At 40.6% G+C, this 144,179-nt stretch overlaps 6 protein-coding genes across 6 annotated transcripts in view; 3 read left to right on the top strand and 3 right to left on the bottom strand.

Annotated features, from left to right (window-relative positions):
• Nucleotides 1–16,583, bottom strand: part of LOC310943602 (myosin-10-like) — a 52,182-nt gene extending 35,599 nt beyond the window's left edge. The window contains exons 1-3 of the mRNA XM_083909223.1: nt 16,519–16,583; nt 12,889–13,274; nt 7,908–8,064 (exon numbers count right to left, since the gene is read on the bottom strand). Coding sequence (XP_083765349.1) covers nt 7,908–8,064; nt 12,889–13,233 — 502 coding nt within the window. The 5' untranslated portion in view covers nt 13,234–13,274; nt 16,519–16,583. The remainder of the gene's footprint in view (nt 1–7,907; nt 8,065–12,888; nt 13,275–16,518) is intronic.
• Nucleotides 16,584–23,186: 6,603 nt separating this feature from the next.
• Nucleotides 23,187–36,348, top strand: cygb2 (cytoglobin 2; the record flags this gene model as incomplete). Its single annotated transcript, XM_083909073.1, has 3 exons — nt 23,187–23,398; nt 34,728–34,959; nt 36,184–36,348. 3 exons carry the CDS (start codon nt 23,187–23,189, stop codon nt 36,346–36,348), a joined length of 609 nt encoding a protein of 202 aa, XP_083765199.1.
• Nucleotides 36,349–71,736: 35,388 nt separating this feature from the next.
• Nucleotides 71,737–94,199, top strand: LOC310943907 (sphingosine kinase 1-like; the record flags this gene model as incomplete). Its single annotated transcript, XM_083909591.1, has 6 exons — nt 71,737–72,166; nt 84,929–85,078; nt 88,749–88,843; nt 88,967–89,082; nt 92,699–93,008; nt 93,657–94,199. 6 exons carry the CDS (start codon nt 71,737–71,739, stop codon nt 94,197–94,199), a joined length of 1,644 nt encoding a protein of 547 aa, XP_083765717.1.
• A 7,252-nt stretch (nt 94,200–101,451) lies between these two features.
• ube2o (ubiquitin-conjugating enzyme E2O) lies at nt 101,452–127,712 on the bottom strand (the record flags this gene model as incomplete). Its single annotated transcript, XM_083909751.1, has 21 exons — nt 127,250–127,712; nt 113,085–113,144; nt 112,792–112,902; nt 112,269–112,366; nt 112,108–112,171; nt 111,301–111,444; nt 111,082–111,191; nt 110,819–110,969; nt 110,561–110,618; nt 110,122–110,287; nt 109,812–109,967; nt 108,772–108,926; nt 108,565–108,677; nt 108,351–108,479; nt 107,436–107,525; nt 107,027–107,348; nt 105,617–106,192; nt 104,193–104,329; nt 103,708–103,911; nt 103,537–103,594; nt 101,452–102,311 (listed from the first exon to the last, which is right to left on the bottom strand). Exons 1-21 carry the CDS (start codon nt 127,682–127,684, stop codon nt 101,452–101,454), a joined length of 4,197 nt encoding a protein of 1,398 aa, XP_083765877.1. The 5' UTR covers nt 127,685–127,712.
• Nucleotides 127,713–129,912: 2,200 nt separating this feature from the next.
• aanat1 (arylalkylamine N-acetyltransferase 1) lies at nt 129,913–132,904 on the top strand (the record flags this gene model as incomplete). The annotated part of the gene is made up of 3 exons (XM_083909439.1): nt 129,913–130,060; nt 131,162–131,316; nt 132,599–132,904. The coding sequence occupies 3 exons, from the start codon at nt 129,913–129,915 to the stop codon at nt 132,902–132,904; spliced, it is 609 nt and encodes a 202-aa protein (XP_083765565.1).
• Nucleotides 132,905–135,888: 2,984 nt separating this feature from the next.
• LOC310943915 (inactive rhomboid protein 2-like) overlaps nt 135,889–144,179 on the bottom strand; it is a 17,506-nt gene continuing 9,215 nt past the window's right edge. Inside the window, exons 10-17 of the mRNA XM_083909599.1 lie at nt 143,419–143,580; nt 143,189–143,280; nt 143,025–143,088; nt 142,840–142,934; nt 142,670–142,745; nt 141,828–141,928; nt 140,830–140,983; nt 135,889–136,544 (exon numbers count right to left, since the gene is read on the bottom strand). Coding sequence (XP_083765725.1) covers nt 136,113–136,544; nt 140,830–140,983; nt 141,828–141,928; nt 142,670–142,745; nt 142,840–142,934; nt 143,025–143,088; nt 143,189–143,280; nt 143,419–143,580 — 1,176 coding nt within the window. The 3' untranslated portion in view covers nt 135,889–136,112. The remainder of the gene's footprint in view (nt 136,545–140,829; nt 140,984–141,827; nt 141,929–142,669; nt 142,746–142,839; nt 142,935–143,024; nt 143,089–143,188; nt 143,281–143,418; nt 143,581–144,179) is intronic.

The following is a 144,179-nucleotide window of genomic DNA, read 5'->3' as shown; positions in this document are numbered from 1 at the left end:
GACTCGGATGAAGACGTTTTGTGGCTCTGGCGCGATTCGTCATGCTCTTTCCAGCTCAGGATATACCGTATAAGTTATTGAGAAGCTCTTCTGAAGAGTAAAAAAGCTCAGATCATGAAAAAAAGCAAAGAGTTTCAGATCTTAAAGGTTGAAAAAAACATTATGGAATGGCTGTGGTTGAGGAGATTGGAAAAGAGAAAAAAAAAAACTGAGGATGTCTTTTTGCAGCTTTGACATAAACACAGCAGCTCTGCATGTGGTGGAGAGGGAGAGAGGGAACTGATCCCAGGACAGTGGATTCATTGTGAAGCTGTGGCACACAGACCAGTTTCTGCTCACTGATGCCACTAATGCATGTGTTTATTTATGTAAGAATTAGCCCTTATGAAGCTGTTACTCACGTAGGACAGTGGTGAGGAAAGCCATCACAAAACCACTGTGATTCATACAGAAACACACATGTGCCAAATAATAAATAAGCATTATGTTGCCGTCTTATTAACAGAAGCAAACAGATCTTCTAGTGCATTGGTTCTCAAAGTGCGGCCCGGGGGCCAATGGCGGCCCGCAGAAACATTTCTGGCGGCCCTGCAATGAATTACAGTTGATAGTTTTAATCCAGGAGCGACTAAGCTTGTTAAATGTTTATTGGACATTACTGGATACAGACCAATAAGTGTAAACAAAAATACTGGGTATTTACCTGGTTTCTATATGGTGAATTTTAGTGTATTATTGGGTTATAAACTGGTAATAAGCAGGTAGCTACAGCCCCCAATTACTAGCTATTTACCCAGTAAATATATGGTAACAGAAATGTGTTACTTGGTATTAACCTGTAATTAGAAGGTAAGAACAATGGCCAAAATACTGGGTAATTACCCAGTAAATTATAAAGCGTTATTATATTAACGCTTATATTAGTTAACGCTAAACTGTAGAACTGCAATCTTGTCATTAAAATGATTACAAATGGGATTTCTTTCTGTTTTATTTCCTTTGGCGGCCCTCAGTCCAATGTTGGGTTCCTAAATTGGCCCTCAGGTATCAGAACTTTGAGAACCCCTGTTCTAGTGTATACAAGTTCTATAAATGCATTAATATTTCTTCAGTGCATGAGAAGAACATACTTGACTAAAACACACAGTACAATTCTGAAAATCTAGCCATATATCGTGCAAGCATCTAAGTCTGGGCCCCTGAAAAATGGGAGTAGCAGTTGTCCCATGTGTCAGAAATGCTTATAGAGAAGTCAAACTAGTCTGATGATTTAAAAACCATTAGTTCAACGGTTAAAACGGCAACGTAATCTGGTTTAAACTGAACCGGAGCTGACTCTTGAGCCAAAGGCACGGTGGAAACAAACGGAGAGCCAGAGAGTTGTGTTTCTTATGTGGAGCATTTTTTTTGGGAAAGTCATAAAAATCTGTGACCGAGTAGAACTGACAACAGGAGTTTGATAGTGACAGAAAATCACTTCATATCTACATCAGGTGCAAAATAAATCCACATGTATAAGCCAAAGAAAGACGTCCGATGTCTGAAAAAGACAATAAATCACTGAGCGGGAAAGGATAAATGTACAGAGGGATAAAACGCGTACGTCAGAGTTCATTAAATCATTGGAGTGAAACACAAAGTTTTCCTCTCCTTCTGGGAGATGATGTAAAATATAGACACTGATCTATACATTAGACAGGAGTGTCAAACTCATTTATCACTGAGGGCCACATCAGCATAACGGTTACCCTCAAAGGGCCAGATGTAACTGTCATACACAATAAATGGAACCAAATATAATGTAAAATAACAACGTAACATATTGCTCAATAACTTTCTGTATTTTTTACTTATTCAAGTTACAAATATGATGCATTATAGATGTAACCCGGTCCACGATTGGTGTTTCTTGACAAACTAACAGTTTTAAAAGTCTGTATCTGGTTAACACAGATTAACACAAATTTTAAGACCAATTAATCACTCGCGGGCCACATAAAATGACATGGCGGGCCACATCTGGCCCCCGGGCCTTGAGTTTGACACATGTGCATTAGACAGAATAACTGTAGGTCTGCGTTAGAAGGTTCCGTCAGGATTCCTTTGAGACTTTTAATCACAACGAGGTTTAAATGCTAAGCTGTCAACTTTAGATAAAACCCAACACTACAGCTAATCCTTAATCACTGCTCAGATGTTTGTACCAACATGTTTGATCAAAGTGACATGAGTGAAACTTCCTCTGGTCATTTTAGTCACTTATAAAATTAAATTCTGTTCAGTTTTACTGGAATTTCATGCAAGAAAACGAGAACGATCCTCCACTGATCGACTGATTGTTTTGAAGAAAAGGTCAAATATCGTCCACAGCTTCTTGTGATTATTGTTTTTCTAATGTGATATTGAACTGCAGAATACGTACAGTATACGTGCTTCCCATGCACTGGTGAGGTCAACGGGAGGTCGAGCCTGGAATTGAACCTCCGTTTAAAAAAAATGCCCATTAAAGACCTGATGAATCCCAGGTGCCGTTGGGCCGGCGTCTGCTCCGAGCGGAGCCTGTGCCACTGCAAACATTCCCCAGATTATGCTCCTGACGGTATAGGTTACACTGTACAGTTTCACTGGCGGAACATACTTTACATTCCTCAAACAATTAATTTCAGGATGACTTCAACGGGATTTTGATGCAAGACGTTAGACAGAGCAGGGCGGGCGACGGTCACAATATCGATGTCCTTACTCGTGCAAAATAAGTTACCTGGAAGAAGAGGGAGTTTACAGTGGGATAATGATCGGAGAAAGCTACGTTAAAAGATGCTCCGTAGATATTCAACACATTTTGTTCTCTATGTTGTGAATAAACAGAGAAATCCTGCACTTTTGACTTCGCGGATGGATTTGGATGAAATTTCCGAATTTTCCAAACACACAATGAAACTCTTATAACTTTTTTGTGATGGAAAGTCAAATCGGAACCAAACTTGTGATGATTGATGATGGGCCATTGCTGAAGACGCCTATGCGTCAACTTTAAAAGCATCGCCTCCTGGTGGTGACAGAAAATATACAAAAAAATTTGTCCGGAAAATGTCCGCAATGGGACCAGGAACAAGTGATTAAATTTGAGCCGTGATCCGTAGACGCTATCACTATATTTATCGCTATTTTGTGGGGTTGGCTGAGCTGCCCTGGCGGACGTTTGCGCTCTCCGAGTGCTTCCAGTTTCTCTCTGTGTTATAAGTTACTATATTGGTGTTGAGATATTTAATTATAGATATTAATAATAACAACCCAACTACTGGCCATGGTGCTCTGCTCAGGCTTGACAATTCCCACCCTAGTAAATAACCAAAAAAGCTGGTACACCAGACAACAATAAGTCCACCAGTGCATTTTTGGTCTTGAGAGGAAACCAAATAACATGTTCTTCTGACAGCTCAAAGAATTAAATATTGTGAAATTAAGGGGGGGAAAAAGGCACAGAATGGCACTTGATCTGGTACCAATTAGAGTACGAGTAGAATAGAATGGGTCAACTGGAAAACGGCTCATTTTAACAAGCATAATTATGGTCACCTAGCATAGCGGTGGTGGACACACTTAATTCGATAAAGCCATTCCCAGCAAGTGCTTGTATACAAGGACAAGGACAGAAAACTGATTGGAAACATTATTCTTCACGCTCTCTCTCGCCCAATCCCCACCCCAAATGTTTTAAAAATAAATATATACGTACACTACCATTCAAAAGTTTGGGCTCACTTAGAAATGTCCTTATTTTTGAAGGAAAAGCTCTTTTTTTCCAGTGAATGTAACATTAAATGAATCATAAATACACTCTATACATTGTTAATGTGGTACACGACTATTCTAGCTGCAAGCGTCTGGTTTTTAATGGTTTAATATGTACATAGGTGTATAGAGGCCCATTTCCAGTGTTCTAATGGTACATTGTGTTTGCTAATCGTGTTAGAAGACTATTGGATGGTTAGAAAACCCTTGTGCGATGATGTTGGCACAGCTGAAAACAGTTTTTTCTGGTTCTTTGACATTAGCATAGTTATTATTCTGATTAAAAATCATTATTTCTACTCTTGTCAATGTCTTGACTATATTTTCTATTCATTTTGCAACTCTTTTGATGAATAAAAGTGTGACTTTTAATGGAAAAGACAACAAAAATGGTACAGGTGAGCCCAAACATTTGAACGGTAGTGTATAAATCAGTATTAGTTATGATAAACAACATAAGGAGCATGGTTCATTGCTATGGGAAAACTTGATGAAGTCAAGATGCGTCTACACGGACTTCACCTAACGACCGATTAAACACCAAACAGAGACTCTTTCTCCATCTCCGCTGTAACAAAGACCCCCTGTTTCATCATAACCACACCTAGGGACACTTTATGTGGAGCTGTTTATGCTCCTCCTCCTCTTGGAATCCATCACATCTGCTGACACGAGCATCCTCCTTTCATTTAAGATCAGCATGTTCTCACTACACGTTTCCAGATATGACAAAAACTGAATATATGTGTATATGTCAGTGAGTTCAAGTCAGCGAGGACATTCATGTAAAGTATCTTAACTTCTAATCAATGACACATGTGCGAGTTATATAGAGGTCTGCTGCCTGCACGCCCACGTCTTTGTGAAGCAACACACACATCGTCTAACCTCCCAACTGAGAGAACTGACTGGCTTCACAGCAAGGCTGCAGTAATTAACAGAGCCCTGCAACATTCAGACATCCTTCAGCCGTAACACATGATTCGCCTATCTGTGCACGTCCAAATGTCATAAATTCGATCCAACTATTTTATTTGTCCCAAATGTTCCGCCTCGTTCAATTGGCAACTGACGTCGAAGTCTAAACGTGAGGTGTGAGACGACAGTGCAAGTAAATCAGTGACATTTAAAAAGTCCTGAGTGTGTAAACTTTAGCTGACACAGAAATATAATGATTATCAATTTTATTTCCGTTTTTATTTATATCAGGAGCTGTGTCAGCTCTCATTTTGGACCACCATGTTGTTATAATAGCCTACAATGTACAAACTGTCGATGCTAACTGAAGGCTACGTAGGTTCATTTGGACAGGAAATGTGAGGTAAGGGGTATTTAGCTGCAACATGCAACCAATAAATGCTACTAAATATTATGCATTGTACTTTTAATGAATCATAACTACAGTTAAAGTTAGTTATCCATTTAATCTTGTTGTTTTTATATTAAATCAATGAACTTTTAAGCATGTGAGACATGTGTGTACATGTGTGTTTAAGATGGCCATTACTATTTCAAGAGTATTACTGTAGTAGTACTGCAATTAGATTAATAGATAGTAGATAATAGTAGAGCTGAAACGATTAATCGATTATTAATCGATTACTAAATTAATCGCCAACTATTTTGATAATCCATAATCGGTTTGAAGCTTTTTTCATGAGTAAAACAAGATTTCTGATTGTTTTAGCTTCTTAAATGTGCATATTTTCTTGGTTTCTTTGCTCCACATAAACAAAGAAATCATTAAAACTGAATCATTTTGATTTGTGGACAAAAACAAGACATTGGAGAACATCATAATTTCCAGCTTTGACAAACACCGATCAATGTTTTTTAACATTTTATGAACCAAACGATTCATCGATTAATCGAGAGAAAATAATCGACAGATTATTAATATTCGTCAGTTGCAGCTCTAGATAATAGTGATTTATATTAAAAGTCTCGTTCGTTCTGAATCAAAGCTATGAAGTGTGTCAATTTGCCAGGTTTTTACTTTACGTGAGGAAGAAATATTCCTTTATTTTTTTTATCCATAAATTATTACAGTATACAGTCAATATATACTCTGTAAACCACATAATTACACAGAGTATAACCGTGGCAGAGAAAGTTATCCGTTATGCCAACAGGGACGTCAAGGAAATCTGCCAAGTTAGTTTTTCCTTGGACTATACTGTAAGAAAACCACCAGCTCTAATCTATACAGCAGGATATTTAATAAGCAGCAGCAGCAGCAGCAGCAGCAGCAGCAGCAGCAGCAGCAGCAGCAGCAGCAGCAGCAGCAGCAGCAGCAGCAGCAGCAGCTGTTGCCAACACCGCTAATCTGCAACCTACAAACCTCCTTTTCCACCACATCTATGTTAATTCTTACAGCACCACAAATGGACTGGAGCAGCAGTGCATTAATTATAATAAAGATAATAATAATAATAATAATAATTTCCTAATCCCAATCAGGTTCTATTACAGGTTTTTCTACAGATTTTTTTGTGCAGATGCATATAAGGTAGTGTGCATGTATGTTTATAGTTTTGTTGACAGTTCAGCCTGAGGCCAGAGGTCATTGCTTCGTTAATATCAGAGAAAAAAAGAAATACATATATCTAGAAAGAATAATGTGACGTAAAAAACTGTGTGTGGTGAAACTTTAGCTACTCAAACAAAAACATATCTCGCAATTATCAATAACTGACGACTCGTAACTTCCTCCTGTTCACCAACATAGGAAAAGCGAGGCCTGTAAGGAGTGACGGGACAGTCCACTTTGTCACCACCCCCCACTGGACGGCCCTCACGCTCACACAAAGGCAGCTATTGTGGAGCGCAATGGGGTCACCCTCTCTGTTCTTGCTGCTCTGATCCCAGTCAGAGCGTGGAAGTCTGCCAGCCTACAAGTCAAGGGTCCTCTGAAGGCGTCGTCTTGTGTGGTCGCCCCCCTTTACTTTACAATATTTAGCATGCATTCGTAAAATAATGATATTATATATGTATATTTGAATACATGTGTAAAGAGTAATAACTTGGCAGACGTATATTTGTATGTGTTTGTGTGCTACAATGGCGCAAGAAAGACAGCAGCCACTGTAGCACAGATAATCCAAGATTAAAATAATCCCATTTTAAAAGGTCAAGTGTGTGTAAGATTTGGCTGAAATTGTATTTGAAATTATTTCCATTTGGCAGAAAGGGAATATACAATAATCATACTGATGTTTTTGAGCGTACAACTTGTTTTCAATGTCACAAAATGTGCAAATTATATTTACATCGAGAGCGGCTCCACCACCATGTTGTCAGCCATGTTTTTAAAGCGGACCTAGACCAGAAGTTCAAATTAACGCTGTTTTGTTAGTGTGTATCTGCGTCATTACCTTGTTTACGAAGCCCTGAAGGTTCTAAACAAACAGTTCAGCCACTGCTGAGAACGCTGTGTTTTATTGTAATCTCGGGCTCAGCGAGATCTCTGAAAAAACCCGGTCCGGTTACGTAAACAGCGGAACAGCAGATCCTCCTGCTCCGGGCACTAGTCCGTGCACGTCCGGTTGCGTACATTGAACCGCAGAAGAAGAATAACGTCCGTTGTGGAGGTGTTTCACGAGCGACAGTGTCTTCTGACTCTGGGTCAAAGGTCGTCAAAGGGACTGCGGCGGGGAGTCGTGAAGAAGCTATTTTTAAACACTGTTAAAACAATGTTTTGATAATGAGTTGCAGTGCATCCACCGTTCCAGAGGGGGGAGCTGCGCTGCTGGTGTGCTGATATGTCACTTCTGGGTATTGGCCAATCACAAGACAGTTGGGAAGGCTCTACGCTGGCTGGCCAATCACAACACAATCTGTCTTCTGGGTGTGAGATTTATGTCTGAAATATGGCGGCTCAGGACATCGTCAAAAAAGACAATTTTCTATGGGCTGGTTTACAGCAACTTTTTGACCATAAAAACAAGTTAATGTATGTAAGTAGACCTCCATAACTAACATATATGTGCAACAGGACCACTCTATGTGAGCTTTAACACTGCCACCCACGTGAAAAACACGTTAAAGTCAATAGTGATGGTCACAATCGCACCAAATGTGAACACACAGACTTGTCAAAAGTCTGCCGTTACCTTGCAGCATGCACCTGTACGCAGACTCTGAGATGGCGTAGATGTGCGGGGGCATCTCGTGCCTCTTTTTGCCGCGGTACATCTCGATGATGTTGTCCGAGTAGATGGGCAGGTTTTTGTAGGGGTTGATGACCACGCAGAAGAGGCCGGAGTACGTCTGCAGACAAAGGGGAAAAAAAAAAAGTGACCGGTACGAAACGGTTAATATTTTACGGCGCTTTATTATTTATAGACATCGATTGTTTTAAATGGACAGTGAATAAGCACAAAAGGAATGCAATATCACCGTCGCAGGAACAGAATGAGAAAGAAAAAGTGCCGCATGTGGATTTTACTGCATGTTCATACACTCTTAGAAATAAGGGTTCTTCTCCAAGGGCTGAGGTTCTACCTGGAACCATTTGCTTCTGAAAAACTCTTTCCAGAAGAAAGGGTTTTTCAAGGGTTCTTGGTAACACTAATGGTTCCAGTAAGAACCATTTTGATCCAGAGAACCCTTTAAAACCCCCCTTCCTTAAATAAAGGGAAAAATAAAGACGCCCAAATTAATTCTGCATCATATTTCAGCCCTCGCTTGCCATTAGTTCTAAAGACTATAGACTACCATACAAAACCTTCATAGTTTGAAATACAATTGTCCTTTTACCAGCACAGAAAACATCACATGACCTGCAAGCTGCTGGCTTGTAGGTCATATTTTAGACTGCATTCACATATCCTTCAAAAAACAGTATGTAGGTCGCAATTCCTCATCAAATTGGGGTATTACATTACATTATATTACATTACATGTCATTTAGCAGACGCTTTTATCACAAGTAAGTTGAACTTGTGACCATGTCACCATGTCTTTTGCACACGGGGTACCGGTCTTAACTTAAAAATGAGCCACCCCACCCCAGCACCCCAGAAAAGCAGAGGACGAGGTTAATCTCCGACGTGCTCCATAAACTGAGGGGGCAACAGATGCTGCCAGATTAAGGCTCTTTGAGTCACATATTGATGACCAAAATAAAAAATCTAGATTGATCTTCCAATAATAAAAATTAATTAAATTAAAATTTTAGTTTTCTCTTCTGTCCTATATCCTCATCTCACATTATGCTGTTGTTATTGCACCCTGGACAGGTCATCAGTCCATCCACCATCTGAACGGCACTGATATTATACGACCAATACTCAATATATCCAACTGTGGTGGGCACAGTGCCAGGCAGACAGATCAGTGACCCAGCATGGACCTGGGGCAGCAGCAGCAGCAGCAGGGGGAGAGGGGATGACTCGTCAGTAAATCCTTTTTTAATGTGAGCAAAGATCCAGGTTTTAAGTATTGAACCTATCATGTAGGTAGGGAAAAAAAAAAGTCTGTGTTTATATAAGCTGCTCGTCATCCTCCTCAGCATGTACACACTAAACCACTAATGCAGCAAAGTGCGACTATAGAGGCCGACCATTCAATAATACATCACCGTGACATCACTACTGTATTCTCCTCGATCACTGGGCTGAACAAAACCCCATCGACTACACTATTTAGAAAAGACTTCGGCGTAATAAAGGGTGAAATAACCATTAAAATAATATTTGAATGGTTATTTCACCCTTTATTATTATTATCTGAACGATAACTGTTTCTCAACTCTTCAGACCATTAAAGGCGCCATATGTAAGAATGTGGCCAAAAGCGGTTACTACACTCAAATTCAAAACACAGAGGTCTTTTAGGTTTCGTTTTCTGACGTAACTGGCAACCCGTGGTTGCTCGGCAGCCGAGACTCTACTGACTGCAATGATTGGTAGACGGCGGTAGGTGGCGCCACATGACGCCAAAACATGATTTCAAAACATAAACATGATTTGCAGTCTGCAAAATATTTTCTTTGAATGCAAATATTTTGTCTGTACTGTTGTTGTTGGTGAGTTCAGTTTGTTATATGAACATTATTCCTGAGTCTCTGTGACATATTAGGAGGATTTTATGGCTTTAATTGCTTTAGATTTATTACATAATGCACCTTTAACTGTTTTTATTACACTTATGCTCAGAAAATTACGTTTTGAAGTTTGAGCAAATCTCCATTCACGGCCGTATGGGAGTCATAAAGCAGATTATGTCAGAGCAGGAGTCAGGGATTAAAACACATAAAAACATTAGCTTCACACTCGGGGAATTCAGCTTTTTAGATAAACAAAAAAAATCATGTTAATTTAGTAACAACAATAGTTTTGCAAACTGAATGCGATTAAAAACACCTGTGTGACCCCGCAGGATAAGAAGTGAACACTCTCTGGCTGTTAATCAAACATTAAAACATTTCAGTTACATGTGAGCAGACAGCTGTTGCTCATCGTCACAACACAAAGAACTCTTTTCATGGAGTTTTGGTTACAATGTGACTCAGCACATACGCCTGAGCTCAGAGATGGAGATGGGATGATCTCAGTCTCCATTATAGGCCGAGAATATAGTATAGAGAGTTATACTTTGACTCATATTTTTAACTGAATAATTCACTACAACTAAACTAAACAAGTTCATAAGACAGCCATTTTTCTTCTAAATAACCACGTACAAGCAGACCTACGGGGAGTCGTCGTTATAGCTAGACATCGACCACATGTCAGAGCTTATCGTGAATCACCTCGTCTGATCCTGATGAAACCCTTCCCCCCCCCACCACCAAGCTGATGTCAACAAAACAACAACTTCTGATGATGTCATTGACACTTAAACAAAAGCTCGAGGCCAACACTTTCAGGTTTTACGATGCAGACTGACATCATGTTGACGTGTTCCCTCTGAGCTACGCGGCGAATCATTAAAACAGGTGTAATTATTCATCAGTATTATATTATTGATGCCGTATTATGAGAAAATATTCACATTTAAGAAGCTGTGTTTGGTTTGTGTAGCGGAAAAGGTCTATAACACACACCTGAGCATCACATATAGATATTATACGTGTTGTAAGACTTTAAAGGTGCATTATGTAATAAATCTGAAGCAACTGGCCATAAAATCCTCCTAATATGTCACAGAGACTCAGGAATAATGTTCATATAACAAACTGAACTCACCAACAACAACAGTACAGTCAAAATAGTTGCATTAAACATTTTTTTTTTGCAGACTGCAAATCAAGTTTTACGTTTTGAAATCATGTTTTGGCGCCATAGCGCCACCTACCGCCGTCTACCAATCATTGCAGTCAGTGGAGTCTCAGCTGCCGAGCAACCACGGGTTGCCAGTTACGTCAAAAAACAAATATGGCACCTTTAATACTAATAAAGAGCTTAGAGACAGAGACCGAAAAGCAGTCCTTCAGAATGAATTTAAATCAGATTTTGGAGTTAATAAGATCAGTTTTCTGTCACATCATTCCAATCAAAATTCCAATGATGACAGAATATGACACAGTACTGCACATAATGCTGATAAAGTAAGAAAATATAAGCCAGAAACACGTTACAAAGGAGCTCTTGCAACAGAGTGGGTTATTTCTTTGAATAACTGTGTGTGAAACATAACATAACGCCATAAAACCCTCCATTGATTGATGACACTGATGAAATCATGACTCATCACGTTGCCTTCATTAACATTTTAAATGTCATGACTTCATCCGTAATGTCTCCAGGTGTGTGTGTGTGTGTGTGTGAGAAAACCAGTCAAATACTTCCAACTACAGCTCATATCCCAGGAAACCTAATATAACAGCAGCTGATGGGCACTGACTTCAAAGAAATATAATTATTATAACATTATTCGGATAATGATTTCAGTCACATTATTATTTAATGCCCAAAGCTTACGTTCTTATAATTTACCGAGTACATAATCCAGTAAAATAAGCCGACATCCATCACCGTCACAGCCAGTCTAGTTTCACCACCTTTCTCTTTATGACTCAGGGTCTCGATGTGTGAACCCTTCTGCCTCTGCCTCCTCCTCCGGTCTCAAGTGTCACATAAGCTCTGAGTGTCTGGGCTATTCCAGGAATGCATGTCAGTAAGTGAGGCGTGATCACAGGGGAAAGAGTCGGCCTATGTCGCACACGGCGACTTGTTCGCGAAAGGAAATTTGTCTCTATGGGTGAATTCCAATTCCTTGCTTGCTTAACCCTCAATCTTAACCCTCAATCTCAAAAATCTCTAGTCCAAGTGCTGTCCCGATTCTCAGAAAAATTAAGTTGAGGGTCAAGTTTAAGGGCTGTATCGCCCTCAATGTCTGGAAATTTCCCCACTGCGGGACGAATAAAGGACTTCTTATCAATATTGAGATTTTCCGAGACCACCCTTGGGAGCAGGGGCTACCCAGAATGCATTGCGTGTTTTGCCATAACAAAGATGGCGCCGAAAGCAGCGAAACGAGTACGCTACAAATTAAGTATTTTCTTTGTTAATAGAGATATAAAAATGATGAAAACCATTGTATTATCTTAGTTTAGGCCCATATTATGGATTACTGACGTCATTGTTGCGTAACATTTATTTTTATTTTACGATCTTTTGTCAATAAGCCGTGGTGTGTGGTAACTGTCAGCTGAATATTTGTACGAGTATCATCTTATAACCAGCTGACAACCTAATAACTTGACTGACAAACAGATCGTAATAAATAATCCTGACGTAAATGTGTTCTTCTTCTTTTTCGTCTTTTTTGGAGTTGACAGACTGGACGCAGCTTTCGCGTTATTCTGCCCCCTACAGTCTGAAGACGTATCTGCATTTAAGGGGTGTCCCATTTCTAAGTGACAAAATAACCCTCAACACTTGGTTTTGAGGGCCAGTAAAGATTAAGGGTTGAGATTGAGGGTTAAGATAGGAATTGGAATTGGCCCTAAGACTCTCCAGAGACTTACGTGCAAAATTATGCGAGATGGACACATAAAATAGATTTTTTGGGGGTAGTAAGTTGTTATAAATATGACTAGAACAGCATTACTAATTGTAAAAGTGCATTCTCGTGTGTAATACTCACATAAATGAGGCCAGAATAGTATCTGTCTTTGAGGTTGTGCAGCACAGACGCCTCGTTCAGACAGGTGAGCTCGGCCATGTCCTCCACTTTGCTGAACTTCGGCGGGTTCATCTTCTGGATGTCGTCCTTGTTGACCACGGCCTTCTTCCCGTTCTCGGCCAGCTCCACCACCGCCTCGTCGCCGCGCTCCTCGCGAACGCTGGCCGCCTCGAAGCCATGGCGCTCCGACGGGATCCACACCAGCCTCTTGGCGGTCCAGTCGGCCTGGGCGGCCGGGTTGTAAACCACGGCGCGGTCCACGAAGAGGTACCGCTCCGGGTCTTCCTGCCCGCTCCTCTGTGACATCGCTACTGGGGGATCCAGGAGCAGATCAAGACTCGGGCCACCTGTGGTGAGCAGACAAATAAGAGTCAACCATGTGTATAAATAAAAGGATTTCTTTAAATGTATGCAGCTGATTTAAAGGCTGCAGGGATGAGATGGTTAGTCTGTTATTGATCACATTAATGATGCATCAGCTGGGTTTAACTGATCAAGACAATAGTAACCACATGTGCATTTCCTCATAAATTGCATTTGGGAATGCCAAATAGTCTCACCGCATGCGTGTGTGTGTTATTTCTCTCTTTGTCTTTTCCTGTTTGTCTGTCTTTCACACACATATTAACAGGTTACACCAGTGTTTCCCAACCCTGATCCTCAGGGAACTCTGCCCTGCCATGTTTTAGATGTTGCCCTGCTCCAAAAACACCTGATTCAGATGAAACGTTACATTTTTGAAAAAAGGAAATTCACAAAAGTTGAAACATGACTTTTTTTTTTTAACAAAAGTTGACACATTAAATTTTTTTAATGACAAAAGTCTAAATATTAGATTATTGAAAAAAATGACAAAAGTTGAAACATTAAATTTTTGAAAAAAAAAAATAAAAAATATTTTTTTCAACTATTCAAGTCTATTTTTTTTCTCAAAAATTTAATATTTCAATTTTTGTTACTTTAAACTTTTTTTTTTTCAAATCTTATATTTCGACTTTTGTCATTTAAAAAAAAAAATGTAATGTTCCAACTTTTGTTAAAAGAAAAGATTTAAAAAAAAAAATCTGGTTTCAACTTTTGTGATTTTTTTTTTTTTCAAAAATTTTACATTTCATCTGAATCAGGTGTTTTTGGAGCAGGGCAACATCTAAAACATGGCAGGGCAGTGTTCCCCGAGGATCAGGGTTGGGAAACACTGGGTTACACATGTTATTTTTTAAACAGAAAAAATTCAATCAAATTCTGCCATTTAATATCGTCTTCTGTCCTTTTGTTATGTAAAAAACGGGTATGAAATGAACACTTATTTGTTGTATTGTTTTTAAAGCGGGGTTAATCTGCAGTCTTCCTTTGTTTCAGGGCTTTGTTTGGCCCCAAAAATCCAGTCTGATTTTCCAGATTAAGTCCATGGGTCCAAGCATGTCATTGGGTGTTTATTCCAGACAAAGTTCTCCTTCCATTCCACCCCCCACCAGCCTCGTACAGTTTTCAAAAGTAACTTTGTTATGAGAAACGAGAGCAACCGGAGAGTTTTTTAACAAAGATTTAGATTGTGAAGGAGTCAAAGAGTTGGCATACGTCTACATCTTAAGTATTGAGAACATTTTCTCTGTGGGGAAGTGAGCCACATGCAAATGTTAAACCAAAACAGGTTTTTTCTTCTTTTACTTCTTCTTCATGGGCTTATTTTGCACAAGATGACCATGACTGGCTAATGAAATACAAGCAAGCTGAAGCGTTTCTCCTTATGCAAGACCTGGCCTACACAGTGTGTGTGTAAAGCTTTTACATCTCCATCCCTCTGCATAACCCTCCCACATACAGCATACAGTCACCGAGTTGTGTAATAAAAATATGGCCTCATTTCTTTAAAATAATAATAATAAAACAATGTTATAAAGCAAGGTGAGGTTTATTTTAATACATAATTTTTACCTTAGTTACATTAAAGGTGCCATATGTAAGAATGTGGCCAAAAACAGTTACTGCACTAAAATTCAAAATACAGAGTATCTTTTAGGTTTTGTTTTCTGACGTAACTGGCAACCTGTGGTTGCTCGGCAGGTGAGACTCTACTGACTGCAATGATTGGTAGACGGCGGTAGGTGGCGCCACATGCCAAAACATGATTTCAAAACATAAACATGATTTGCAGTCTGCAAAATATTTTTTTGAATGCAAATATTCTGGCTGTACTGTTGTTGTTGGTGAGTTCAGTTTGTTATATGAACATTATTCCTGAGTCTCTGTGACATATTAGGAGGATTTTATGGCTTTAGATATATTACATAATGCACCTTTAACATTACATGCAATTATATTGCAGTATAGTTTTATTGCATCCCTAGTAAAATTTGCTGTTGCATAGTTAGGTTTGCAAACATTCTATTATTCCAAAAGGTCGATAAAGTCTATGCTGGGTCCCACAGATCGGTCACAAGATATTTTTTTGAGTTCTGCAGGATTTCCAGCAAATTTGAAATATATTCAATAACATTATGCATAAATGTGAGACTCGTGTTATCAAATTTACACTCGCATCTCCCTTGAAATGGGCTGCTTTACCCAAGAAATAGTCCGATTATGAACTGGGTCGCAATAGTTTGCCGTCTTTAAAACGACTTGAGAAACACAGTAGTAAAGGACATATTAACTCCATGAATGACAACAATAATAACAATAATAAAGTGATAGCAGACACAGCAGGGGAACTTTGTTAAACGTATGGCACTTGATGCACAAACAAGACTAAAGATAAGGCTCAGCTGATTGATGCTCAGATATGTTTAATCTGCAGTCAAGTCCCTGATACAGTCTCATGGTTAGCCGTGAAACTGGGTCAGGTCATGGGATGGATGAGGGGGAGACAGTGTGGCTGCAGTATCACTGCGTCCCCTCCCTCTCATCCTCCACTCAGTCAAAGACCACCGTGTTTTGTGCACCACACCACAACCTACACTTATTAGGATATTTGCACCATAAGCTGTAAAAAAAAAAAAATGCTATTACTGTGCCGATGATGGAGCCCGGCCGGGGCCAAAATAGCTGCATCGGCTACTTTAGCTTGCTAACGTTAGCTCAAAGTTGGCGTGCCATTCCTACAGATGCGTTCAGGGACCCAGCACCGAGCAACTCAATCAACACAAATTCGCGTGTATACAGCGGTTATTATTGAGTATTATAACACATTTAAAAGCAAAAGTAGGGACAACTTATTATTCAGGAGATGGTAGTTTCAGAGATGCAGCAGCCTCCCCATCATGGGTGTGGGCGGCTCATAGACGTCTGCGTGCGGGATAAAAGCAACGCGGACAATGGCTTCACAGCAGCTTCTTTTATAGTATAAAACTTCTAAAAAACCTAATCACTGAAACCCGTATTATACTTTAAAGACTGTGACTATCGCCCTGACGGGGACAGTGTGGTGGCTCCGGCTAACGTTAGCTAAGCTTCACGGTCCTCCATCATTGAAAAGTCACGGGCACAATAATCCGCTGTAGCTAGCGTTAACGGTTCCGCTGCCGATGCTACGCCGACAACACGGAGACACAACACCGGCCCGCGTCTGTGACTCTGTCCGCTCACACTCACCGAAGAAACTCACTGTTTTAACTGCAGTCCAGCAGATGAATGTAGTCGTGCCGTGTAAAGTCCCTTCTTCGGTCCGCGCTCTCTCGCTCTCTCATCAGTGGTACTCCGTCTCCTACCACCATCCAACAGCACACACACTCTCAACCGAACTCCAGCCACTGAGTCGGCCACAGAAGACCCGCACCGCCGCCGCCGCCGCACTCTGGTGTGTCTGCATGGGTGGGTACGGATGACACGCCCACAAGCCCGAATCTGAAATACTATTGGCTGACGAGAGTGATGCTTCATCGTGATTGGTTCCATAGTAATTCCATCCTAAAACTTGACTGGAAAGAGGACCGGCACTGCTGCTGGATGCTACCACCTGGTCAGGAGTGGGCGAAAAAAGTTATTGTTATTATTAATAATAATTAAAGATAAATACAATTATAATTAAATAAATATAATATAAATAAATATAATAAAATGATGATAATAATAATAATAATTATTATTAATTATTATTGTTATTAATAATAATAATAATAATAATAATAATAATAATAATAATACTACTACTACTACTAATAATAATAATAATAATAATGGTAAAAATAGCTATAATAGTGATTAGAAATAAAAATGATACCTGCTTGTGAAGAATGATGGGGTACCTGTGTGTATGTACGTTTGTATGTGTATATGTATGTATATGTACGTACATATATACATATATTTGTGTGTATGTGTGCGTATATTTATGTATGTGTGTGTATCAGAGGTGGAAAAAGTACTTTTACTTGAGTATTGTACTCAAGTAAAAGTACCAATACTTTGATGAAGTATACTCAAGTAGAAGTAAAAGTAGTCATCTGAAAATGTACTCAAGTAGAAGTAAAAAGTAGTTCATTTGAAATGTACTTTAAGTAAAAGTTACTTTGCGTGGGGTGTGAGGGTAGTAAAAATATGACAAGGCGTCTGGTGTATATTTTCCCCCCTGTAGGTCTTCATTGTGCTGAATTTTTATTTTTACTCAGTAACGGATAGGATTTATAAAGTAACTAAGTACAACACTTGAGTCAATACGTACTCAATTAAAATACAAGATCCTGATTTTAAATTGTACTTAAAAAAATACAAAATACACAAAAAAAGTATTCAATACAGTAACTTGAGTAAATGTATTTCGTTACTTTCTACCTGTGGTGTGTATATACTCCATGCATATTTTATATTTTACCTTAAATTATAATTTATTTTTATCTTATGGTGTCAGGTAACTGGGGTGTTTTTCTTTCCTGTCTCCTGTAAATAATTTTAATTTAACAGTGCTGTGTATCTTAATAATCCATCACCATATTGCACATTTTTTACCATTTCACAGTAAAAGTGCTTGTTTTGATGTATAGTTCACACACAAACAGACATGAAATAAAATACAACAGAATAAAGAAACGCTTTGAAGAGCTGCATCATAGACGCATTCAACATGTCATCACTTCAGCAAAACACCTGCAGTCCACTCTAAGTAAATGCTTGCTTCTGCTGCCACCTTGTGGTCATGTGGTGATGCAACACAAATTAGAGATTCATTAAAAAAAAGAAAATTTGCTTTAATAAATGCATTAAAACTACTTTCAGGTTTGTATCTTTTTAATGTAATTATGAACAGTCACATTAACTAATCCACTTTTTAAAAATAAATGATTCAAATATTGTTTCCAAGCTTTTGAAAAATTATTCTTGTTTGTTTGATTACAATTGGCATAATCTAATATTTTATAGTCAGAGGTTATTCTTTGCTTGGAATTATTTGTACAATAACTCGTTAGATTTGCCGGTTTACTTTAGGTTTCAGTGTCAAATTATTACTTTCCCAGTATAATTTAAGGTTGTTTGCATTATGGTGTTAATGGTGCGCTGTCCATGGTACTGAAACAAGGAGGCAGACAGGCGACAACAAATCGCCTTATTTAACCTATGGGCTTTACTTTGTTGTGAATAATAACACATACACACTCACATATGCTCATCAGAAAACCAAGGTCATTATCATATAACTTTAATTTAATATCCACAATTAAGAAGTGAAGCTCACAGCAGCAGCGGTGGTTGTCATGGTGAAAAGCCTCATCACATCACCTCAAGCCACATTTAGATTAAAAAAGTTGTCCCCAAGGACTTTGATTTCCAAAGAGGGTTTGTGAGTTAGCTGTCACTTTAATCAACGTCAAAACCGTGGCTGTGTTAATTGAGAGTAAGATAAGGAACTTTTTCCACAGATCATCATTAACAATGACCAAGTTTTAGCTAGCTAACTTCATCAGTGTTTAAAAATGCATATACATTGTTATCATAAGTGAATAAAAAATGCAAATAAATGATTTTTCCTTTACATTTTGCTTGGTGCGTACCTTCAAGGGTTAAATCACATAAGTCTTAAAGGCGCCATATGTAAGAATGTGGCCAAAAACGGTTACTACATTCAAATTCAAAACACTGAGGTCTTTTAGGTTTCGTTTTCTGATGTAACAGGCAACCCGTGGTTGCTCGGCAGCTGAGACTCTACTGACTGCAATGATTGGTAGACGGCGGTAGGTGGCGACACATGATTTCAAAACATAAACATGATTTGCAGTCTGCAAAAAAATTTTTTGTCTGTACTGTTGTTGTTGGTGAGTTCAGTTTGTTATATGAACATTATTCCTGAGTCTCTGTGACATATTAGGAGGTTTTTATGGCTTTAGATTTATTACATAATGCACCTTTAACTGTTGAAAGGGCCCAGAATTCATCATTCATTCACTCATCTTCCAGCGCTTTATCCTCCACATTACAGACAGTAGAGGGCAGCAGCAGGAAGACTTTGCAGAGACTCAGCTCTGTTCACAGACAGCTGTGTTATATATATATATATATATATATATATATAATATAATATATATACTGTGTGATGATACACTGTGTGGGCAGACAGATTTACGTCAAGTGTCCTTTACTGCTCTACGTTTACATCCAGGAAGACTTCAGTCGTGCCACACAGATTTACCAGTTAAGAGTTAAGACTGTACATTTCTATCTAAATTCCATGCTTGAATGCTGGCGGAGCCTGAGTGACAGATGCACTGTGTCTGAGTGACTTATTTCATCGGGTCTCCATGAGTGACAGAGTGACACCCGGAATGCCCCGCCCGCCCCCATCTCTCACTTGTTAGGGTTTCTCCAGTTGCCTCGGCGGCATAATAGACCTGTCATCAGCATTGTCCTCCACGATCCATCTCCTGCTTTTGTCTAGACAGCAGTTTATAGAGAGAGATGAAATGTTTGACCTCCTCGGGTCTCTGTCTTTTCCCCACAAATTGAGACTGATGATGTTCTCTTTCCCTCTCGCTGTGCACTTTGCTCAGAAGTAACGTAGCGTCTATTCTGGTGTTTAAAAACACAGGCAATTTTCTCGTTTGCAGTCATCGCATTTACCTGAAATAGGTTTAATCTTTAGTCTCACGGTATATATACATAATGTGGTCAATTTCTTAAGGTAATTGGGTCTGGACTCAACTTAGAACGTGTGATATTATGATTGCGCTGAAATAGAGCAATTTTAGGATTAAAAAAACAAACATATTGTGTCTACGAAGCAGCCACTGACTTTAATAACATTCTTATCTATTTCCTTTCCTGCGCTCAGGTCATCCTGAGCATCCCTCTTACCTGGAAGTCTGTCCTGCTGACCACGGTTATTATAGTTAATGAAAACTATAACGAAAATAACTGAAACACTCACTGTTCTTGTTCGTTTGTCCTAATAAAGTTTTTAAAAATGGCATCTTTTCCTGGGTTTTTATCACACAATACTTATTATGACCATATTGAATCTTGTACCTGGCAAATACTCAAAAAAACAACCTCAAACTAACACTAAAACTAATAAAAACTAAACTAAAACTAAGCATTAAAATTAAAAAAACTCATTTAAAAATAAATAAATGAAATCTAAAACTAATGAAAAATCTAAAACTATTATACAATGACGCATTCATTTGGACGGCTCAAACAAACCATTATCCTGAACCTTAACTTAACATAAACCTAACCATAACCCCTTAATGCCACATGCAACTTAGTCCTAAACTTCAGCTCCTGGGCTGGACCAGGTTTTGGTCTCCATGAGGACTATACTGGTCCTGACACGGTCAGTGTTTATGCCAGAAAATATAATATAATATAAGTACAGTGAGGACACATCATTGACATAATGTGTTCTCTAGTCCCTTACCCTAACATTAACCATCACATCTAAGAGCCTAACCCTAAAACTGGGTCTTAACCCTGAAAACACCCTTTAAAGTTCTGGATCCCAGACAAAATTATGTCCACACACAAAACATAGCTTTGTATGTTTTTTGGACCTCAATCAATAGAGTTTCAATACATAAATAAAAACCAGTCCTTCAGGCAGAGATCCAGCATATACTCAAAGTTCCAGTTCCAAGTTCCAGAGAAGTATGAATTTCTTATTTTTTAGGTCACACGGGTTTGTTATTCTGTGCTGCACGAGCGGCAAAGGCAGTCTTGCGTGGATCGGTTCTGGCTGAGGGAACTCCTGGAGCATCAAACCAGCCTCTGCTGCAGGTTACACACACACACACACACACGGGCCACAGAAGATGAGATTTAAGGCGGCAATTCTCCAACATATTGCATCAGTCCCAACGGTTATTACATCTCCCCGTCAGTCAGTCAGTCAGTGAGTCGACCAGGCCCAGCTTTCAGGAGGCAGTGTGGCGGCGGCGAGCGCTGTAATTATCAGCAGTGATTAGCTGCAGGGCAGAGGGCTGAATTAAATCCAGAGTTCCTCAGCGTGAACACTAACATGTGGATATTTGAAATCCCCACAGTTTACAAGAGAGAAAAGGGGAAACTGATCTGATTTTATCCACCGGAAAAGGTTTCTAAGCTGTCACTTTACCAAAGAAAAAACTAATTAATTTATTGGCTACGGGAAAGCACAGCACAGCGCACAAGACAAGAGTGACATCTTGTTGATAAAAGTGCGACTCGGCTCGAGCTTAAATGATTTCTCAGCTCACCGTCTTCATTTTCTGGTCTGTAGTTTCCATTAAATCCACTTTATCTGCAAAATAGTGACACGACTGATGAAGACTTGCATTTAAAATCACGATCGTTTCCACTACAGGGCTTATCTAACGATTATTCGATATTACTTTAAAAAGGTACTTTTGCTCTCCTTTAAAGCACATGTTGCCAAATTGGCAACTAGCTCAGGGTAAAGCACGGGTTTCTATGACAGAAATAAATCAAAGCGAGATAACGTTTAGTATCTGCTAAGCGGTCTGCCCTTACTAGACGAGACTAGACTATTACGAACGTTTACAGCAGGGGTCTCGAACTAAAATGACCTGGGGGCCAATGCACATCTATTGTGGTCAAGAGGGGGCCGTCATATTGCATCAGGATATCACGCGTATACTTCATAAAACTATTTATGATGCAAAATAAAAGGTGCATTATGTAATAAATCTAAAGCAACTGGCCATAAAATCCTCCTAATATGTCACAGAGGCTTAGGAATAATGTTCATATAACAAACTGAACTCACCAACAACAACAGTACAGACAAAATATTTGCATTAAAAAATATATATTTCGCAGACTGCAAATCATGTTTGTAGTCCGTCTCCTAAATCTCTGAAATTAAGTTTTAACCCTAGAACACTAGAATCGCTCAAATTCAAAACACCATCACTAACGCCGGGTTGATTTTTACCCGAGATAATAAATACACCCAATAAAAAGTACTTGTAGTTCCTCATAGGAGAACCCTTTTTGGCTGCGGTTGGAACCTTTATAAAATGGTTCAACCCTTTTGGAGCATTCCACCAGCAACCCTTTTTAAACCCTTTATTCAGGAAAGGGGTTTTAAAGGGGTTTTTCAGAAGCAAATGGTTCCAGGTAGAACCTCAGCCCTTGTTGAAGAACCCTTTTGGAACCCTTATTTCTAAGAGTGTACAAGTCGTCCTCATGAAGACCAGAACCTGGTTGGTCTTCATGAGGCACAACCTCCGAATGAAGGGAAATCAGTGCAGGGTCCTCAGAAGAATAGCTGCACAAACCCATGTGTGTGTGTGTGTGTGTCAGAGACCCTTATCTTTTCCTCCAGATCCCCCCCGCCTCCCTCTCTCTCTCTCTCTCTCTCTCCTCCCCTCTCTCACTTCATCAGGTCTTCACACACACACACACACACACACACACACACACACACACACTCAGCTGAGCGACAGGATCAGAGGGAGGCAGCAGAGGAGTGACACTGAGAGAGAGAGAGGGAGGAGGTGAAAGAGTGAGAGAAGTAAGTTTGTAGGTGGAGGGAGGACAAGTGAGGGAGAGCTCTGTGGGTGGCAGTTTGGGGGGGAAATTCTCCATTTTCCCTTTTCTCTCTCTTTTTTTTCTTGTTGTCACTGCCTGCCTCCACTCTTGTCTTTGTCCTCTCCTCCTCCACCTCCTCCTCCTCCTCTTCCTCCTCTTCCGTCCTCCTCCTCTTTCTGCTCCTCACCCCATCACCAGCTCCCGCCGTGGGGTCTCAGCTCTCCGTCTCCCTCCCCCCTTCCCTCACTCCCTACCTCCCGCGAGCCCTGCTGGGAGCCTCCGGGCTGCTGCGCCGCAGGAGGATGTCTCGCCGGGAGTCTCCGCCGCCGCCGCCGCCGCCGCCGGCCTCTCCACCTCCACCTGCGCCTCCTCGGCTGCAGAGAGGACAGGTGGTCGGCGAGGAGCGTCCGGAGAGAGCCGAGCCGCTGTCCGACACGGAGAGGGAGATCATCCAGGACACGTGGGGACAGGTCTACAAGAGCTGTGACGACGTGGGGGTGTCCGTGCTCATAAGGTGAGTTTTGTTTTTTTTATTATTATTATCTGTGGAAAAACAAAGAAAAACATGTCTCAGCATGAGAAAACTTCGCAATAAACTAAAGTTTTGAATCTTCTGGGAACCAAAAACTAACGTTAAAGGTGCATTATGTAATAAATCCAAAGCAACTGGACATAAAATCCTCCTAATATGTCACAGAGACTGAGGAATAATGTTCATATAACAAACTGAACTCACCAACAACAACAGTACAGACAAAAATTTGCATTAAAATATTTTTTTGCAGACTGAAAATCATGTTTTGGCGTCATGTGGCGCCACCTACCGCCGTCTACCAATCATTGCAGTCAGTAGAGTCTCAGCTGCCGAGCAACCACGGGTTGAACCAGTTACGTCAGAAAAACTAAACCTAAAAAGACCTCTGTATTTTGAATTTGAACGTAGTAACCGTTTTTGGCCACATTCTCACATATGGCGCCTTTAAGGGAAGGTTAGGACAACAACACAACACAGGAGAACCTTCAGGGAACGTTTAAATGCTTTATTCTCACAGGGAGAACTGATATTTTCGATGAAATCCCAGCCAGTTACCGTTCCGTGCGCAGCAAATTACGATGAAGTGAAGTGGTGCGAGTCTCATCGTTCTCCTCCACTTTAACAAATCCCCTAAATATAAATGGTTTTCCTGAAAATATACAAAGACACGGAGACATGAATCATCTCATTACATGTTCCAAATCCCAAGTGTTTGAATTTGAGCGGTTGATGTGAAAGTGGAATATTCTTTGTTTGGGAGTAAAAAATACGGTGATGTGTGTAATGTCAAGCTAAATATGGACACAACAATGATGTTTTATTGTATTATTGTCAGATTAAAGTCGAGAAACTTGTGAAATAGCATTAGACAAACTGGCATTTTGTAAGTAGCTTGAATTATACAGTATATGTTGAATTTGTTTATTATAAAGTCTCTACTACTAAAGACAGAGAAGTTCACGGGGTGTGTGTGTGTGTGTTCATCCTCTGGAGTGTAATTCATGCGCCATGGCTCAACACACACGCACACACATTTTTGTACTCACTGCAAACTGAGGACCGGGTTTCTGACAAAGTGAGGACCAGCATTTCCACTTTATAAATCAACACAATTACAAATACCTACTCCATGAATGACATCTAAAAATAACTACTGGGTGCAGTACCATAAAATGTCTGCAGGTGGAGCCCTAGAGCAAAACATGTGTGGAAAAACCTGGGCTGGAAAACGGGTTTTTTGTAGCAAATTGAGGTCCTCTGTTAAAAACAGAGTATAGCATGTAACAAACAAAATATCCTCACTTTGTAAAAATGACCTCACTTTGTTGGTTAAAAACCCTCACTGGTCCTCAGTATGCCGCAAGTACAAGAACACACACACATGCACATATATTTAAGCAGCATTCCCTATAGTCTCTAACCTTAACCATCACAACTAAACTATATATATATATACTACTATAAAATACCCTAAAACCAGGTATTAGCCCTCAAAATATACAATTCTTGGTACACACATTCTTGTACTCGCTGCATACTGAGGACTGGGCTGCTGACAAAGTGAGGACCAGCATTTCCACTTTATAAATCAACACAATTACAAATATCTACTCCATTAATGACATCATCTGGGTGCAGTACCATAAAATGTTTGCAGGTGGAGCCCTAGAGCAAAACATGTGTGGAAAAAAACTGGGTTTTTGTACCAAATTGAGGAGCTCTGTTAAAAACAGAGTATAGCATGTTTACAACCTCAGGAAGTGATTGGAATGAAAACAAAGTGAGGACCTGGCAAAATGTCCTCACTTCTTAAAAATGACCTCACTTTGTTGGTTAAAAACCCCTCACTGGTCCTCAGTATGCCGCAAGTACAAGAACACACACACACATATTTAAGCAGCATTCCCTATAGCCTTCTAAACCTTAACCATCACAACTAAACTATATATATACACGACTATAAAATACCCAGGTATTAGCCCTCAAAATATACAATCTTTGGTCCTGACAAAGCTAGAACATAGCAGAACACACACACACACACACACACACATCCATTCCCTCACCCTCTCACCACCAGTAACTGAGCTGTGACAAATGAAGGGAAGGCGGGAACATCACATTAGGATGCTGAAGAGAGGCCCTCAGAGATGGTTCATACGGTGAAATGTTGACTTGAAAGACACTTAAGGATTCTCATACATTTGTATATTAATATACAAATGCTGTATTCAAATGACCAGCAGCTTCTTCTGAAGGAGTTCAAACCGCACGTTGTAAACACAAAGGTCAACAGGCAGCGCTGTAACGCGGCTCGACTTTAATAAAGCTTAATAGATCCTGAATAAATCCTTTAAGGCCTTGTTAAAAATGGACAGCGAGAGAGAACGATGATGTGAGCGAGACAAAATGATTTTTTCAGTTTGGAGTGGGTGAGTCTCTGAGGGAAGAGAGCTTAACATCCTTAAGTGTGTGTGTGTGTGTGTGTGTGTGTCATTTTCTTATCTGTGGATGACAGCTTTGGCACTTGAATATGTCCCAGCATGCCTCACTATCCATGTTTTCCTCTGTTGCTCTTTTTTAGTTCCCGATATATAATATTATCCCAATTTTCCCACCCCTAAAATTTGAATGTGAAAGAAATCGTTCCATAAACCATGTTATTTTTTTCAAAATATCACAATATTTTTAAATAGCCGTTGCACAGAGTCCAAGGTCAGATTATTATTGTGTAATCTGTACAGTAGTTAAAGCTCTAAAACACTCTGGATGTTTGGCATTTCCTCTCCGGAAAAAGTAACTCCCAAGTGCTAAATCATTAATTGTCATTTCCTGTGGATGCGCTAATTGATTTGACAGATTATTTCAGGCCTTTACGTGACATTTTTAATCAGCGTGCGTAATCATCCACAGTCGGTGAGCAGTGCACTTCCTCGTTGGAGGCCGACGCCGGGTCAGCGCCGAGATCTTACATTTGCGCGCGTTTAATCGTCTCGATCCATCTGCTTTTTTTTTCTTTTTGGGAGACGCGGAGAGCGAACAGACAGCGACATTAGCTTCACTCCATCTCACCAATGAGTGCAAATGCAATTGCACCAAAGAGTGAATACTGTGACTGTATGTGTGTGCACCCCAGGGCGTGAGCAGAGCGCTGCATATGGCAGCTCCGTGAATGCAATCAAACCCTCGTGTGCACGCGTGGCTCTTATAGAAAAGTGCTAATGGGGGGAAATCGAGCGCATTTTCATAAAGCAGTGTCACGATGAATCTCATCCCTTTTTTTCCGCTGCTGTATCTTCAAAGATGTGTCTCTCACAAGAAGCAAATTCACCGTTTAGTGAAGTTAGTGACTTAATGAGTATTATTATTATTGATATAAAACCACCAGTGTTTCTGAGATGTTCTCTTAAGGTTATTTCTTGCTGTAAAAGTCTTATTTATATGTTTATTTATTCAACCCTTTGAACACAGAGCATTTAAGGCTGCTTTTTCCTGCATTAAAAACATACATACAGAGGCTATAAGATAAGATTTATAAGATTTCTTTGCATTTTCACCAACTATACAAACACACACCTGAGGAAATAGTACAAAAACATCGTTGAAATCGGATTTGAGAAATTTGGAAATACGTCACAGTTCAAAGTTCACTTAAGTAAAAGTGACTTCTGCACAATTCTCCTGTTTAAAACAAAATATTATACTACTATAAAATACCCTAAAACCAGGTATTAGCCCTCAAAATATACAATTCTTGGTCCTCACAAAGCTAGAAAATAGAAGAACACACACACACAAACACACACACTTTTGTACTTGCTGCACACTGAGGACCGGGTTGCTGACAAAGTGAGGACCAGCATTTCCACTCTATAAAACAAAACAATTACAAATATCTACTCCATGAATGACATCTATAAAGAACTACTGGGTGCAGTTACCATAAAATGTCTGCAGGTGGAGCCACAGAGCAAAACATGTGTAAAACACCAGGGCTATAAATAATGGGTTTTTGTACCAAATTGAGGAACCCTCACTGGTCCTCAGTATGCTGTTTTTTAAAAAACTTCTTAAATGTTGTGGGCCGACGAGACGAGGCAGGAAGTAACAGTTTACTCCAGTAGCCACCAGGGGGCAATACTGCTGGTTGCAAAAAGAGCTCCGTTTGAATGGAAGTCTATGGTTAAACACCCCGAAAGGGTTCCTGAAGCCAAAAAGGGTTCTCCTATGAGGACAAGCCGAAGAACCTTATATGGTTCTACTTAGCATTTTTATTTCTAAGAGTGTTTGAAGACGATGCTGCCCGAAGCCACTCTCGCTCTCTCTCGTGTCTCGTCCTGTTTATTATCTTATTAATTTCATGTGCAGTTTAAGCGAACCCCGAACACTCCCTTACACTCGCTTCAGGTGTTTTTTTTCCCTCAGCAGCACATGATTATAGCACAGTTTTGTTGCCATTTAGAGGAAAATAAACAATAAAACACGGCACATGTGAGTAGTCAATACTACTACTACTACTAATAATAATAATAATATGGCACCTTTCAAAGAACCCACTGTAAACCCATGTACAATGCAAAATAAAAAGTAGATCGTACCACAAAAGAGTGGCTGTAACCTGCATGTGACCTCTGTGTGTGTGTGTGTGTGTGTGTGTTCCACACTGGTGCATAATAATAAGGATGGAGGTTAATCATAGAGGTCAAATTCACTATCACTAATTGGTGTGCGTGCATAAAATTAATTATTCTAAACTTCCTGTTTTCAAAAACTGGAACTTACAACCAGAACACTGTCTACTCTATCTATCTATCTATCTATCTATCTATCTATCTATCTATCTATCTATCTATCTATCTATCTATCTATCTATCTATCTATCTATCAACAGTGATATATTCCTTGAGCACATCTCAGAAAAACATTGCAAAGTCCAGTCCGTTTTTTCCATGCTAACAACACAGGTGAAATTATTATTCTAAGAATAATAAATTCTGACCAATTTTTTGCTTCCACATTCATCCGATTGCCTTTGTCTTTTATAGTTTTGCCTTCTTTGAAGTCGCAGCAGCGAGGTTCCAGGTTGTAAAAAAGAGAAGAAGAAAGAACCTCCACACTCTCATCAAAGTGTGATTAAGAAGCTCCACTAATGACTTCATTTAAATGCAGAGACAGGTGCGAGGATGTGCTGCGAGCTCTACAAATTACCCGACACTGGGACGACACGCGCTACATGTTTGCCACTGTGCTTCATTATTCATGAAGCATTACAGTAAAACTGGAGCGTCAAAGTTCACGTTTAAGTCCAGAGGATATTGCTTCTGTCACCGCGAGCAGGTGACAAACGACTTTTAAAGCTCACATAGAGTGGTCCTGTTGCACGTATATGTTAGTTATGGAGGTCTACTTACATACATTAACTTGTTTTTATGGTCAAAAACCTCCTAGTTGCTGTAAACGAGCCGATAGAAATCTCTCCTTACTGACGCTCTCCTCAGCCGCGGTGTTTCAGACTGAAATCTCACCCCCCAGAAGACAGAGTGCGTTGTGATTGGCTAGCCAGCGTAGGGGATTCCCAACCGTCTTGTGATTGGCCAACACCCGGAAGTGACATATTCAGCACACCAGCTCTCAGAAGCGCAGCAGCTCCCCCCTCTGGAACGGTGGATGCACTGCTCCTCATTATCAAAACATTGTTTTAACAGTGTTTAAAAATAGCTTCTTCACGACTCCCCGCCGCAGTCCCTTTGACGACCTTTGACCCAGAGTCAGAAGACGCCGTCGCTCGTGAAACACCTCCACAACGGACGTTATTCTTCTTCTGCGGTTCAATGTACGGAACCGGATGTGCCCGGACTAGTGCCCGGAGCAGGAGGATCTGCTGTTCAGGAGAACCGGTGTTTACGTAACCGGACGGGGTTTTTTCAGAGATTACAATAAAACACAGCGTTCTCAGCGGTGGCTGAACTGTTTGTTTTGAACCTTCAGGGCTTCGTAAACAAGGTAATGACGTAGATACACACTAAAAAAAACAGCGTTAATTAGAACTTCCTGTCTAGGTTCGCTTTAATGCTCCTCTTACTTGACCTGCGACGCCACCGTGAGGTTGCCGTTTGTGGGTTAAAACTAAGGATGACCCGAATACCACTTCCTGGTTTCCGATATCAAAAACTCATCCGATTGTTGTCATTTTAGATCATTTATGAGCTTATGAACGAAGCTGTGACCGACACATTTGTGCCGAGTCATTTCTAAGACGCGATTCTCCAACTGTGTATAAAAGAAAAAATAAAGAGCCCAAACATGACTCAGCTAAAATGCTTTTACTGAGTGATTTTGACCAGTATTGGACCGATACCGATTCCCATCCCTAGTTAAAACTACAGACTTATTACCTGAATAAATGCAGTTAATCTGCGTTCAAAGTATTCTTTGTTCAAAGGTGATAAAAAAAACAACGCCTAACATATTCTTAAACCAGTCAAATATTTGATTCCAAGACTCAAACCTACAAAGGAACAATAGATTATCACACCACCAGACGAATAAAGAATTAAGGTTTCCTGTTCTCTGGTGCATTTACTGTCTTTGTAAAATCCAGGCCTTGCCCAGCAGGGGATTAAACATCATTCCAAAGTAGAGAGCGACTGGCACACAAAGCAGAAGAAGATGTAGAAGAAGAAGAAGAACTGTGTGTTTTTCTTCAAAGAAAGCATCAGAGCGGTTTCCTTAAAGCACTGCAGTGAACTTTCATGTTTGAGGTCTAGCAAGTAACAGACAGTATTATCCTGTCACCGAGTGTGTACATGTGACAGCTGCTACAGAGCCCAGCTAGAAGTGCCGCGGGCGACTTTGAGCCTTTGTAGGATCTCGGCGGATCTGCGGTGTAGCGATGCTGCCGAGGGTGAAGAACTCCAACCGGGAGATGACTGCACGAGCGGTTCTTCTTCGTCTTTAAGTGGGTCACACAACAACAACAACAACAGAACTCTCTCTCTCGTGTAAATACCATCAGTTATCTCTGAACCGCGCTCTGTGCATTGTTGTCATTGTGCTTAATCTGTCAGATTCCTCACAAGCCCCCTTTAGCTCCGCTTCTGGGGAATGTTCTTATTTGTCGAGCATTACAGCGACTCTCTGCTGCTGCTGCTGCTCTCGCTTCAGAGTCGACCGTGACAGAAAACTGTCAAACCTCGTGAATCAAAGGCGAGGAAAAGACAATTTACCTTTTCTTTGTTTACATCCCTGTAAACATCTATCAGGGTGGTTGAAGAAAGGAATTTACTACTACTATCACAACACTAAAGCACTCTTAAAACACAAGGTGAATGTCATTTTCTTTCCACATCAGTGCTTATATTTATATATTGTTTTTTTTTGTTGTTGAACGGTGACGTTATCTTGTCACATACTGAGTTTTGTGAGCGCGCGTCAGGACTGGCGAGCTGCTCCAGGAGAGCGATTTGTTTCAGACGGTCACGGCTCCCAGAGGTTAATCGGTAATTAATAGATTTATAAATCTGGTGACACATCAAAGAGCATTTAATCCTAATTTAGGCACACGGTGCATTCATACCTAAAGCCAAGGCCGTTTCAGGAGGCAGATCTGGATGAGGAGGCAGATCCAGGACTTGGATGTAGACCTGATAATTCATATAAACAATAAAGTTATTATTGTTAGACGAACATATTTTATCATCTCTTACGTCAACAAACATAAAATAACGTTATGCATCTGTTTTTTACATTGTCAAAGATAGGGGGCGCCATTACTGATGACGAAAGACCAACAACTTAAGAGCTAAATGCTAAAATTAGACAGAAAAAACACAACATTAGCATTTCCGTGGCAAATAACAGCAGATTTTCATCGCCGAGTAAGCTAGCAGACACAAAAGTTCACATAGCTAGCATAAATAAAAAACACAAAACAATATTTACCTTGTTGCCACTCTTGACTGATACTAATATAATTTTCACTGTTATCTATTAAATGTGTTATCGCTTAATCTTGCAATGTTTATCCTCCTCTGAACTTTGTCGCCCCGTTTTTTGCTGTAGTTTTGTTCGTCACTTTTAAGTTGCGTCAAAAACCACAGGTACGGACTTTCAAAATAAACTTCCTGTTAAGCCGGAAATAGCGAACGGTCACGTCGACGATAGCTAAACACAGTTGCTAACTTGACATATTGACATGCTACGTGTACTATCGTTGTTTTCATGTGTAAAAAGAACAAAAAAAAACAATTTGGTCCAAAATTTGACAAAAACTTCATACTGTACTATGTTGTTCAAAATTTGACCAAAAAAATATACTATTTCGTCGAAAATTTGAAAACAAAATTTGAAAAAAAATAAAATTTGGTCCAAAATTTGACAAAAACATCATACTATACTATGTTGTCTGAAATTTGACAATTTTTTTTTTTTTTTTTACGATTTTGGTCCAAAATTTGACAAAATCGTCATACTATACTGTTGTCTAACATTTGAAAAACATTTTGAATAATTTTTTTGTCCAGTTGTTAACTTGACATATAGACATGCTATGTGTACTTACACTGAATGTGTTTTGTAAATGAATTATAATACATTTTTTATTATTTTTTAAGTTTAAAGTAATATTTTATCTATTATGTGACTCCTTGGCTTAGAAAAACCAAAGATCCTCTGGAGTAAAGGAGTTATACTGTGTGAGTCTGTTGCTTTCAACCGCTGTGAGTCAAAGAAAATGTTATTTGATTACATTCATAATGTCGTGGAAGCTTTTTAAATCTTTGCCTTTCAGTGAGGGCTCTTTTTCTCTAGGCTGATCCACTCACATAAGATGCTCCACACATGCAGGAGAATTAAACACCTTTCTTCAGCGCACCTGCATCTAATTATACTTAAAGAGTCAATAAAAAACAACTTCACCACCATGGACACACTGATGATGTGTGAAAGCCTCTGCAGGCAGCACCTGTCATCTCCAGGGTGCAGAGGTGGACAGCATCACAAACTACTCTCTAAGTTAATATGACAAGACACTAATCAGAATTAAAGAGTATGTAACATTTTGTGTTAGCTACACAGGCCAAAACATTTCCAGCACACTTTAACCCCTAGAACACCATTGACGGGTGGTTTTCACCTGAGCAAATAAATGTATGTGTGTATTTGAGCGATAGTGTTCTAGGGTTAAATGGATAGAATTCCGAATTCCATTTGTCCTACTATACTGTCGTCTAAAATTTGACAATTAAAAAAAAAAGAAAAAGAGAGATTTTGGTCCATAATTTGACAAAAAAACGTCATACTATACTATGTCGTCAAAAATTTTTAAATTTGAAAAAAAATTAAAACATTTGAATTTTTTTTTTAAACATTTGATTTTTTTTTTAAACATTTGAAAAAAAAATTGAAACATTTGAAAAAAAACTTTGGTCCAAAATTGGACAAAACGTCAAACTTTACTGTCGCCTAAAATGTTAAAACATTTTTGAAAAATTTAACAAAAACGTCATACTATACTATGTGTCTAAAATTTGAAAAAAAAATGAAAAAAATGTTTTGGTCCAAAATTTGACAAAAACGTCATACTGAAATATGTTGTCTAAAATTTGAAAAAAAAAATTGAAAAAAAAAATTGGGTCCAAAATTTGACAAAAACTTCATACTTAAATATGTCATCTAAAATATGAAAAAAAAATTGAAAAACATTTTTTGGTCCAAAATTCAACAAAAACGTCATACTATAATTTGTCATGTATTGTCATGTATTGTCATGTTTTGCTATATGTTGATGACAAATACTTTTTATTGGGTGTATTTATTACCTGGGGTAAAAATCACCCGGCGTTAGCGATCTAGGGTTAAATGCATAGAATTCTGAATTCCAGGTCACTTTTAATGACATAATTGCATGTACTGTCTCTGCAATAACAAACATCAGAGTAAAGGAGGAAGATACTCAGTAAACCAGCGTGTCGTCTTATGGTTTTTTTTAGTCATTTTATTGTGTGTATTTATCACTAATGACTCATGAATACTCATTGCCACCGCCGCTCTCTCCACGTGAAGCGCAAACGACACAACAAAACAACGATTGCCTGGAGGCCACGCTGCGTCCTGATGACATCAAACTAGGTCTTTAATTATTTTTTTGACTTAGAAGAAGGAAATTGCATATGCTGCGTTTAAAGGATAACGTTGAATCGTTGTTGTTTTTTGTCGTTCATCTATCGTCTTAGTTTGGTCAAACGTTGTTGTTGTGACACATGCGCGGTTACCATTACAACACGTTTGTGCACGTATAATGGGACTCTAAGGGGATTTGTCTCAGTTAATCTAATAGATGTCAGAGCTGTCATCTTTTATTTCCAACCAGAATAAATAGCAAGAGCGACGTTAGGAGGCGGCGTCGTCTTTCTTGTCCATGTAATGTGCTTGTGCTGTTAATGCGCTCTGGTGTTTCTTTATTGAAGTGTGAGAAAAAACAGTAGAACAGGCTTTCTCTGTTTAAAAAGTAAGCGGGGATTACACACGGGGTTTACCAGATTAACGCCAGAAAAATCATGACATGCTTTAAATGAAAGTGCAGAATGAAAGAATAATTTTAAACATGTCTTTCTTGGGTTGGTGGATTTTGCAAGTCCTTTCTGTGCAGTTTTTCTTCTGCCCATAGTGTTACAGACACGGGTAAAAACAACACAGTTGCCCAAAATGAATTAATAATGAATAAAACACAACATCTCACATTCACAAGGCTATAAAAACCACAAAAAACAACTCATTCCAGAGTTCAGGAGTCAAGGCTGCGTGAAAGACCGGTTTCCCCTCTGAGCTGCAGCCTGGTGTTTGGGTACAGTCAGACAGAAGCAGTCGATCGGCAGATCTGAGAGACCACGATGGAGCGTAGCACTCTGGACGTCGTACATCCTACCGTTCAAAAGTTTGGGCTCACTTAGAAATGTCCTTATTTTTGAAGGAAAGGCACTTTTTTTTCATGCATATAACATCAAACGAATCGTTAACAGGGTATCTGCGGGGTCTTTAAAAGTCTTAAATCCAATCATTTTAATTTAAGGCCTTAAAATGTCCAAAATGTCATTTTTTTGAAAATGTTTTTTTTTTTTTAAATATGTTTTTTTCATAATTTTTTGGGAAACTCGAGATCTCGAAAAACATTTTTTTTCCTGAAACTGGAAATCGCGAGTTTCAAAGTTGAGATTTAAAAAAAAAAAAAATTTAGTCTTTTTTTTTTTTTTTCTCATGTGTAGAAAACAGATGGATGGATGTAATGCAATTTTTTTGCCCCCCCCTGTAGGTTCTTTGTGAATTTCCCATCAGCCAAACAGTACTTCAGCCAGTTCCAGGAAATGGAGGATCCGGATGAGATGGAGCGAAGCGCTCAGCTTCGGCTCCACGCCCGCCGGGTCATGAACGCCATCAACACCGTGGTGGAGAATCTCCACGACCCTGAGAAAGTGTCATCGGTGCTGGCTCTGGTGGGGAAGGCCCACGCCATCAAACACAAGGTGGAGCCCATGTATTTCAAGGTAATTTGAGCGACTACTTTTTTTCAGAATTGTTGTTGCCAACCTTTTTTTTTTTTTTTTAAATCACTGAGCTCTTGTAAAGAAAGTAAATTATTCTGCTTTTCCTGTTAAAGTTGGATTATCTTGCTGCTTCACCAGCTCTTTGAAGGTGCACTATTTGTACTTGAAAGACTTTTTTTCCCCTCATATTTTCTCATTAGCAGAAAGGTATTCAAGCAGGTATTTAAATCAAGTTTTAGTCCAAAAAACTTTTGTTTTACTCTGCCGTGACTATCTCTACTATTATTGTGTTCCCTTGAGTGACACTCCATACAAAGAGTATATAGAATAGAAGTTATTCATGTTAATACATGTTAAAATCCAGAGTTAGCAGTAACTTTCAAGCCTTTCAAGCACTGCCGACTTCCAAATCACTGCCTTTAAGACATATTTTTACAGATTTAAAAGATCAGTTTGTCGCACTGTGTTTTGACGGTTTCCCCTCATTAATTAAAGGTGCATTATGTAATAAATCTAAAGCCATAAAATCCTCCTAATATGTCACAGAGACTCAGGAATAACAAATAACAAACTGAACTCACCAACAACAACAGTACAGACAAAATATTTGCATTAAAAAAAATCTTTTGCAGACTGCAAATCATGTTTTGGCGTCACGTGGCGCCACCTACCGCCGTCTACCAATCGTTGCAGTCAGTAGAGTCTCAGCTGCCGAGCAACCACGGGTTGCCAGTTACAGTACGTCTAAGCTACAATGGCGGAAACCTAAAAGGCCTCAGTGTTTTGAATTTGAGTGTAGTAACCGTGTTTGGCCACATTCTTACATATGGCTGTACTGTTGTTGTTGGTGAGTTCAGTTTGTTATATGAACATTATTCCTGAGTCTCTGAGGATTTTATGGTTTTAGATTTATTAAATAATGCACCTTTAAGCGTCTCCATGTATCAGAGAGTGTTGTCGCCTCCTTCTCCGCGTCCTCTCCACCTGTTTTACTCTTCTCATTTTCAATTTTCACCTGTCTCCTCCACTTTTCCACTACAGTGAATTGGATTATTTCCGCCCGCTCACTCCCTCTGTATCAACACTGACATTATTTTCTCTTCATTACCGTCTACCGCCGTTATCTTCACGGCCACGTTTTCGGGTTCCCCCACCATTTCAAGCCGCTCTAGAACCATTTCAGTCCATTTTCAAGTTAATCAATGTGTTGTTTTTCTTCTTCAGATCCTGAGCGGCGTGATGCTGGAGGTGTTTTCTGAAGACTTCCCAGAGTCCTTCCCTGCAGAGGTGCAGATGGTGTGGGCCAAACTGATGGGCGCGGTGTACTGGCACGTGACAGGGGCGTACACGGAGGTGGGATGGCTCCAGGTCTCCAGCTCCGCCGTGTGAAGGGGACGAGCGCGAGGGTTAAACGGGAGTTTCCAGTGGACAGTGGAAAAAAAACGGCGTGTTTGTAATAATGTAAATGCAGACGTAGAAAAGGGCGTTTCCCCCCGGCGAGGACGGGCGAGACGAACATGGACCGGACCGATGTCGCTAATCCGTGCAACTCTGTACTTTCTTTTGGAGATATTTTTGGTGCTAATCCTTTGTTGTTGTCGTTGTCGTCGTTTTCTTTTCTGCGTTTGCGCTTTCTCCCCAGACATCACTTCGGATACCGAACAATGTAGCCACGCGCCATTGATGACGTGTTAGCTTAAATGTCAGTGGTGCTTTGATGTGTGTGTATATATAGCCAGGTGTTTTACTTGCAACCAAAAACACACACGACACACACCACTTCCTGTGTGGCAAACGATCTTCTCCATTAAAGAACCAAAAGGTTAACATGCGTTAACGCGTGACGCGTTTCCGCGACGACTGACCGGAAATAGACGCGCGCGACGTCACGTTTACGCGCCGCGACACCGGAGTCCATGCACCGTTTACCAGTTAGCTCCGTTAGCTGCATTAGCTCCTTTTAGCGCCGTTAGCTTGGAACTGGAGCGGTCTGTTTTATCAAAGGAAAAGAGCAGCGCTACAAACAACGTTAGCGTACCCGTGTACTGCGTATGTGTGCCTCTGTTTTTAAAGTTTAGCGTTACTTTAGAGACTCATTTTAACAACCGGGAGTCATGCAAACATGACGTCACGCGCGTCTTTTCCCGGTCAGTCGTCATGGAAGCGCGTTTGAAGTTTACAGTGATAACACCGACTTTGCATTTGTGACACAATTGCGATAAACAGACTCCACTAGCCTTTAGTAGCAAACTAATGCTAGCATGTTAGCGAGCATACAACCAGCTCAGAGTGGCTTATCAAAGAGGATTTTCAAATCTGACCACAGACTCAACAAACTCGGCACAATTGTCAAACGTTTTAATCCTGAGAAAGCACAGACTGGACGATCCAGTGCTCCTTAGCATTAATGCTAGGTCGCTAATGTAGCAGAAATGCTAATATTCGCAGATAAACACACATACTACGCATCATCTCTTGAAATTCTTTGGTTTCGTGGCAGTAAACGGTCACTAAAGTCCGTACGTATGCCGATGACACGCTGATACACATTTTCAACGTTTTAATCCTGATAAAGCACAGACTGGACGATCCAGTGCTCCTTAGCATTAATGCTAGGTCGCTAATGTAGCAGAAATGCTAATATTCGCAGATAAACACACATACTACGCATCATCTCTTGAAATTCTTTGGTTTCGTGACAGTTCTCTAAAGTCTGTACGTATGCTGATGACACACTGATACACACACACAAAGCTTCCAATGGCTAATTCCATTTATTCCATTTATGTGAGCAAATTATAACTTTACAGAGTTTATTTCATCGTAAACATGCACATGATTACACTTCGACAGAGACTGAGAAACGTTGAGACGAAGGGATGATTTTTACGCTGTAGGAGGGGACGCTAAGTCGTTTGTTAGCCTTTGCTAAAGGACCATGGAGCTGCTGACTGTTAATAGATCCTCGTCGTGTCCCTCTACAATATATCCTCCAAATACGTCCTCTCTGTTAATGCTCTCAATATCTTACCGAGGTGTCGTTTGTATAAGTGTACGGTGGACAAAGTGTGCGTTTTTTTTCTCTCTTTGCTCAGTGTTTTTGACAAAATAGCAAAGGCCTTCACAAAAAGAACATAGAAGCAGGTGGACACACTCCAACAACCATCCCATGCACACACACACACACAGGCATGCTTACAGACCACCTCTGTGGTTATATTTACCAAACTGTCAGTTGGTTTACCTCTGAAGAAGCCCATCAGAGAGACGCGCCGCATTACAGCCTCCATTAAAGGGTTTTAGAAGCTCGCTCGGGAGGTCTGAGACGTACCATCGGTCTGGGCTTTTATCGCTCCGGCTCGAGAAACGATGGTCAAAGACACAACTGTACCGCTCAGAAATGAAGGTGACAAGGGAACACTTAAATCACATCAAATATCTATATCTATATATATATATATATAGGCTGAAGTTCAAATGTTTGGGCTCACCTGTACAATTTTTGTTGTGTTTTCCATTAAAAGTCACATTTTTATTCATCAAAAGAGTTGCAAAATGAATAGAAAATATAGTCAAGACATTGACAAGATTAGAAATAATGATTTTTAGCTGTGCTAACATCATTGCACAAGGGTTTTCCAATCATCCAATAGCCTTTAGCAAACACAATGTACCATTAGAACACTGGAAATGGGCCTCTATACACCCATGTACATATTCCATTAAAAACCAGACGTTTGCAGCTAGAATAGTCGTTTACCACATTAACAATGTATAGAGTGTATTTATGATTCATTTAATGTTAGATTCATTGACGAAAAAGTGCTTTTCCTTCAAAAATAAGGACATTTCTAAGTGAGCCCAAACTTTTGAACGGTAGTGTAGATAATTATAAATAGACTGTGATTATTAAGTGTTCCCTTGAACAGTATATATGATGGAATGGCACGGACTGCATAGAAAGATGATCTTATAACGCAGTGTTTCCCCAACCCTGATCCTCAGGGAACTCTGCCCTGCCATGTTTTAGATGTTGCCCTGCTCCAAAAACACCTGATTCAGATGAAAAATTAAATTAAAAAAAAAAAAAAAATTGGACAAAAGTTGAAATATAACATTTTTTGGGAAAAAAAAACAATTTTTTTTTTTCAAAATGTTATGTTTCAACTTTTGTCCATTTTAAAAATAATCTTATATTTCGACTTTTGTGAATTTTCTTTTTTCAAAAATGTAATGTTTCATCTGAATCAGGTGTTTTTGAAGCAGGGCAACATCTAAAACATGGCAGGGCAGAGTTCCCTGAGGATCAGGATTGGGAAACACTGGTCTAACGAACCAAAATCAAACGAAATTAGAAAAATAAGCCACCTACAAATGTCAGAAACCACCTATTTAGATTTCCGTAAATTGGCCTTGTCCCATCTGTTGACATTTGACATCAGTGGTTGAGTCTTTATGCAGAAAAGTCGAGAGTATGACGACAGGATACGCTATAGTCTACGTGCTAATGTATCCCTGTACGTTAGACCAGGGTTTCTCAATCCTGGTCCTGCATGTTTACGATGTTTTCCTGCTACAACACACCTGATTCAAATCAATATGTCGTCACCAGAGCTCGACGACGAGCAGAATCAGATCTTATGGAGGTCAAGGAAGCGTTGAAAACATGCTGTGGAAGTTTATTTGTCGTCTGCCAGCATCGTTCATATCCCCTCCCCCCCGCCCCCGCTCCCTAAAACAAGCTGCATCCTGTCAAACTAACTTCCCCGTCACCTTATTTCACCTCACCTTGTAACCAGCGTTGCTTCAGAGCATGAAGTCCACTCTTTTTGGAGCTGCATGCTCTGCTGTTTCCGGTCCTCATCCTCATCCTCATCTGTGGGGTTTCTGTCCAGTCTCTGGCCAATTTCCAAACACGCACACACACACACACACACACTCACACACACGGCAAATCTGTTTAGGACGGACGTTTGATCCAATCTGGGCTCTGCATCTGTTGTGGTGACGTCCTGCGTCTCCCGTCTTAACCCCCTTGGCATCGGCATCTGGCTTTAATGAGGAGGTAATGAGTCGCCTCTCCTCCTCCTCCTCCTCCTCGTCTGCTCGTTTCGTTTTCTCCGGACTTTCCACTACGTCCGTTTGGGCCACGTCGCCGGGAACAATTAGGAACCGGACAGATGGCGTTAAAGCCGCCACGCTACCATCGTGGCAGCCGCTCACAAGCAATCATTTATACCAGGGGTTCTCAAAGTTCTGATACCTGAGGGCCAATTTAGGAACCCAACATTGGACTGAGGGTCACCAAAGGAAAAAAAAACTGAAAGAAATCCCATTTGTAATAATTTTAATGACCAGATTGCAGTTCTACAGTTTAGCGTTTACTAATATAAGCGTTAATATAATGTAATTTTAGCGTTAATATAATAACGCCATTGTTCTTACCTTCTAATTACAGGTTAATACCAAGTAACACATTTCTGTTACCATATATTTACTGGGTAAATAGCTAGTAATTGGGGGCTGTAGCTTCCTGCTTATTACCAGCTTATAACACAATAATACACTAAAATTCACCATATAGAAACCAGGTAAATACCCAGTATTTTTGTTTACACTTATTGGTCTGTATCCAGTAATGTCCAATAAACATTTAACAAGCTTAGTCGCTCCTGGAATTAAACTATCAACTGTAATTCATTGCGGGGCCGACAGAAATGTTTCTGCGGGCCGCCATTTGCCCCCGGGCCGCACTTTGAGAACCAATGATTTTTACAATCCTCGGCACCGTGCAGCATAAATTGAAAATATTCTGATTATAGTTGAACGTGCGTTGCGTTTTTATAAATCCCATCTCAACACGGGTCTTAGGTTCTCTTGGGATTTAAAGGATAATAACCTGGAATCCGTCTGGAAATGATGGGATTATGCTTTCTAACCTGCAAAAAAAAAAAAAAAACATTTATTTTCCCTGTTATTCTTCAAATAGATAATGTAAAGTGTCACAACAGGATTAACTGCGTTAATGACGACCGCAGCCACTTTTAGCTTCAGCATTTTAAAAAAAGTGGCCACTTAAACTCTTGCAAAGGTTTATGAAAAAACCATTAAACAAGTTCCTTTCAAGGCGCGCAAACAAAACCTCTGTGACCGCTGTCACTTAAACAGATCTGGAGACAGTAAAAAAAACGGTCGTATTCTACGCTCCCCGTCGTTTCTGCAGAGCCGAGTTTTCCTCCGACATCGTGTTTATTAAACACGGCGTGGCGCGAAAGCCGTAAACTCCTTCTCTGGCTAAGTACGAACGCCGCGAACGCTGGAAACGAAGCCACAGAGTGAGGACGACAGGCCGACGTGTCCCGGAAATGTCGTCTCAAGGTTGTTTGGTTAAAACTGGTTCTCACTCAGAGAGGAGAACACACACACACACACACACACACACACACACACACACACACACACACACACACACACACACACACACACACACCATCGCACCTCCACGTCGTACATTTATGTGCAGACACACTCGGTCTTGCATATACCGAGCGTGTCGCCGCATAACAAGTGAACGACCGCCGCTCTTAACTCGATATATACGACTCTAAAAACCTTCATTCGTTCATTCTATTCCAGTGTTACATACAACATAGTCACGATGGAATTAGACACTTTTTCACGAAGCAAGCAACACAAAAATGAACCGCAAAATACGCAAATAATGCAAATAAACTATCGATTAAATCGTACAAAATATTGTATTTTATTCGTTTGAAAATTCACTTTTTGTTCGCAGTGATCAGAGCTTTGTTCGCTCCCTCACTCATTCGTTGCGCCTTGGTTTTTGGTACTCAATTCTGACCGTGGGCGGGGCTTATAGGAAGCTGCCTGCTGATTGGCTACGGAGTTTTGGAGTTGTCCGTCTGGAACTTGTTACCAAAGATCGGAAAATGTATTTGCGCCGACTCGCTTGCATTTGCGCTCCCTCACTCGTTCTTTGCAGCATGTTTTTTGTTTTGCAATTCTGACCGTGGGCGGGGCTTATAGGAAGCTGTCTGCTGATTGGCTACGGAGTTTTGGAGCTGTCCGTCTGGAACTCGTTCCCCAAATTTTCCACGTCCGTCGACATCCGACAAAAAAATTGCTAAAAAGGATCACAAAGTGAAATGTGAGGGAGAGTTAGGAGCAAACAAAAAGTGTTTTTTCAAAATTCACTTTGTGTGCAAAGATCGGAATTTTGTTAGCGCTGCGACTCTTTTGCGTTTTGCGCTCCCTCACTCGTTCTTTGCGCCGTGGTTTTTTGTTTGCCATTCTGACCGTGGGCGGGGCTAATAGGAAGCTGCCTGCTGATTGGCTACTGAGTTTTGTAGCTGTCCGTCTGTAACTCGTTCCCCAAGTTTTCCACGTCCTTCAACATCTGACAAAAAAATTGCTAATAAGGATCGCAAAGTGAAAAGTGAGGGAGAGTTAGGAGCAAACAAAAAGTGTATTTTCAAAATTCACTTTGTTTGCAAAGATCGGAAGTTTGTTAGCGCTCCGACTCTTTTGCGATTTGCGATCCCTCACTCGTTCTTTGCGCCGTGGTTTTTTGTTTGCCATTCTGACCGTGGGCGGGGCTAATAGGAAGCTGCCTGCTGATTGGCTACTGAGTTTTGTAGCTGTCCGTCTGGAAATTGATCCCCAAGTTTTCCACGTCCATTGTCATCCGACAAAAAAATAGCGAAAAAGGATCGCAAAGTGAAAAGTGAGGGAGAGTCGGAGCAAACAAAAAGTGTATTTTCAAAATTCACTTTTTGTTTGCAAAGATCGGAAGTTTGTTAGCACTCCGACTCTTTTGCGATTTGCGCTCCCTCACTCGTTCTTTACGCTGTAATTTTTTGTTTTGCGATTCTGACTGTGGGCGGGGCTTATAAGAAGCCGTCTGCTGATTGGCTACTGAGTTTTGGAGCTGTCCGTCAACATCCGATAAAATAATTGTTAAAAAGGAATCGCAAAGTCGGAGCAAACAAAAAGTGTTTTTTCAAACAAATAAAAGACAATATTTAGGAATAATTACGTCGATATTTAATTTGAAATTTGTGTATTTTGATTTTTCTGCTTCATTTTTGTTCAATTCCATTCAAGTGTTGTTTGAAAGTCCAGTTCCATACACGTCACGACATAATGGGGAACGCTGCGTTTTTAGTCGTGAAATGTTTCCGTCTCTGTTTAAAAGTTAGGACTTTATATTTTTCTAAAGTATACATATATATATATATGAATATATCTATAAGAGGGAACTCCTGTATTTGAATACTGTGTATGAATTATGTCATTGTATACCATGTTGTTGGTGGGAGGGAGTGCAGTGGCTTTGTAGTGTTTAGAGCATGTTTGCACAGACTTCCACAAACTTGTATCTTTACAAACCTGGTTTAAAAAAATAATAATAATAATAATAATAATAATGAATCAAGACCCCGTCAATAAAATAAACTTGTACATTTGTCTGTGTCCAGTCCTGACTTATGTGTTTAACTTTTGTGGGGATACCAGACAACGTTCACTTTATTAGGTACACTTCGTTTACAGTGATTAAGGAATCATTTTAATGAATTTTTGAAAATCAGGAAATGATCCATTTGCCCTGATGCACTTTGACAGTGAGCTGACTTTCTTCTAAAAAAAAAAAAAGTATCTCTGAATGACTTGAAATTCACCATCATAATAGTCGGCATCACCCTGAACAAGGATCCATTGAAAATATTTGCAAACCTCTTAAGGAATAATTTTAATGAATTTTTGAAATTCAGGAAATTATCGATTTATCCTGATGCACTTTGACACTGAGCTGAGTTTCTTCTCGGAAAAAAAAAGTATCACAGAATTACTTGAAATTCACCATCATAATAGTCAGCATCGCCCTGAACAAGGATCCGTTGAAAATATTTGCATATCTCTTAAGGAATAGTTTGAATTAATTTTTGAAAATCAGGAAATGATCCGTTTGCCCTGATACACTTTGACAGTGAGCTGACTTTCTTCAAAAAAACAAAAAGTATCTCGGAATGACTTGAAATTTACCATCACAATAGTCGGCATCGCCCTGAACAAGGATCTGTTGGAAATATTTGCAAACCTTTTAAGGAATAATTTTAATGAATTTTTAAAATTCATTAAGTGATCCATTTGCCCTGATGCACTTTGACAGTGAGCTGCCTTTCTTCAAAAAAACAAAAAGTATCACAGAATGACTTGAAATTCACCATCATAATAGTCGGCATCGCCCTGAACAAGGATCCGTTGAAAATATTTGAAAACATCTTAAGGAGTAATTTTAATGAATTTTTGAAAATCAGGAAATGATCCATTTGCCCTGATGCACTTTGACAGTGAACTGACTTTCTTCTCAAAAACAAAAAGTATCTCGGAAAGACTTGAAATTCACCATCATAATAGTCGGCATCGCCCTGAACAAGGATCTGTTGAAAATATTTGCAAACCTCATAAGGAATAATTTTAATGAATTTTTGAAATTCAGGAAATTATCCGTTTGCCCTGATACACTTTGACAGTGAGCTGACTTTGTAATGATTAGTGGCGTGGACCCGAAAGCAGACGGAGACGGAGGTGACTATTTCAAAACAATATAAATTTATTTACAAAAGTGTATAACAAAAAGCGACTTCCCAAACGTGGGAAGCGATAGGGGATAGATGGAGGAATAGGAGGAAAATTGTCCTTGCAGCTACTGCGGGGGTGACTCGGCAGGTCGACGTAAATCCAGAGTGGAAACAACTCACGAACGTGGCACAGGAGATCCCAGGAGAATAGGGAGACCGGAACAGCCAAGGAATTGAAGACCAGCAAGAGACGTGACGACCTGGAGCGGAGACGAACGGGTAAGTAACTTTGTGAGGTAAGTACAGCGAGAGAGCTAGCAGCATGTCTTTACCCATGTAAGTTCGAAAACGATCTGACACCGGTGAGGAGAAATGGCTCCGCCTTTAAGCCCCGCTGATTACACATCTGGTGCAGGTGAGGAGGAGCCGCGCAGGTGCAAATGATCACCGGTGTCTGGGAACTGGGTCAGCCACGCCCCCTGCAGAGTCAGAGGAGAGGGAAAAAGCAGCAGCCACAAAAACAACACTAATAATAAAATTGAGGAGAAGGTGCAGGTGGAATCGTAACAGTACCTCCCCCTCAAAGAGCGCCTCCTGGCGCTAGGCCAGGCTTATCCGGATGGGACCGATGGAAGTCCCTCAGCAAATCTTTGTCCAGGATGAAATGGCGTGGTACCCAAGATCTCTCCTCCGGGCCGTACCCCTTCCAGTCGACGAGGTACTGGTGACCCCGGCCCCTGCGTCGGCTGTCCAGGATACGCCTGGCTGTGTAGGCCTCCCCCCCGTCGATAAACCTGGGTGGAGGAGGAGGGTTGGAGGGTGGGACCAGGTTCGACTCCTCCACTGGTTTAAGGAGTGAGACGTGGAAGGTCGGGTGGACTCGTAGAGCTCTAGGAAGCTTCAGGCGGGCGGCGGACTTGTTGACCATCCGCTCGATGACGAACGGCCCAATGAACCGAGGCGCCAACTTCCGGGACTCGACCTGTAGGGGAAGGTCTTTAGAGGACAGCCATACCTTTTGTCCCGGGCGATAGTCTGGAGCCGGGATGCGGTGGCGATTGGCCTGCCTCTGGCTCTGGATGGAAGATCGTTGAAGGGATGACCGGACCTGTCTCCACACCGCGTGGCACCGGCGAAGGTAGGTCTGGACAGAAGGAACGGCGACCTCCTCCTCCTGGAAGTCGAAGAGGGGTGGTTGGTAGCCCAGGGTCGCCATGAATGGAGAGATGCCGGTAGATGCGGAGACCAGGGAATTGTGCGCGTATTCCACCCATGGAAGCATGGAACTCCAGGAGGCGGGGTGGCGGGCGGCGACACAACGAAGGGCACTCTCCATGCTCTGGTTGGCCCGTTCTGTTTGGCCGTTAGACTGGGGGTGATAGCCCGACGTGAGGCTGGTGGACGCCCCCAGCGCCGAGCAGAACGCCTTCCAGACCTGGGAGGTGAACTGAGGCCCTCTGTCCGAGACGATGTCCTGCGGAAACCCGTGGAGTCTGAAGACGTGTTCGACTAGTAGGTCCCCCGTCTCGATGGCAGTTGGGAGCTTGGTGAGCGGTATATAGTGGACGGACTTCGAAAACCGGTCCACCACCGTCAGGACCGTGGTGTTTAGGCGAGACGGTGGTAGACCGGTAACGAAGTCCACCGCAATGTGGGACCAGGGACGACGTGGGATGGAGAGTGGCTGCAGGAGACCAGCTGGAGGGCGGTTCGAGGTCTTCCCTCGGGCACAGACGGGACAGGCTCGGACGAACTCGGCAGTGTCCTGAGGCATGGAGGACCACCAAAATCGCTGGCGGAGGAACCGGAGAGTGCGATTGAGGCCGGGATGACATGTGAGCTTAGAGCCATGTGCCCACTGTAACACCTCCGATCGTGCCGCGCCCGGGACGAAGAGCCGATTGGGAGGACTGTCCCCTGGGTCTGGTTCCTCTCTTTGGGCCAGACGAACCCTCTCCTCCACCGGCCAGGAAGCGGCTCCCACGATGCAAGCTGGGGGAATGATCGGCTCGGGAGACAGAGAAGGTGGATCAGGTGAGAATAGTCGTGATAGTGCGTCCGGTTTAACGTTCCTTGACCCAGGTCGGAAGGTAAGGGTAAAAACAAATCTCCCCAGGAACAGGGCCCAACGTGCCTGCCTGGAGTTGAGACGTTTAGCGTCTCGTAAATAAGATAAGTTTTTATGGTCTGTCCAAACGATAAAAGGAAAAGACGCACCTTCCAACCAGTGCCGCCACTCTTGGAGTGCCAGCACGACCGCCAACAGCTCCCTGTTCCCCACGTCATAGTTCGCCTCGGCCGGAGAAAGGCGTCGGCTGAAGAAAGCGCATGGGTGCAGCTTTTGGTCGGCAGGCGAGCGTTGTGAGAGAACGGCTCCCACTCCAGTGTCGGAGGCGTCGACCTCGACAACAAACTGTAGGGAAGAGTCAGGGTGGGAGAGGATAGGTGCAGATGTGAACAGTACCTTGAGTCTCTGGAAGGAGTTCTCGGCGTCATCGGACCAGCAGAATGGTTGCAGCGGAGAGGTGAGTCGAGTGAGGGGTCCAGCCACCTTGCTGTAGTCCCGGATGAATCGCCGGTAGAAGTTCGCGAAACCCAGGAATCGCTGCAGCTGCTTCCGGTTGGAGGGGGTCGGCCAGTCCCTCACCGCACTGATCTTGGCCGGATCTGGAGACAGCTTACCCTGGTCGATAATGAAGCCTAGGAAAGGAACTGATGAAGCGTGGAAGACGCACTTCTCTGCCTTGGCATACAGTTTGTTCTCCAGCAGTCTTTGCAGCACCATGCGGACATGCTGGACGTGTTCCTGCTCGGACTCCGAGAAGATGAGGATGTCATCCAAATACACGAACAGGAATTTGTCCAGCATGTCACGCAGAATGTCGTTGACTAGGTGCTGAAAGACTGCTGGAGCGTTCGTTAATCCAAAAGGCATGACAAGGTATTCAAAATGTCCCATTGGCGTGTTGAAGGCGGTCTTCCATTCATCGCCCTCTCTGATGCGAACCAGATGGTACGCGTTGCGAAGGTCGAGTTTGGAAAATATTTTAGCCTTGCACAGAGGGCTGAAGGCAGCGTCCATAAGCGGCAGCGCGTATTTGTTGTGGACCGTGATCTCATTGAGACCACGATAGTCGATACACGGGCGCAGGGTACCATCTTTCTTCTGAACAAAGAAGAACCCGGCTCCGACAGGGGATGAAGAGGGACGAATGAGACCAGCGGCCAGAGACTGGTTGACGTATTCCTCCATGCATGAGCGTTCGGTCTGGGAGAGGTTATACAGCCGTCGGGAAGGTAATGTGGACCCCGGAAGCAGGTCAATGCCGCAGTCGTATGGTCGATGGGGAGGAAGTGAGAGAGCCAAGTCCTTGGAGAACACCTCCCCGAGGTCGTGGTACGCCGCCGGAATCGTGGAAAGGTCTGGTGGCTTGGGAACCGGAACCGGAGAGGTAGAAGGAGCGGGCAGTGCTGAGCGGAGGCAGCGGGAGTGACATGGAACGCTCCAGCTGGAGAGTTGCCCAGACGACCAGTCGAACCGGGGATTGTGGAGCGCCAACCAGGGCAGGCCCAGCACGATCGGGGAGGAAGACGACGGAATCAGGAACAATTGAAGCAGCTCGTGGTGGTTGCCGGACAGGACCAGGGCGATGGGTCTGGTGCGATGAGTGACTGTGGCCAGGATCTTGCCGTCGAGGTCGTGGATCTCCTTCGGAGTCTCGAGCGGGATCGTGGGGATCCCGGCCTGGAGGGCAGTGTCTAAGTCCAGGAAACAGTCGTCCGCGCCTGAATCGATCAGACAGGGAAGCGTGACCGACTTCTGGTCCCACCGGAGTTGACCAGGGAGGATCACGCGCTTCTTTGCGGGACAGGAAACGGCACCGCCCGCCAACACTCCTGCGTGTGTTGGCGGACTTAGTCTTTTGGCCGTACTGGACAGTTTGCCCGTTGATGGCCCAGTTCGCCGCAGTAGAGGCAGGCCCCGCTTCTCACCCTCACCGTCCGCTCCGCGGAGGTGAGTCGAGTACGCCCCAGCTGCATCGGTTCAGGTGAACCAGGAAAGGTAGCAAAAGGGGGCAGAGGAATGGGAACCGGATTGTGGGGACGTGAGTGGCTAGTGACGCGCCGGCTACTCGCCGTTCTCTCTCGATCCCTCTCCTGGATGCGATTATCGAGCATGATACACAAGGCAATGAGTGAATCTAAATCGTGGGCGTCGTTCCGTGTTGCTAGTTCATCGCGTATTTCTCTATTCAGATTTCTAACGAACATAGCGCGCAGCGCCGCGTCGTTCCACGAACTCTCCGCAGCGTGAATGCGGAACTGAATAGAAAAATCGGCCACCGACGAATTGCCCTGTTCAGTGTTGATTAATTTGGTGGAGATGTCGGACTCCCGAGGAGAGTGATCGAAAACCTTGCACAACTGGGTGGTGAACGATGAGTAGCTAACGGAAGCGGGAGCTGCGTGCGATAGCGTGGCCGTTGCCCACTGAGCGGCTCGCCCCGACAACAAATTTACCACGAAGGCTATCTTGGCGTTGTCATCGGGGTAGGTGCGTGGTTGAAGGCTAAAGACTAGCGAGCATTGAAAAAGGAAGCTTGTGCATTTACCAATCTCCCCGGAGAATCGTTCGGGGATGGGGACAAAAGGTTCCCGCGGCGAACTAGCTGAAGTGGCTAAGTCAGCGCTACTAGCCGCAACTACCCGCTCCGCGCTAGCGGAAACGGACGTGGCGGAGGCTACGGGAGGGTTAGCCGACCTAGCAGCATTAGCCGAAAGTTCGCGGAGTGAAAGGGAGATTTCGGCAAGCATCTGACTATGGCGCCCGATGAGTGCGCCCTGGGCGGAAATAGCCTGTTTTAATGCGTCAAAGTCCGCCGGGTCCATGTTGGTCAGATCGTTATGTAATGATTAGTGGCGTGGACCCGAAAGCAGACGGAGACGGAGGTGACTATTTCAAAACAATATAAATTTATTTACAAAAGTGTATAACAAAAAGCGACTTCCCAAACGTGGGAAGCGATAGGGGATAGATGGAGGAATAGGAGGAAAATTGTCCTTGCAGCTACTGCGGGGGTGACTCGGCAGGTCGACGTAAATCCAGAGTGGAAACAACTCACGAACGTGGCACAGGAGATCCCAGGAGAATAGGGAGACCGGAACAGCCAAGGAATTGAAGACCAGCAAGAGACGTGACGACCTGGAGCGGAGACGAACGGGTAAGTAACTTTGTGAGGTAAGTACAGCGAGAGAGCTAGCAGCATGTCTTTACCCATGTAAGTTCGAAAACGATCTGACACCGGTGAGGAGAAATGGCTCCGCCTTTAAGCCCCGCTGATTACACATCTGGTGCAGGTGAGGAGGAGCCGCGCAGGTGCAAATGATCACCGGTGTCTGGGAACTGGGTCAGCCACGCCCCCTGCAGAGTCAGAGGAGAGGGAAAAAGCAGCAGCCACAAAAACAACACTAATAATAAAATTGAGGAGAAGGTGCAGGTGGAATCGTAACAGACTTTCTTCTAAAAAAAAAAGGTATTTCGGAATGACTTGAAATTTACCATCATAATAGTCGGCATCGCCCTGAACAAGGATCCGTTGAAAATATTTGCAAACCTCTTAAGGAGTAATTTGAATGAATTTTTGAAAATCAGGAAATTATCCATTTGCCCTGATGCACTTTGACAGTGAGCTGACTTTCTTCTCAAAAAAAAAAAGTATCTCGGAATGACTTGAAATTCACCATCATAATAGTCGGCATCGCCCTGAATAAGGATCGGTTGGAAATATTTGCAAACCTCTTAAGGAATAATTTTAATGAATTTTTTTTAAATTCAGGAAACGATCAATTGGCCCTGATGCACAAGTGCTGAATAAATGAGTGCAGGGATTTTTCCTCGCTGCATGAACCTCCCACTGGAGCCCGGGATAACATCTCGCCCGGAGCATGAAGCTGCGAACGGGCGAGCGTTAATCACTGATTAAGAACATTTTTACATTTCATTCCTTTTAATTATCTCTATGTCGTTCCTGAAACAGTGGGACTGTTATGCAGAGTAGAACATGTGCGTGCAGACGGTTAAAAACACGCTGGATTATTATCTGGGTCAAGTTCACCACAGCCTCAGGAGTTTTTCTTTTTCTTTTTAAACCAGGATTAGAATGGCAGAAAATAAATTGGCTTATTTTTCCTTGAAGAACTAAAAAAAAATTGATTTTCTTCACTTTTCTCATCATATCAACCATCCAGTAATATGGAGTATTACTGGATGGTTGAGTGACATCATACGTTTCTGTGTTGATACAGTGATGAATATTATATATTTAATAATAATATATAATAATAATTATATATGTATAACGTTTTGGAAAAAAACAACTTTTGTTCAACTTTATCCTATTTTTTTTAATCTACTTTTTCAACATTTAAAGGCGCCATATGTAAGAATGTGGCCAAAAACGGTTACTGCAATCAAATTAAAAATACAGAGGTCTTTTAGGCATTGTTTTCTGACGTAACCGGCAACCCGTGGTTGCTCGGCAGCTGAGACTCTACTGACTGCAATGATTGGTAGACGGCGGCAGGTGGCGCCACATGACGCCAAAACATGATTTCAAAACATAAACATGATTTGCAGTCTGCAAAATATATATTTTTTAATGCAAATATTTTGTCTGTACTGTTGTTGTTGGTGAGTTCAGTTTGTTATATGAACATTATTCCTGAGTCTCTGTGACATATTAGGAGGATTTTATGGCCAGTTGCTTTAGATTTATTACATAATGCACCTTTAAATAGTATAAATAGTATCTTCAAGAAGATTCACTCAAACATGGTGTATTAGGTTTTATTCTGGGTACTTGTATACATATAGATGTACAGGCAGTTACTGTGCTCCGTGACTGTGTTTCTTGCTCTGCATGTGGCCACGTCACAGGATTAACACTGCGATATATGAAATTCTCTCTAACTTGCTGCCACTGATGATGATTCAGGCGACTCCTTGCTAACACTGTTAGCCTCGCTTCTGTGAACCCGGGGCGAATACAAGCGTAAACGCACAATGGGGCCCGAGAAAACGTTCAAACCCTGTTATAAATGTGTGAAAACTTGACAACAGCTAGGGCTACCGAGATACAAAAAGTATCTCGAAACGACTTGAAATTCTCCATCATAATAGTCAGCATCGCCCTGAACAAGGATCGGTTGGAAATATTTGCAAAACTCTTAAGGAATAATTTTAATGAATTTTTGAAATTCAGGAAATGATCCATTTGCCCTCATCCTCTTTGACAGTGAGCGGACTTCAGTCTCAAAAACAAAAAGTATCTCGGAACGACTTGAAATTTACCATCATAATAGTCGGTATCGCCCTGAACAAGGATCGGTTGAAAATATTTGCATGTCTCTTACGGAATAATTTTAATGAATTTTTGAAATTGACAGTAAACTTTAGTCTCAAAAACAAAAAGTATAGGTACACGCACAATGGGGCCCTAGAAGACGCTCACACCCTGTTATAAATGGGTGAAAACTTGACAACAGCTAAGGCTACAACAAAAAAAAAAAACACATTGTCCTTAGAGAGATTCAAAGAAAAACCCAGTGGCTACAACATCATTGTATAAAAGTGAAGTGAATTCAAGTCTGACATGGACTAGAACTCTATTTGAACCCTCATGACTTCAAGTGTAGTCTGCACAAGTCAAATCAAATGGATACACAGTAGAAAAATAAGATTTCCAAGATATTCCACTTATCTATTTTCCTCGACATCACAAACAACAACAACAAAAAACGTCGGTCTGGACAATCAGCCAGGTACAGCATTCACGACTTGAGATGAAATTAAGAGATACGGTGAGTGAGTAGGAAACAAACACATAAATAAAGACGTAAAGACATAAAGACGTCTCAGGACTGCAAACACAATTTTAGGAACACACACTCAGGAAACCCTGAGAGCACCAGAGCCACCGTGGAGTTGGAAAAGTTAAGATGTAAAGTTAAATATATTACATCCACATATTTACTCTCAAGCATGAACTACATAAAAATCCTAATATTGCTTTATTTATTTTAATGTGGGTTACTTTTAATTTCATGAATTTCCACAAAACAATAGAAGGACGAGGTTTACTTTATTCTGTTTTTCTTCTCCAGTTTATGGCTAAAGGTCGGCTACAAACAGCAATGAAATGTGTGAGTTCTTAAGGCGAGAAAACTATCATTATTTTGTGTATAGTACGTCTGAATTTAAAAACTAATATGCAAAATTATCTTAAATTTTATGGGTTTTATCGCTCCAGGTTAATTTTATTAGAGTGAAGAGGGGACAAAAATGGCTCTTTTCATAGTAAAAGGTTGCAGATCCCTGGACCTCATGTGAATTTAAAATAAATAAATACATTAATTAATTAAATAAATAAATAGATAAATAAATAAATAAATAAATAACCAAATAAAAAAAAAAAAAAATCTTAATTTTATTGATTTTGTGGCGCCAGATTCATTTTATTTGGGTGGAGAGGGGACAAAAACGTCTCTTTTCATAGTAAAGGTTGCAGATCCCTGGACTTCATGTGAATTTTTTTTAAATAAAATAAATAAATACATTAATTGATTAATTAATTGATTAATTAATTAATTAATTAATAAATAATTAATTGAATAAATAATTAATTAATTAAATGAATACATACATAATTAAATATATAATGAGACACATGAATAAATAAATACGTTAATAAATAAATAACCAAATAAATAAATAAAACAAAATAATCTTCATCTTATGGTTTTTGTGGCTCCAGATTCATCTTATTTGGGTGGAGAGGGGACAGAGATGGTTCTTTTCATAGTAAAGGTTGCAGATCCCTGGACTTCATGTGAATTTAAAATAAATAAATACATTAATTAATTGATTAATTAATTAATTAAATAAATAAATAATTAATTAAATAGATAAATAAATAACCAAATAAATAAATAAAAAGAATCATTTTATGGATTTTGTGGCTCCAGATTCATTTTATTTGGGTGGAGAGGGGACAAAAATGGCTCTTTTCATAGTAAAGGTTAAAAAGTAAAAGATGTTAAAATAAATGCAGTTAAATCTTAAGATTTCCTCTGGTGGTTCAACATTTCATAACAATCCATCAAACAGTTGTTGGGATATTTCATTCTGGACCAAAGTGGTGCACAGGCACACGGCCACGACCATCTCTCAGGTGAGGAGAATACAAACGTATGCCCAGAGGATACAATGTAACCAGCATACCAAAACACTGGCACATTTTCACAGCTTCATTCTTTGATACAAACATCTCCAGATTACGTCCGAGCAGGTCAGCGCAAAAACAACAGCTCTGTGACGCTTTAAACTGTGGTGAATCAGAGCAGCTTTCAACACATGTTATTTTCTAACGAGGCAGCGAGAGCTCGCCCTCAAATCTGCAGATGAGATGCACACACACACACACACACACATCCTCTCACAACTTGACATTCCCGACGGACACTTGTGTGAGCGTCCACCGGTGACAGCAGAGTCACAGACGCTGTTGCAGGGAATGTCATCACTGGGCTTTGAGAGGAGTCGTGTAGTAACTGCTGCCTGCAGAGAAACCTGACTTCAGCCTAATGTGACACAGAATGGAGAGGCTTTGGAAATGGATTTGTGTGTGTGGAGCCATCGTATGTGCACTTAGAACAACTCATTGAATGTTTCTCTTTACGATGGTGATCGTGCAAAATGATGCGAGTGTGAGATTCTCAGCCGTGGAAATAAGAGTCAGTGGTAATTGTCTGAAAGTGTATGGTATCCACTGCTATTAGAAGAAAAACTAACATTACTGTTACACCTTAAACCATTTCAAATGTATTATTACATCATCGTATACTGTAAAATAGACACTGAGGCTGGAAGACGGCCACTGTTTCACTGTTTCTGAAGTATTTCTGTATATTTTGTGAGTGACGCTCGACCAATAACCAATAACCAATATAAACTCATTGTCATTTGGACGACCACAGTACGACTTAAACAGGACATTATGGCTGTCATGAATGATAACTTCAAATTTACTGATATAAAATAAAATAAAATAAAATATAAAATAATAAAAATAAAATGAAATAAAATAAATAAAAATACAATAATAATAAATACAATGATTAAAAATAAAATAATAATTAAAATAATTAAATTAAATAAATAATACAACATTTGATAAACAATTAAAAATTAAATAATAATAATAAAATAAATAATTAATTTAAATGATAATACTAAGATAATTAAATAAATAAATTTGATAAATATTTGATAAATAACTAAAAATAAAATAATAATAATTAAATTATAAATTAAATTAATTATTAATTATTTTAAATAATACTAATGAATAAATAAAATAATACAAAATAATGATAATAATAATAATAATAATTAAAATAATTAAATAAATAGATAAATAATAAAAATGATACATAATAAATTAATAAATATAATAATTAAAAACAAAATAATAATAATTAAAATAAATAAATAAATAAATAATTAATAAAGAAAGAAATTAATAAAGAAATAATAAATAAAATTGTATTGTGTAGGCAGCTTTTGTTTAGAATATCTGTATTTATGCACACACACACACACACACACATATGCAGAGTAGCGTGTGCAGCAGTGTTGTGCCTCAATAATGCACCATGTCATCTTTTTCTAATCTGGGATTGACTAATCCTCAGACGTTCCTGATCCAGTCAGGCAGAGAGAGAGTAAGAGGAAAGAGACAAACACTTGGAGGCTGAGAAAGAAAAGTTTCCTTTGCTCTGATGAGCAGTTTCACAGTGAACGGTTGATGTTCACTCTGCTGCTTCCTCTTCAGTGACTGAGTGAGTGGACTCTGTGTGGACTGTGTGTGGACCATGTGCACCACCATCATGTTCCTCTCCACTGTGGCTCTGCTGCTGCGCCGACATTTCACCAGCCGAGCACAGACGTAAGTTGGTTTTCCTGAGAATTCAGTGCATTTTTGTATTCTTTTTCTTTAACTTTACTTAGAATGAAATTGGACGCTAACTTTGGTATGAATTCCAAGCCATTGAAAATTATGATTTGCCATGCAACCGAATTTATTCGGAACTTTTATTTTAATATACAGCAAATATTCATTTATTTTAATGACTCTTTTGTTTGGCCTTTGAGAATATTAAAGCTCCAGTATGCAACTGTTTGGACTATTGACTCTATACTGCCCCCCACAGTTTATGGTGGTATTGCACCGCTCCATATTTATTCCCAAGTTTCACTGTTTTTTTCCTGTGTTTTCCTTTGTTAAACAGGTAAAAACAGTTCTGAAAACACGATGTTCTCTTCATTTTGTGGGTCAAATAGGGTTTTGTGGCTTCAGATTAATTATTTTTTTGGGAAAAACAGCTTCTTCTGATTCTTCAGATGAGCACGAGCAGGGATCTTAATATTTCAACGTCAGACTCACAGTCTTCAGCATTGATTCCTTCACGTATAACTCTGTGTAATGAGGTGTGAAGCCTCAGTCGGAGGTCCGTCCGTGTCTAACGTCGGGGCCGCGACGACGACTTCGTTATCCAAGCCTCCGTCCGTCCGTCCTCCCCGTCCTCGCCTTCAAACGCCGAACCCCTGCTCAGAGTCCGTCCTTGGATCTTTAGCTCATTAAGACGTTGAACATCTGATGATGAACAAAGCAATTACGTCGTATAACGTGTGTGTGTGTGTGTGTTCAGGTCCCGAATCGATTCGAGTGTGCGTGACCGACCGTGTGCCAGGAAACAAGCGATGATTACTGTGAAATGTTTTTGTCCGTGTGAGGTTATAGTCAGCCTTCATAGTGACTGACACGCAGTCACCGATGGGGAATCTCTGGGAACTGGATGCTATTCTGAGCCGCTAAACAATGAACCGCTGAGATTAGTGCGTGGACACTGACGAGCTCGAGAAGCTGAAGCAGCTTAAAGCGGAACTAGACTGGAAGTTCCTATTAACGCTGTTTTTTAGTGTGTATCTGCGTCATTACCTTGTTTATGAAGCCCTGAAGGTTCTAAACAAACAGTTCAGCCACTGCTGAGAACGCTGTGTTTTATTGTAATCTCGGGGCTCAACGAGATCTCTGAAAAAACCCGTAATAGTTACGTAAGCAGCGGTTCTCTGGGTCTGACTCCGGGTCAAAGGTCGTCAAAGGGACTGCGGCGGGGAGTCGTGAAGAAGCTATTTTTAAACACTGTTAAAACAATGTTTTGATAATGAGGAGCAGTGCATCAACCGTTCCAGAGTGGGGAGCTGTGCTTCTGAGAACGGATGTGCTGGATAGTACTGGCCAATCACAAGACTCTGTCTTCTGGGGGTGAAAGTTCACTCTGAAATCTCGCAGCAGAAAAACACTGTCAGAAAAGAGAGATTTCTATCGGCTCGTTTACAGCAACTAGGAGGTTTTTGACCATAAAAACAAGTCAATGTATGTAAGTAGACCTCCATAACTAACATATATGTGCAACAGGACCACTCTATGTGAGCTTTAATGATTCTGGTTTTTGAAAAGGAGTGATGTTAGGGTTAGGGCTAGCAGTTCACCGTAAAAGAGCAAAACCCTGATAACCAGGGAGTCGGTAGTTTGAGGTAGACTACTGGCGTCACTGAGAAATAAACGACTATTCTAGCTGGTTTTTAATGGAATATGTACATTAGGGATGTGAATCTTTGGGTGGCTCACGATTCGATTCGATTTTTCGGCTCACGATTCGATTCAAACGATTCTCGATTCAAAAATCAATACAATGCATAGTGTGTTAAGGCAAATTATGGCATCAAAACAATAAAGTTTGTATGATCTGACAAAAGTTCACATTTAGTAATTCAAAACAAATAAAAACTAACTTACTGTACAAAACATAACTTGCATAAATAAAAGCTTAGGCTAGCTGCCTTTTTCTCCTGGAAGTAAAAAAAATAAAATAACTGTACACAAATAACACAAACTGGTGTTTTGTGTGGTTTTTCAAAATAGAAAATTAAAAAAAATAAACAAGAAAAAACTTTTATATATAAAACCTTTTTTTTCTTTTCGAAAATTTTTGAGGTTTATGAATCGATTCAGAATCGTGGATGATTAGAATCGCGATTCCTATGTGAATCGATTTTTTCTCCCACCCCTAATGTACATAGGTGTATAGAGGCCCATCTCCAGTGTTTTAATGATACATTGTGTTTGCTAATGGCGTCAGAAGACTATTGGATGGTTAGAAAACCCTTGTGGGATGACGTTAGCACAGCTGAAAACAGTTTTATTTGGAATAAAAATCATTATTTCTAATCTCGTCAATGTCTTGACTATATTTTCTACTCATTTTGCAACTCTTTTGATGAATAAACTGTATAAGTGAGCCCAAACTTTTGATAGATTAAATTCTCCCATCATCTATTCTCTCCCTAACCCAATCACTTCCTCTTCCTCAGCTTTCCCAAAGACTCTGTGGAGAAGGAGGCGTCTTCCTCCTGCAAACAGCACAGCAGAACCTGTGATTGAGACTCTGTACCACAGGTACAATAACGATCGACCAAAAAATGTCTCATTTCTGTTTTCTGGTTCTCTTGTGTAATAATAGCTATTTTTAGTTTGGGTGTGTTTTTACCCATAGTTTGAATCATACAAACTCAAAACATACGAAGGAATCAGTGCCATCCATAGGATCCGGAAAAAGCTGCTGGCACTACAGCAACAATACAATAAAGTTTGAAAAGTACTGTGTGTGTGTGTGTGCAGCTTGTAAAAATCCACAAAGAAAATCTTTCATGGAAACATTTGTCTTTTGTTTGCAGTTATTTAATTGATTAAAGATGATGGTTTTTGTGCTTCTCAACTAAGCTTAAAGGTGCATTATGTAATAAATCATAAAATGCTCCTAATATGTCACAGAGACTCAGGAATAATGTTCATATAACAAACTGAACTCACCAACAACAACAGTACAGACAAAATATTTGCATTAAAAAAAATATTTTGCAGACTGCAAATCATGTTTTGGCGTCATGTGGCGCCACCTACCGCCGTCTACCAGTCATTATTGCAGCCAGTAGAGTCTCAGCTGCCGAGCGACCACGGGTTGCCAGTTACGTCAGAAAACTAAAACCTAAAAGACCTCGGTATTTTGAATTTGAGTGTAGTAACCGTTTTTGGCCACATTCTTACATACGGCGCCTTTTACTAGCGTTAGCTTAGCTTGAGTAAACCACCCGTCTGTTGCAGTGATGTCGAGCTCCGTCTGCGACATCGTGATTAATTTTTGATTTGATTCAAAATGGAAAAAAAAACCTGTGTGTTTGTACTTGCGGCATACTGAGGACCAGTGAGGGTTTTTAACCAACAAAGTGAGGTCATTTTTACGAAGTGAGGACATTTTTGCCCGGTCCTCACTTTGTTTTCATTGAAATAACTTCCTTCGGTTGTAAACATGCTATACTCGTATAGGTCCTCAATTTTGGTACAAAAACCCAGTTTTCCAGCCCTGGTGTTTCACACACTTTTTGCTCTGGGGCTCCACCTGCAGACATTTTATGGTACTGCACCCAGTTTTTTTTTTTTTGTTTTTTTTATAGATGTCATTCATGAAGTAGATATTTGTAATCGTGTTGATTTATAAAGTGGAAACGCTGGTCCTCACTTTGTCAGCACTTTTACCCGGTCCTCAGTATGCAGCAAGTACAAGAATATACATGTGTGTGTGTGTGTGTGTGTGTGTGCGTGTGCGTGTGTGTGTGTGTGTGTGTGTGTGTGTGTTCGCCCAGGACTGAGTCTGCTGTGATCAAAAGGAACATGAGTCAAAGTCATCATGCAACACGTGTCAGTAAATGATGAAATACTTTGAATATTTCCCCTTTAATCCCCCTCTGCTCTCTCTCCTCTGCACAGATGTGAGTTTAGATGTGGAATAATTTCCTGAGGTCCACGACCAGACCTCCTGGTGAGTTCATCCAATTCATCCAATTCTGGACTCTGGACTTCTAGAGGGTGGCAATGCAATAATAGTGTTTATTTTGATGTCATTTAAAGGTGCACTATGTAATAAATCTAAAGCAACTGGCCATAAAATCCTCCTAATATGTCAACAGTACAGACAAAATATTTGCATTAAAAAAACATATTTTGCAGACTGCAAATCATGTTTATGTTCTGAAATCATGTTTTGGCGTCATGTGGCGCCACCTACCGCCGTCTACCAATCATTGCAGTCAGTAGAGTCTCAGCTGCCGAGCAACCACGGGTTGCCAGTTGCGTCAGAAAACGACGATGTAGTGACCGTTTTTGGCCACATTCTTACATATGGCGCCTTTAATCATGACCCTGAAATCATGCATTTTATTTGCAATATATGTGGTTTAGACTACAACTGATTTTTAGAAGACTTCTGCTGTTTTTTTTTAATAAGAATGAACTCTCCAAGACAGATTTTGAGCACTGTAAAGATAGCGAGCACGAGATAGAACCGTATAATTTTGAATACAGGATGTGTGTTTTGTTATGTTCTCTCGTCTCCAGAAAGCTTCTCTCTATGCCAGATTTCCTCTCCGGTCAAAACGGACTTATCCACGGAGACGTCGTGAGATGTTCTTCAACAGTTTAACAGCGAAACAAAAGACAATAAAACGACATATTCCTCCCAAACACAGTGCGACGGTGACTTTGTGCTGTTGTTTTGAATATTTCCAACGTCACAAACATTTCACAAATCTGTGCTCCAGTCACTCGGGAAATTATTCCGTCGCTCAGCCAGAGAAAGCACTCGGAGAGAACAAATCCCCAATAAGGCCATCCAAAAAGTCATTGAATCAGATCCGTCCAAGACAGATTGTATGGATTGTAAAAGGAGTTTGTGTTAAAAGTTGATAAAACATCTTCTCAACACACAAGCAGGTCTGGGACAACACATACAGTACTATAGCTCCCACCCTACAAACGTACTTCACTGAAAAAAATATAACCTTGCTCAAACTAAAAAAATCTAAAATAATTTGACTAACTTGAGTAACTTCATATGACCTAATTATTTTATGCTGATGTAAACAATTATACTGCACTTTTAACTTTTAGTTATTTGAAGCAAACTAATGTATTCACTTTTTACTGATTTAACTTGAATTGTTTGCATTGACACCAGTTAAATAATTTACATATATCCAAACTATATTTTTCACATTTTATTCGACTTTATTTGACCCAAAAATAATTTGTTTCCCACTTTATAAACTCTATAAAAAAGACAACTTGGCCAACAGTCAACATAACGTTTCCGGTAAATGCTAGCTAGCTAGCTGCTACTGCCAACTATAGCGAGCCAGCTAACGTTACAATCATGCTAGCTATCGCCCCATTTAAGTACTCAAATTGGGCTATTCTTTGCCATTTTAACAACACAAAACACTAAAACATTCATTTTCAGCAACTGCTTTGCTACTTACGTTTATTTTTGGATAAAAATTTTTTTTTAAGAGAAATCAAAAACTTTGTTTTGGGTCCTGTTTTGGGACGTATATTTAGTTGAGTATAAATCAAACTTGATGTCTCTAAATGCAAAAAGAATGAGTTTTACAATCAAATCAATCATTTTATCCTGTTTTAAATGGCTGTTATAACACTTTGTTCAGTGTTCTTCCATTTCTTTAAACAACAAGAGCTCGACTGAGGTTAAATTCCTAGGTATTGCCACAAACCCAGAGGTGAAATGTCTTCAAATGACCACTGATTCTGTGACTCAGTGTCAGTCAACCCCCGTATCTTACTCGGTAAACACATGATTTAGAAAAATCCTGAATCTGGATTCTATTTTCTATCATAACTCTGCTCCCAGATCAGAAATAAACAAATGCTTTTATCGTGCCGTCTTGTACGCTTCACACAAACAAACAAACAAAAACACCACGGTCATAAATGACACCGTCATTACCTTAAATCGCCCTAATTTCACGCCAGAAAATGACCAAACGCGATCGTAAAAAAAAAGAAGCCACATTTGAGTCCGCTCTGTGCAGGATTTCAGCGCCGAGTGCCTCTTTTTTTTTTTTTTTATATAACGTCATTCCAGGAGCCGGGACCATTTCCGTCGACCAAACAAATGAGATCTGGTTATTTCCTCTCTGATTGAATCCTTGTTTTCCTGTGTGTTGGGCGCAACATTCAATCTGCCCTCCTGTGGGAGCGACGGGCCGCAGAGTTGTTTCCGAAAAAGCAGACCGAAAGGACCGTTGTGTGTCGCCGCGTCGCGCATATTAAGAAGTCTATTATCGTAAAATGTCCGTGCACCAAATCCCCCCCGTAGCCAAAGTACACTACTGGCAGTGGCGGGTACTAATGTACCTAATATGTCCCTTGGAACACGGCCCTCTGCCAAGTGTGCACTCTGAATGCGAGTGTGTAATCAAGGCGGTATATGGGGCGCAGATATCTGCAGATAGCGGCGGGCAGCAGCATTTCCATATCTTGTGCCGTTGCCTCCTGCTCCTGATGAGCCAATCTGACTCAAATTACAAGGTGAAAGCCGGGGCTTTTGTGCGCCGGCTGGAGTCGAGCTGCTGGGGTAATAAGCATGGTCTTCCTGCACGCTCAGGCAGAGCATGGGAGTTGATCTAATGATGGGGGGTGGGGGTGGGGGGGGGCAGCTATGACTTCCTAATGGGCCTCAGACTGACAGACTGATGGAGGTTTTTCTTCCCTCCAATCATGAATATCATATCACATCATATCAGACCTCACTTTCTCCACACTTTGAGATTCATTATAGAGAAAAACCACGAGCGAGAGTCGGGAACTTATTAGGTTTTTTAAATGACGTACGGGTATTTTTAAAAAACGGAGAGACTTTCCACTGCGTTTGTGCCTTTCGTTTACACACAAACGGCGTTTTCGCCTCTGACAACGATTATTTCTAAAAACTCCGCTTTCGCGTTTGCACGTAAACGGAGAAAAACAGAGTTTCAAGCAATCTGCGCTCCAAAAATGCGACCTTTTCACATTTGGTTGTGATCATTTTTACATTTTTGGCACTCGGGGTGCAGAAATGTTTCTTTAGAGCAGTGTTTCCCCAATCCTGATCCTCAGGATCCTGCCATGTGTTAGATGTTGCCCTGCTCCAAAAACACCTGATTTAGAAATGTTTTTATTTAGAAAATTCACAAAAGTTTTTTTTTTAAATGACAAGTCGAAATATAAGATTTTTTTACAAAATGGACAAAAGTTGAAACATTACATTTTTGAAAAAAAAAATTGTTTTTTTCCCCCCAAATTTTTAAATTTCAAATAAAAAAAAAAATAAAAAAAAATTGGAATGTTTCAATTTTTGTCATTTAAAAAAAATGGAATGTTTAAATTTTTGTTAGTTTCAACTTTTTTTTTTCAACAAATATAATTGTTTATCTGAATCAGGGAAACATCTAAAACATGGCAGGGCAGTATTCCCTGAGGACCAGGATTGGGAAACAATGCTTTAAAAGGTACAAACAAGCAGGTACAAATCTTAAAAGGTACAGTGCTTGTACACTGATAGGGTACAACTGGTCTCGTACAGTCTCGTACTTTGCTTCCTTAGTGTGTACTGTATATTTTTTTAGTAGTATTTATTTTGTCAAAGCTATGTATTTGTCCAAAACGCTTGTGAGGAAATCAATCCTGACACCTGCAGTGTTGTGAGAATAACAAGGTGTTCCCCTCGGGCCAGCATGACACAGTCTGTTCTCTTCCCAGCATCACCAGGAAACCACTTCAGGAAATGAGGATATAAATATATATATACAGACTGTGGAGGAGCTGCCGCTGACAGGTCACGGATAAGCACCATGAGATCTGACCCTGTGCTTGACACCGAGCTGCAGGAAATGAGATGATGGGGAAGCCACAGCGGTGACCAGCCTAGTTATCACCATAAATACCTCTGAACAGGAAGGAAACCTGATCAAAAAGACGCTTATAAAGCTGTTCTGAACATTGGTACAGGTCACTTTAACGTTTGATGATGGCACACACACGGGGAGGACATGCTAACGCTATGCACAAAGGCCAAACAAGATAATTTATATCACAAAAATAGTGACTTTCTTTAGTTAAGGTTGATTTATGAAACAGTTTCTATTAAAAAGTACAAACCAGTGTAGCTAAGCTAATATAAACTTGCATACTGAGATAATGATTTCTTTAATACGTTACCGCATTAGCTTGGTGCGTTAGCATGTTAACCTTTGCTAATTAGCCTTCAAAACAAAGTGTAGCGAATGCTAATGTCATACTGTGCGTTGACATATTTAAAAAAATAATGCAGTACTTTAACAGCCCAGCCGTTTATTGAGAGAAACTGAACGTGCTATATTTGTATTTAAGTGTATAATTCCTTTAAAGTAAATAACAGTGACTTGCTTTAGTTATGGTTGATTTAAGAAACAGTTGCTGTTAAAAAGTACAAACCAGAGTGTAGCTAAGCTAACAAACTCTACATACTAATAGATGTAATGTTTTCTTTAATATGTTAACCACATTAGCTTGACGTGTTAGCAAGCTAACCTTTGCTAATTAGCCCTCAAAACAAAGAGTAGCGAATGCTAATGTTATACTGTGTGTTGAGATAATTTTAAAATAATGCGGTTATGGTTGATTTAAGAAACAGTCACTGTTAGATAGCACAAACCAGTGTAGCTATGCTAACATAAGCTATACATACTGAGATGTAATGTTTTCTTTAATACGTTGACCACATTAGCTTGGCGCGTTAGCATGTTAACCTTTGCTAATTAGCCTTCAAAACAAAGTGTAGCGAATGCTAATGTCATACTGTGTGTTGACATATTTTAAAAAATAATGCAGTACTTTAACAGCCCAGCCGTTTATTGACAGAAACTGAACATACTATATTTGTATTAAAGTGTATGATTCCTTTAAAGTAAATAACAGTGACTTGCTTTAGTTATAGTTGATTTAAGAAACAGTTGCTGTTAGATAGCACAAACCAGAGTGTAGCTAAGCTAACATAAGCTCTACATACTGAGATGTACATTAATGTTTTCTTTAATATGTTTACCACATTAGCTTGACGTGTTAGCATGCTTACCTATGCTAATTAGCCTTCAAAACTAATTGTAGCAAATGCTAATGTCATACTGTGTGTTGAGATATTTTAAAATAACGCATTATCTTCACAGCCACAGTGTTTCACAGAAACTGAACATACTATATTTGTATTTAAGTGTATTATTCCTTTAAATTAAATTGCTAAATCATACACTTTCGATACCAAATAGCACGTGAAGGAAAGTAGAAATAAAAAGGTAGAAAAATAAATACTGTACTATTGTATTTCTGAGTACCACAGTTTGAGAACCATGGCACTAAAGTAATCACTTGGTGAAATGTTTATTATTTTCCTTCTGTTATAGAAACACATGCCTTGTGTTGTTTCGTAAGATGTCAGTTTGTACACAAACAACAGAAAACAGCAGCTTCCACTTCACTACTCCTCAGTAAACACTACGTGTCAGTCATGCCCTCGGGCTCCAACGCAACATCATTATTTATTTTTTTAAACTGAATTTCAACATTAACGTTACATGGACTCATTATAATGAAGTCAGGCACATTGGTTCAGGGTGAATATCACCCTCTCTCTCTCTGTGGCACATATCAGTGATCATGACCATCATCACAGTTGGCTCTTAAATCTCAAACTTCCCCCACAACCATGCTTCAAAAACCAGGTCACGAGAATGAATATAATAAGGAATAATTCCTCAGTGCAGAAGGAGAGACCAGGGACCCCCCCCCCCCCAGACTGCAAATCATGTTTATGTTTTGAAATCACGCTTTGGCGTCATGTGGCGCCACCTACCGCCGTCTACCAGTCATTGCAGTCAGTAGAGTCTCAGCTGCCGAGCAACCACGGGTTGCCAGTTACGTCAGAAAAACGAAACCTAAAAGACCTCGGTGTTTTGAATTTGAGTGTAGTAACCGTTTTTGGCCACATTCTTACATATGGCGCCTTTAAAGATAAATAATAAATAAACAACTTAAATAGCAGTATTTGATTGATGTGTTTCCTGGGGAAGGTGGACATTATTATTTGAATGATTTGATAATTTTCATTTAAATTTAACCATTAATACTAATATATGTAGACACTAATAGTCCTCTTACTTAAATGCATGTGAATATTATATATTCAGACTATTTGTCAGGCAAAACAGAAACGTGTAGGTGATTTCATTTTCAAAAATTAATCATTGCTTGCAGGCAAAATAATTTGCAATAGCACCGAAATGTAATTTTAAAAGCTAATGTCATCAAATTTGTTATGGACTTGGATGTTGCCTTGGGGCTGAATCCTAGCAACTTTAAAGGTGCCATATGTAAGAATGTGGCCAAAAACGGTTACTACATTCAAATTCAAAATACCGAGGTCTTTTAGGTTTAGTTTTCTGACGTAACTGGCAACCCGTGGTTGCTCGGCAGCTGAGACTCTACTGACTGCAATGATTGGTAGACGGCAGTAGGTGGCGCCACATGCAAAAAAATGTTTTTACATTAAAACATTTTTTTAATGCAAACATTTTGTCTGTACTGTTGTTGTTGGTGAGTTCAGTTTGTTATATGAACATTATTCCTGAGTCTCTGTGACATATTAGGAGGATTTTATGGCCAGTTTATTACATAATGCACCTTTAATTCTTTAAAATGAGAGAAATGTTTGTGGTTTCAAAACGAAAAACATCTCTGCTCATCATTTTTTGACAAACTGACCCAACTCCAGATGTCGCATTTGTGCAAATAAGAAAAATGATAATAAGGTGACCTATAAGGCTCGTCTACAGCAGACTGAATAACTCTACGTGAACCACGTTGGCGTTGACGACGTTATTATTTTTCGAATGACTGTAGATTTCTCAACGTTGTCGCCATAAATCCTCTCGTTTTACAGCTGCAAATGTTCCATTGTTTGCATAACCGACTCTGAAGAAACAGAGCAGAATTAAGGGGCAACTGATGGAGAACTGGGCCGACAGGAGAGACCTTTCTGCATCAGACCCAGATGGAGAGTGTGTCATGTTGATATGCCAGCGCTAACTCACTAAAATGCTGAGGTATATATGACACATTCCTGCCTCCCACTCACTTCTCTGTCAGCGTGTCTGAGATAATAGCAATAAGGCAACGACGGGCTCTGCAAGTTCTATGCAAAAAAAACTTAACCAAAATTAGAAAAAAACGACATACTATACTATGTCGTCCCAAAAAATAAAACTTTTTTTTTTTGAAAATTAAAAAAAATGTTTTTGCTCCAAATTGAAAAGAAATAAAAAATTTGCCCAAAAATTTGACAAAAACGACATACTATACCATGTAGTCCAATATATGACAAAAGACAACATACTATACAAAAAATATTTTTTTTTGAAAATTAAAAAAAAAAGTTTTTGCTCCAAAATTAAAAAAAAACATTTGCTACAAAAAAAAAAATTTGCTACAAAAAAAAAAAAATTTGCTACAAAATTTAAAAAACATATTTTTCTCCAAAATTTGACAAAACGACATAGTATACTATACTATGTCAGCCAACATATAACAAAAAACGGTTACTGTTACTGTATTCGCCGTATTGATATGTGCTGAGTTGACATCTGTGCCGCGTCGCTCCAAACGGCACATAATGACAGCTTATTAGTTATTAGGCTTGTTTAGAAGATGAAACCAGATGGCGAGGAAAGCCAGTGATTGCAATTAGTGCAAACTAGGGCACGTGTGCAGAGAGAGTGTGCACTTTTCAAAGTGCACGGCCTGCATTCATCGCCCCCACTGTGATGAAACCCTCTCAAAAGCTATATATGCTCAAGCACGTATGGGGCGAGGCCGTGGATGTGTCGCTTAAATCCCCATGAAAAAACACACCATAATGCAGGGGGGGGGGAAGGACCAGGCAGCCACAGAAGAGCGCGCAGCTGGATCGACTGCGGAAGCCAGAGTCGACATTCACGTGGCTCCTCTGCCGCTCCTCAGCTGTGCCACTTACAAATCAATAGCGTTTAGGTAATCAGCATCTACCCTGCAGTTTGGAAATGAAAGGCCTCTTTTGTTGGCGAGGGGTTGATCGTGTGTGTGTGCACGCTAAAGAAAACATGCATGTTTTTCCAGAGCTTTTCTTTTCATTGCAGCAAATTACATAACATGTTCATATTCACAGTGAGTTCCTGCAGAAACGCTGCAAAGAAGGTGATGCCCATCCATCTATCTATCTATCTATCTTCTGCCGAGGGAAATTTAGGAGCACAAGACTTGCATGTAAATATGTTCCATTTTGTTTCCCCTCTGGCTCCAGGTGTTTACTGGGACCATTAATTTCCATCTGCATATATATCCTCCTCCTCCTCCTCCTCCTCCTCCTCCTCCTCCTCCTCCTCCTCTCCAGTGCCTGGAGGGGAACAAGAATACAGGAGTGACTTTTATTTGACCAGGGAGAAGGCAGGCATGCAGGCAGGCAGGAAACTTCTTCATTATTTTCCTCCAAAGTGGAGCGGTGAAGATAAACGATGCTGCCGCTAACTGATTCCACAGCGGCACAGATGACGGTGTATATATATGTGCAGGTGCATGGCACAAACAAACACACAGAGATGCTGGAAACATCATCAAACACAAGTTTCCATATAGTAAACAAAACATGGAACGTCACAGGCATTTAAACGTGCCGACGTCACGCGTGGCAAACTCGAGGCCCGGGGGCCAGATGTGGCCCGCCACATCATTTTATGTGGCCCCCGAGTTCTTTGCTGCTTTAAAGACCTATTTTCCAACTCAGCCGGTGTGATGGAGACGTCTGGAGACGTTTTCAAGAAATTTCATTCAGTTCTTCTAGTTGCCGAGTTCGCTGGTGCTATGGCTAGCGCAAGTCAATGGTACAGGTTAGCATTAGCATTCTGTGTTGATATGAGATACAGATATGTACGTCGACAGTCTGCCGTTACAACTGATTTGCCTCGGGTGCACTGTGGAGTCGGTATGAGTGTTTTTAATGCCATGCTAACTTGTATCATTGACTTGCACTAGCCATAGCATCAGCGAACTCGGCAACTAGAAGAACTGAATGAAATTTCTTGAAAAAACGTCTCCAGACGTCTCCATCACACCGGCTGAGTTGGAAAATAGGTCTTATGTCCAAAATTCCAAACCATCCCTTTAAGGCGCGTGTTGACATAATAACCTACATTTCCCACAATGCATGGCAGAAGTGACGGCATCCCCGCCGCTAGTTTGCAGTGTATCCAGGGCCGGCCCAAGGCATTATAAGCGAACTAAGCAGCTGCTTAGGGCCCCGTGACCACTAGAGGGCCCCCAAGAGCAATTAACTAAAAATAATAATAATAAAAGTTTGGATTGCTGTAGTTTGAGAATTTTTCCTCCCCATTTTTACCAAAGCTTTTTCACAGTTTTTACATACATATTTTATATTTTATTTATAAACCATATTTATTACCTTGTTCCGGGTGCCTCTGTTGATTTACATTATTATTTAAGTATTTGTTTGTTTATTTTATTTAATGCTGTGTTTTTTTTTTTACATACAAGAGTCAAATATTTCTATTACAGGAGTAATTTTTTGATTTTCAGACCTTAATATCTTAATATTTTATTTATAAACCGTTTGGTTTTATGTATTGATTCTATGTGTCGCCAGTAGGGGGAGTTGCTGAGTTTGCCAAATAATATTAATTGAAATATTTTTCTGTAAGTTTGCAAATCTGGTGTCTTGTTGACCAATGATTCAATATTCAAGAAGTTGATCGATGAACTAAAATAAATGTAATGAATGAGGCAAGTTCTATGTACAAAAGGAGAAAATGTGGTCAGAATTTGAGGTGCAATTAGTGCAAGCATTCAGAATGCAAAAAAAATAATGTGCAAATGATGTCATTGTCACAGATATTTACAGTAGCTTTCATTTTAGTTGTAATATTTACTGCAAAAGGTTGAGTCAGTATGAGCTGCAGTTTTTCTCTGAGCCCAACATCGCCATCTGTTGGTTGACTTAAGCACCTGCAGCTGCTCAGCTCCACTTACAGGATCCATCTATCTATGTATACTTTTAAATATTAAATAAACTAGATATTTAAAAAGTGAAAGTTATTGCTCGTTTAGTGCACATTTACACATATGTTTCATAAGTCATTAAACTGGTTTACTTTTACTGTGACACTGGTTTGGTGTAAAATAATAATAAAATCAAATTAAAACCTGACTAAAATTAATGCAATTTATAGCGTTATATTTATATTAATAATACTCACAAACATACTGATGTATAAACTGCATACAGATTCTCAAAGACGTATTTCAGGACACATTATCTTATCCTCAGTTGACTCTAATTATGCATTTGTATTCATGCGGGAAAACCTAATTAAATACTAACAGCCACACGTTCCCAGTCTAATCGTCTGAGGTCACTTGTTGCTGCAGTTTTCTGATAAGAACCCGATTCATTAATATTCAACAATTACACACGGCAGAAAAGACAGTCAAACCACTTTAGAGTCATTATTGTCTATAAACACAGTGCTTAATGAAATCAATGAAGGATTAAATTAATTTAGCTGCTGCCACACAGTGAGGATCCTTTTGTTGGAGAAACTATAGTCTCACATTTAAATTTAAAAATACCTGTCTTCTAGCTATTTTACTTTACATTTATTTATTTTAATTAGATATTGAAATAAGTCCTTTTCTGCTCCTTTTCATAACAAAAAAATAACAAATCGTAATTTTACCAAAATATTTGCCTTGATTAAAAAGTGGATAACTGTCAGAGTTATAAAAGAAACTCATCTATATCAAATAAATAACTACATAATAAAACAATAAGGACTTCTGTCCACTAAAACATGACTGAGTCTTGTACTAAAATGATTAAAAAGTTGATTTTGCACAATATGGGCCCTTTAATGTCAGTGATGTAGATGGCAGGTGGGTTTTTGACCTGTAGTATCAACGTAGTACCAGAAGGGGGCAGCACACTGCCACTTTTTGGGGACTTCTATTGCAACAGAAGTTCAATGCAGACCAATGAAATAGCATCAAGCTACAAAGAGTCAACGACATTTGGTGAAATATGAGTTTACAGAATAACACTGTGGTCTGGTATGAGTCATGGTTTTAAACAATTTAATATGTACTGAATGAAAGTATTGAATGTAGTACAAAACAGTAATAAATAAATCAATAACCAGTCATTTAGTGCTGATTAATACGGAGCCCGGACATGACATGGTCAAAAAAAAAACTAAATTGTGGCCACAAAATACTATTTTGAGGCCATGAAATCGCATTTTGTGCCCACAATTAATTTTTTTTCTTTGACTACGTCATGTCCGCCATGGAAACAAATAAGTAAAAACAAAAAACAAGGTTTAAGAGCAAACCATACAAACAAAATCGCATGGAAAACAATAAAAAATAAAATAAAAATGATTTACCCCGATCTTATACATAACTATGGAGGGCGAGACCGGACGTCAATAAATGAATAAATACAGGAATAAATAAATACAGGGATAAATAAATAAATACATACATCATTAAATGCATAAATAAATAAATAAATATAAGTACTAAGGATCTTTGGAATTGGATAGGGAAAAAAAAGTGTCTTTCTCGTTTTAGTTGGTAGTGCGTAGCCCCCGTCCGCCCATGGAAACAAATAAGTAAAAAAAAAAAAAAACAAGGTTTAAGAGCAAACCATACAAACAAAATCCAAACAATAAATAAATAAATGCATCCATACATAAATAAATACAGGAATAAATACATAAATGCATAAATAAATAAATAAATAAATAAATAAATAAATAAATAAATAAATAAATAAATGTACACTTATTTATTTACTCCTCCTTTATTTATGCATTCGTTTATGCATTTATAATGTCAGGTTTCGTCCTCCATACATCGTCTCTTATTTTGAAGTGTATCCGGTTGAGGTGTCGGTGACTCCGTCAGTCTGCGGTTGACAGTCACAGTCACAGTGAGCCTCTCTTCACTGTGCTCGCTCCCTCCTGCGGGGCAGTTTGAGAGGCAGCGTCCCCGGTCTCCTCCTCCACCCGGCGTCCCCGCTCAGGATGGACGAGAGGAGAGCTCAACCGGACCGTCGCATCGGCGACAGCGGCTGTCCGGTCACACTGTACGGGGAATTCACGACCACCGGGAACCGAAAAGTCCGGTGTTCCGTGAGCCTGACCGAGAAGGACCTGCTGATCCAGAGGTCCGCGTCGGCACCTGTCGGCCGGAACAAGGTGGCGCTGAGCCTGAAGGACTGCGTCGGCTGCCGGGCTTACGGCGCGGACGACTCCGCGGACACGGCGGCGTACTTGTCCGCCTACTTTTACCCGCTGAAGCGCCGCTGGATGAGCTCCGGGGTGTCGCGGCAGAGAGCGGAGCACTGTTTTCGGCTCGCCGCGCTCCAGGACCCGGGTGCTAACCTGGAGGAGGCGGAGAAGTGGGCTCGGGCTGTTCGGGAGCGCAGCGGCCGGCAACGGTATCCAAGAGACGGTGAGAGCGTGTGTTAAGTTACCGGCGGGAGGGAAAGTTTTCTCTGTGGTTTAAACACATGTTCAGTTAGAGGAGACGATACGAAATATTCACGACTTTTTACGACGATAAAACCGTTTAGCAGGGCCGGACCGAACCATTTTGTTTCCCATGGCAAGACTAAGGTTTTTTGACCCACGATTAATTCAAAGTAGGGGTAGAATGGGTAATGAGACTAACTTTTATTGGTGATAATTAATTATAAAATACATTACTTATCTCACAAATATAAGTAAGATGTAATTTCTTTCATGAAATCCATATTTGTATTCATGTTTTTAGACAGTTTTATCTTTAATTGCCTTTTAACAATACATTTTACTTCTCTGTTATACCTTGTAGATAAAAGCACCTGATTAACATGACAAAACAAGACATATTCAGCATGATATTATCGTCACAATATCAGATATTGGCTTTAAAATGTATTATCAGATATCGGCAAACACACCAGGATGTGCTGATATAAGCTATTGACGACAACTTCAGGCTAAATCTGCATCTGCTGCGACATGACTTTGCACAATATAATGTTTATTTCACTACAATAAAGACTGAATGACCTAAAAAATGTTTATATATATATATATTGGTATATCACTTATTGGCACTTCCCGATATATCGGATATCGGCAAAAATATCCAATATCATGCATTTCATGTGTGAGTGGTTGCCATTTGTTGTGTGTTTTGCCACCAACGTGTTCCCTATAAAGCACAAACGCATAGGAGGAATCTAACACCACAACAACAACAACAACAACAATTCCCATGATCCCTCGCTGCTTCATGACCTCATCCAAGTGACTTTTGTGACTTTTGACCACAGGTCATCACAGTACATGAGTTCAAAGGACTTAACTGCATAAACTGAGGAAAACAAACCAGTATTAAATGACAGAACACTGAATAATAGCATAAGCGTCATCACAACCTAAACATGTGGTTACCTCGCCTATTTATTTGCATGTATATTGTGTTTTAATGTGCAACGTTTAGCTATATAATTAGCAAACAAACACATTTGCAGCTAATTTAATCAGCACGAGCTAACATCCTCCAGTCCTTTGAAACACCACAACTCGTTTAATCTGACTTTACGACCCACTTATAAGCTCCATAAGATTTGTGTTAATCTGCAAAATCGTGTAAATCCAGATTAATTAAATGCATCTTTGTTGTAAGAATGCAGCCACATGTTGAAACCTGATTAAAACTGGAGCGACTACATACTTTATTTATTTATCTCTGATGTGCAGCACTTTGTTTAAGCTGTTGTTGTTTTTAAAGTGCTTTATAAATAAAGTTGGATTGGATACACACACACACACCTGTAAGTACATATACTGTACACAAAGGTTCACTTTTGACCCACTGAATGAAACAATAGCACTTGTGTGATACCGAGCGTCACGTTACTGTAACCACAGTCAGCAAACAAAGTATTTTAACAACAACAACAACAAAAAGGACACATGAGAGTTCATGTAACGCTGCTTTGATACACAATCTCATTATTTGGCATCTTCTCCCCGAGCCGTCGTGGCTGAATGAGAAGGAAACGCAACACACACAAAAAGAGAGACAAAGCTTTGCTGCAGACAGACCTGCTATCAGTGGCACATATCACTGTGACCCAGATTACAGATTGTTGAATATATGCAGGAAGAAAAGATGGTCACATCAGTTTATATTATTCACTTTAAAACAGTAAATAAAGACAATGCCCTCCAGAATTAAACAGGTTTTTTCTGCAGTGGTCTCCTGTGGCTTCACTCACTCGCCCTGGAGTCTGCACATCACCTGTTTTACCCGTTTCTACACACATTTACACACACACACTGCACTCAGGATACTGCGTTCCCTGCGTTTGTTACCTCTTTAAAGCGGACCTAGACCGGAAGTTCCAATTAACGCTGTTTTTTTAGTGTGTATCTGCGTCATTACCTTGTTTACGAAGCCCTGAAGGTTCTAAACAAACAGTTCAGCCACTGCTGAGAACGCTGTGTTTTATTGTAATCTCGGGCTCAGCGAGATCTCTGAAAAAAACCCGGTCCGGTTACGTAAACATCGGTTCTCCTGAACAGCAGATCCTCCTGCTCCGGGCACTAGTCCGGGCACGTCCGGTTGCGTACATTGAACCGCAGAAGAAGAAGAATAACGTCCGTTGTGGAGGTGTTTCACGAGCGACAGTGTCTTCTGACTCCGGGTCAAAGGTCGTCAAAGGGACTGCGGCGGGGAGTCGTGAAGAAGCTATTTTTAAACACTGTTAAAACAACGTTTTGATAATGAGGAGCAGTGCATCCACCGTTCCAGAGGGGGGAGCTGTGTTTGTGAGAGCGGGTGTGCTGAATATGTCACTTCCGGGTACTGGCCAATCACAACACAGTCTGTCTTCTGGGTGTGAGAGAGTTGAGTCTGAAATATCGCGGCTGAGGAACGGCGTCAGAAAAGACAGATTTCTATCGGCTCGTTTACAGCAACTAGGAGGTTTTTGAGCATAAAAACAAGTTAATGTATGTAAGTAGACCTCCATAACTAACATATATGTGCAACAGGACCACTCTATGTGAGCTTTAATAATGGGATAATTATGACCAAATGTCTTATTATTACGGTTATAAAAACATTATCCATTGGGGGGGCCGCATATGGCCCCCGGGCCGCCAGTTTGAGACCCCTGCTCTTAACAGAAGACATGAGTCAACACCAGGTCACTCTTTATTCTCCAGTGTCTTTTTGTTGCACCTTTAATTGACTGATCCACCTCAGTGTCACTATGACCTCAGAGTCAAACTGAGCCCATAAATCGCGTCCCTGCTCCGTCAGTAACCATCGACTGTTTGAGACGCTCGGCCTTCAATTTCCTAAACAGTATTGATCCATTGTTACCAATGAATGGTTTTAATCTCAGCTGTGGACGGCTTGGATTATCACGTGGTGAGAGAGATTAATAGCCGCTGATTGAATCAATGGCTGTGACAGTGAGATACAGCTCATCCTCCGCTAATGGGAATCAGTTAATTCAGATTTCACATATTTTCTTTTTTCCCGTAATTGCTTGTGGGTCAAACCTTTGCGTTTGGGTTGCGTGGTCACGCTTTTAATCCCGTCTCAGTTAAGGTTTGTTTTCTTATCTTATCTCATGATTAATTTTAATCATTAATAAATAAATTAAATTAACTGAACACGGCTGTTTAGTAAAAGGTGTGAAACGAGTGAGTCAGAGAATAATAAGAAGAAGCAGAAGCACCTTTTCTGTCTCGCAGGGAGCTAATGTTGCTAATTTTAGCAGCAAAATGAAAGCATCTCTTAGGGCGGTGTTTTAAGATTTTGACAATTTCTGTCTGGACGAAAAGCCAATACAATATTTTAAAAGTATGCTTTTTCACCTATACCTGTTTGTTTGTTTGTTAGCCTGTTGCATTGGCTTTGGATGGGATTGACACTGGGACAATGGTCGATACGCTCCGTTAGACACAGTTTCAGAAGTATAAGCACGAAAGAAGAGGTTTAAACGACACCACGTGATCACGTGTGGTTTTTATTGCATGCATCGCGACACCTTTTCTATTTTCTCATGGATAAACATGTTTTAAAGTTCAAATATCACGGGAACTATGTCGTATAAAAATATGTCTGATAACCTGTGAGCAGTAACTGACAGTCAGACAGTTACTGTATATTACAGATGCTGCTGAATCATCATGAATCACACGCCTATTTCAGCATTATTAACAAACCCGGTGTGAGGAAACGTCCTCGTTCTGCTGCAACACAAACCACACACTTAATTTCAGTCGTTCATAATTACATCTCTGTGATAGTGATTATACTATAACACCAACATTTTGTATTGTTTTTAGCGGATTTAGCATCATTTTGATGTGCTGAATCCAAAATTCACATTGGTTTTTTAACTTTTTTGTTTACATGTACGGGTATTTTCACGTCATGTGATGCAAAATTTCTTTTATATTTCTTGCAATAAACACATTCTGAAGATTTTGCATGTGCAAACTTATGACAAACTATTGTTATATATGTATATATATATACACACACACATTACACAAGTGAATGAAATGGGCTACATCTGCGCTGAATACATTATTGTTCCTAACAGGAATTTAGTCACAAGTTTCATAAAGCACTCTTACCGTGATTATTTTGCTATTAAATGTGGTATAATGTCGGATTTTTCACAATCAAATGAGCATAAAAACCTGACCTGATTGTGAAAAATGGATTCAGCGGTGCAACATGCTCCTAATTCAGTTGAAAAGACATCGACAACTTACATATTTTTTTTTTTTTTTGTAACCTAGTGTTATAGTTCTCTAGGTCACATGTGTCAAACTCGAGGCCCGGGGGCCAGATGTGGCCCGCCACGTCATTTTATGTGGCCCGCGAGTGATTACTCGGTCTTAAAAATCTGTGTTAAAATAGGTCTGTGCTGCTTTAAGGCGTGCGTAGACCATAAACAACATTACCCACAATGCACGGCGATTGCGTTACCCGCAAAGTGACGGCGTCACCATCGCGGACCGGGTTACGTCTATAATGCGTCATATTTGTAACTTGAATAAGTCATAAATACAGAAGGTTATTTAGCAATAATGTTACGAAGTAGTTAACTTTATATTACATTATATTTGGTTACATTTAGTTACATTTATTCTCTATGACAGTTGAAGGCGCCATATGTAAGAATGTGGCCAAAAACGGTTACTACATTCAAATTCAAAATACTGAGGTCTTTTAGGTTTCGTTTTCTTACGTAACTGGCAACCCGTGGTTGCTCAGCAGCTGAGACTCTACTGATTGGTAGACGGCGGTAGGTGGCGCCACATGACGCCAAAACATGATTTCAAAACATAAACATGATTTGCAGTCTGCAAAATATTTTTTTTTCAATGCAAATATTTTGTCTGTACTGTTGTTGTTGGTGAGTTCAGTTTGTTATATGAACATTATTCCTGAGTCTCTGTGACATATTAGGAGGATTTTATGGCTTTAGATTTATAACATAATGCATCTTTAAATCTGGCCCTTTGAAGGTAACCATGATGCTGATGTGAAAATGAGTTCCCTGTTCTAGGTTATATTGAGAATATCTGCTCAGTTTTTGAGATTTAATGTGTTCTGGTCAGAGAGTCGTGTGACCGTAGCAGCAGCAGCAGCAGTTTCTCCCCCCGAGGATCGTCACTGGACGTGGACTGAGCTTGACGTCCTGTCCAGACCTCAGGCTCAGCCTCTCTGGAGCTTTCTTAGGTTATGGAGGGAGAGTTGTTTTGTACGTCTCTGTGACTGTGACGGCTTTCTGCTGAGTCTAACTGTCACTGATGCAAATATAAAAGGAAAATCGAGAGAACGTTCCCGAGGCATAAAAAGACAAGTGCTTTCCTCCAAAGACTCGTCTCGGTGATACGCCGACGACGCGGACAACAACAACAACAACCACTAATTGACCATTCAGGCTGCAGAACAGCTGCAGCTCAGTGAAAGTCTCTCTCTGCCTGGTAAAAGAACATGTGGTTGTGTGGTCGTCGTTCCATTTCCTTCATATGCTGCGTTTTCTGTTTCACCGCTAATCTCTCGTTGCTTACGTTTTACACCGTTGAGAAGCTAGTTTTCCCTCTGAAAACACAGTGTTGACCAAATTTGTGATAGCGATCGCTAAAAATCGCACACTTTTAGAAGCGCGTGTGGCTTCCCGTGCAGCAGACTAACCTCCACTCCCTAATCATGACCCTGCGGCCTAACATAGTCATTTCCACAGACGGCGGTTAGATCCTCGTCTCTCCGCAGCGCAGCAGTGAAGATCTGCAGACACGGCAGCTTCAGGACAGCGGCAGTCAGTGCACGATGATTTTAATAAAAAATCCCGGAGAATCCCTGGCTTCTTAATATAGATCTACAGCAGCAGGCTAACCACCAACCACCTCCTCCTCCTCCTCCTTCCACACCCTTTGTGGTTCTGCTGCAGAGAGAAAAAAAACACTGCTTCCGTGTTTGAGCGGCTTCAAGGCTTTGATTTACAAACATTCACAATCAGAGATTTATCACGTCACTGCCAAATATACATGATGAATACAGTCTGTGACACACACAGTAAAGCTGAGCCTCTTTTGTGTTTGAATGCTGTCTTTTCTAACACGATTCTAACAGGCTTTAAACCACTTATTGCACATTAGGAGAGGTTAAACTTTACTGTCCTCAATGTGGAAACTTTGGCTCCACACGAAAACAACACATAAAGAGTTCTTCTATAGGCAAGGAAATTTAGTTGTACACAAGAAACAAGAAAATACACGACTGTTCAAAAAGTTTGGGCTCACCTATACAATTTTTGTTGTGTTTTCCATTAAAAGTCACATTTTTATTCATCAAAAGAGTTGCAAAATGAATAGAAAATATAGTCAAGACATTGACAAGATTAGAAATAATCGTCAAAGAACCAGCAAAACTGTTTTCAGCTGTGCTAACATCATTGCACAAGGGTTTTCTAATCATCCAATAGTCTTCTCACACCATTAGCAAACACAATGTACCATTAGAACACTGGAAATGGGCCTCTATACACCTATGTACATATTCTGTTAAAAACCAGACGTTTGTAGCTAGAATAGTCGTTTACCACATTAACAATGTATAGAGTGGATTTCTGATTACTTTAATGTTAGATTCATTGAAAAAAAAAGTGATTTTCCATCAAAAATAAGGACATAAAAAAAAAAAAATTCTCAAATTTTTTTTTTCTCTCAAATTTTTTTTTCTCAAATGTCAATTTTTCTCAAAAGTTTTTTTTTTTCTCAAAATCGAATTTTTTTTCTCAAAATTGTAAAAAAAATGTCCTCAATATTAAAATTTTTTTTTCTCAAAATGAATTTATTTTCTCAACATTTTAATTTCTTCCTCAGATTTTACATTTTTTTCCTCAAAAGGTTAAATTTTTCCTCAAAATTTAATTTCTTTTCCTCAAAATGTTTTTTTATTTTCTCAAAATGTTAATTTCTCAAAATTTGTTATAGTCATTGAAAAAATGACTTGCTAATGGTGTTAGAAGGCTATTGGATGATTAGAAAACCCTTTCTACCCATTCAGCTAGCACAGCTGAAAACAGTTTTGCTGGTTTTTTGACGAAAGGGCAAAATTACTATATTTTCTATTCATTTTGCAACTCTTTTGATGAATAAAAGTCTGACTTTTAATGGAAAACACAACAAAAATAGTATAAGTGAGCCCAAACTTTTGAACAGTAGTGTATTTTCATCTGTATGACACAGAGTAGCTGCTGTCCTTTGCCCTCAGTTCGCCTCTGACAGAGCTAACATTTTACAGTCATATCAGAGGGAGAGTAAGTCAGTGCCAGGTCAAATAAATGCTGTTAATCCGTTAAACCCTTTAACATGGAAACTGGATTCCCTCCTAGTGTGTGTGTGTGTGTGTGTGTGTGTGTTAAGACTTTAGAGTCCAGATCACCACGAGTCAAAAGGCAGAAAAGAAAAAAAATGTAAGAGATGTAAGAGATGACCAAAGCTGGTACTTCTGCATTCTCCAGAAATGTAGTTTCTAGATGATCGTGACTACACTCGTTTGTGGAAAAGCTGTAAATTCATCGTTTTCCCTGTTTTCTCTGGTGAAAACAGACGCCGACATCAAGACATCAGAGTCTGTCGTGTACAAACGAGCAGACAGAGTCGTCTCCTACAGTATATTATGCGCTCAGACGGTTATTATAAGCATGTGTTTTTCTTGGCTCCTGGGTTTTTCCCTCCCTCTTTCATTTAGATCGTCATTTCCTACGACACGGAGCGATTATTCCATTAAGACGAGACGTGTCCCGTAGTCTCAGATTAAGCGAGCGTAGTTTACAGTTGTGTTTTCTTCTGTGTGTGAAGACGACGATGATTCACTGTTTATCACTTTATCTCATCATCTAAGACAGTCATTTACAGTTGTGTGTCTATGAGGTCATTATTCCTGCCTCAGCTCCGTCATCCGTTGATATAAAGATGATAAAACGATCCCAGAACTCCCCCCAAAAAACACTAAATTTAGTGTATTTGACTCCATCGCTCCAAACGTAGGGCTGCACCCATTCTTACACAAACAAACCAGACACATCATCCGCTCTTATAACTTCTACAATCCTCATAATAACCAATAGCGTCCCTGCAGCTAATGATGGAGCAGGAAAGCCCAGAGAGTTCAGAGACGAGCAGAAAGATAGCGCGCCCTCTGGAATGTTTGCAGAAGGGGAGAGGAAGTGGCAAACACACAGGAAGTGGCGTCGGTGAACGCTGTTGTGTGGGTGTTTGTTTGGAGACTCTTCAGACGACGAGGTCGGCCTCTGAAGCTGATTAATGAGGGAGCTGCACTGGCTTTTTGTTCCCTCGTTATGGTTCTAAGGTTTATAGACTGGTCTATGGGAGTGTGAACTGGTTGTTTTGCATTTAAAGTGTACACTATCCAGTCAAAAGTTTGGGCTCACTTAGAAATGTCCTTATGTTTTAAGGAAAAGCACTTTTTTTTCAATTAATATAACATTAAATGAATCATAAACAAGGCTAAACAATGTTTTCAATGACTATAACAAATTTTGAGAAAGAAATTAACATTTCAAGAAAAACTTTTTTTTTGAGAAATTCATTTTGAAATTTTTTTTTAAAAATTTGAGAAAATAATTTAAATTTTGAGGAAAGAAAATTCAAATTTTGAGAAAAAAATTTAACATTTTGAGAAAAAAATAACATTTTGAGAAATAAATTAAAGTGTTGAGAAAATAAATTTATTTTGAGAAAAAAAAAAAATAATTTTGAGTTTGAAATTAAAATTTTGAGTTTGAAATTAAAATTTTGAGAAAAGAAATTTTGAGAAAAAATTCCAATTTTGAGAAAAATTCCAATTTTGAGAAAAATTACAATTTTGAGAAAAATTACAATTTTGAGAAAAAACTATTTTTTTAAAAATGTCCTTATTTTTGAAGGAAAGGCGCTTTTTTCAATGAATATAAGATTTTGATGGAAAAAACATTTTGAGAAAACAATATTTTTAAAAAATGTCCTTATTTTTGAAGGAAAAGCACTTTTTTTCAATCAATACAACATTAAATGAATCATAAATACACTCTATACATTGTTAATGTGGTAAATGACTATTCTAGCTGCAAACGTCTGGTTTTTAATTGCTTATGGCGTTAGAAGGCTATGATGTTAAAATCATCTCGTCAATGTCTTGACTATATTTTCTGTTCATTTTGCAACTCTTTTGAATAAAAGTCTGACTTTTAACAGAAAACACAACAAAATCTTATAGGTGAGCCCAAACTTTTGAACAATAGTGTAAATACTACTCTTAACACTGCTGTATTTTAACATACACGACTTCCTTACAGCGTCCATTAAGCAGGAATTCAGTCAAACCAGTTGTTTTAATTCTTTAAAGACCTGTTGTTGCTGCACGTGTGAGAGCATTGAGCAAAATACACTTGTATATTTGGTCTATACAAGACACCAGAGAAAGAAATTAACAAACTTTACCACTTATCCTTAAAGGAGAAGCTCAGATGTTCACGTTTACTCGCTCTCACTTGGATGTTTTTGAGAAACTTCTTGTGAAAAGATGTGAGATTTTCTAAAGTTACGTGTGAAAGAACTAGAATTCAAACCGTCAGGTTGGATTAACATGTATGTGAACGCTCTCCTGACCCGTCTGACAACATTCCTGCATCGTCCGTCAAAGCAGAACTCGTCAGTGATGTGTGGAAGTGAACGTATCCTTCTGTGCTTCAGCTGTTCCCACCCTCACTTACTCATTTATTTAGCGGTCAGACTTGTTTGGATGTCATAAAAACATCGTCGCAGCAGGTTTTTTTGCTCTAAATGAAAGAGGTAAACATGTTTGTTTGACGGTAAACACTCTAACTGGATTGTACCATTCTACTCGTACATACAGTATACATTTTAACTCACTTTAACTTAAGGAACATTCTTCATTTCAGTAAATAACCTCGTTCGACAGCCGTTTTATTGCCGCCTCGTCGTCTTTGTGTCGTTCATGCGACTCCAAATGAAGGATTTCAATAAAACAAAGCAGTAAAATAAGTAACACATTTGAACTTTTACCAGTTTTCTTTATGGACTTAGTTTGTTGTTGTTGTTGTGGTGAGAGAGTGTTTTACAAAGCAGGTCAAACGTGACTTTTCTCTTCAAAAACAGGTCTAATGGTCAGAGAGAGCAGCAAAATATAGTCCTGAGATACTGTTGATTTAGACCTGTGTAGACTCTAGTACACTCTTAGAAATAAGGGTTCCAAAAGGGTTCTTCTACAAGGGCTGAGGTTCTACCTGGAACCATTTGCTTCTGAAAATCCCTTTCCCAAAGAAAGAAAGGGTTTTTCAAGGGTTCTTGGTAACACTAATGGTTCCAGTAAGAACCATTTTGATCCAGAGAACCCTTTAAAACCCCTTTCATGAATAAAGGATTTTAAAAGGGTTCTTGGTGTAACCTTAATAAGAAGTTTCCATCTGGAGCTAAAAAGGGTTCTCTTATGAGGACAAGCCGAAGAACCTTATGTGGTTCTACTTAGCACTTTTATATCTAAGAGTGCATCTAGTCATACACTCTTAGAAATAAGGGTTCCAAAAGGTTCCTTCTACAAGGGCTGAGGTTCTACATGGAACCATTTGCTTCAAGGGTACTTGGTAACACTAATGGTTCCAGTAAGAACCATTTTGATCCAGAGAACCCTTTAAAACCCCTTTCCTGAATAAAGGGTTTTAAAAGGGTTCTTGGTGGAACCCTCCAAAAGGGTTCCAGGTGGAACCTTTATAAAAAGTTTCCATCTGGAGCTAAAAATGATTCTCCTATGAGGACAAGCCGAAGAACCTTATATGGTTCTACTTAGCACTTTTTTTTCTAAGAGTGTATTTAGTCATACATTCTTAGAAATAAGGGTTCCAAAAGGGTTCTTCTACAAGGGCAGAGGTTCTACCTGGAACCATTCATTTGCTTCTGAAATTTGCTTCAAGGGTTCTTGGTTACACTAATGGTTCCAGTAAGAACCATTTTGATTCAGAGAACCCTTTAAAACCCCTTTCCTGAATAAAGGGTTTTAAAAGGGTTCTTGGTGGAACCTTTATAAAAGTTTCCATCTGGAGCTAAAAAGGGTTCTCCTATGAGGACAACCTGAAGAACCTTATGTGGTTCTACTTAGCACTTTTATATCTAAAAGTGTATTCAGTCAAACACTCTTAGAAATAAGGGTTCCAAAAGGGTTCTTCTACAAGGGCTGAGGTTCTACCTGGAACCATTTGCTTCTGAAAAACCCTTTTTCAAGGGTTCTTGGTAACACTAATGGTTACAGTAAGAACCATTTTGATTCAGAGAACCCTTTAAAACCCCTTTCCTGAATACAGAGTTTAAAAAAGGTTCTTGGTGGAACCCTCCAAAAGGGTTCTCCTAAGAGGACAAGCCGAAAAACCTTATGGTTCTACTGAGCTAAGAGTGTACATTAAGCCTCTATGTCTCATAGCTTAGTTCTATGAACTAATCCTTTAACTCGGTGTCTCATCTTGTGTCAGATGTTTAATAATTGAAGACATTTCTACACCACAGTCTTTTACTTACACTAACTCTCCTCCTCAGATGTCGTCAGACTGACTGATGCACAAACACATCACATTTTTATGAAGATCTCGTGTCAGTGTTTGTGTAACTGAATTCTGCTTCATCCCAAATGTTCCTGCTGTGCTCCCAACATCTTTAGAAGCATCTTTTTGATCGTCTGTGTTGTTGCAGCGACACAATAAGACATAATCAGATGACTTATAACTGAATATATAAAAGTAAACTAAGTATATGAACAGTAGGAATGGGTATCGCTCAACAGCACGGTGCAATATTATCAGGATAATTCAAAAACGACAATCTAGACTATGTGCCATTTTCCTGAATACACAGATTTTGGTCCCATTTCTTTACTGCAGTGGTTTCTTTCCTGTTCACCAGCAACAATCCTGATGCATCTCTATCTTCTGTTTTCTGTCTCTGCACATATCTATGTACACATTCTCTCATGTACCTCATGTCCTGATCTCCTGTTTCTTTGTAGAATTAATAATGATGCAATGTACAGTACACACACACACATATATATATATATATATATATATATACAAAAATGCACTTAAAGTGTCCGTCTATGTCTTCATCTGCAGATTTTTTCAGTGCAGATAAAAAGAAGGGAAACAAACCCTTGTGGTTTTATGCATTTAGTTCATAAAATACAACATATATATATATATCATTAACACTTTAAGGATGTAAGATATCATATTTAAAGTGCTTGAATTTTGTGCAAGAAAGAAGTCGATATCGTTATGACGCCACCTAGTGTTCCATGCACGCTGCATGCCTTGATGTACGTAGACTAGACCGATCTGTAGCATGTGATGTGTATACGTTTGGGACAATATTTGATCTAAAGATGGTAGTTTTAACTCACATTTTGGCTTGAAGAAATGCCAGATTAGAAAAATTGCAGTTGGCCGTATTGCGATTTTGATAAATAAATCTCAATTAATTATTCTGCTCTACTGCAAATCAAGAAAAAGTGGAGAACTGTTTTGGCCGAATTCTGTCCGGTCTATGACTAAGTATAAGTATTTAGGCGATTCGTCCGTGGTCTCACTCCCTCCTCTCTCTCTCCTGTGTGCAGGTGCGTCAGCGAGCGAGTTGCCTCGTCCGTGTCGTGTGATGCTGCTGGTGAATCCACAGAGCGGCAAAGGACAAGCGCTCACGCTGTACAACAACCACATTCAGCGCATGCTGGACGAGGCCGGCGTGCAGCACACTCTGGTCATCACTGGTGAGTTCACGTCAGCTACAACAGTCTCTGTACGACGCCGTTTGTGTTATGTCATAAATAAACACACACATATGGACGATGAAGACACGCAAACGCGCGCTCGTTCACACGATATCCTCCATTTCACAGGATTTGCGCCGATTTTTTAATCTCGTGATGTGTTCATACTCGTCATTAATCTGCGTACACTCCACGGATGATCCTGCCTCACTCTTCTCAATCAGCTTTTTTCATGATTAAAACCAGATTTATGATTGTTTTAGCTTCTTAAAAAGGCGCCACATGTTAGAATGTGGCCAAAAACGGTTACTACACTCAAATTCGAAACACCGAGGTCTATTTAGGTTTCGTTTTCTGACGTAACTGGTTCAACCCGTGGTTGCTCGGCAGCTGAGACTCTACTGACTGCAATGATTGGTTGACGGCAGTAGGTGGCGCCACATGCAAAAACATGATTTGCAGTCTGCAAAATATTTTTTTTAATGCAAATATTTTGTCTGTACTGTTGTTGTTGGTGAGTTCAGTTTGTTATATGAACATTATTCCTGAGTCTCTGTGACATATTAGGAGGATTTTATGGCCACTTACTTTAGATTTATTACATAATGCACCTTTAAATGTGAATATTTTCTTTGTTTCTTTGCTCCACATAAACAAAGACTCTCTCTCTCTCTCTTACCGACTGAAGAGATTCAAACCTTTTTCAGTGCAGAGATAAGGAATAAAGTCACGTGACTGCACTTAAAAGAGTTGATGATCCCTTCATTCTGCAGAGTTTAGTTTAGAGAGAGAGAGAGAAAAAGGTAAGAGGAGAGGACGAGAAACCAGATCCTCCTCCAGTGTGTGTGTGTGTGTGTGTGTGTGTGTGTGTGTGTGTGTGTGTGTGGACAGTACAGGGAAGTAATGAGGTGAAGACACAAAAGAGGACGATTTATTCTCAGGTTCCTGCAGCACAAGTCTGGGAAAGTTCAACATGTATTTGTGAGCCATTGACTTTAAATGATATTAATTTACTATTTACCATTTAATATTATAAATAATAAATAATAATATGTATCCTGTTATACAAATTTTTTTGAGAAAGTTTTGCACGTAGCAGAGCGGGACTTCATCATCAGTAGATTAAAAATAACCTTTTTTTTCAAACCCCTTTCTTTATCCTACAGCTCTAATATTTTTTATTATCACAAATCTCATTATCATGAATTCTGTATGTGTTTGTCTCACACACACACACAACAATTTAATGTCATTAATATTCAGCCAAATGTATTATTATTTTATTATTAGTACATTTATATTCTCTGTACCATCTCTGCCAAAATCTCCACACACACAGAAATCTATTAACATCACAGTAAAGTGGTGACACTTTAATTCTACAGTTTTAACATTTAATTTTATTTATTTTGAGGGAAAACTTGCAGAGACAGCTTTAGCTAAACCACATTAAATACTACATTAAACAGGGTTTAATAACTGGTATATTTAATATCATTTGTTTTGACTGAAGACTCCAGGTTATGGTATAAATTTATTTAATTAAAGAGTTCTGTCCATAAAAACTCCAATAATTAAAGGTCATATTAAACAGATAATGAGATAATGATCCTGTGTCTGATGTTACTGTTAGTTTCTCATCATATTCTCTTCTATCACAAAGTTGCCGTGTTGTTTTTCTCACGTCGTCAGATTATATTCTCGCAGATTAATTTGATCGAGTGCTTCTGGGTAATTGAGTTGTGTTGTGATCTGACCGACAGAGTGAGCAGAGGCAGATGCTTCATTTAAGAGCGAAGATCGTCTTTCTCTCCCACGGGTTTACTTTCATTGGAAGGAAGGAAAGAAAAAAAAGAGAAAGATTTAAAAGTCAGGAGGAACAAACGTCTTCTGATGTTTTAATCATGATTTAGGTCAAAGAAAGACAGAATTAAAGGTAGAAAACTAAGACTGAGTCATGTGATTATGTTTGGTATTTGAGAGTAACCTTATTATTGTGTGGAAGATACAGCATTTACGCACTTCTTCCTGTCGTCTGTACACTGGTGTGTGTTCTCTGGACACATGACACCATTGTGTAACTTCATTTCTACCTTAAGCACACACACACACACACACACACACACACACACACACACACAAACCTGTTTGTTCATCACCTGGATCATAAAGTAGGTGCCGACAACAAACACCTGCGATCACAGCGCTGTCGTCTGCCAAAAGTAGAGCTGATGCAATTCATCGAATCAACTATTTTGATCATGGATTCATTGTTTTGAAGCTTTTATTCGTGATTGAAACCAGATTTCTGATTGTTTCAGCTTCTTAAATGGGAATATTTTCTTTGTGTCTTTGCTCCACATAAACAAAGAAATCATTAAAAACAAAAACGACAAAAATAAGACATTGAAGAACATCGTCATTTCCAGGTTTGACCAAAATATCACTTACTTTAAAAGTGATGTTTATGCCTCAACAGTAACGTTTATTTCCCATTTGCAGCAACAACATTTTAAAGGTTTGATTAAAAACAAGCACAAGATGCCCGTTTGTTTAAAAATAATCCGACCTCTTAATCCAGCCCCACACTAGAGGATGATTGGCCAGATTTTGGTCTCAATCTGGTCCTTTAGACGATCATGGGCGGCGTCCAATTTGAGGCTGATTTGAGCAGATTATCTGTGGTGTGAGGAGGGATTAACACTAACGGGCATGATTTTAACATCACTGGACGCGTCAGAGTCTGATTTCAAACCGTTAAACATGAACTCCACATTAACCAGTGAGAGCGAGTCGACCGGGACGTTGCGCACACAACAGCCGTTAACTGACGACGCCTCCAGTCCACGTCTATATTCTGAAATCACGTTAAATCGCGCGAGATTCTGCGAGATCCCAAATCCACGGAACCTCCTCCCCGATTAAACGCCACGCGCGCGGTCCTGCGTCTCGACGCGATCGTTTAGTCTTTGCTTTCTCTGGATTACAAAGTTTTTTTTTTCGCGTGACGTCTGCGGTCTCCCACGTTTTTTTTAAAACCAAGACTTTACAATCCTTCTCGTCCAATCGGCTCCTCGTAAACACACACTCGCTGCACACCGAGGACCAGCATTTTCCACTTTATAAATCAACACAATTACACATATCTACTTCACGAATGACATCTATAAAGAACTACTGGGTGCAGTACCATAAACCGTCTGCAGGTGGAGCCCCAGAGCAAAACGTGTGTGAATCCACCAGGGCTGGAAAAACGGGTTTTTGTACCAAACTGAGGTGCTAAAAACACAGTATAGCATGTTTACAACCTAAGGAAGTGATTTCGATGAAAGCAAAGTGAGGACCAGGCAAAATGTCCTCACTTCGTAAAAATGTCCTCACTTTGTTGGTTAAAAACACTCACTGGTGGTCCAAGAACACACACACACAAAATTCAACCACACACACACCTGCAGCCCATCATCACACGCTCACATCAGAAACAAACGGGTACAAGGAAACGACCTGTGTTTGAGAATAGATGCTCACTGCATTAGAGCCGACCGTGACCTTTGACCTCACAGGACAGATCCTCTCTCCAGGGGTTCACAGACCGTAAACAACACACACACACACACACACACACACACACACACACACACACACTTACTACTGTCTCTGTTTGATTCAGAGCGTCAGAACCACGCCCGGGAGCTGACCAGAGAGGCCGACCTGTCCCAGTGGGACGCTCTGGTCATCATGTCAGGAGACGGACTTCTGTACGAGGTAAAGACGACAACAACAACAACAACAACAACAACAACGCCACGACTTCTAAGCTCTTATTCGCTTCATATACCACGGTTTTGTGAGATATTGAGATATTGTGTTTTTTTTTTTTTAAATCAGGTGATCAATGGTCTCCTGGAGAGAGCGGACTGGGCGGACGCCGTTCAGATGCCGCTGGGTATCCTTCCTGGAGGATCAGGAAACGCCTTGGCTGCGTCCATACATCACTACTCTGGGTGAGCCACATGTGGAGAGAGTCATACAGTGATCACCGAGTCTGTTTGTTTACGTCTTGTGACAAGATACGACATTTCGGACAGTGAGATTGTCTTTGTTATTCATGAAATGAATGAATAAAAGTGGACATTTAAAAGAAATCACTTTTAACGGGGGGCGTCAACGTTAACTTACGTTAACGAATGGCACGTCTCCGTGACGCCATGTTTTAGGAGTCCAGGCACCGTCTACAAGTTAGCTCCGTTAGCTGGGTTAGCTCCTTTAGCGGAGCTAAACGTGTCGTCACGCTCGTCTGTTTCTGGTCAGTCGTCATGGAAACGCATCATTCGTACGCGTCACCGGAAAAAGACATGCTTGACGTCATGTTTTTAAAGACCAAACTAATAATGATGTAGAGCTCCAAATATTAATGCACTAACATTGTTGTGACTTATTTGTGTGCACACATACCACACGTGTGTGTATGTAGTAGCTGTAGATTTAGTCAAATACATGCTTTGTGTGTATGTGATGGCCATAATCCCCATGAGTCTGATTTAACTCAGCAGAGGCACAGCATTATCTCAGCTGTCTTATAATAATAATAAGGTTTATTATAAGGATGTTGTTGTTATAAACCCGCTGAGGTGCTGGAATTATGATTAAAAACAACTATAGTGTATAGTGTGTTGTTCCTTTTTGTTGAACACACACTCAGTCCTGCTTCCTGTTGCCTTTCAGTGTAAAACGCACTCACGTCGCACGTAAATTATTCACCATTTGCTCATTTGAGCGACTGTTAGCTGCTCGTCCAATCAGAGCAAAGACGAGAGGAGGAGCATTGTGATGGTTTCTTAGTAGTGCGTGGCACGTTAACGTGATAGCGGCGGTTAGCGTGCGTCAATGTTAACGCACGTTAACGAATGGCGCGTTTCTGTGACGACTGACTGGAAAAAGACGTGCGTGACGTAATGTTTACGTGGCGTGACACCAGTTAGCTCCGATAGCTGGGTTAGCTCCGATAGCTGGGTTAGCTCCTTTAGCGGAGCGGAACTGGTAGACGGTGCCTGGACTCCGGTGTCGCGGCGCGTAAACATGATGTAGCGCGTGTCTTTTTCCGGTCAGGAAACGCTTTGTGCGTTAACCTAGCGCCCAGCTACTATTTCTTAGTCATCTTCAGGAGTTAGCTGTAGGCTACTGGTGTACTTTGTTTCCGTTAAGGCAGAGGCTACGTTGAGTTAGTGAAGTGAAAAGGTTTGAGTACAACTGAAAACGCTAACGAATTACCCGTTTCCATGACGACTGACCAGAAAAAGACTACGTCTACAAGTTCCGATCCGCTAAAGGAGCTAACGGAGCTAACTGGTAAACAGTGCCTGGACTCGGGTGTCGCGGGACATAAACATGATGCCACACGCGTCTTTTTTACCCGTCAGTCTGCATGGAAACTCTTTGTGCGTTAGCCTAGCGCCCAGCACTGTTTCTTAGTCATCTTCAGGAGTTAGCTGTAGGCTACTGGTGTTTGTTTCAGTTAAAGCTAACAGCTATGATTGAGTTAGTTAAGTGAACAGGTTTGAGTTCAACTGAAAACGCAAAGATTCAGAATTCAACAACAAGCAAAGGTTACGTACCGCAGCTTTAAATGTTTGTGGTTTGTCACATTGGGCTTTATTCTCTATCTCAGTGCGTTTATTTATAGTTTATTCTCCTTTTTTTCTCTGTGGGACTCCATACTATAAATAAAGTTATGGTTCTGTCACGTTCATTTACTCAGTATAACTGTTACAACTGCATGTGTCAATCAGCCGCTCGTCAAACAATGGTCTTCCAGAGAAACAACAACAATGAGAGGAAGAGACCAGACTGTTGTATTGTTTACTCTCATCACATCTCACACTCTCTGCATTTGTGTGTGTGTGTGTGTGTGTGTGTGTGAATAAAGGCTTCACACTGTGCTGGATCAAACTAGAATGGATCAGACAGTGAAGGTACTTGGATGGAAATAAATGAAAAGGATTTGAGCTAATATAGGAGCTAAACATGCTTAAATCGTAGTAAAATGTAAAATGTACACTAAAATCAAAAAACTACTGCAAGTGCTTCGTTAAAAGGAACACACAAGCATCTCTGCAGTTTTTTGAAGCATGTTTTTAGACGAGAAGCTGCAGACGGTCTTCACCGTGGTCACTGTAGCGCAGAAGCTTCTCAAAAACAACCGCAGGAAAACAAAAGTCAAACCTGTTACCGCAAAGTAGCTTATTTCCATGCTACAATACAACATGAACATGTATAAGTATACTATGTCGTCCAAAATTTGACAATTTATTATTATTATTATTTTGGTCCAAAATTTGACAAAAACTTCATACTATAACATGTCGTCCAAAAAAATTTTTTTAAATTGGGACAATACATTTTGTCCAAAATTTGACAAAAATGTCATACTATACTATGTTGTCCAAAATGTTACTATTTTTTGGGGATAATACATTTGGTCCAAAATTTGCTATATACTATGTCGCCTAGAATTTGACAATTTTTATTTATTTATTTTTTAATTTTGGTCCAAAAATTTGACAAAAACATCATACTATACTATGTCGTCCAAAATTTGACAATTTAAAAAAAAAAAAAAATTTGGTCCAAAATAGACCAACCAGCAAACTCAACAAATACAAACATAATTCATGCTTAGCTTCAGGTTTGATGGAAGTCAAAGAGAAGCAAACATGGACTGACCTGCTGCTGCTGCTGCTGTTGTGTCATCACTGAATCCAAGCAGGTTTCAAAGTGTCCTCATGTTTCTGCTCCAGAGAATTCCTCCAAGATCTTTCTCTCAGTTTACTTTAAAAAACATAAAATAAAGTACTCCGTGCTCACGTCTCACAGCATGTTATCCACCTTCAGAAGCTCCTTTTGTTTGTGTTTCCCCTCCTCTCCACTGCTCTCAGGTCAGGTGTAACTGATTTATCAGTCACTTCCTGCTCTGGTCGGGCCATTTTTCCTTGATTTCCTTCTCTATTTGTCACCGTAAAGGAGAAAAAACAGCTCTTAAAGCTTCACTTTAACTCTGCTCTGACACACCTGACTTTAATGACTGATCATCAGGGTTTAGCAGAGCCTGATAACGAGTTGACTGTTTGAATCAGGTGTGTTAGAGCAGCAGGAAACATGGGAAACACTGTCATATAAATGCATTTTAAACCTTCAGACTCACAATTGTACAAGTGCATATTTCTAAAAATAACAGTGGAAATGTAGATGAGATCTGGATGTGGTGAATAAATTCAGGTTGATGAATATTATGGAGATACTGAAGCTTCACTGAGACGCTCACTCATCACTGTGATTGGAAGTGGGCGCTAACAGCAGCTGTGTGTGTGTGTTATCATGACCTTTGACCTCCCGTCTCCATTCTCCCAGATGGGGTTCGTCTTTGTTGTCTGACCTCTGTCTGAAGGAGAATAAGCTGATTCTGTCCCTGAGGACAGTCTCTGGTCCCTCAGCCCCACCAGGCTCTAGATTATTATCATTTCTAATCTTGTCAATGTCTTGACTATATTTTCTATTCATTTTGATGAATAAAAGTGTGACTTTTAATGGAAAAACACAACAACTCTTCTTCTCCATCTCCAGAGGGTCTCCAGTGTATAGTGAGGAGCTCCTGCTCAGCTGTGGTTTCCTGCTCTGTAAAGGTCTGGTGTCTCCCATGGACCTGGTCTCCGTCCACCTGTCCTCCAGCCCTCGTCTCTTCTCCTTCCTCTCGTTGGCGTGGGGCTTCGTGGCGGACGTGGACATCGAGAGCGAGAAGTACCGTCACGCGGGCGCCGCCAGGTTCACCGTGGGCACGCTGGTGAGGCTGGCGTCTCTGCGCATATACAAGGGAAAGCTGGCATATCTGCCCGCAACCGCCACCACTGCCACGATGGAGTCAAACGGCGAGGAGGTGACAATGTTTATGATTAAAAAAATGTTGGTCCAAAATTTGGCAATATTTTTGAAAAAAAATTATTTGACAAAAACATCATACTATACTGTCGTCCAAAACAAATTTTTTTAAATGTAATTTTTTTTTGGACAAAAACATCAAAAAAATTGAAAAAAACATCACACTATACTAAAGTTTGAAAAAAAAAATTGTGAAAAAATTAGAAAACATTTTTGAAAAAAAAAAAATTGGTCTATGTCGTCTGAAATTTGAAAAAAATATTGTGAAAAAAATTTTGGTCCGAAATTTGACAATTTAAAAAAAATTATAATTTTGGTCCAAAATTTGACAAAAACATCAGACTATACTATGTCGTCCAAAATTTGAAAAAAAAAAATTTGGTCCAAAAATTAAAAAAAAAAAATGCAAAAGAAGATTTGGTCCAAAATTTGACTAAAACGTCATACTATACTGTCGTCCAAAATTTGAAAAAAGAAAAAAAAATGGTGCATAATTTGACAATATTTTTGAAAAAAAATGTTTTGTTCCACAATTTCACAAAAACATCAGACTATACTGTCGTCCAAAAATTTGACAACTTTTTTTGCAAAAAATGTTTGGGTCCAAAATTTGACAAAAATGTCATACTATACTTTGTCGTCCAAGGGTTTGAGGAAACACACGACGCTTCCCCTGAGTCCAGCCTCGCTGCCGTGCTGCGAGAACACCCTCCACAACTCCTGCCACTCCAACAACTCCCTGAAAGTGCGCAGGACTCCATCCAGAAGTGCCGTCAAACCTCTCCCCGGCCCGCCTGACTCTGTGCTGCTGCCGCTGGACCAGCCGCTGCCCAGCAGCTGGGTCCTGGTCCAGGAGGAAGACTTTGTCCTGGTCCTGGCCATGCACCAGTCCCACCTGGCCGAGGACCTGCTGGCGGCGCCGGGGGCGGCGGCGGACGACGGCGTCATCCACCTGTTCTACGTCAGAGCGGGGATATCGCGCTCGGCTCTGCTCAGGCTCTTCCTCGCCATGGAGAAAGGCGCTCACCTGGCGCTGAACTGTCAACACCTGGTGTACGCCAAGGTGCAGGCGCTGAGGCTGGAGCCGCACTCGCCCAAAGGCATCATGACTGTGGACGGGGAGGTGGTGGAGTACGGGCCGGTGCAGGCCGAGGTGCACAGAGGGCTGTCCCGGTTAATATCTGGGTGATGGACAAACATCTCCGCTGTCATCACAGGTACAAAGACACAGATGCTGCGGTACGTTAAAGGGATAGTTCTTATGTGGAGTCCCAAAGTGTCCAATGAGGAGAAATTTACATGTGAATAAATCCAAATATACAAATAAACACATAAATAAAGCTAAGGCATGTTTTAAACTTATTATACAGTTTATTTCAGATGCCTAAGAGACCAAAAATCATGTAAACAATTCAGAGGGAGGACATTTTGGCTTTTAGTTTTTGGTCCAAAATTTGAAAAAAAAAAAATTGGTCCAAGATTGGACAATTTTTTTTTTTTTTTAATTTTGCCCAAAATTTGACTAAAACATCAATACTATACTATTTCGCCCCAAATTTGAAAAAAAAGAATTGGTCCAAGATTGGACAATTGTTTTGGGTTTTTTTTCCCCAAAATTTGACAAAAACATCAAAACTACTGTCGTCTAAAATTTGAAAAAAAAAAAAAAAATTTTTAATTTGGTCCAAAATTTGACAAAAAACGTCATAGTATACTATCTCGTCCAAATAATAAAAAAAAATGGTGAAAAAAATGTTGGTCCAAAAACAAGAGGGAGGACATTGACTGGTCCTCACTTCTTTAAAGGGCTTTCGTTGAGGGAGATTTGACCTTGTCCTTTTATTGTGAAAAGAAAAACAAATGATTTCACACTGGACACTTTGTCTCTCCACAGATTGAGCTCACACTTAGACATAATCTGGAATATCAGCAGCTTGAATCACCAGCGTCGTATGCAACAGCAAGTGAGAGACGGTGTGTGTGTGTGTGTGTGTGTGTGTGTGTGTGTGTGTGTGTGATCACAGGCTTTGTGACTGTTTCTGACGAGTAATTCTTCCAGTTTGTGTTTCAGCAGAGCATCACATCATATTACACATAAACGTTAATATACTTCCTCATACCAAGGCCGTTTGTGGCCTCACATCTCAGATTCGTTGCCTTAAAAAGTCTCATAAGCTCCGCCCACCGTGTCTTGTGGACGCGTCTTTAATGTCACTCGATGTGCGTTTATTTGCTTGTTTTTGTATTTATTCAGAGTTTTGACGAGTCAAACCGGCGACTGATGACGTGTGCACAAATGCATCCTCACTTCTTCCTCCTCCTCCTCTTCCTCAGCTGCTTTCATCTGTCCATCATCCGTGTCTGCTTCATAACAGCAGAGTTCTGCAGACACACAGTCACCGACGTGTCCTTACCGTTCAGCTTTAAGTCACGTATTAAAACGTTAATAACCAAAATTAGAATGATATTGATGACACTGGAGGCTGGTTAAAGCAGCACATTGTGAGGAGGAGGAGGAGGAGGAGGAGGAGGAGGAGGAGGGTGTAGACCTGCTGCATGAAGGTAGGAGGCGTCATGTTCCTCATCTTCATTCTTCCTCACATCAACAAGACATTGATTTGGAAGCTGCAGCAAAACTCTTCTTCTTTACGCTTCTTTAACCGGCGCTGACGTAGTTTACATTCTATTCTCTCTCTCTCGACATGAGGTGGAAACATTACTTGAAAACATGTTTTATATATAAATCCACAGACGCTTCCTGATGCATCTGTAGACGATTACTGGCCTTAAGTTGTAAAATGATCCGCTAAAAATGAGATGTAAATGTTGTTGGTTTTTTTTGGTCTATGCAAAGTCTTAAAAATGTGTTGCTGCTGCTGCTGCTGCTGCTGGTCCCTTAACTGTTTACTGTGTGCCTTGATTGTGCTGCCCCCTGGTGGTGTGAACACGGTGGTGCTTTTGCTGATGAAATTTGAGTTTTCTGCTGCTGCTGTTGTCTGTGTGTGTGTTCTTGTTGCATACTGAGGACCAGTGAGGGGTTTTTAACCAACAAAGTGAGGACATTTTTACGGAGTGAGGACATTTTGGCCGGTCCTCACTTTGTTTTCATTGAAATCACTTCCTTAGGTTGTAAACATGCTATACTATACAGATTTTCCAGCCCTGGTGGATTCACACACTTTTTGCTTTGGGGCTCCACCTGCAGGCATTTAATGGTACTTCACATAGTAGTTCTTTGTCATTCATGAAGTAGACATTTGTAATTGTGTTGATTTATAAAGTGGAAATGCTGGTCCTCAGTGTGTGTGCGTGTGTGTGTGTGTGTGTGTGTGTGTGTGTGTACATGTTTATGGTGAAGGGACATTTTTTTTTATTTTCCTCTTCTTGCACTTTGAAGGTTGAACGGTTGATTCTTTATCCAAAGAGAGAATCTATTTTTCCATGTAGACAAATGTCTGTAATTTTCTATCATCGAGTTGAGAATGTTCAAGATTGAAAATGAAATATATGAGAAATAAATAAAGAAATTAATAAATAAACTGAGCTTTGGTTCGTGGAGTCTTTTGTGCCACTATATAAGTTACTTTTTTTTTTACTTTTACTTGTATTTAAGTAAAATATTATTTAAAAAAAATTGTGTACTTTTACTAAAGTATAACATTTCAGTCCTCTTTTCCTCCTCTGTAAGCAGGTTAGGCGACTTATATCCACTGTTTTGAATATGCCAGATTATTTATAATGTGTTAGGTCATCTTGTGTCTTAATTTTTCTTTGAGTTATTTGAGTTTATTCTTATTTATTAAGCACAAAGTCTGCAGAAGACTCAACAATTATTAAAATGTTAAAAACTAAAAATATAATTATAATTCAATATATAATTTCTTCAAAATAAATGTTAATTTATTCAGGTTATTTGGTTTCTACGGAGCCCCCGAAGGGACATGAGAAAAAAAAAAAAAAATTGAAATCTCGAGTTTCCCAAAAAAATCTTAAAAAAAAAAATGTAAATATTTTTTTTCCATTTTGTTGAGTTCTCGAGTTTCCCCCCCCCCCCCAAAAAAAAAATTCAATTATTTTTTTTTTTTTTCAGATTTTTTTGGGAAACTCGAGATCTCGACTTTGAAACTCAAGATTTCAATTTTTTTTTTTTTTTTTCTCATGTCACTTCGGGGGCTCCGTAGGTTTCATTAGCAAAGGAAACAAAAACGTCACGTTCTTCACAACAGCAGAATTAGAGAATTATATTCTTATTTGAATGTTGGACAAAGTCCTAATGGGATAAACAATTACTTGATTCATTGATTTGAAGCTTTTCTCATGATTAAAATAAGATTTCTGATTGTTTTAGCTTCTTAAATGTGAATATTTTCTCAGTTTCTTTGCTCCACGTAACAAAGAAAGTTTGAGGACAAAAACAAAAACATTGGATTACATCGTCATCGAGATTTTTCTGCATTTTCTGGACCAAACGATGAATAAGTGTTCGTCTTATTAAAGTAGAGTTTATAAAACTATATCAGGTTTAATATTTGAAAAAGATGGATTATTTTAAACAATCAGTGTCAAAGCTGCCGTCTTCAGTCGTAATGACGTGAAATAAATAAATAAATAAAACCCTCAAGAGTGTTTCTATGGTACTGCTTGCAAAGTTTATTACATCACTATACAGTTTAGAGTTTTTTATAACTCAAACAAAAAGTAAACCTTTTAAAAAAAAATGAACAAAATCATAAAGTACAAGTACACACTCATCAGCATCTTTGTACACATTATGCCCCGTGACCGTGTGTGTGTGTGTGTGTGAGTGTGGTAAATATATATACTGTATGTATTTATATATTTCAATATAATCATGGCGTCTGTACACAGAGGGAGTCAGGCTACAAATCTTATTTTTTTCTTTCGTTTTTTTTGTTGTTTTCGTACATCAAGAACAGGCCACTGTGGAAATGTAGACATCGTACGGTCAAAGTCTTTGTGTCGCCCTCGTTCAAAAAGGCGTTAAAAGCAACGTGTTTACATGCTTTGGCTGGAAAACAAACATTATAACAATAACAATAATGAGAATAATAATATTAATCATTCTAATCTGGATAATTTACACACGCGCAGGAAATCGTACACAGCATCTCGACATGGTTTTTGTTTCACATTTTCTGTTTCCGTTCCCCGTTTGTGACGAATGAGAAAGATGGAGCCGCAGACGGAGGGAAAAGAAGCAGCAGTGGAGGAGACAAACGAGTGTTCGACCTTGGACTGGTGTTGCATAATTCAATCCCAAAAATAAATGGAATTAACTGCAATTATTTCCTCTCTCGACGATCGAACATCTTTTTTTGTTGTAGTTGTTGATGGTTTTCAAAATAAAAAGTCAAATGTTTCTTAATTTTTCACGAAAAATCTGACGAAAAAAACCCACCACATTGTGCAGCTCAAAAACGATTTCCTCCAAGAACTGAGAGGGCGCCGTTTTGCTTCACATTTTCCGTTTCTTTTTTGAGACGAATGAGAAAGATGGAGCCGCAGACGGAGGGAAAAGAAGCAGAAACGTTGTCACGCGTGAATTCTTGGAGGCAAACGAGTGTTTGACCTCGGACTGGTTTTGCATAATTCAATCCCAAAATAAATGGAATTAACTGCATTTATTTCCTCGCTAGATGATTTTTTTGTTGTCGACGGTTGGTTTCAAAATAAAAGTCAAATGTTTCTTAATTTTTTCATGAAAAATATGTCAAAAAACACCACGTTGTGCAGCTCAAAAATGATTTCCTCCAAGAACTGAGAGGGCGCTGTTTTGCTTCACATTTTCTGTTTCCCGTTTGTTTGTGACGAATGAGAAAGATGGAGCCGCAGACAGAGGGAAAAGAAGCAGAAATGGAGGAGACAAACGAGTGTTTGACCTCAGACTGGTGTTGCATAATTCAGTACCAACTTAAATGGAATTAAGTGTAATTATTTCCTCTCTTTTTTGTTGTTGTTGACATTTTTTCAAAATACGGTCAAATATTTCTCGTTTTTCATCAAAAATCCATCAAAAATGACTTCCTCCAAGAACTGAGAGGGTGAGGTTTTACAAAAAGCAGCAGCACAAACACACATATACACATGTATATATAAAAATATACATGCATATGTGTGCGTTAACAGACGGTAAAGCAAACGCAGCTACATGCTAAGGCTAACAGTAGCCCGTGAAAAAGACGGCACATGTTTAAAGGCGGGAAAAACGACGAGGACGACCTGAACGTTTTTTTTTTCTTTTTAAATAGAGCAGAAAGGAGAAAAACGACGGAAGACGAAGCAAAACAAACCCGACTAACTTTTATTTTTAAATGTTTCTTTTCATTCGTTAAACTCTCGGCTCGTACAGTTGTTTTTTATTTTTTTTCCATCCTCTCGTCTCGCAGCAGCAGCAGCAGCACATTCATGTCATTCACAAAAACACTGTTCAGCATCAAGGTTTTCTTTGTTCAAGTAAAACAGCAGACGTCCCAGACTCTCTCTCTCTCTCTCTCTCTCTCTGTCGTTTAAATCATATTTAAATAATAAACGATGATGAAGTTGGAGGCGGAGACTTAAACAGATGTAAACAAAGACTTCACACAGGAAGCTCGATTGGACCCAGAGGTGAGTTTTCACAGTAAAGCTGTGACTTTAAATAAAACCCTATTATTAATATTATTATTATTATTTAGAATATTAATTTTTTTCACATCCATATCGCAAATAAAGAGTGAGAATATTATATCAGGCAGGTTCTGATGTCATTAAACTTCTATTTAAAAGGAGGAAAACACTTTGTTTTAGTGGTTTTAATGTTTAAAGTCTAAGTGTGTGTGTGTGTGTGTGTACAACATTTTTCAAGTAAGGCAACATGTTGACAAGAAATGATGGCATGGATTTTTCTTTACTTTCACTCTTAGTTTTCATTTTATTATTTATTCTTTAAATCGTGTCATATTATTATTATTTTTTTTGCACTGATGTGGTTTCATGTCCGTCACAGCGGCGAAGAGGAGCATCATGGGTAAAAAATACGCTCCACACTCTGAACACAGTCGGGTCGGCGTCTTCAGGCCCAATCCCAGTTCTCTGCAACGCTTTATAATAAAAGTACACACTATTAGCATTAATTAAGCATTAATAAATAGTGAATAGATCATTTATAACACATGAATACTCATTAGCATGTCGTTTATAAACACAGTGGTGGATGCTCGAGTACAGCAGTTATTTGGACACTAAAGAGTTTATAAACTACATACTAATGAGTATTCATGCGTTATAAATGATGATTTTAATATTTATTCATGCTAAGCTAATGCTAATAGCGTGTACTTATTGTAAAGCGTTATCCCCGGCCTCTCGTTGTGGCTAAAAACCTAAGAATGTGCTACATCATCATTTAAGACGCTCACATAATCACGACCTCGGACTGTTTACGCTAACTTTTTCGGACGGTAAATCCAGAGAGTGAAAATGGGATTGAGCCTCAAAAGCATGACGTCCATTTTTTAGCATCCCACGCTTTGCCCTCGAGCACAAACTCCTGTCGTCCGTCACCTGACGCACCGGCTTCTCCACACACGCCGAAACATTCCGACTCCCATGTAAACGTTATCACTCGTCGGGCGTAGTCGTCGATGTCGCGTGGTTTCGGCGAGCGAGCGATTGGCGAAGGGGGAAAAAAAAACAGAGCGGCGAGTGTTTCGTGGACAAAGTTTGGCAGTTTTTGTCGGCTGACGTTCGGTACATTCGCGTGCGAACGGAGAGCGCGTTTCACTCCTCCTGGTTTCGTAGCGCAGGACGTTTTTGTTTCTCAGCAGTAATATTCAGTCGTAGTGCTACAGGTCGTCGCAGCAAAGCCTGCTGGGATTTGCAGTTTTTGTTCCAGTGGTTCTTCTCCATGTTTGGTGGAAGCATCGCTGGAGGTGAATGAGGTGGACGAGGCGAGGTTTTCATGGCACAGATGTTTCTCTTTCTTTTTGCATCCACGTCGCTGCCACGGACTTAAAAAAAAAAATCAACCTCTTTGTTTAGTTTGCTCCAGTAATTAATTTTACCTGCATCCGTTAAAAGATGTGAGCGCCACCCGCGGCTTTATCCATAACACTCATCTGCAAGGTCACTAAAGGAAAACAAAGACATTATTATCACGTTTGCTCGGCCTCCTGATCGAAGATGCTTCTCTCCTGCAGGGGATTATGGGAAATTATTGGGGGCGGGGGCAGAGCAGGAGCAGCGGTACAGACTTAAAGGACATGGATGTAGGCAGTGCTGGGGGCACAGTGCAGTTTCTGGACAAGATAAGTGATGGATCCTCCCTCTAAAGCTTTGACGCCGATGAGAAAAGTTAGCAGAGATGAAGGAGGGGGCAGGAAAAAAAAAAGAGCAGGAAGCGAGCGCAGAGGAGAGTTCTGGGTGAGACGGCGACGAGGCACTTACTTGTCCTCCGTGTGCTCGGCGAAGCCGGCGGCGGCCAGCGCGGCGCGGTACTGCAGCAGCACACCTCGGACGCTCTTCACGAACCCCTTGGAGAGCGGGAAGAGCGGGAAGCCGATGTCCGGGTAGCCGCCGCCCTCCGGGAGGAAACTCCTGTAGCTCTTTCTCCGCTTCTTTGGTCGCACCACCGGCTGGCTTACGGCGGAGCTAACGCCGCTAACGCCGCCAACGCCGCCGCCGCTAACTGTGACTGAACCCGACGTTTCCGACGTCCCGACGCGGACGGAGCTGGGCGCCGTCGGGCCACTCAGGTAGGTCTTTCCCTGGCTGCTGCTGTCACAGTCTGAGGTGTGGCTCAGCTCCTGCTGAGAGGCCGCTGTGGTGGACAGACTCAGCCCTGAATCCTCCAGCTCCTCCTCCATGATGCTGCCGACGCCCACGACCCCGCCCGCCCCCTCGCCGGGCTTGCTGGGGCTGCTGTGCGCCACCGCCACGGGCCCCGGGCCCAGCGGCAGCTGCTCGTCCAGGGGCTCCACCACGGAGGACGGCGGGCCGCGCTCTTTCGAGTGCGAGCCCCTGCAGGGCGGCGCGTGCGACGAGTGGCTGCGCTCGGCGCCGTCGTGCAGCTCCAGCCACGCCTCCAGGCGGTGGACGAGGCGCCACCCGTTTGAGGTAAAGTGCTCGTGGATCTCCTGCTTGAAGACGTCGACGGGACTCTGCAGCAGCTGCGTCATGGACTGCACCATCTTGATCAGGGCCATCTCGTTGTAACAGCGGCTGTTCTCGTAGCCTTCCTGGAGGCCGCGGTCGCTGTCGAAGCCGGCCTCGTTATAGTACGGCTCATTGACGAGAATGAGGCCTGCACAGAAACACCACACGGACGTCATTTCACAAAAAAACAACTCCTGTTCTTTAATATTTAAAGCTGCACTGTGTCATTTTTGGTGGTCTCTGTCCATCATCTGAAAACAGGCAATACTATCAGACCTGACAGAAAACTCCTGAACGACCACGGGTTATTTGAGCAGCAGAATTCACTTCCTGTTTGCAGCTGTCTCACTTTACTACAGCGCTTTTTTTTTTATGATGCCTCCAACCATCTCCACATTTAAAAAAAAAAAAAAAGTATCACTTCCTATTTGCAGCGGTCTCACTTTACTACAGCGCTTTTTTCTGATGCCTCGAACTCGTCTCAACATTAAAAAGGTATCACTTCCTGTGTGCAGCTGTTTCACTTTACTACAGCACTGTCGCTGATGCCGCCAACCGTCTCCACATTAAAAAAAAGCATCACTTCCTGTTTGCAGCCGTCTCACTTTACTACAGCACTATCGCTGATGCATCCAACCGTCTTGACATTAAAAAAGGTATCACTTCCTGTTTGGAGCGGTCTCACTTTACTACAGCACTGTCGCTGATGCCTCCAACCGTCTCCACATTAAAAAGGTATCACTTCCTGTTTGGAGCGGTCTCACTTTACTACAGCGTTTTTTTCGGATGCCTCCAACCGTCTCCACATAAAAAAAAAAAGGTATCACTTCCTGTTTGCAGCTGGCTCACTTTACTACAGCACTGTCGCTGATGCCTCCAACTGTCTCCAGATTAAAAAGGTATCACTTCCTGTTTGCAATCATCTCACTTTACTACAGCACTGTTGCTGATGCCTCCAACTCAACAATTCTATACAATAGTGTTATTGGGTTTTTTTTAAGATCTACGGTCTTACATTTTATGTAAATTAACACATTTGAAAATGTACCCTGTGAATAAAGCTACCTTTCTTGTATAGAGTGCATATAAATCCTTGTATATAAAAAGTGAGAACTGCAGTAAAACCATTCTATTACATTTCCTCTTCTTCTTTCAGCTTCACCCTTTAGGATCTCCACAGATTTTATCACTTCTAAACTATCTCTTCTGAAGTCTGGTCAGGAGATGGAGAAAAATCATGTCAGTGACACAGCACTGTACGAATAAAGTGTGAACTCTCAGGTCCAGATATCTGTGACTGTGCGTGACTCTATAAGCAAATGAAGACATGAATAAAACACGACTCTGCTGCAGATAAGAACTGTTTGACTAACCTTGTATGGAGATGAGAACCTGCAGCAGACTGGATTTACTGGTCCATCTCTCTGTGCCCTGTGGATCGAATCACATGACAAAGGCTTAAGAAAAGCTACAGGCGATATTTGTGTTTTTGTTAAGACGCTGAAAGACCCCCCACGCCCCCCCCCCCCCCCCCCGTCGCCCACCTTTCCGATCCAGGTGCCGAGCAGACTGACGCAGACTTTGCCGTTGTCGTAGAGGTTGGGGTTGAGGCGCCCGCTGCACTGCGACAGGTAGCGGAACAGCGGCGGCACGGCCGGGTAGATGTTGGGCAGCTGGATGTCGAAGAGGAACAGGCCGTCTTCGTAGGGCGTGCGGGTCGGGCCTTTGATCAGAGCCGAGAGCAGATCCTGAACGGGAGGAAGCGCAGAAGTAGATCCCACATACTTTGATTATAAGGCTGCGAAATGATGTTTAAGTACAATTTCAAAGTGTTGATGGTGCATTATTGTTCTGATCTGAGGGGGAAAACGCTGCATGAATGAGTCACGATGTGAATTCAAACCTGCACTCTAGTGTCAACACAGGGCCACAGAGTGTGTGTGTGTGTGTGTGTGTGTTTGTGCAGAGAAAATTAATGTTTACACAGTGTTCAACTCTGATAACCAGACATCATGAGGAGGAAACCAACCATGCGATCCTCAAAGGTTTTGACCATGATGCCGTCGGGCAGCGACGTGGCCAGCAGAGCCATTTCCTTCCTCACGGTGCTGAAGAACTTCTTGGCTTCGGCCGGCTGGAACTCCATTTTCTTGAAGGAGTGAGTGTCTGTGACACAGAGAGGACACAGATGCAAATTATTATCACTGGTAATAATGAAGAAATATGGCGTATTTTGTTCAATGTGCGAGCGCGTAGGGTTGAGATATAGAAGGGTAACTACACGTGGCTCTTTCTGGGCTCCATCTTTAAGGATCTGTCAGAATTATCTGTCACAAAAACCACATTCAGAGGTGGTTTGAGGACACATCAACAAAATCTGTTCTTAGGATGGTTTAGAGACCACTTCCTTGTTCCTTGACCACGTTAAAAAAACGGTTGATCAGTGTTGGTCAAACCTGGAAATGACGATGTTCTCCAATGTCTTGTTTTGTCCACAAACAGAAATGATTAAGTTTAAATGATTTCTTTGTTTATGTGGAGCAAAGAAACAAAGAAAACATTCACATTTAAGAAGCTAAAACAGTCAGAAATCTGGTTTTAATCATGAAAAAAGCTTCAAACTTTTGGGATCAAACGCATGAATTGCAGGGTGTCTCGCGCTCTAACGAGAGTTTTTTGAGTCTCATAATCACCCTTTTCTGACAGTTTAGGAACCACAGTTGCTTATATAAGTGTTTCCCAACCCTGATCCTCAGGGAACACTGCCCTTCCATGTTTTAGATGTTGCCCTGCTCCAAACACACCTGATTCAAATAACTCGTCAGCTCATCATTTCAAGTTCAACTTTCAAATGTTGTCAATTTATTATTTTTCTAAATTTAAATTTCAACTTTTGTCCTTTTTTTCCCACCAAAAATGTAATGTTTCAACTTTTTTCTTATAAAAAAAAACAATATGTCTATTTTCAAAAATAATAATGTTTCAACTTTAGTAAAACATTATGATAACAATGTTTCAACTTTTGTCCTATTAAAAATATATTTTTTTTTCAAAAAATTTAATGTTTCAACTTTAGTAAAAAAAAAAAATGTTTAATCAAAATGTTATTGTTTCAACTTTTGTCTTTAAAAGTATATATATATATATATATATATATATATATATATATATATATTCAAAAATTGAATGTTTTAAAGTTTGAAAAAAAAAAAGAAAAAAATTGAATGTTTCATCTGAATCTGGTGTTTTTTGGAGCAGGGCAACATCTAAAACATGACACGGCTGCGTTCCCTGAGGACCAGGGTTGGGAAACACTGGCTTATATGAGCATCTGAAAGAAAATGGACCAAATATTGTCATTTTCCATCACACCGTAGGTTCGTTGAAGCCCAAATTTAGACCAAGGTTTGCGTTTCAAAGGAAGGAATAACGATGAGTGAGGTGGTGGCTCACCTGGTGCCCACTCCAGCACAGAGAACACCTCTCCCTTGGCGCTGGTGAAGGTGACCCCGGGTTTGCCGCCGCTCTGTTGACACAGCACCGGCGTGTCGCTGAGAAACTCACTGGGCCACTCCTGTGCACCGATGGGCGTCTGAGGCTCCTGCGGAGGCTTCTCCTCTCCGGCTCTCTCCGCCTGAACAGCAGCGACATCCAGTTTGGCGTGCTGCTTGTTTATCTTCACGAACTCCACCACGGCCTGCATCTTCTCCTCCTCCACGATGGCCACGTTGTCCAGCGTCTTCCTCAGGTTCTCCTGCAGCTTCTTGATGTCGTCCAGGAAGCGCTTCTCCTTGGTGGGTTTCTCCGACGGCGCGGGCGTCACGGAGCTGGCGGCGTTGGCCGCGGAGGACGCCGGCTCGGCCGAGGTCGGAGAGGTCGGCGAGCCGCCGGTCAACAGCTGCTCCACGGTCATGTTCTTCAGGCTCTCCAGGATCTTCAAGGCTTCCTTCAGCTCCCTAAAGCCCCGAGAAGCTCCGTCTTTACTGGGCTTCTCCGCTCCGTTCACTGCTCCTCCTCCTGGAGTCGTTCCTAAAGAGGCAGAGTTAGAAAGAGATTATTAGATTATTATTATCCTAAATGTTAACTGACCTCACTTGTATGTCAAGAAATTTAGATCTGAAACAATTAATCGATGACTAAATTAATCGTCGACTATTTTGATCATCGATTCGAAGCTTTTTTCATAATTAAAACAAGATTTCTGATTGTTTTAGGTCATATTTCGTCGTCATTTCCAGGTTCAACAAACACTTTTCTGACATTTTATGGACCAATTAACAATAAATTGAGAAATGAATCGACAGATTAATCTATTACGAAAATAATCGTTGGTTGCAGCTCATTTAATGTTATATTCATTGAAAATTAATAGTGCTTCTTCTTCAAAAATAAGGAAATTCTTAAAAAAAGAAAAATTTTCACAAATATTTTTTTCTCAAAATATTATTTTTTCTTCTAATTTTTTTTTTTTAATTTTCAAAATGTATTTTTTCAAAAAAAAAATTCCTCAAAATGTATTTTTTTGACAAAAATTTTTTTTTTCTTCTTCTTTAACAAGATTCTCAAAATGTATTTATTTTTCAAAAAAATATGTATTTTTCTCAAAAAAAAAAAAAAATTCTCAACATGTATTTATTTTTCTCAAAATGTGATGTGAGAGATTTTTCAAAAAAAAAAATTCTCAAAATTTAAATTTTCTAAAATATTTCTTAAAAAATGTCTCAAATTTGTTTTTTTTTCTCACATTTATTTTTCTCAAAATGTATACATTTTTCACAAAATTTTAATTGTTCATCTAAAAAAGTTTGAGTCCACACTTTTGAACAGTTAGTGTACGTATTAAATGCTTAAAGAGATCCTCACCTCCTCCTGAAGGACTGGCAGCAGCCACACAAGCGTCTCCGTCCTCTCCGGGAAGCGCTTTGGTGGGGCTGGTGAGGCCAGCTTTACTGCCCTCCTGTGGCGGGATGATGAAGGCCGTGGACCCGGTGGGCGTGGGAGTGGGCGTGGCCGTCTCGGTGGCGTCGACGTTGGTGACGTAGCTGTCGTCCTCGGCGGTGAGGCCGTTGTCCGTCTCCCAGCTGTCGCTCTCGTCCTCCCACTCCTCCGTGGACAGGACGCTGCTGGTCTCCTCCACGGAGTCGTAGTCCGTCTCCTCGATCTCTGACTCCACGTTGTACAGGTGCTGTGGGATTTTTGAGCAGAAACATCAACAACAGACGCTTACAGAAGAAAAGGGCATTGATCTTTATATCGTGGGATAAACGTGAACCTGCGGCAGGACGATGGTCATGGAGTTGTCGGCCCACACCACCTCGACTTTGCTGCTCACATCTACTCTGGACACCTGACCCACTGATGTCTGAGGGAGGCAAGAGAGGATCATCATTATTATTATTATTATTATTTTCAATGCAATTTACTCTCACATTCATATTTTTAAACCTGTATCTATTAGAGATGAGGATTAAAACCAGATTTCTGATTGTTTTAGCTTCATAAATGTGAATATTTTCTTTGTTTCTTTGCTCCACATAACAAAGAAATCATTAAAACTGAATCATTTTGGTTTGTGGACAAAACATTTAACATTTTATGGACCAAACGATAAATCAGTTAAGAAAATAAAGGTAAGTTGCAGCTCTAGTATCCATTCAACTTTCACGTCAGATTAAATCCCATTAAAAGACTTTGCAGCTCTTTTTTCTAAAGTTTCATTTCCTATGGGAACAGAGCAATCAATCGATCAATCAGAGTCTGATTTGATGACAAAAAGGCCTTTACAGACACCTGGATTCGGTCAAAACCTTCAGTGTTTCAGCTTAAAATAGTTATAAGATCATTGCACATGATCCTAATCAAATAAATTGATCATACCATATTTAAAGTAGAGCTGAAACGATTATTAATCGATTTTTTCATGATAAAAAACAGATTTTTGATTGTTTTAGCTTCTTAAATGTGAATATTTTCTTCATTTCTTTGCTCCACATAACAAAAACAAAGACATCGATTCATCAAAATAATCGTTAGTTGCAGCTCTAATTTAATGCCAAAAAAAAATCACTCTCAAAACATTCCAGATTTTGTGTTTCCACAAACAAAAATGTAGAAGAATATAAATTCTAATTTAGAGGAACAGTAATAAATCAGCTTTCACAAGGTAAATAAGAGGATTTTTGCTCACTTCATTTTCACATTCCTTCTGTCCGTTCTCCGAGTTCCATATCCTGATGACGATGTCCGTGGTGCGGAAGTGAAAGTCCGGGTGATCCGTGATGTCGTACACGCTGACGTCCTCCTCCAGGCCGATGACCTGGATCACGACAAAAACAAACCAGGTGTAAAACTTCACCTGAGGCACGTTTTTTCCCCACACAGTCTTTAGTCGCCCGACTCACCTCCACGTCGTCGCTCGTGGGGTTGAGTTTGATCCACTTCACGACGCACGTCCTGCCCCTGTGATCGCCCGACTGGATCACGCCGTACACGCCTGGATCCTGCAGGGCTTGAGCTGAAGTCACAGACCCACAGTCATCATCTTTCCACACAAAGAACAAAAAAAAAAAACCTCTTTACACACTTTTATTCAGATTTTTAACCCTTACGTCGTTTGTCCACCACAAAGTCTCCGGGACAGAACTCGTGGCTGTCGAGGTGTTGGATCGGGATGAGGTCGTTGGACCGGATCCACTGTTCCACTCGGCCGTCCTTCCACATCACGTCGGCGGAGGTCTTCGTGGACACGATCTCCACTGCCACGCTGTGCAAACACACACACACACACACATTAGTCCTGTGTGTGTCACTACAGTGTAAAGGTTTAAAACTCCCATCTGTCCTTTTATCGTCTCTCGCGTTCATTTTCAGTTGCTGCGCCAAGACTGTGGAACAATCTTCCACAGCATGTTAGACACGCCCCCTCACACTTAGACACGCCCCCTCACACTTAGACACGCCCCTTCGTTGTTTTCGACCCAGTATGAGAAGTTGGATTTTATCTTTTTTTAAGGTTTTATTCTATGACCTGTTTATTTGTATTGTTTTTATATTTTCTACAGTGTTTTTATCGTTTGTTCTTAGGTCTATGAGGTCACACGTTTTTATGTTTTGTTTTATTTATTCATCTCTGACGTACAGCACTTTGTTTCAGCTGTTGTTTTTAAAGTGCTTTATAAATAAAGTTGGATTGGATTATCACAAAAAGGGAAAAACTACAATAGGACATTGCGGTTTCTATTTTCCCCTTTTATTTCCCTTTATTTATCCAGTCTTATTATCGTCTCATTTCCTTCAATTATTTATTTTATTGGCTTCATTTCCATTGTTTCATTGCTCTTCACTTCTTCCTTTGCCTCAAAAACACAAAACGACATTGAAGAGGACGTTGAGCAAAACTAGACTTAAATAAATGGCAAGACTTACAAAAACAAAGCTACCACTTTGTCACTTGATAATAAACCTTTTAACAATTTAAACTCCAGTGAGCTGCAGCCATATTTAGTGCAACATCACGATGTCACAGTGTTGCATCCACTTTTTGAAGAAGTGTCTTAAAGTTCTGGCCAAATGTCAACACATCCGAGTTTGTTCAACAAAAGAAAAGTGTATTGATCAGTGGTTTTATGTCGTCCTGCCTTAAACCCACCGGTCTCCAGGCTTGAACTCCCGCGAGAACTTGGTCCTCTTCTTTTTGTGCTTCCTCTTCAGGTTGCGGATGGACAGAGGGATGCTCTTCTTTCGGTTCGTGCCCAGGCCGCCGCTCTGCGAGGAGGCGGTGGAGCTCGCCGACGACGTCAGAGAACTGAAACCGGGGAAAGGTTAAAACCAGTCATCACATTAGGAAACGCAACAGAAATTTGTTGTGTTTCTCCTTTTTCTCTGGATGTAAATAGTTCAGATCTACGTTTATCTTTGTTACTGCTTCATTAAAATGAAAAGTGCTATTAACAGCACACCTGGTGTCGTCGGTATCTTCTGCGGCCTCGTCGTCAGCGTCCTGCTCGCCGTGCTCGGCTGAGGCGTCGTTGGTGTTCTGAGGGTCCAGGGAGTTCTGGACCGACACCACGGGACCGTTGTTGTTGTTGGGGTGGGAGGAGTCTGTCGCCTCAGGTTTGTGATCACCTTGTGCGAGACAATAAGTATTTGAAATAAAGAGGAATGAAGAATAATTGAACATAGGCTACACTTTCAGGTGACCAGGAAATGACTCCAGGGTTTCCAGTTGATGTGATCTGATTTTTTCAGTGCATTAGCTTTAGCAATGCATGTATTGGTTCTCTTTGTTTCTGAAAAAAGGAGCATACTAAACTCAAGTCAGAAATAAATCTTTAGCAGTTTACAATAAATAATGCGTTACACTGGTGATGAAATCAAGACCGAGACATTGTCTGGTACCTTGTGTGTCAGTGTTCTCCATCTTCTTTCCTGAATCCCTCTTGAAGATCCGTTTCAACTGCAGGGAAATAATAATAAAACACAAACATTAAACATGTAAATATGTCAAATCAAAAGGCCAAAGATATGAATCCGACACAGTTTAATATATCTACTGTTCATCGACTAAAACGGGCAATTCCTCCTAAGGGGTAGTTAAGTCAATGAGCACAATTAAATGCATACTATGACACATAAAACATGACATTTTCTCCACACCTTTCTGGCCACAGGATCTTCTGGATGGTTGCTCGCGACCTCAGGTCCTTCGCAGGTGATGCGCGTGGCGTCTCCCTTTGCAGGGAAGACGTAGAGGGCTCTCTCCCCCAGCTGCCTCTGGGTGTGGTCGTAATAACCAAGACGTCGCACCCTGAACCGAACCCAGAGAGAGTGACCACAAATGTTTATGATGCATAAAAACGTCAACCTAATTTCTAAAGAAGTCATGTATTGAAACTCTTGTGCACGAGGTTCATTCAGACCTGCAGAGATTCTCCTGTGTGATGGTGGAGGCAGGTGGATAAACGCTGTCGGAGCCTTTCGGGGAGAAGCTCTTGGTGATCCACGTCACCTTCAGTTCCACCACCTTCACCTGAGGAAAGCACAGTGACAGGTTGTTGTTGTTGTTGTTGTGTTATTCTCACACACAAACAAACAAACAAACAGTGTGAAACTGACAACAGGTGGTTCAGTCCTCTGACCTCTTCTACCACCACCCTGAACTTGCACTTCCTGCCGAGCACAGGCTTCACCCCCGACAGCCACTGCACATTGGAGAAGACTTTGGCCGGACCGATGAGGACCTGACCTGGGTAGAAGCCGTACGCCTCGTCAAAGAACAGGCCCTGGAAACACAAAGAGAATAAAACGTGTGTAAAACATGACAAACAAATAAAGAAAACTCAGCTTTAGGTCCCAGATGGTGCATTTAAGCTTTAATTTCTATAAAATGTGAATTAATTTGTCAGGGTCAGTATTAAGAGTACATAGCATACCAATAAGAAAATAAATACTTTCTGCAAAATACAAAGAAATATCAAATAAAAAATGATTTTGCTTAAAGAAAATGCATTAATAGTAAGTCAGTAAAACCAGACAAAGCTTAAAATAAAATATCAACACAACAGATAATTCACTTTAGTGTCAGTTATAGACAAGTTATAGATAAACTAGTTTTTATTTTATATAACAGAGGAAATTAAGGAAAACCTGCTAAACATAAAAAATAAATACAATAAACATTAGTTTGGGATTAGCCGTAGAAGATAAGATACTGCACAACCTTTAAAAAATATACCAGGTTGCACCGTTTGAATTGTATCAGACAACTTACTTTAACTATTATATATATATATATATATATATATATAAGTAATATATATACAGTATATATATATATATATATATATACATACTGTTATGTTCAGCTAGGAACAGAAGCAGGGAAATAAATAAAAGAAGGGGGGAAAAAATGACCTCAGGTGACAGAAAAGCTAACGTCTACACACCGAGTCGCTGACATGTGGACAGACGTCGTAAAGCTTGGCACCGTCCTCCACGCTCATGGAACACCTGCAGGGAGACGACGAGGGTGAAGTGAGGGACGTCCACTCATGATGGATCATCATCACATAACACACCCACACACACACAAACACAAACACGTTACCTGGCTCCATTGGAGAGCTTGAGGATGATGTGATTGGTCAGGTCGTACACCTTCCCCAGCCAGAAGTCATACGCAATGTAGTCCCCGTACATAAAGGACTTAGGGACAAAAAAAACAACAAGAACAACAGGACAATTATAGTCAACTATACTGTAACGTTTACTTTACTTTTTAATATTAAAAACAACCTAATGTTGGTAAAATATTCACCTGGTGCCAAGAAACGACACGAATGCGTCACAAATTAACAAACTGGTAGTTTTTTTATTGAAGCATAATGTTATTAGGCCAATATATTCCAGCTTTATGTATAATTAATTATCATATTTTGACTTTACGGTAACTAATCTCATTATTTTCAGTGTAATATGTCACAATTCCTTCTTTGCTGTATTTACCAGGAAAATACTTCAACAAGTATGAAAATACCAGTGAGAAATAGAGCAGATTTGTATTGATTTAGATGGAAATAAAACTGCTATAATAGCGATAGTTTTAAGCATAAAAAAGTATCCTCTCTTACCCAAATGTGCTGCAGCTCTTGGCTGAAAACTGGATAGAAAACACAGTTTGTTCCCACGAGTTTGACCGCACACTCGATGTAGATGTTGGTCACGATACCACACTGGTTGTCCTGTCAATGCAACACAAAAACACCTTGAAAAACAATCATTTCAAGGTTGATAACATTCCAGTCACGTCAGAGTGACTGTGAGCAGCAAACGGTGACATGAATGACAATGGGAGGGTTGATTGAAAAAGAGCCAACGGTAACAAGGTGAAGCGGAAGACGCCGACAGGAAAACTCGCACTTACGGTCGAATGGTTCCGTCGCACAATGTCTCTGATGACGATGGATCGGTCGACGAGCTCCAGCTGCAAGAGGAACAAGAGGACGACACGAGTTTAGAGACGAGACTTCACATCAGTGACCCTGTGATGAACCAGACGCAAACAAAATCTGTCCCTGCTCTCAGCCGCACCGTCAGCACCGTCATGACCTCTGAGATAAAAACGGTTCATTCATTTAAACCGAGACGTTGCACTGAGCTGGCCACGAGTCCCATTGATATTAAAAAACCTCTTGAGGGAGTCCTGGCCAAGAGGCCAACAAATAAAATGATTAAAAAAAACAGTTAAAGGTGAAGTAAGTAGTTTATAGTGCCATCTAGAGGAGAGGCTGAAATTTACAACAAAGAACTGCTCCTCTGCTCACCCCCTCCCTTCCCTGAGCGCTACGGTATCCTCAGTCGGTCAAATGTCGTCCTCGTCGTCTTTCTCCGTGTCAGCAGATGAGGTTCGTCTACGCGACTTCCGCTACAAGTAAAGAGACGCTTGTTTTGTTCTCTCGCGTTTGTCCTTACAGGCTCCTGTAGAAACATGGCGTCATGTGCTAACAGTGGCTATGCAACCGCGGCCCGCGACCATGTTATTTTACATGAATTTTTGAAACACTACGAAAATGAAACAAAAACTATTATACAGCGACTAGACAATGCAGGAGCACATAATATGTATAAAAGAGTGAATTTTGGGTTATATAAACCCATAAATACTACACAGTGTCCCTTTAAGGCCACATTTTACTTCTCCGACTGCGTAACCACGGAGACGCCTCGAGCCTTTATACTTCTCCGTCGTGGTGACGGATACGCGCTGCAATTTTCCGCCCGATCAGTAGGGGTCGCTGCGCAAAGGTGCTTCTGGCTACAGTGAGCGATGGCGTCCGAGAGAGAAAGACCGTTGTTGTTGAAACAGTGGCCGTTCCTCACTTTTCTGTGTCACGGAACGCAGTTTTAAGATAATTTGAGGCGATAAATTAGCCATTTAGAGTCTAAACATGTGCTGTGTGTGTTAAGATATGACGTATTTATAGGTGATCAGCTCCGCCTCTGTGGACCCTCTGTGCGCACAGTGAGCCGGCACAGAGCAGCGTTATCTCGGCCTGTTCCTGAGAACCAATCGCAGCCCTTGTCGTCTCTGTTGTCCCTTGACGGAGTGACGGACACTTAAAAAATATTTCGTGCAGTCGGAGACGACGCAGAGGGCTTTACACTTTAAGCAGGAGTATAAATTGGGCTTTGCAAGTAAAGGTTGTCGTCTCACATGCTCTCAGCCTGGATTTAAAAGCATGCAAAGAAATCAGTTCAGTTCATGTTCCAGGTAGAAGGAGCAGAGGAGACAAAAGCCTATTTCCCCCTGTTCTGTGCGGGCAAATGGAACAGACAACAACAACAACAACAACTGATCATTGCTCTCATGTGTGACTCTCGTGAGTCAGAGAATCCAACGGAGCTGATGTCAACAAACAAGTTGAAAAATAATCCATCGACCGAGAACTAGATATACTGAGAGAGAGAGAAAGAGAGCGTATGAGTGAGTGAGTGAGGAAGAGAATATTTGCTGCGTCACTATATCTGACAACTTCCATTCAGACAGGAAACAGCCATAAAAACAACCCTGAGCTAAATAAAACTTGCACAGAGCTTCATTGATCTTCAAGAGTCTCAGAGTCTGTGAGTTTGAGGACTTATCAAAAACCTTGCACGTATCTGTGAGAAGGTTTGGGATAGCTGTAGTCCATGTAAGGTGTGTGTTCCTGTAACCCACTTTTTTTAAAATCAGGTTGCCCTGGTTCCTCAACACAGCATCAAGGACTTTGCCTCAGGACCACGACTGGATGACCCAATCGAACACATTTATAAAATGCATCCAGTATCTTAAGTGTGTGACCAGCAGACACTTGTCTTGCTTGTCGTCTGAAAACGTGTCGTTTTTGCTGTACTGAATGTGTACAACTACAACGACGATGACCCGGGAAGTTGCAGACAGAAGGACGGACGGATAAACTTACAGATAAACCCTCACGCCAATGAAAACAGAGGTAATAAGTACAAGCTCTTGTGTATACACACACACTCTCTCACACACACACACACACAAACACACGGTTTCCAATTCGCCTCAATGTAACCCTACCCCACTGAATTCTGGGAGTGTGTGTGTGTGTGTGTGTATACAATCGATGAGTCACCATGTTTCCCTTGTAATCAATTAAACAGAAACTTGTCTGCTCTTCATGTCTCTGCTGATGGGAGTAACACACACACACACTAATATTCTCTCAGTGCACTACTGTAGTCGTTGATTTCCTCACAGTTCAAACACAGTTTCAAATCAGTCCGTAGATAACAGCATGGATTCACACACTGTGACGCACAACAACACAACTTTGTGTTCCTTTTGACAAAGTATCACTGGTATACGATGACTCTGCAGGACAGGACAGTGATTTCACATCATATCGATATGAATCTCAGACAAAAAAATCATGTTTCTACCTTTTCTACCTCCTAATTGTTCGAAGCAGAGAGGCATTTCTCAGATTACAGCAGTCTCGAGTGCTACTTGACCATGTGAGAGTTGGGGTGACTAAAATAACCCAGTTTAATCCCACTATCCTTGTTCTACAAATCATTAGAAACTCGGTTATTCAGATTACTCTGCCAGCTTTAATGTTTTATGTCTGACGAGGCCAGTGAAAAATGGAATATATGGTTTTATTTGCAATACATAAATGTGGATCATAACATTTCTTTCACCACTACCTGTCATGGCATGTATGTTGTCAATGAAGGTCAGTTCAGTCCATTTACTGCTACGTGTCAAATGGAGGATTGGAAGAAATAATATATAAAGAACTCTACCTACTCCACAACAAAAACAAACATGTACCTGGTTAAGTTTTTGAGATTCTTGATAAAAAAAAAATTAACCAATAATTAATGCAATGAATTCAGCCAATAAAAAGGCTCAATGCAAAGGCTTTAACAGAATGTGTGATTTGGTATCTTCCAGGTGTGGCGACCTCTTGTCTTTTGGCAGAGCAGAGATGCAGCACATGAAAACCAAAGCTCTTTCGCTCTCTGACACACAACAACAACAACAACAACATTCCGTTCCTTTTGCAAAACCACTCAGACTTGTAGAGCTGCAGAGATTTGTGCATTTCTTCATCAACGTGCACTCTTTTTTTGGGGTCAATCTCTTATTAAAAAACAGGACTGAAACAACTTTGCGTCCTTAATTCCTTCGACACATGCACCCGCTGCTGCTGCATTATTACACACACACACACACACACACACACACAGCAAAATGATCCGGGAACGAGACGGCTCCATTACAACAAAGCCACCGACTGTTGCCAGGGCTTATATAGTAGTGATGATGATGATGAAGATGAAGAGGTGGAGAGAAGCAGCAAAGGTGTTGGAGTCAGACAACAAAAGGAAAAAGCACAAACGGATGCATTTATATTTGCACGTAAAGAGAAAAGCTCAGCTGTTACAGTAGAGGAGGACAGAGTCATTACAAAAATCAATGCTTTCCCGAGCTAATTAACACATGTCATTATTCAGGTGCTGTACAACGAAGAGGAAGAGGAAGAGGAAGAGGAAGAGGGGTGGGGGGGGGGCGGTGGAGAAAGAGACACTGCAGAGGAGAGGACTGCAGCTCTGGGCCACGCCTGTTCTCCACTCTGACGGATAGTTTACTACACCAGGCTTTTCTCTGTCTGCAACTGACGGCTCATCTGATCCAAGTCAAACGGAATCTGCAGCAGTAACAGGTGGACGGAGACGTTTTAATCCTCTCAACAGACCAGAACCAACAGAGTAATTCTTTGAAAACTAAACCTATTTTTATTGCAATATCCTGAACTCAAGTGGGCGGGTTTTTAAGGCTTTTTAACGACCTGAACACAAAAAAAACGCAAAAGTGGCGTTTAGACGAGCGTCTTTGGGTGGAAATCTGCACGTACACAGTGTGTGAAATTTGGAGTATGTGTAGTATGCATGCCAGGTGGCTAGGTGGCACTGTGACGCACTGTCATGCAACAACACCAGGAGCGCAAGAGCGTTGAAACGTCCTTCTACTTCTCTCTAGTAGCGCGAAATTAGCAGCTAAGGCGACTTGAACGTCCGACTGATGGATTATAATCCCACATGTTTGTTGTCGTTTGTCTGTACCGCACGCGGATCTGACGTCAACGCGTACGGGAGGATAGCCAGCGTGAGCAGCTCAGAGCGCACTTTTGCGTTTTAAACCCTTTAGACGGGAACGCCACGGTGGAGCGTTTTTAAGATTAAGATAAGCCACAAAAACGCCATCGCCGTCTAAACGAAAGGCACATCTGATCAAATATTTTGTCGGTTTCACCCGGGAGCGTTGTCAGCCTTAAATGCAGCCATGCCAGATATTGCTCCCTTTTTTCATTCCTAATTAATTAATTTTCCATTTCTTTTTTTTTATACAGATTTCAGCCTGACTGAACTTTTGAACCCTGAGATGGAAACAACATCCAGACAGTTCTTTTCTAAATACGGCAAACGAATATTATGTGTTCTGTGCAGCTTTGATCGTTTAAAGTGCAAGGACAGTTGAAGAAAATGTGGGATTTTGAACTTTACGAACTGCTTTTATTCTGTTACCAAGCGCAGATAAGATATAAAAAGGATACACAGTGCCATTTCATTCTCCAGCCGATTAAGACACAGAGGTTACACCACACTCTTATATTTTGTGCGCTTGAAAACATTGAAAACCCTAAAAAACATCCGACATTAACGTCTCTCTCAGCCGCTGCCTCTCCGTTTCCTCTTTGTCCTACAAACACAGAGAACGGCGACACGCTTTGTTATAATAAAATCAATACTCATTTACAAAAATCTGTCAAGTGTGTTTTAATCGGTTAAGTCGCCACCTCCTGTTTTTAAACAAGATGGAGAATTTGCCAAGTGCTTAAAGGTGAAGTAAGTAGTTTATAGTACCATCTAGAGGAGAGGCTGAAATTTTCAACAAAGAACTGCTCCTCTGCTCACCCCCTCCCTTCCCTGAGCGCTACGGTGTCCTCAGCCGGTCAAATGTCGTCCTCGTCGTCTTTCTCCGTGTCAGCAGATGAGGTTCGTGAGGCGAGGGAGAGGGGCGGAGCTACCGCGGCCGTAGCAGACGAAGCGGAGAGAGAGGAGGCGGGACTTCCTGCTACAAGTAAAGAGACGCTTGATTTGTTCTCTCGCGTTTGTCCTTACAGGCTCCGGTAGAAACATGGCGTCTCGCTGCTAACAGTGGCTATGCAACCGTGGCCCGCGACCATGTTATTTAACATACACTTTTTAGAAACACTACGAAAATGAAACAAAAACTATTATACAGCGACTAGACAATGCAGGAGCACATAATATGTATAAAAAAAAGTGGATTTTGGGTCATATAAACCCATAAATACTACACAGTGACCCTTTAAAGAACGTTTGCCCGTCATGTAGCTCTTCATGACGGGCATACTCTCTCCAAGCACTCTGCAAATAGCCGCTAGCTAGCTAGTTTGCTAGCTGCTTTCATAAATGGTCAGTTATTTTCTGATGTCCTTTGGATGTACATCAAACCAACATATTCCGACACATTTCGACACGGTAAATTCGCTGAATTCGCAAAGCATCGTGGGTAATTTCATCTTCCACTTTGTGTTGATGGGTTGATTATAAGGGCAAAATTTAGGGTTAGGGCAAAAATGTAGGGTGAGGGGAGCTATTTGGACGTGACCTAAGAGTTATATCTGAATATCTCCAAAAGGAATAGCAACGTCACGCGTGTTCAAACTTCATTTTTGAAAAAAAAAAAAAAAAGTGACAGCTCCAGGGAATGAAAGGACGAGCAGTGAACGAGGGAACGGCAGCCGGGGGCAAAGAGGTGGGAGATGGAGAGAGGAAGCAAAGAGCCAGAAATAGACAAACACAGTGGAGAGAGTGAGATAGAAAAAGGGAGGGGAAGTTAGAAGATGGATAGATGATGGTGAGAGCAGACAGTTTTCTTTCTCTTTCTCCACTGGGCAGGGCCAACACTGCAGAGGAAGAAGGGAGGATGAGGGAGAGATGCAAGGAAAGACGACTGGTGGGATGGATGTTGGCTCCAGCAGCGAGGCAAGTCACTTCAGAGTCCGTCTATTCCCGCGTGTGTGTGTGTGTGTGTGTGTGTGTGTGTGTGTGTGTGTGTGTGTGTGTGTGTGTGTGTGTGTGTGTGTGTGTGTGTCATCCACTGAGAGAGAGAGAGGATGAAATGAGATCCATTATCTCAGGGCAGGAACAGGACGAGCATCATCCATGATCAGGTGGTTTACGGGATGGGTTCAGAGAAGAGGCGAGAGTGGGGGCAGGGTGACGACAAAAAGAAAAAGAAGAGAGAGAGAGGAGGAGGAGGAGGAGGCAGGGAAGGAAAGAAGGAATACGACCAGGTTTGAAGGTAAAAACGGTGAAGATGGGATGGTGGAAAAGGCGGAGCTGGCGGTGGAGGAAGGAAGTGGAGATGCAGGGGGAGGAGGATGAGGAAAAAGGGAGGACAGAGGTTAAAAGAAGTGGAAAGATGACTGAGGGAGCGCTTGTATGTATACAGCAGCAGCACCGGGCTGGGTTTATCCTCTTAAAACAGCTCAATACATGAGAATTCACTTGTGGATCTTGTCTTTGTAGAGCTGTAATGATGACATGATTATTCATTGATTGCTGAATGGATTAAATCAATAAATAAATTAAACATTTGCCAATACTTAAAAGTTTTTGCCTACATTTCTTATATGAATTTAAACATTTATTTCCAAATCCATCGACCACAACAAAACTAACGCTTCTCCGTTTGAGCTGCAGAAACTAGCTAGTGTTCTGCGTTTGGATTTGACGAAGCAAGAAAACTATAGATAGATAAGAGGGAGACATAAGAGGCACGATGGAGAATATTACGGACGGTAGATAAAGCGATGAAAGACAGTAAGTGTAATGTGATACAGGACGAATGGAATCCTGAGACGGTGAGGAAGTAAAACGGACAAAGAGGATCAATGAAGTGCAGATCCTACACACGGACGGAGAGGCTACAAGAATAAAAACATGCATCTCGTCGTCGTCTCTTTCTGCTGTGAATCTTCCTTCACCCGCTGTGTGAGCTCATCACCTCATCACAGTCCGACTCCTCTGCCACACAAACACAATCACAGTCTGATTACAATGACAACTGCAACGAGACACTAAAGGAACAAGGCAACTAAACTCACGTGCAAAATCTAGAATGTGCGTCGTCGAGTTCTTCTTGGTTCGCTTCCCACTTCGGTTCGTAACCGTAACGGTCACCTGGTTAATTTGTCCGTCATTTAATCTGCACAGCGAGTATAACAACAACGTATAGAGTCGGTAAACAAAATCTGCATTCTCAGTTTTATTGCAGGAAAAAACAACAACAACACAAACCGACGCTGCGTGCCAGAGGCCATCCAAACCAGTTGGACGTGGGACTTATCCGACCTCCAACTAGAAAAAGTGCACTGGAATGCGTGTCCAAGTGGGACCTCCTGCTAGCAAATTCACGAAAAAATGAAGTCGGAGACTAATGGCGGCGCCCGTGGAGTCAAAAGAAAAGACTATAAACTTTACTTTTCTGCATGTAGAGTTGTTTTAGACACAGCAGTTTTATCACAACCTGTTTTTAAATTATGGCGTGAAATTCTGTCTTTGTTGTCATCTGTTAGCATGAAGCATGATTTTTACCGTAGCCCTACATACACTATAAAAATTATACTTGATATGTATGGTGTTTACATATACGTCTCGCTTGTGTATGTAAGTAGACTGAATTGCCGACAGTCAAAACGCCTCTTCAAACATGAAACGAAAGCACCGCGCGGTCGTCCATGTTTTCTAACATTCGACTTCAATTGCCTGGAACGCTTTGAAGTAGGAGCTAGTACAATTCAGGTCGGATAAATCCCACATCCCATGTGTTTGGATGGACTCTGGGAGGCACCAATAGTGCTTGAATGCAAAAAAGAATTTCCAGGTGACAGGAGCTGCAGACCAGAAACTAAAATTAGAGTGTGTGTGTGTGTGTTCAGTCTAAAAAGCCTTTCCTGATTACACTCCCGTCTGTCTGTCTGCCACCTCCGGCGTCTGCAGACGCTGCATCCTCGGCTATAAACAAACAAGCGTGAGGATGACGTGCATCATTAATCCACCTCCTCTGACTCGGCTAATTCTGCAAATTCACTTTAAACGAGCTACTAGAGCGTCGGGCACGTCATTTTTAATCAGATTCCGTCTGTAATGAGTCAGGTTTTACACACGCATTCAGCGAGCGAGCGTGGCCGCTAAGCTAATTAGCATTAGTGTAGACTGGATAAACGGCAGTCGCTATCGTTATCTCCGAAATCCGGAGGACACAGACTAACGATATACGACGCAGAAAAGGATGAAATGAGAACCAGGAAGAAATCTGTGTCGCTTCAGAACATAAGTGTTTCCTTTCAGTAAATCAGTGGGGTATGAGCAGACGTCTGTGGATGGATGGATGACGGTAGAGGGCAGAGGGTAGAGGGCAGGGGCCAGGCTGACAGATGGGAGTCAACATCCCTAATATTAAAAATTCTTTACAGTAGCATTTCATGCTACGTCTACAGGAATCACAGATCAATACAAAACTCCTCTGCTGATGCAGCTGTTGAGGAATCAGCCGTTTTTGTGCTTTCTTCGGTTGGTTTATTTTTAGTGTTGGGCACATTAACTCGTTAACGGCGTCAACACAATAACGCATTTCATGTTTTTACGTGACTCCCGATTGTTAAAACGAGTCTCTAAAGTAACGCTAAACGCAGTACGCTGGTTATTTGTATCGCTGCTCTTTTCGTTTAATAAACATGCCACTGTAGGCGCGCTAACCGGCGCTAAAGGAGCTAATGCAGCCAACAGCTAAACGGTGCCTGGACTCCGGTGTCATGGCACGTAAACACGAAGTCACACGCGTCTTTTTCCGGTCAGTCGTCACGGAAACGGCGCTGTGCGTTAACCTGGTGCCAGCTCTATTTATTTTATTCTTATTTATAATGGGACTATAAATGGCTATATCATGGGACACTTCCGGGTTTGACATTCCCGGCTAGTAGCAAGCTAGCTGTACGCATCGGGCAGAACAACAACGCTGAGAGATAACGTGAACTTTTAAGCAAAAGGCTTTAATGGACAAACGGGATGTGCAATGTGGATGCAAAGCTGCTACTATAATCATCCAGTCGCAGAGAAGTAGCTGACGTTCAAAAATAAGGTCTATGTGCTGTACTGTAGACCATCGCATATAAAAGCAGTAACATTGAGACCATGTGCTATTGATAAAAGGCAACATCTTATTCTGAAATACGGTCCATGGGTGGGAATGTAAAGTTAGCAGGCGGTTGGACTGAAAACCTGCACAGTACCTTATCAGCCATCTGTAACCCAACTGTCCCTGCTCTGATTTTCTGGTTTTTGTTTAAGATTTTTCTTATGGTTCACCCAGGTTACACATATCATTAGTATTAAATATTTAATTTTTGTTTACTTTCCCCACCTTCCACCCTCCTACAGGAGATTTCAAACTATTTTAAACCCCCCAATAAATAAATAAAAGTGTCATTATATTGAGGTAAATTCAAAACACAGATAATCACAGAAAATCACAAGTTGGGAATATAAAAATGTAATCGGTGCCATGGCAACCAAACGGGCTGCGACGAACAGAGGAAGAGAAAATCTAGTGGAAACACATGCTGCATGTTAAGTAGCAGTTCATCAACACAGGTACATGGATTATTTCACTGCATAATCTGATGTTTAAAGCTGGGCTGTGTGACCTCTAAATATACATATACATAAATATATATATGAAAACAGCTTGTTCAGTGCAAATTAAGTAAAAGTAATCTGAATATGAAGCAGAAATCAAAGAACTTCTTTTGCTTTATATATAACAATCAAAGTATTTAATCAATTCATTCAGCACTGATGTTTTGTGTGTGTGTAAAATGCAGATTAAGATTAACAACAGTCGCTGATCTGATTGTTTTGCCCTAAAATAATAATAAAGTGATCCATAAAAGCGATCAGTGTGGACAAAATGGGTGGTGACTCCGACCCCTTCTACACCACATCATCACATTGTTTCCCGTGGAAACAAATTCCATAATCCAGGTTGAAATACAAGGGTGGATTAACAAGTTAAATAAGGTTAGCGAATTTAACTAAACATGCTGCATGCGCTGCAGAATAAATATAGATTTAAATTCAGTGGAATACTCATCTTCAACATTATGCAACTTTGAATATTGCAGGAAGTCGACGTGAATAATTGATCAGAATCATCATCACCACGCTCCCAGGATATATACGTCGTAAGTCTACTGCTCATACACACCGACAACATGACTCTACACACACACACACCACTATACACAAGCTGAGTCATTGTCTAACCATTGTGTTGTTGCGACAAAGGCTGAATCCTGGGTGCTCTGGAACAGAACTTGACCCATGAAGCCAAGAGGACAAAGCCCTGCAAACAGAGGCTTCTTCTGGTTCCATCCCATCGCAGTGTGCCAGTGAAAAGAGCCGATGTGAGCTGGTTCCAGACCAGTCCTCCTTCAAAAACTCAAAGCTGAAAGCCCAGGAGAAATCTAGAGAATCTTCAACAACAACAACAACAACACTATGGGTTTTCCATCTCTGCACCAAATACAGTCACATGTATGTCTGTGCGACACTGGACAATGAAACATTTCTGTTTCCAAGTCTTTCAAAGCACAGTCACAGTGATGTGATCTTTTATCTAGTGCCGTCAAACGTCAACATCGTTTAACGGCGTCAACAGCGTCAACAGCATTTAAGGGCCTCAACGTTTAACTGCCTCAACAGCGTTTAACGGCGTCAACAGCGCTTCACGGCGTCAACAGTGCTTCACGGCGTCAACATCGCTCAACGGCGTCAACAGCGTGTAATGGCGTCAAAAGCGATCAACAGCGTCAACAGCGCTTAATGACGTCAACAACGTTTAACGGAGTCAACAGCGCTTAACGGCATCTACGTTAACGCACGGCGCGTTTCCATGACGACTGACCGAAAAAATGCATGCGACGTCATGTTTACGTGACTCCCGATTGTTAAAATGAGTCCCTAAAGTAACGCTAAACTTTAAAAACAGAGGCACACATACGCAGTACACAGGTACGCGTAGCGCTGCTGTTTTCCTTTAAGAGACAGACCAGTTTCACTGTAGGCGCTAAAAGGAGCTAATGCAGCTAACTGGTACACGGTGCCTGGACTCCGGTGCCGCGGCACGTAAACATGACGTCACGCGCGTCTTTGACATCGACATTTATTTAAATGTGTGATATCCGAGGCCTGGAAGTTCCCTGACATTATGAACACCAAAGGAGTCACCAATAATGAGTCAAAAGTAATGATAAGTGACATATTACTGGGGAAGGGTGAAGCGTGATGTTGCTGATGATTCCTTCTGATCAGCAGTTCAACACATAAGCTTTAAGTAATCAAAAAAATTGGATCACAAATAGAGATGCACATTATTATCGGCACATCGTCATCTGCCGATACTGGCTTTAAAATGTATTATCGGACATGAGAAGATCCCACAAATGACTGAAACAGTAGTTGGGAACAAACTGTTTACTGTAAATCTTACTGCCGCCTTTGGTAAACATTGTGTTGTGTAGAAAAGTATACATCGTCAAGGATCATTTCCTCAGAAGCTCTGAACTCAACAACGACAGCACAACAAAGAGAGCAGAGAAAGAGAGCAGCAGCAGCAGCAGCGCTTGAGAAAGTGATATGTGTGAGCGCCGACAGCCAACACAGACCACTGAGTCCAAGAAAGACGACTTATTTTTAGGATGCTTTCACAGCACTTAGGACAAAAAGCCAGATGAAGAAGCTGAGACAATTATATCATTAAAAAAAAAAACACACTCACATGATTAATTATCTGACAATTAAAAGAGTAATTGATTAATCGTTGCAGCCCGACAATAAACTCTGCTGAATTTACATTTGAACCTTACATTAACAAACCTAGAGCACCAACATGTGAAGAAAACTGTCCTTTCCATACATATCAAATATTAATTACTATTTAACGTAACCCTTAATGCTCCTTCATTTTATGGTCTTAAAAAAACCCACGACATACTTCATGCAAACTGGATTATTTTTGGTTGGATTATTGCAGCCTGGTATTATGTGAAAGATCTGCAGAAGCATTCGTTTATAGGCTTCAATCTCAGAACGTTAAGAAACCCTTTGCAGAATAAAGTGCTCATCAAAAATCAAGCTGGACAATATTCTCAATTAATATGATTTTCTACTTTCTTTGGATTTTATTTTGTAAATAAAAATGTATTTGAGCATGCATACATTTTAACAATATGCATGAAAACCTTTTTAGGAAATATGATAGCCAAAAACAAAAAAGATGTGTCTTGGTGCGTTTAAGGGTTTTAAAACAAATTAAGTGTACATTTAGTCCATTATGTAAAAAATAGTTAAATATAGTCCCTCAGCCTAAAAATACCACAATATAGATTTATCAGAAAAAGCCTGTTTTTTGCTAAAGAGTGAATTGAATGGTTTTCAATGAGCACATTTTTGTGCGTAGGTGTGTTAGTGTGAGTATTTTTTAATTAATGCTGTTTACAATAGACTAAACAGGAAAGACAAACACTCAAAAATGCATAAATTTTAACAATATGCACGAAAACATTATAAAATATGATAGAAATTAAAATCCAAAAACACAAAAATGTGCCTCAATGTGTTTAAAGGTGCATTATGTAATAAATCTAAAGCAACTGATCGTAAAAATCCTCCTAATATGTCACAGAGACTCAGGAATAATGTTCATATAACAAACTGAACTCACCAACAACAACTGCAAATCATGTTTATGTTTTGAAATCATGTTCTGGCATGTGGCGCCACCTACCGCCGTCTACCAATCGTTGCAGTCAGTAGAGTCTCAGCTGCCGAGCGACCACGGGTTGCCAGTTACAGTACGTCTGAGCCACAATGGGCGGAGAAAACGAAATCTAAAAGACCTCGGTATATTTTGAATTTGAGTGTAGTAACGGTTTTTGGCCACATTCTTACATATGGCGCCTTTAAGGGTTTTAAGCAGGTCAAGGAAAATCAATCACGTGTTTTATTTTGTTGAATCTCACGGACCCACGAAGCACGACACACTCTCCATTATCTGGTCCCGACTTATCCCAGTATTACAAGATCATCCACTTCCCTAGCATTATACTATCACAGCCTGCAATCATCAAGGTACTAATACTTTATTCCTTTAAATTTAAAGGGCATCACAGGTCCAATATACCACATATTTCAGTAAAAATACCTGTCTAAAACTGTACATTTAGTCCATTATGTATACAATGGTTACGTATTGTCCCTTAGCAATTTAGCCCAGCCCTACAATGAAAGGCATTGTGTATTTTTTTTTTCCCACTTTATGGACTGTATAAATTGAATTTATGCAAAAATTTGAGTCGTAAATAAATGTTTTATAATAAGTGTGTGTGTGTCCTCAGGCTGATTTATTTATTACTTTAACCAGTGGTTTTTTAAATGAGGCAGAAGGGGCTGACGATGCTGATCCTCTGACCCAGTCACACCCAGCTGAACCAGGGATGAGCTAACCCGAGAGAGGCTGGAAGCTGCACCTGCCAAACTGTCACTGTGTAGCCGCAACGACACTTCACTGAGACAGCTGATAAAACTAACTAACTAACTCACCGACTAGTCCGTCAGGCTGGTTTAACTAACTAAACAACAACAACAACAGCGGCGGCTAACTGGGCGCAGTCCGGGAGAAGCAGCCTGATTAGCTAACTCTCTCCAGCCTGTGAGCTAAACAGCTAGTTAGCATGTGCGCTTGGATGCTAGCCAGTTAGCGAGCTGGGTGTTTGGCGTGAAGGCAACGGGATTATATCAACGTTATCCCCGAGAAAAAAATACAACCAGGTGGACGTTATCTTGTCAAAAAGACAACCGGCACAACCGGCGGGTGAAAAACCAGCGAGTGTCAGTGTTAACGCTTGGTTCTCACGGGTTTACCTTTGTCTCCCTGATGTCCTGCTTTCCTCCTTCGGGGTACCACTGGACGCGGACGAATCCCCTGCCGAGGGGCTGACTCGGGGTGTCCATAGCGCTCTCCGTGTCCGAACCACCGGGGGCTCCTCCTCCTCCTCGTCCTCCTCCACCTCCACCGCCACCGCCACCGCCACCACCTCCTCCGCCATCGTCAAGGTCCGAATCTGAGTTAAAATCCTCCTCGCCGTGTATCATCCGTACAAGGCCAAACCGAACTGAGCCGCGATACGGCGCCGACACCAAGTCGTGTGAGAAGAGCAGTCGCTGGGAGCCGTCCGCCGTGGGAGACAGAGCCGCGGATGGAGGCTCGGAGCCCGGGCTGGCTGTGGGAGAGAGGCCCGGACTCGAAGATGCTGCCACTGCTGCTGTTGCTGCATCCGACGCTACGGGCTCCGCCATCGCTGCTGTTGTCAGGGAGTTGATGCTGGAGCGGAGAGGATGAGGGCGGAATGAGGGAGGAGAAAAAAAACAGGGGGTAACCTGGAAGCAGCGAGGTGCACGTGCTTACGTCGCGACGTAACGCTGCGTCGAGTGTTGTGCGTAAAGTGGCGCAGAGAGTGTGACAGGCGAGCGTCATCATCACGCAGCGTGTTCCCTCTCTCACCACAGGGGGGCAGTGTGAGCTGTAATCTGATCAGCTGACCAAGGGTTCAGACACAGGAGGATCTCCACAGATTAAAATAAAGTACCTATATAAACTTTTTTTACTTTATTTTTATTACTTAAAAAAAAAATATATATATATATGTACATATACATACATATATAAACTTTATTTACTTTTATAACTTAAAAAAATTATATATATATACATAATATGTATATATATATATTTGATGTATATTATACATACATATATGTATATATATATGTACATATACATACATATATGTATTGTATTGTTTATATATATATATACACACATATATACGTGTATATATATATATACACATATACAGATTACTTTAAAAAAATATATACACATATACATTTTACACACTAGTGAAAATAATTACACCAAAATCTTACACACTGGACCTTTAACTGAGTACATGTATACTCTATGAAAATATATTATTAAGGACTATAATTAATTAATTAATTAATTAATTAATTAATTAATTAAATAAATAAATAAAAGTGGTAATAAAATACAGGTTATAGGAAAGCATACCATTGGTGAAGTGACGGAGAGTCACAGAGAGGAATTTGGAAGATGACATAAAAAGAAAGGACTTATCGAGCATATTCCATATAACTCACACACATATTGATTTTATTTAATTTCAAAATTGGTGGAGATGCCTCATAGAAGAGAAGAAATACCTCCCATGTGAAGCTGAGGCCCAATATTGACTGACAATACTTGGACACTTATATGGCTGTACTATGAATAAACACCCCCCCAAAAAAACATTCAACTCCTCATTTAAACACAGTGAATCATTTGATTCCAAATCCACAAATAAATGAATGAATGTGTATGAACACAGTGTCTGAACACAGCTCATTTCAAGAGCTGACAAACAAACCAATCCTCTTACAGAAATGGAAAATCACGCGTGGATCCTCGTGGAGTCTTAAAGGAATAATGGAAAGTCTCCTATGAAATGACATTGGTTGGTATGTTGTTATGGGAAAAACTCTCCAAACACATGATCGGCATGTAAGATGTAAATCTGCTGCGTGTGTGATGGTGGCATGACGAGGATCATTCTCCTCCGCGCACACACACACACACACACACACACACACACACACACACACACACACACACACACACATTCTTGTACTTGCTGCATACTGAGGACTGGGTCGCTGACAAAGTGAGGACCAGCATTTCCACTTTATAAATCAACACCATTACAAATATCTACGTCATGAATGACATCTATAAAGAACTACTGGTTGCAGTACCATAAAAAAAAATTTTGTATTTTAATTTTTGGTCCAAAATTTGACAAAAACATCATACTATACTATGTCGTCCAAAATTTGAAAAAAAAAATTGACCCAAAATTTGAAAAAAAAAATTGACCCAAAATTTGAAAAAAAAAATTGACCCAAAGTTTGAAAAATTTTTTTACCCAAAATGTTTGGTCCAAAATTTGACAACATTTTTTTTTTTTTTTTTACAAATTGAGTATAGCATGTTAAAGCAACCTAAGGATGTGATTTCAATGAAAACAATGTGAGGACCGGCCAAAATGTCCTCACCCCGTAAAAACGACCTCACTTTGTTGGCTAAAAACCCTCACTGGTCCTCAGTATGCCGCAAGTACAAGAACACACACACACACACACACACACACACACACACACCCACACACACACACACACACACATCCCCCCAACTAAATATGTGTATTGTTGTTGAAGCTTGGTGCTGTTGGTCATCCAGCTCACTTCAGGATTACAGAAACAAGCAGCCTAACGCACCGAGGCTATAAATACTGGAGCCTCCTGCTCCTCTGCGCTCAGTCTTTACGCACAGACTTTTACGCACGGACCAGAAGAAGAAGAAGAACTGCCACAGAGTTTTAGAGACAGACAAACCACAGTCACCACAGCGACTTTTTTTTACTTCACAGCACAGAGTTTTTGGGGTTTTTTTTTAAACACAGAGTATGTCGGTGGTGAGCGCAGTTCCGTTCATGAAGCCGCTCTACATGAGCTCTCCGGTGCCGCGGGGCCGCCGACACACGCTGCCCGCCAGCGAATTCCGCTCCCTGAGCCCGGAGGACGCAGTCAGCGTGTTTGAGATCGAGAGAGAAGGTAAGCAAACGTCACTCTGTTTCTTTCTCATTTCTTTCTGTTTTACTTTCTATTCTTCTTTCAGTTAATAAAAGACAAATTAACCTCATTGAGTTCAGGGGTGTCAAAAGTAAGGCCCGCAGGCCAGAACCGGCCCACTAGAGCGGTGTTTCCCAACCCTGATCCTCAGGGAACTCTGCCCTGCCATGTTTTAGATGTTGCCCTGCTCCAAAAACACCTGATTCAGATGAAAGGAAACATTTTTGAAAAAAAAAAAAAAAATCACAAAAGTTGAAACATAATTTTAAAAAAAATTTAAAAAAAATCACACAATTTGAAACATAATTTTTTTTTTTGAAAAAAAAGAAAATGTTTTTAATAAAAGTTGAAACATTACATTTTTTATTTTTTTAACAAAAGTTGAAACATGGAAAATGTGTGGGGAAAAAGCCCACACATTTTTTTCAAAAATATGTTTTAAATTTTGTCCATTTTAAAAATACTCTTATTACTTATATTTCTACTTTTGTCTCTTTTTTTTTAAATGGAACGTTCCAACTTCTGTCGAAAAAAAAAATCAAAAATGTAATCAAAATGTTTCAACTGAAAAAAATCTTGTTTCATTTTTTTTTCAAAAATGTAATGTTTCATCTGAATCAGGTGTTTTTGGAGCAGGGCAACATCCAAAACATGGCAGGGCAGAGTTCCCTGAGGATCAGGGTTGGGGAATCACTGCACTAGAGGGTCCAATCCAGGCCTGAAGGATTGCTTTTTCCTTTTGTTTTCCTTTTTAAAATGAAATATGGAAGGTTATTAGAGCCACATCTTTAAATGTTTCCATGTTACCAGTTCCAGATGCCTTTGTATATCCACTGTCATCTTAATGCACATGTGTGTAAATGACAAATGAAATTGCACTTATTTATCATCAAGAAACGTGAGGTTGTTTTGTAAAAAAAAAAAAAAAGATAATTATTAAACCTGAAACAAAGGGAAACAAAGGGAGCTCTTGTTTGTTTATTAATCATTATGCTATTATTGTGGCCCCTGAACTAAAGTATTTGAATTGCAGTGAATTGAAGTGAACTATACTGACTCTCCTCCTCCTCCTCCTCCTCAAAGCCTTCATCTCCGTGTCTGGAGAGTGTCCCCTGCACCTGGACGAGGTGCGTCACTTCCTCACGTTGTGTCCAGAGTTGTCTCTGGGCTGGTTCGAGGAGGGACGACTGGTGGCGTTTATCATCGGCTCTCTGTGGGACCAGGAGAGGCTCACCATGGTGAGACTCTCTTCTTCTTCTTCCTCTTCTTCTATGTTGCACCTTTAATTTCCTGAGGTTTGAAGAGACAGATCATAAGCGTTGATTAATAAATATTTGGTAAAATAAGTCAGGAGAGTCTCAGCTGCTGAGCAACCACGGGTTGCCAGTTACGACAGAAAACGGCCTCGGTATTTTGAATTTGAATGTAGTAACTGTTTTTGGCCACATCCTTACATGTGGCGCCTTTAATTTTCACCGCATATTTTGTGAGAGTAATAATAATTGTGCAGAAGTCACAGAATAGACATTTTTTCTTCTATTTTTGTTCATAAAAACAAACCAAGCGAACTTTGAAATGTGATGTACATCCAAATTTCAATAATTCTACTTTTTGCTCAGGTGTGTTTATACAGATACTTTATATCATCATCGCCTCTGTATATATTATGTGTATATATCTGTCTATTTTAACATAGTAATGGGGAAAAAGCAGCCTAAATGCTCTGTGTTCTAAGGTATAACCCTAGAATTTATCGCTCAAATTCAACAACACCATCACTAACGCCAGGTGATTTTTACCCGAGATAATAAATACACCCGATAAAAAGTACTTGTCATTAAAATATATCAAAACATGACAATACATGACAAATTATAGTATGATGTTTTATCAAATTTTGAACAAATTTTTTTTCAAATTTTAGATGACATAGTATAGTATGATGTTTTTGTAAAATTTTGGACCAAAATCTTTTTTTTTTTTTTTTTTTTTATTGTCAAATTTTAGACGACATAGTTAAGTATGACAAATGGAATTAGGAATTCTATGCATTTAACCCTAGAACATTATTATCACTCAAATTCAAAACACCATCCCTAACACCGGGTGATTTTTACCCGAGATAATAAATACACCCAATAAAAATTACTTAAAAGTCATCAAAATATATATCAAAACATGACAAATTTGAGTTGTGTTCTTTTATTTTAAACTGTGTCGTGTCTAACAAAATGAAAGAAAAGCATCATGAGGGGACGAATATAAAAATGCTCCAAAATGACTGGAAAATTAGGAATTTGGGAACAAAAAATGTCAAAAAAAAAAAAATATATATTTGCTAAAATTTGCTAATGGTGTTCTAGGGTTAAACTCTTATCAATCTTTAGTCGTTTTTGAATTTTTGGTCATTTACAACCTTCTGAGGTGACTTTACAGTGAAGTATTGACCTCACAGCTCTGCTCCTCCTCCTCCTCCTCCTCCTCCTCCTCCTCCTCTTCCTCTCTCTTCATATATCCCAGGACGCTCTGACTCTCCATAAGCCTCACGGCGCCACCGTCCACATCCACGTGCTCGCCGTCCACCGGACGTTCCGGCAGCAGGGCAAGGGCTCCATCCTGATGTGGCGCTACCTGCAGTACCTCCGGTGCCTGCCGTACGTCCGCCGCGCCGTCCTCATGTGCGAGGACTTCCTGGTCCCCTTCTACCGCAAGTCGGGGTTCAAGGCGCAGGGCCCCAGCCAGATCACGGTGGGGCCCCTCGCCTTCGTCGAGATGTCCTACGCAGTGCGGGGCCACGCCTTCATGCGCCGCAACAGCGGTTGTTGAGGTTGAGGACGTTTGCGCCGGATCAGAGGATGTGATCGTCACAGCAGACGACAGTGACCTGTGAAGACGTCATCGAATCCATATTCAAATTTCACTTTGTTTTAATATGTTATTATTTTCCTTATGGCGATAAATGCTGGTCATTTATCAGTATATTCAAAAGGAAAAGTGTTTTTTTATGTATTTAACCAGTCTAAAGATGGTCTCTGGCACATAGAGCCAATAGGATGATGATCCACATGCATTATTTATATATCCTGATTGTGATTTGTGCACCGTAACATGCCAAAGTGACACTACACCAGTGTGTGAGGAAGAGGAGGACGTACGTGATCTTATTGGGGAATAAATCTGCCTCCCAGTCTTGAATCAAGACATTTTTTAAAAAAACAATAAAAAAGATATCTTATTTTCCATCTATCACGTCTGCTCTTCTGTCTTTTCTGTTTTGTCTGTACTTCCCTTTCAGCTTTCTGTACATCCTTACAGACTTGGGTGTGAAGAATCAGCCTTTTAGATTCTCTTTTAGGGTCAAAGGTCACTCTAGTGTGGTCTCAAAAGTAAAAAAAAATTGAAAAAAACAGAGACGCACTGCATTATTACCTGGGTGGCTTTTATTTTAACATGACTGCTTTTTATATATATGTATATATATACATATATATATGTAGAGAGAGATTTTTTCACATATAAAACTGAAGCAAAAACCAGAAAAGTACCGTCACCATGTCGTGAAATTCATTTAAAAATGTCCCTTTTTTGTTTTTGGTCCCAGTGCAGAGACACGGACAGAAGTGTGTGTTTCTGCTGCATTTACTGATCTGACGATGTCACGATGTCGTGGTTCAGCATCTTCACACGTTCAAGAAGGCACAGGAAAAGAGAGGAGGACGTCACTGTGGGCAAAAGAAGTGGTTCAAATATTGAATCCGTCCGGCGAGAACTTGTTTTCTGCAGACCGCGGCCCCTAAAACTAACTCACAAAATCCTTCACACGCTTTCCTGACAGCAGGCGTCGACACACACGAAACGTTTAACAAGAAGGCGACGTTCAAAAACCAGGAGTCCGAGACCCTTTGTCACATTATCAGGGACCCACACTGAAGCCCAATTTATACTCCTACTCTACGTAGATAACGGAGACCCCTCTACGTCGCCCGAGAGCCTGCCGGAGAGTGTCCGTCACTCCGTCAGGGGTACAACGGAGACGACGAGGGCTGCGATTGGTCCTCAGGAACAGGCGGAGGTAACGCCGCTCTGTGCCGGCTCACAGTGCGCAACGTCGCTGCCAAACTATAAATACGTCATATCTTAACACACAAACACCACATGTTTAGACTCTAAATGGCAAATTTCTCGCCTCAAATGATCTTAAAGGTGACATAGAGTGGTCCTGTTGCACATATATGTTAGTTATGGAGGTCTACTTACATATATTAACCCGTTTTTATGGTCAAAAACCTCCTAGTTGCTGTAAACGAGCCGATAGAAATCTGTCTTTTCTGATGGTGTTTTTCTGCTGCGAGATTTCAGAGTGAACTTTCACCCCCAGAAGACAGAAGAGTCTTGTGATTGGCCAGTACTATCCAGCACATCCGTTCTCAGAAGTGCAGCGCCCCCCTCTGGAACGGTGGATGCACTGCTCCTCATTATCAAAACATTGTTTTAACAGTGTTTAAAAATAGCTTCTTCACGACTCCCCGCCGCAGTCCCTTTTATGACCTTTGACCCAGAGTCAGAAGACACTGTCGCTCGTGAAACACCTCCACAACGGACGTTATTCTTCTTCTGCGGTTCAATGTACGCAACCGGATGTGCCCGGACTAGTGCCCGGAGCAGGACGATCGGTTGTTCAGGAGAACCGATGCTTACGTAACTATTACGGGATTTTCAGTGATCTCGTTGAGCCCGAGATTACAATAAAACACAGCGTTCTCAGCAATGGCTGAACTGGTTATTTCGAAATTTCAGGGCTTCATAAACAAGGTAATGACGCAGATACACACTAAAAAAACAGCGTTAATTGGAACTTCTGGTCTAGTTCCGCTTTAGTTCCGGGACACAGAAAAATATAACTAATGTTATTCAGCTGCAACAACAACAACAACAACAACAACAGTCTTTCTTTCTCGGACGCCATTGCTCACTGTAGCCCGAAGCTACAACAACCTTGCGTGGCGACCCCTACTGGTCCGGCAGGGAAATTGCAGCGCGTATCTGGCACCACGACGGAGAACGGTGAAGGCATGAGGGGTCTCTCCGTGGCGTGTAACGCATTTACGCAGTCGGAGAAGTATACCGCGACCTTCTATTGTGGGCCAGAGACCAAAAAAACAACAAAACAACAACTGCTAGAGTAGAAGCAGTCGTAGCGTGCGCTGTACATGTGTCCGTGGAATTAAAACAGTTAAGAAATGATCGTCGTAAATCAATCGTCTCGCATTGGTTTGCGTTTACTCGAGTAAAAGTGGTTCAAACACGGAGCCGTAAATACAGTAAATATCACAAACACATTAAGGCTCGGGTTGTTTCACGCGGTCATAAAAAAACCAGTAGAAAAACAGTTGTGATATAACTACGCTACACCTATCGAATAAATATTATTATTATTATGATGATAAAAAGGTTTAGGCACCACTTTGTGTGAGTGACACACACACACACACACACACACACATGCATATAGAAGCAGCATGTGGCGTTGCTTTGGTTAGTTCAGGGTCAGACAGAAACGTTGTTGTGTTCCAAGCATCGACATTAATGGCACAGTCCCTTTTATTTAAGGCAACTCGTGATCTCGACGACGATATTTTCACACTTTCAGCTAATACCACGTAGCATTATCAGCTAAGTGCACGCTATGACGCGAGCGCACGTGCACAAAAGAAAGACACAACTTCGACTCGTCCAGCGTGGGCCGATTCTCGCCGTCCATAGTCCATAGAATTTGAAGGAAAAAGCTATCGTGGACTGTTGTTGTGACGTTAATATTTCCCTTTTAGCTCCTTTTCAGCAGTGTTTGACATCCTGAGAATCTCTTCTCTGTCCTTCTCTGTGGTTTCTGACGATCTCCCAGCTCAGACGCAGAAATGAAAAACGCGAGAGCGACCGTGAGGATTAAAGGTTTTTTGTAGACGTAAGCAGTGAAGCAGAATCAGCAGTTCAGGTTTCCCCTTCATACGGACTTTGACCAGGTTCCTGGAGATTACTAGTGAACCACGTCGTTAATGTTGTGGTCGATGTCGTACTTCTCGCAGAACTTGCTGGTGAAGGGCAAACACGTGAGGTGCTCCAGCCAGTGCCAGTTTATGGGGTAGATGTAGAACCAGACGATGAGCGACGAGAAGAGCCCGACGTAGACCAGCAGCGACGCCACGATCAGCACGCGCTTCCGGTACATGTCGAAGGTGCCGAAGGTGACGTAAGGCAGCACGGCGAAGGAGAGCAGCAGGCCGCCGAGGAAGCCGAAGATGTGCGCGATGTTGTCGATCCACGGCAGGAGGCCGCACATGAAGAGGAAGAGGACGATGCCCACCAGCTTGGCGAAGGCTTTCCACGGCTTCTCCAGCATCTGCCAGCCCTGGAAGAGCTCGACGAAGAGGCAAGCGAGGAGACCGAACTGGGAGCCGGCAGGACCCACCTGCAGGAGGAGGAGGAGGAAACAAAAACAAAAAGATGGAGATGACTCAGCCAATCGCACGGTAACGAGTCAGTGCATTCAGGTCAAACCGAGCATCGGGAGGGAAGATTTAAATGATGCAAAATCAACTTTTTAACCATTTTAATACTTATATTTGGAACCCTGGAGGCCCGATGAGTCTGCAAAGTGTGAAAAAATATGTTTTTGTGTTGTCCTCAGTGACGCTGACGTCGTTTCCTGCGTCTCGTTTGCATTTAAAGAGTTCTGAACAGGGCTGTTTTGGCTGCTCTGGTGCTTCATTCTTAAGGTATTTTGAACAAAGACACCAGGGAACTAGGTTAACGTGGAGAAATAGGGTATAATACGTCTACTTTAAGTGATTTCAGTGATTTTGATTGGTGGTCTGACCACTTCAGAAACTATCGATCGACTGGGATAGTAACACACAACCGTCTCTAGGGTTTACAGAGACAGTACGTCATATAACCACTTATTTTTAAGGTTTGCAGAAGACCACGCTGCACAATTTATTACAACACTTAATAGTAGAGGGGCAACTCACGACTATTTTCGCAATCATTAATCTGTCGATTTGACTCGTTTGGTCCATAAAATGTTCAGTTTTTAATGATTTCTTTGTGATGTGGAGCAAAGAAACAAAGAAAATATTCACATTTAAGAAGCTAAAACAATCAGAAATCTTGTTTTAATCATGAAAAAAAGCTTCATCAGTGATCAACATAGTTGACGATTAATTTAGTCATCCATTAAGCTCTACTTAATACCTTGAAGAAGTGGTACATGTATGACATTCATCACCTCTGAGTTGTACTGAAGACAAAATGCGTACATTCTGCTTCAGGGTCATTCTTATGTTGTCTGACTATCACACGAGGAGAGTTAATCCAGAGTTAATCCAGAGTTGATCCCTGAGTTGCACATGTCTGAACCTGACTGGCCACAGAATAACTTCCATCATCAAGAACTAGACCTGACCTGAGGCGACTAACACCACAATAAATGCACGTCGTTAATTGAAACTCTCTTTCTTTTACATGTAGTCGTGGGACAGAAGGAGGAGCAGCCCTGGGTCAGGCAGATTAGTGACGTCAGGGATGACTTTGGAGTTTTGGCCTGATCGCAGACAGGTGGCTAATCTGTGAAGACGCTAAACTCGTGGCACATCCGTCCACCTGCAAGCCGCCCACCCCCCCACACCCCCCCCCCCCATCCCCCCCGAGACTCACACGACGCTGACACTTTTCCTAACGCACTTATTTTCGTTCACCGATGGCTGCGATGACGCGGTAGTGACAGGAAGGACATCGCTGCTAACGCACAGCTAAGGTTCAAACCAAGGTCAAGTGAGTTCACGTCACGCTGATAAAGTCTCTGTGTTGTTCAGCACCAGGTGTGCTCAAAAAAGTGCTAAAAAAATGCTACTTGTCCCCACTCTGCTGCTGTATACACACAAAAGCTCCCTCAGTCAGGTCTGATAGTATTGCTTCACAGAGCCTGTATTTCAGCTGAGGGCCATGAGGTCTCTTGTGTCACATAATATGATATTTTGAGCAGATATCGGTCAATCTATGGATCAAAGTTAGAGGCCACTTCCTGTTTTGTGGCGAATGGTCAAAATTCAAAATGGCCGACTTCCTGTTGATTTGATGCCATGGTCCCAAAAGACTTTTCTCTTTGTTGTGAAACATATTTCTACCAAGTTTCATGAAATTTGGTACAACCTTAAAAAAAAGCTATCTGTCCCCACCCACCCCTGCTCTGCTGCTGTATACACACAAACGCTCCCTCAGTCAGGTCTGATAGTATTGCTTCACAGAGCCTGTTTTTTCATGTCACATTATGCTTTTTTGAGCAGATATCGATCGATCTATATATGGATCAAAGTTACAGGTCACTTCCTGTTTCATGGTGATCGGTCAAAATTAAAAATGGCCGACTTCCTGTTGACTTGAGGCCACGGTCCCGATAGACTTTTCTCTTTGTCTTGGGCTGTGACATCTTTCCACCAAGTTTCATGAAATTAGGTCCAACTGAGTTACGGCTTAGTCCTACTGGGTTTCACCTTCGGGGGTGCTACTGAGCCATTCTGCACCACTTTTACAGATTTTGTTTATTTTCTAAAATCTTTCACCACTTCTGATCACCAATCTTTGTCCATTTTCACCAACGTTTAGGACGTGAAAAACGTGATCCAGCCCAGAGAGAATTTCAAACAAATACATAATTAAACAACTTGTTTAAACCGTGTGAATTCTAAAAAAGGTGAATTCAAGTCGCAGCTGTTGTTTGAGTCATTGGTGCTCAGGTCCACGGGGTCTCCTTAAGTCCACACTTACAGGATAATCCACTTAAACCGCCTCTTTAAGTGGCTTGACTGCCCTGAGTTGAGTTGTGCTCGTGCGTTTGCTGCTTCCTCTGGTTTGGTTATTCCTGTGCGAGCTGAACATCGTCATTCAGAGAGAGTCGGCTCGCGTCACAGCGCAGAGGTGAGAGTGATTGAGGTCAGCAAACGAGGAAGATAAACAAACTAGTTCTTATTTAACTGTGACGTGCTACTCTTTCGTCTCGGCGCCTTCTGATCAATAAATACGTCCTTATTTGTCTCATTAAAGGTGAAGTAAGTAGTTTATAGTGACATCTAGAGGAGAGGCTGAAATTTACAACAACAAAGAACTGCTCCTCTGCTCACCCCCTCCCTTCCCTGAGCGCTATGCTATCCTCAGCCGGTCAAATGTCGCCCTCGTCGTCTTTCTCCGCGGTGCGGGCGTACGGTCAGGTACTGGTGTTCCTTTATCCGCTGTAAAATATGCGTGGTCCTCCGTTCTAAACGCGTAAAAAGATCCGCTCGGGACTTCCGCTACAAGTAAAGCGACGCTCGATTTGTTCTCTCGGGTTTGTCCTTACAGGCTCCAGTAGAAACATGGCGTCTCTCTGCTAACAGTGGCTATGCAACCGCGGCCCGCGACCATGTTATTTTACATGACTTTTTGAAACACTACGAAAATGAAACACAAACTATTATACAGCGACTAGACAATGCAGGAGCACATAATATGTATAAAAAAGTGGATGTTGGGTCATATAAACCCATAAATACTACACAGTGTCCCTTTAATACTACGTAAACATACAATATGGAGTACTGGAGAATATCGCCATGACAAAATAGAAAATTGACTGTGTCCACGTGTGTCATTTCTCCACTTTTAAGCACATGAGGTTTTCCTTTAGCCCTCGCAGACGTCTGCTCTGATAATCCCCAGTTGGAGAAACTCCCTCCAGTAAGTGAGCAGCGTTAATCTGAGCTAAACCACACAGCAGTGAAAACAGAAGTGCACTTACAGTGGGAAAAGGTATAGCGTGTTATTTTGTCATCCTGTTTGTTTCAAGTCTAATTAACTCTATAATCGTGACACTGATCTAGATTTAAGTTGAAATTAGATTAGAAACTGGCATTTTTTTTTAGACAAAATGTCACATTCCTGACTTCCTGTATTAGGCCAAAGTGTCAAAGGTCATGTAGGTCACCTGAACACAAGGCATCGTGCTTGTTTTACAAAGTGTGGCGTATAATTAACTCTAACTATGTGCATAACAATTCAGGAATATCTATATCCGCCAACCCCCCCCCCCCACCCTCGACGATTACCAAGCTCTCAGATTAGATTACACGTGCGAGTATTCCACAAGTGTGAGAATGTGTGTGTGCGTGTGTGTGTGTGACAACTGTGAAAGCTTAAGTAACAGCTTTCCTGGCAAGTGATTACTGTAACACGACCGTGATGGTGATTAAAACAACGACAAAAAACCTCTTAATACATATTACATACATACATATATATATATATATATACATATATATATATATATACACATATATATATATACACATATATATATATATACACATATATATATATATACACATATATATATATATATATATATATATATATATATATATATACACATATACATACATATATATACACATATACATATATATATACACATATACACATATACATATATACACATATACATATATGTATATATATATATATATATATATATATATATATATATATATATACACACATATACATATATATATACGTATATATATACACATATGCTAATACAAATGCTAAAAAAACATAGTAAGTTTTAAGTAAACATTGAACCCAAAAACCTTTGTTTATACCTGGTTAAATTTAGCAGGTGTGTGTGTGTGTGTGTGTGCGTGTGTGTGTGTGTGTCTGACCTCAGCTCTGTAGGGCAGGAACAGGGCCGAGGCCAGGTTTCCAGTGATGCCGCTGAGGATGTAGATGATGGAGATGCGCACCCAGCCGGCCAGCTTCTCCAGGTCCCTGAGTATGGTCATCTGGAACACCACTGACACGGCACAGTGGAAGAGCCTACACACACGAACAGAATTATATTATTATAATAACATAAATATATACAATTGTTTTGTTTTAAAATACTTTTCTCCCTAACAGCCAAAACTAGCACTTGTCAATTTACACGACGGAGTATTGAAAGTTGTGTTTATCAGTGTTTTTTGGCCTGTTTTTGGATCAGGTTCAGATAGAAGTATTTTAAATATGTTTTATATACTGCAAATCTGGTGTTTGTGTACACCTACAGTGGGTTTTTAAAAATAAAAATTGTAAATACACTACTTTAACATGCAGTAAATTATAAATAACTGCCAGATTTGGAAAGAAAGGACATTTTCTGGCTCTTTTATGGTTAAAATAAGCAAAAAAGTCCAGATGGACAGGTATTCTTATGTGCTTTTATTATAGCATTTTATTCTTTGATGTTGTTTTTAATGTCTTCAATCTCCTATTCCGTACAGAACTGTTTTTAAAATGTGCTCTATAAATACAATTCAAGGTGAGCAGTGCATGACATCATCATCATTTTTATTTCTTTGTTCGCCTATTTGAAAAAGCAGAAACCTGAGGGGATTTTCCCACGTGCCCAGAATTAACACTAAAGTAATACAGCGCTCACGTGAGCGAGCAGCTCACGAGCGACGAGGGGCCTCATTCAGAAATATTTATTCCGCTCTGCTGACGCGGCGGAAAACCTGTGTGAATCAGACGTGATGACGTCATCGCAGCATATGACGTGTTGTTATTTAGCAGATATAGAAGAGCTTATCAAGAGCATCTATACAGTGGCTAATAAAACATGGAAGGAAATAAAGGACGTGTGTGTATAAAAATTAACTTAGTGTGTGTGTGTGTGTACCCGGCGTGGAGGAAGAGGGAGAGCCACAGACGGTAGAACTGATCAGGAACATCGGGATTAAGGAAGGGCAGCAAACCACACACGTCATCCAGACAGTGGATCTGCACAAGAGAGGACAATCAGGTCAGAAATATATATATGTATATATGTATATACATATACATTTACATATATATACATATGCATAATATATATACATATATATACACATATGCATAAATATATATACATTTGCATAAATATATATACAAAATTACATATATATATACATATGCATTAAATATATATACATATATATACATATGCATAAATATGTATACATATATAAACATACATACATACATATGCATAAATATATTTACATATATATATATATATGCATAAATATATATACATATACATACATACATATGCATCAATATACATATATATATACATACATATACATATATATATACATAAATATATACATATACATAAATATCTATACATACATATATATATATTCACATACATATACATACACATATATATACATATACACATATATATATATATACATATATACACATACACATACACAATATATAAACATTTCCTGTGAGTGCAAAATCATAATTTCCAGTGCTTTTAGTAATAATGTATACATATATATACACACGTGTGTGTATATATATATATATATATATATATGTATATGTGTATATATACGTATATACATACATATACGTATATACATATATATACACACACACACACACACACACACACATATACATATATATATATATCTATATATATATAGATATATATATACACATATATACCAGAACAGACAGTACCTGTGAGCAGAGTGTGGCCTCTTCGTGGAAATAACCATGCATGAATTTGCAATAGTCCGGAGTGGTGATCTCACATCTGCGGGAATGTTTTAAATTTAATGCAATTATATGCAATAGTTTTCTCCAGGCTCTAAATCCACGATGGAGCATTATAGACACACACGTCTCACCTGCCCTTAGTTCCTATACAGCACGGCCGTCCCTTGATCTTACAATCCATGTGTCTTAAACCTGTTTGGTTCCCCGTCTTGCGATCCGTGCACACCTTGGTGGTAAACGATAATTAGAGATAATTATTATTTTCGTTTGAAAACAGGAAGTCTACGCCGTTGTGAGTAAGTAAGTGTTCCCTCACCGGCCACTGGGTGATGTCGTCTGGCCACGTGTGAGGCGGCAGAGAGGCGGGAACCTCGCACACTCTGCAAACGACACAGGAAGTTGTTGTTTGATTGATATCGTTTCTTTTCGAGTGTGCTTTTACATGTAATAACAACACAGTGCTGCAGATCTCCTCCTCACCTGGGGTCCTGGTGACACACGGAACCGGACGACCTGCTGATGTTGAAGTCCACGAGCTCGTTCTTCCATTTAATATACGTGCCCAGCGTCTCCTGCGCGCACACGATCGCATATTTAGCATCGTTTTCAACAACTCTGTGTGTTTTACGTCTCTATAAGTGCAATTCTTACTGTATACGTAACGCAAACTCATTCTAAAACGACTGAAAAGTGCACGGCGGAGGACGTACGGAGCAGTCGGACCGCAGGGTCTGCACACATCCGGAGTTGTCGTTCTGGACGCAGCAGCCGGACTCTCGCTCCAGGTTTCTGGCTCTCTGGATCAACGTGACGATCTGCTGGTCCTGACGAATGCACGGAGAGAACTTGGCCCCCAGGTGGATCAGGTCCTCCTACGAAAACGAAAAGCAGGAAGTCACATTAACCGCATCACATTATAGACATACAAACTGTCCGTTTGTACATTTCAACACTTCCTCTTATATATTGAAGGTTAAATCCCAGTTCACTTATTTGTTAGACTGCACGTCCTGCTGTTGTATTTACTGTATTTACTGTATAATTATTATTTTCTTCTCAACATATTGGACAAAAATGTAAATAGTACTTCTTTAGCTGTAAGAAAAACCCAATTTATTTCCCCCTGGTGACTAATAAGGCATCTCTGATTCTATTTTGGTTAATTATTATTATTTAGTGATTAGTGCGCAGCTGAAATGAGACAATGAGGTGTACATAAAACAAAGTAAAACATAGATTTTCTGTCTTCTAACAAGATTTAGCTGATGCAGCCTTCTTCAAACACCTTTAAAAAGGCATACTTTACTTTTATAAAATCTCTCTCTTCTTTTTTAATCCCCTTTAACAACTTTGGCACAATATTTGTGCCGCTATCATGACCAGGACTCCCTGAAAGAAAGGATCTTGTATCACAGTGCGACCCTGCTTGCTAAAGTAAGGATAGATATATAGATAGATAGATGAATTAATT

Source organism: Microchirus variegatus (assembly GCF_963457635.1).
Source record: "Microchirus variegatus genome assembly, chromosome: 23".
Taxonomy (NCBI): Eukaryota; Metazoa; Chordata; class Actinopteri; order Pleuronectiformes; family Soleidae; genus Microchirus; species Microchirus variegatus.
Note: the sequence above shows the minus strand (reverse complement) of the source record. Positions and strands in the feature narration are given on the sequence as shown.